Source organism: Danio aesculapii, chromosome 15, assembly GCF_903798145.1.
Source record: "Danio aesculapii chromosome 15, fDanAes4.1, whole genome shotgun sequence".
NCBI lineage: Eukaryota > Metazoa > Chordata > Actinopteri > Cypriniformes > Danionidae > Danio > Danio aesculapii.
This window is the reverse complement of record NC_079449.1, coordinates 10,692,485-10,812,364: the sequence shown is the minus strand read 5'-3', so window position 1 is coordinate 10,812,364 and position 119,880 is coordinate 10,692,485. Positions and strand designations below refer to the sequence as shown.

Below are 119,880 nucleotides of genomic sequence, written 5' to 3'. Positions count from 1 at the left end.
TAAAATCCTTTTTTTTGCACTGTAACTGATGATCAACAGTAAAAATAACAAATGTAACCTCTTTCCAACAGGGAAAACCAGCAACAATCAAGAATGCAAGTCAGTGAGGCAAAAACAGCCACCAACATAATGAAAAGGTAGTAAATTTGCCCAAAGTTTATTGGTGAGTTTTTGAAAACTTTCAAAGCATTTTCCCAAAATTTGTGTCAAAATAAGATTTGTCAACTAAAATCATTCCATTTGCTGAAACACAGAGAAAATTGTGGCCAAATTAGGACTCAAAATCACCCCCAACAGCACACAAGGGTTAATTGGCATTTTTGTTTTATTCACACTCAAATTTGCATTATGCATCTACATCTCTGCTTTGACAACTTCTGATGTTAAATATTTTAACAAACTTCTTTGGAGTTTTAAAGAGGCGATGTCTATGTTCTGCTAGTGCTTTTTTCTGTCATTGTATGGATTTCTTTTTATGCTATTTATTATACAATATATTGTTTCAAAGTATTAAAAATGTCAAAGAAGTCACTTTGATAGACTGTAGAGTTAAATATTCTACATCCAAATTTGTTGGTGCACTGGAGATAAAACCAGTAATGCAATGCAAAGCGGTAATTGAAACAAGTTTACATTGACTAAAAAAAGAAAAGTCTTTTGAGTGACATATTTTGATCCCATTGCTTTAAGATCTTTGATGAGAAGACAAAAATAATTTGGTCTGTTTGTGAGTAATCCTGAACACATATCATAAAAGTCTGTATTAAAGGGATACAAAAAAAGATATTTGGAAGAAACCGAAAACCTGGAACCACTGACTTCTATAATAGGAAAGACAAATACTATGGAAGTCAATAAATGCAGGTTTCTTTAAAATATCGTGTTTTGTGCTCGACAGAAGAACAAACTCAAACAGGTTTGTGACAGAAATGATGACAGAATTTTCAGATTTGTGTGAACGATCCCTTTAAGCGTTCCACTTGTGCCTCCTTGTGGCCAAAGGAGAAAGAGCAATTAAACAAGTCAAATCCAACACATGTCTAACTTACCTGTTATATAGAACTATATCAGGTCTCCAAACATAACTACCAGGAATTCGGATGGTGTCAAGCCCATCATAGTTCTCTTTATTCCAGGTGAGATACTTGTCGATCCACACCTGCCGTATCCACAAATACGCCGTCAGAATCTGGTTACGCTCATCCTGAAACAATGTTGCATCTTAGTAGGGGGAAATATTATTGATTATGCAAAACGTATGTAATAAAACTTGCTTGTAATTAAATAATGTGGTAAAAAGTCTAATACATAAGCAAAAAAAATGGTTCAAATGAGGAAGCTCTTGGTCATCTTAATTCAGGGTTTCTGCAAGGTCTTAAAAAGTAAAATAAATAAATAAATAAATAACTTTTAGGCCCAAAACGTATTAAATTCCACGCAATTGTTTTTTGTTGTGACAACATGAAGGAATTGAGTTAGCTTATTAGTTTTTATAAATTTAAGTAGATTGAACATAAAAAAATTAGGTTGTGCCAGTGAAATCTGAAGAATTGTGTTCTAGCTCATTTTAAATTAGTTTAAACAAACAACAAACATCATTTTTTTAACGTGGGTCCTGAATAATTTTAAACAGGTTTTATTTTTAATGTCCAGAACTCATTTAAAACCCCCACAGTGTTTGATTTATTTACTGTATTTATTTATTTATTTACTTCCATTAATTATGAGATTTTTGTAGGTTTTTCCAGGTATAATTCACTCTATTATTACTTGAAATGAAACCAACATTGTGATGCAAGTCTTATTTTTTATTTATAAAGGTGTTAAAAACCCCTTAAAAGTCTTACAGTATATTTGACCTAGTGATTTTCTGTTCAGAATCTCCACTTTGCAAATGATTTAATGACCTAGACTCTCTTACCAATTGCCGCCTAAAATGTAAATAAAGGTATTGTAAAATTTGTAGGGTAAACACACCATTTTGACCAATCAAATGCATCATTCTTCTTTTGTTTTCTTACTAAATGAATAATGGCAAATTAAAATAAAATAAATGTTGTTTGTATTGGTCTGTGCTTGTTATACTACACTGTAAAAACAATTCCTGCTGCCTACAATGGGGTATATCCCGAAGCATGCTAATAGGACTTTTAATTTGCCGGTAACCTGGGTTAATCGTTTCCAGTGAATTGTATGCCAATGCAAAATCGGCGCGTTTAAGGTCTGTTTTCTTTCTCTCCACTGGCTAAGTGATATCCGATATATAGTGGGTCTCAGATTGTACAAGCACTGCATTAAATAAAATTTTCCCCTGTCATGTCTTTATAATATGAGCATTTATTTTTCCCCAGTATATTCAATGGAGCTTCTGCGCTAGCCTGCTGATTCTGACGGGCGTGTGCGAACAAACAGCTTTTTATCTCGTTTTACGCTTGAGCAACTAAATGAATGCCAAAGTCTGTTTAACTGATTGTATTTGAATTACATCACAACATCGATGCTGTAAAAGGAACCGTTGAAAATGGGAAACAACTCACAATAACAGGTCACTGGAAGTTTATCAGTATGGGAAACACACTACCCTATTTTTATTAGTTGAGTTAAATATTCTTTTACAGTCAACTGAACGTACATCAGTCAATCTGACTAAAATTATGAAGTTCAACTTTGTATAACTAAAAGTATTTTAGTTGAATTGCGATTAACTGATTAGTATTTGAAAAATAGCATAAAAAGTTCAGATGCAAAAATCTTGATTCTGCCATCTGGAATTTTCTTTTACACAAGAATTTTTCTCAGCCTCTAATGTATATTGTAATTATAAATCCGTTAAATTTACGGTAAAAAAACGGCAACTGTGGCAGCCAGTATTTTACTGTTAAAAATATGTTATGAAAGTAATTGCTCATTTTTACAGTAAACTACAGTATTGCATTAATTAAGAGATGTAATATGTCTGTATTTTGAATTACCAGCACCTACACATCTCTTTTTACACAGATGGACACGTTAGCACAGCCATATGCAGGTGGTGATGAAAAAGTTAAATAATGCTCATCACAAACAACTTTTCCCACAAGCAGAAAAGTATATCAGTGTATAGAAGGTGCTCAGTGTCATTCACACAGCTACTAAACACCAGTATGGTAACACGCATAAAATAAAGTCATAAAATAAACATTGTTTATCACCATTAGACCAACATCACTACTTGCTATACACTTTTATACACATATACACTTATTTAACAACACACTTTACATGCCAATTTGCACATAACAGCTGCACATATAACGTTGTATATAGTAATATACCTGTACATACACTTGTCAATCTGTATATTTGCACTCACTACTTACTTCAATTTTTTTTTAAATATATTTATTATCTGTTTTTTGTCCTGTCTCTGTAATCCTGTTGCACTGTAGAAGCTCTGTCACGAAAACAAATTCCTTGTATGTGTGAACATACCTGGCAATAAAGCTCTTTCTGATTCTGATTCTGATTCTAGATGTAAAATAAATCTCTAATGTACATAACTGATGAGGAAACAACTAAAATGATCCATAGTACTGTCATCAAAAAGCACAAAAAAAGATGTGCCATGCAGGTAATTCTGGGAAAGTCAATTTACGGTTATTCACCGTATATATATATATATATATATATATATATATATATATATATATATATATATATTAAGGAAATATACCGTGAACCAGGTTACGGATTTTTACCATAGCATTTTTACATTTTTTTTTACCGTTGAAATCACAGCCATTAAGTAATTTTTATGTTATAAGTGATGAAAATGACCTATGCTTTGCCATAAAAGTGAAATTACTGAATCAAGACACGGAGCCTGTGAAAAATGGTCATTTTAGAAGAAAATTTTAGATGGCACTTCATTTGTTTTCATGACTTTTTGTCCTACATTTTTCTTATAGTGTAGTGAATGTCAGCATGTAGACTCTAGTGTGGTCAATTGTGTATACGGGTGAGATATTACTGTACCATATCAATGATTTGGGAAAGGGTGATCTGAAGCGTGACGTTCAGGATGTCTTCTGTATCCTCCACTGGCCTCAGAGCACTCGTGTAGTTGCTAAATAAATCATTGAGCAGTTTTTGAGCGTATATTCCATTGGCTCCCCAGCAAACTAGAAAGAAAGGGTTATTATTGTATGAGGATATAGTACAAAATTATATGATCATTTTTGCCACTCCATGATGTGACAATCTTTTTGGGTGCTAAAAGCAGTAATATAATGAATAATATGATAATTATATTATAAAAAATATGTAATAATATTGCAATTTATGGGTGGCGCAGTGGGTAGCATGTTCGCGCCTCGGCTGAATCATTTGGCATTTCTGTGTGTAGTTTGCATGTTCTCCCCGTGTTCGCGTGGGTTTCCCCCACAGTCCAAAAACATGTGGGACAGGTGAATTGGCTATGCTAAAAAAATTACCATGTTGTATGAGTGTGTGTTAATGAGTGTGTGTGAATGTTTTCCAGTGGTGGGTTGCAGCTGGAAGGGCATCCGCTGCATAAAACATATGCTGGATAAGTTGGCGGTTCGTTCCGCTGTGGCAACCCCAGATTAATAAAGGGACTACGCTGAAAAGAAAATGAAGGAATTGCAATTGATTGCTATTTTAATTTCTAAGCATATTAAAATGTTTAGGTTTAATCACATTTTCAGTTGTTTTGGATGTTTTTCTTTCTCTCAGACTAAAAAAAAATCTTTATGGAAAGTCAAAAAGGCATAATTCTTCAAATTAACAGCTGCATGAAAAACTGTGTTTGCATTGTTCAGTTCAATTATTAGTTATCTGTATAGCAAATATTGCAATAATTACTGTTCCAAAGGAGCTATACCTACAGTAAGCTTCACGTTATTACATTACAATCAAAATCAGAACATTAAGGTGTGCGAAGAGTGGACATTACGAAATGTACTTTTCATAAATGTGATATTAATTATATATATTTTAAATTTTATATCTTCTTCATTTGTCTTTCAGATGACATCTAACAATGAAGTGATGACAAAGCAACTATTTCAAGGTACTAAAATACATTTTGTTCAGTTTAATCACATATTTCTACTGATTTGGATGTTTTTCTGTTTGTCCATACATATTCACTTTGTGCTGGATTTTATCTATCTATCGATCGATCGACAGACAGACAGACAGACAGACAGACAGACAGACAGACAGACAGACAGAAAGACAGACAGACAGACAGACAGACAGACAGACAGACAGACAGACAGACAGACAGACAGACAGATAGATAGATAGATAGATAGATAGATAGATAGATAGATAGATAGATAGATAGATAGATAGATAGATAGATAGATAGATATGAATTTTATTTATGTTCCTAATAGGCCTACAGTCAAACATTTAATATTAGAGCCATGGCTGTGGCGAGTAGCCAATACTGTGTCAAAAATTCTATAATGTGTCCATTTCTCTTATCAGAAAACAATAAACACAATTATCTAATACCAAGCATTGTATTAGATTTTAGCAAATATAAACAAAACATGGCGAAAACACCTCCACCTTCCACAGCGAAACGGCCACCTGCGGCATCGAGTCCTCCACCTTCAGAATTGGCCACTACTGAGAAAGAAGCTCGGCTGCCCCCTACTGGTAATAAGTTTCCTGAGTCAGAGAATTTCCCTGAGTACTGCAGCTAACCGCGGATAGTGATGGCATTCTGTTCCCTGAGACGTGCATTTCTAAAGGCCCCGTCTATGTGAAGACATATTATGTTATATTAATAAACATAAAAATAAAGCTAACGTCCAAACACTGTATATAATAACATAAAAAAATTATCAATTATTAATAATGTTTTTTATCTCTGTGGAAAATTATCAAAATCTTTACTATCTTACATCTTAAGACACAGATGACGTCTAACAAAGTAATAAAGTGAGGGCAAAGGAATCTATTTCACGGTAAAAATATAGATTTGTCAATTTAATCACACAGTTGATTTGGATCTTTTCTATTCATCAAACTGAAAAAAAAACTGGAAAGCAAAAAAGGACAAATTCTCAAAATTTACTGGTACATGAAACTGCTATCTTACAGAAGTCATAGATGATGTCTAACAAGGTAATAAAGTGAGGACAAAAGCAATCTATTTCACGGTATAAATATAGATTTGTCAGTTTAATCACACATTTCAGTTGATTTGGATCTTTTCTATTCATCAAACTAAAAATAAAACCCTATGGAAAGCAAAATAGGACAAATTCTCAAAATTTACTGGTACATGAAACTGCTATCTTACAGAAGTCATAGATGATGTCTAACAAGGTAATAAAGTGAGGACAAAAGCAATCTATTTCACGGTATAAATATAGATTTGTCAGTTTAATCACACATTTCAGTTGATTTGGATCTTTTCTATTCATCAAACTAAAAATAAAACCCTATGGAAAGCAGAAAAGGACAAATTCTCAAAATTTACAGGTGCATGAAACGGGTATCTTAAAGAAGACGCATGACGTCTAACAAAGTGATAAAATAAGGAAAAAGCTGTCTATTTGAAGGTATTTACATACATTTTTCACTTTAATTCTCACATTTCGGTTGATTTGGATGTTTTCCATTCATCAAACTGAAAATAAAATAACTATGGAAAGCAAAGAAAGACAAATTCTGAAAATTTACTGGTACATGAAACTGCTATCTTACAGAATACAAACATAAATTTTTCACTTTAATCACACATTTAAGTTGATTTTGATGTTTTCTATTCATCAAACTGAATAAAATAACTATGGAAAGCAAAAAAAAAGACAACATTTCTCAACATTTACAGGTGCATGAAACAGGTATCTTACAGATGACGTCTACCAAAGTAATAAAATGATGACAAAGCAATCTATTCCAATGTAACACACATTTTGTTCTGTTTATTTCAGTTGTTTGGCGTGCTTTTATACTACTGGACAGTAATAAATGAGAGCTGCCTGTCAGAAACACATGTCCACATGACAGATGGCTCCATCATGATGAGCGGAGAGGAGAGATTTCCTGCTAGATTAACCGTCGCCAGCTATACAACAGCACAGACTGACTAAATCTGACATTAAGCATCTGCGTCATATACTGACTTTGACTGTTATTGGCCAGAAAACAGGAGAGAGGTAATAAAACACACTGTTGTTCTTTACTCTTATGCACCATTAACATAAACTACAGTATGATGTCTGACTGTATGGGGGTTGATTTGAGCTCATGTAATGCAGTGTTAAATACCTGCGTTAGTGGAAAATTACTGTGTTAAAAGAGTTATCGAAGAAGCTTTGAGTGATATAGACACAGGTCTGGGTTTTGCTAGACGTTTGCAACTGCTTTGTCGTTTAGATAAAGCTTTAAAAGAGATTTACTGAAAGGATTATCGTGTTAAACTGACAATGTGATGTCAATCAGGGTTATTATTTACTAAAACCACAATTATCAGTTTTTTGCTCATCAAAATACAGCTTTATATAAAATGTACAAATGTTAATGTAATATATAATAAGGCTCTGTATATAAACTACAAATGTTACTTAAAAATAATTGTAATAGAAACGTCCAATGTTTCAAATGCAGTAAACAAATACAAACTGAAATATATTTCATGTTAAAATTGAATTAATATATTCTTATACATTTATATTTGATATTCATAGATAAATATAAATATATAGACATAACATTAATGCATTACTCATTGATTATATTTGTTATTACATACAATAGATGGACATACTGTAAGTTTAATTTATTAGCTGTATTCATTACAGTTTTTCTCAGTGGCTTTGGTGCATTTCTCACAACACTATTTACATTTGCACAACAGTTCATGCATTTCTCAAAACAAGTCATTTGTGCACATCATAGTAGCAGTTTCTCATTCCTTCCAACAAATTGCAAATGCTTTTGGACATGCATCAATTGCTTTCATACAACTCTCTGCTGTTTTATAACATTATCATTCGCTTATGTCATGTCAGTCAAAATTAACTTGCTGAATGGTCATTCCATATGAAACTAACAGTGTTCATTTCATTACTTGAGTCGTTACATACAAACATGTTGAACTAGTTGTCAAAATCTGTCAAGCACATTTTATAAACATTTTTAAATCTTTTTTCCTGAAAATGTCTTCTAAATTGAACAATTTCATGAATGATTTACAGACCTGTGTATGTTGTAATATGTGTATGGTCCAGTTCCAATATGTACTGCAATATTGTTTGCAGTTGTGCTCAGCTCTACTCAAGAGAAGTTTATGTTTGTTGTAAAAAAGAGTGTATTTATTCTTTTGCACAATGCTGCGAATAAATTAGAACTGCAAAGAGCAAATGCAGTAAAACTGTGAACCATACATATTCTGTGTCTTGTACTCGGATACCTCACTAAATGCTGTGATGTCTAACTTTACTGTAGTTTTCAAATGGCTGTGCAAACAGTATATAGTGCTGTCTCGAGCATTTGCTGTAAGTGTCACCGAAATCTGACCTTTTTGCATTAAAAAAATAAACTGTCATAATGAAAACATGACAAAGCCATTTGACTATCTTGTTCATAAACAATGGTGTCAGGACTTTTCATCTTGATGACACTGACACTTTCATTGACACGAATACTTGCTTTAGAGGAATGAGCTATTTATTTTGAGCAAATGGCATGCTTTTGCAGGTTAAGTTTGCAGTTTGTACTAATTGTTTTGAGAAATGCATTAACTGTTGTGCAAATGTAAATAGTGGTGTGAGAAATGCACCAAAGCCACTGAGAAAAACTGTAAGTGTCTTTCATACTTTTCATATATGTTTCATATATATAGCACAAAAATGAATATACATAACATTAATGTATACATGAATATATAAATTTTATATGCATAATTTATATACATAAATATTAATATTATATATATAGTATATAAAATACTATCAAAAATATCACGATTCAGAGTAATGTGTATATACAATAAAAAATAGCTAATTCATACATTACACATTAAACATTCCTAAAATTGTAACACTTTTTATATTTATTTATACATGCATATAAAAAAATGGGAACAGTTAAGGCATACAAATGATGTTAATTTATGAATAACTCATCATATTTATGTTATTATATAGAGGATGGACATATGTTTCATTTAGTATGTATTATTATACACATAACAATATCTTTATTAGGTATGGCTATTATATCGATTATTATACATATAACAATATCTTTATTAGGTATGGCTATTATATGGATAATTCAAAATCTTTCGAAATTTTTTTACAGTGTATAACAATGTCTTCATTAGGTGTATTATGTTGTTTAAAATTAACATATATAAATCAAAGCCAGCACAAATATGCAAAACAAAAATATACATATGAATATACAGTATATACATTTATATACATAATTCAAAATATTAGTATATATAATAGTATATAAAAATACTAACATAATTTACAGTATTCAGAGTACTACAGTTTAGAGTACTACAAAAAGAGTATACTACAATTTATAGTATTCAATAATTCAGAGAAATCAAACAATGCATTTGTTAAGCTCTTTTACAGCACTTGAAACATTTCTTTTAAGACCTTTTACTGGCTACAAACTGCAAAGAAATATCAAATAAATGTGATCTATAACCAACAGTACTATAACAAATGTACTGTATATGTAAGAAGGAAGAATGCATTACCTGGTATAATCATATGGCAGATGACAAAAAAGGTTAAATATTGCAAATATTTGTTGGTCATCTCGCGGTTGAGTTCACTGAAGATCAAATATCAGACATTAAATGAGAGGTGAAAGAATCATTCGAGCGTTTGGACGTGTTTTCAGATCAGAGGACAGATGCTGACAGACAGTGAAACACAGAGACACGAATGCGCTTAATCCTCCTGATACTGCACATGTGTAATCCATCCATGCACACAAAATACACAATACATCTACTTATTACTGACGTAAAACATGGGTAATATTAATAAAAATGTATATTAAATTCAATATGACGCTAAATGTACATATGCAAAACACAAAGTGAATAAACAACATTAATCTGATTCATTATACATCATTTTAATTTCATTTTTTTTTTTTGGAGGGTTTATGCACTGTAAAATGCCAAGTTCCACACAATACCTCCTAACATAATTTTAAGTGGATTGAACCTAAAACAATTAAGTTGCCCCAAAAATCTCTTTATTGTGTTATTAATATCTATGTATTGTGTTGTTTCATCTCATTTTAAATATGTAGTTTGAAAAAGCATATATATATATATATATATATATATATATATATATAGTGTAGTGTGTGAGTGTATTAGTGGATGGACAATCAATTTATGATTTATCTACTGATTTATTCATTAATGAATATAACGTGAAGAGTAGATAAAACATTACCTAAATCATAAATGAAAATGTAAATCATGAATTAAATTAAAATGAATAAGCTACATTTTTAATATTTATTCATATATGAATAAATATAACAAACTCTGACATGTTTTTATGAAATGCAACCCAAATATTTTTACTTTATTTTATTTTGTTTGCCAGATCATTTTTTTTTTTATTTTATTAAATTGTATTTTTCCCAGATAACTTAATTTTTAATTTAATTTGACATATTGTTATATTATTTTACCATATAAACATGACATGATTCTGTTTTTAAATGTATATATTTATTTTATTTTATCCAGATAACAATGAGTTTGACTTTTGCAATCCCAAAATTTTAATTTAATTTCATTTTATTTGTCAGATTCTCTGATTATTTCCCAGTGATGGGTTGTAGCTGGAAGGGCATCCGCTGCATAAAACATGTGCTGGATGAGTTAGCGGTTCATTCCGTTGTGGCGACCCCAGATTAATTAAGGGACTAAGCCGAAAAGAAAATGAATGAATGCATGAGATTCTCTGATTAAGTTTCCCAGATAACTCAGATTCAGTTTTTAATTTAATCTAATTGAAGCTAATTTAATTTAACATTTTTATTTTACTTTTTCCTATAAAACAATGACTGATTCTGTTTTTAAATGTAATATTTGTTTTATTTATCCAGATAACAATGAGTTTGACTTTTTTCCGATATGCAATCCAAATATTTTAATTTAATTTATTAAATTCTCTGATCATTTTTCCCAGATAACTGATTCAGTTTTTAATTTAATTTAAATTAGTGTAATGTTTTTATTGTATTTCTCCCATATAACAACAAAACTAGCATATCATAAACGTAGAAATGTGGTGTTTTCAAACTTTGACCACAGGGAGGCGCTATTTTTACATTTTAATGTAATGTTTTTATTGTATTTCTCCCATATAACAACAAAACTAGCATATCATAAACGTAGAAATGTTGTGTTTTCAAACTTTGACCACAGGGAGGCGCTATTTTTACATTTTAAACTAGAAAACATACAATTAGTACAGAATAAGGCCGTTATTCATTTAGAACATAGGTCTCAAACTGGACTCCTGGAGGGCCGCAGCTCTGCACAGTTTTGGTCCAACTCTAATCAAACACAGCTGATCAAACTAATCAAGGTGTTCAAGAATACTATAGACACTATTAAGCAGGTATGAGTTGGAGGTGGTTGGAGCTAAACTAGGCAGAGCTGCGGCCCTCCAGGAATTGAGTTTGATACCACTGATTTACAGCACATATATTCACAATTAACTACAGTATATTCATGTATTTTGCATGTTCAAAAAAATTGTATTTGTAGATAAAAGCAAAACAACAACTTTTTAACATAATAAAAGCACAAGAGCTAAAGAAAAACAGACAGGCTGCTGTTTTACACTGAATTCACTGTCAAATTCACTGGCCTGTGGTCAGGATTTAGGTCAATGAACAGTAGTGTTTGTTTGAGAGTAAAACTGTAAAGTCTGGTTCATTTTACTGTCAAATCACTCTCAGGGAAATACTACACTGGTAAGTCTGAGATGTAGGATCAGATACATATGTTTTCTAGTGTTTGACTTCTGTTTTCTCTGATATGCAGCCCAAATATTTTAATTAAGTTTAACATCATTTTATTTTAATTTTTTTACTAGCTAGCTCTGATTCAGTTTTAAATTTGGTCACACTTTATTTTGATGATCTGTTTGTTGAATTTCTCATTAGATAATGAAAGTTTCTTATAGTCAGTAAATGTTTGTTTAGCAGCAGTATCAACAGATATTAAGCAGACAGTCTACTAATACTCAAATAGACCATTAAAATAAAGTGTTACCTTTATTTTAGTTTAATTAAATTTGCTAGATACCCTGATTGTTTATTTTTTTCCCAAATAACAATGACTTTGATTCTGTTTTTAAAATTTTATATATAATTTTAGTTTTATTTTATTTTACCCAGATAATATTGAGTTTTTTAAATGCAACCCCTATATTTTATATTAATTTAGTTTAATTTAATTTAATCTGCCAGATACTATGATGATGTTTAAAAAAAATTCCAGATAATTCAGAATTTAATTTAGTTTATTTTTTTCCCATATAACAATGACTTTGATTCTGTTTTTTAAATTGAATATTTTATTTCAGATTATTTTGTTTTATTTTATTTTACCCAAATAACATTGAGTCTGACTCTGTTTCTTTTTCTGATATGCAATATTTCATTTTAATTTAGTTTGTTAATTTAATTTTCCAGATAACTCAGATTCAGAATTTAATTAAAAAAAAATATTTTTCCCCCATATAACAATAACTTTGATTCTATTTTAAAATTTTATATTTAATTTTATTTAGTTTTATTTTTAATTTAATTAATTTATTTTAATTTACCAGATACTCTGATTAAGTTATTTTATTTTACCCTGGTAACAATGAGTCGGTCTCAGCTTTTTTACGCTCTCTTTCTTCAGACATTCAGAGCAAAATCAAGACAGCAGACAGGACAGAAATAGCGGTGGATTTGGATGAGGGAAGTGAACTTTTCTCATTTCTTCTCTTACTAACAAAAGACTTGAACATCAGCACAAAAGAAGGTAAATGGAAAGAATGAAAAGCGCTTCATAAGCAGCCACAAACTCATCTCCCAAATGAGCCTAAAATGAGTGGGAAAAAAATGAACCCGAAACTAATAAGTTTCATGTTTTGAAATTGTGGTAAGTGTGTAGAGCACAGATTTGCATAAACGCTTCCTCGTTTTAACATGAGCAGAAAAGTACATCAGCATTTTATTGAAAACGTTAATATTGTGGAAGTGCATGCAAAAGAGGTCTGAAGTGGCACAACGTTTCTTTCTTGTATTCAACGGTAAAATGCTGTAACATACAGTAAATACATATGAAAGTAAACATTACATTGAAATCATGTTTTGCTTGCATATGTATTTCCATAGAGTCATCTTCATGGTTTCTCATTCATTGATTGTTTATAATGAATTAAACTTTACATGATCATAGTTTAAATCTGTGACTTACATTTTTGGCTTATATTTAGCTTTAAATACAATCACTCTTATTATGAATACACTTAGTTTAAAGAAGTATGGAGGATTCAAAGATCAGTAAGTAATTTGAGGTTGAAAGGGGAACTATTATGCAAAAATCACTTTCACAAGGGGTATAAACACAGTTGTGTAGCAAGATTCTGTGAATATAACAAGCTCCTAATTGTAAAAATGTATTTCACCAGCATGGCCACACCTTGAGCTAGACTTTAGGGATGTAGGAATGGATGGTAAGAGAACAGTGGATGAAGGGGAAGGGGAGTAAGGATAAACAGTGAACAGGTAGGTTGATCAGGCGTCCTATACGATGATGCCTAGAGACTTAGAGCGGCAGTACCGTCTCTGTAATATTTTGGTAGAGTGATTGGACCCCCACGATTCAACCTAGAAGTGAAGAGAGGGTTATAGGATTGTTAATGGGATGTGTTCGAAAGAAGGGCTGGTCTTCCTTAAATACGTTTTAGGGTGTAGGTGATTGGTTGGCTTATAATTAACTTTACATAAAAACACTCTTATTATGAATACACTTGATTTAAAGAAGTATGGAAAATTCAAAGATCAGCAAGTAATTTGAGGTTTAAAGGGGAACTATTATGCAAAAATTACTTTTATAAGGGGTATAAACACAGTTGTGTAGCAAGAAGCTCCTAATTGTAAAAATGTTTTTCACCAGCATGGCCACACCTTGAGCTAGACTTTAGGGGCGTAGGGATGGATGGTAAGAGAACAGTGGATAAAGGGGAAGGGGAGTAAGAGGATAAACAGTGAACAGGTAGGTTGATCAGGCGTCCTATATGATGATGCCTAGAGACTTAGAGTGGCGATACCGTCTCTGTAATATTTTGCTAGAGTGATTGGACCCCACGATTCAACCTAGGAGTGAAGAGAGGGTTATAGGATTGTTAATGGGATGTGTTCGAAAAAAGGGCTGGTCTTCCTTAAATACGTTTTAGGGTGTAGGTGATTGGTTGGCTTATAATTAACTTTACATAAAAACACTCTTATTATGAATACACTTGATTTAAAGAAGTATGGAAGATTCAAAGATCAGCATTTGAGGTTTAAAGGGGAACTATTATGCAAAAATTACTTTTATAAGGGGTATAAACACAGTTGTGTAGCAAGATTCTGTGAATATAACAAGCTCCTAATTGTAGTAATGTATTTCAACAGCATGAACCAAGCCACACTTTGAGCTAGACTTCATTGTAGGGATGAAGCGGATGGTGAGAGAACAGTGGAAAGAAGGGGAATGGAATTAGGTTGATCAGGGGTCCTGATTCAACCTAGGAGTGAAGAGAGGGTTATAGAATTGTTAATGCGAGGAAATAGAGGGAAGGAGGGTGGGATCAAAAGAACGAGAAGAACACTGTAAGAGGGCTGGTCTGCCTTAAATAAGTTTCAGGTAGTAGGTGATTGGTTATGAAGACAAAGTGAGGCGTGGTTCCGCCGCCGAACCTTTGTTAACAAGTTAACTCCATTATTTGTATTTTTTATAATGACTCTTGATTAAAAACAGTCTGCAGAAACACCTTGATTGACATTTTTTGTACATGTCATTGAAAGGGGAAAGCCCCGCCCATTTGTGGCAATCTCTTCCTAATTAGCATAGGATGTTAGTCTTGTTTTTGAATCTGCCACTATGCTGACACACAGGCATTTGTAGCTCCGCCTTCTTTTGAAAAGAGCACAATCTCATTTGAATTTAAAGGGACAAACGATTTTAATCAAAGCCTAAAAGAGTCAGTTTCAAAGTGTTATAAAGCATTACTTGTGGGGTATTTTGAGTTGAACCTACATCTTGTAAAAAGAGGCATAATAGGTCCCCTTTAAAGCATGTTAGATGGTCAACATGACCTATTTTATTTACTATAGCATTGAATCATATGGCATACTGTAGACTGTTCAAAATCTTTAAAATGACATTATTTTAAAATGTATAATACAACAAGCATATAGCATGGGTCTAAACTGTATTTGGCCTTTGAACTCTATCTTAAAATGTAATTTAATTACATAACAAATGATAGAAATACAAAGAGTGTGTGTGTCTGTATGCGTGTTGGGCAAAGCTGAATCAATATTAATCGCTTTTGAATTAAAAGTTTGTTTTTAAATAATGTTTGTGTGCATATTACATATATTCATTATTTATTTCTATGCAACATGCATAAACATTAAATATACAAAATGTTTACACAGATATTTACATTTATTATAATTTACATATATTTAATCAACATATCCATTATGTGTGTATTTATATATACAGTACATAATAAATATACACAGTACACACATTTATTATGTAAATACAAACCTTTATTTATTAGTATTGCACTAATATATTCAGTATATAATATAGTTATATGTACATATAAATCATTAAAAATCTGTTCAATCTTTTATAAGACACATTCGATTTTTCAGTAAGTTAGACACATATTGTGTCCAATTACTCTACTATTTCTCTCATTATTTTGTGTAGTAGTTCTGCTGCTATTAAATTACACATTATATTTCAACATACAGTATCGTTCTCCAAAGAAATGTACAAATAAAATAAACAATCCCAGTGCTGTTTTTCTCTTTTAAAGGAGTACCCCTCTGTGATATTAGAGGTCCCACCAAAATTTTAAGGTCACATTTTTGCTGTTGACCTTTGCTTCAATAAAGTCCTAAATTGCTGCATATTAATATAATTAGTAAGGTAGTAGCTTAATTATATTTAGTTATTGGCTCGGATAAGTGATGTAGAATATGACATGCAACAAGTTATTAGTCAGAATTGTTTCTTGTATTCTCAAGTGTTACCACGTTATATTTTACCAGTACCATTCTGCATGTGATATTTCATTTACAGTACACATAAATACGCCATGTCAAAATATACATACAGTTGAAGTCAGAATTATTAGCCATCCAGTATATTTTGTCCTCAATTTTTGTTTAACAGAAAGATTTTTTTCAACATATTTCTAAACATTATAGCTAATTTCTAATAACTGATTTCTTTTATCTTTCTATTCTTTTTTACGTTATTTAAGCATCTATAACTTTTTTTTTGTTTTGAGCATTATTATCTATAGATTGGATCATATAGATTGTTGGATCATGTCGCCTTTGCTTTTGCCTTTGCTCAAGTAATTTTATGTAAAGAATTATAATGCTGTGTATATGTTTTTATTATAGTTCCATTTTGTCAATTTTGTCAAGCCTCCTGCGGACAGGTGTTGAGAATTAGCAAGTTTGCTAAAACACTTAAACAAATGCATTTGGTTGTCCAGTGTAATTGTGATGTCCATGTCAAATAAATAAATAGATGATGGATAGTAAAGCCCTAAAGTGTCTTCTTTCCAAAAATACATGAACTGTGAATGTAGCCTAAATTTTTCAGCAACCGTTACTGTTTGAGTTTGGGAAGGTCATTTTTGGAGAAAGTGCCTCTGATGGTGAGGGAGAGAAGGACACTGATAAATTCTCAGAAAACTTTTTTGCAGAAATCTCAATTTGCATGCTATCTTCATCAGATTTGAAATATAAACTCATGAGACACTTGGCTTTCAAGGTATATTTTTTCAAGGTTTTTACATTAATGTTTTCTGTGTTTGAATTAGGCATGGGACGATAACCGGTTTCAAGGTTTACCATGGTTTGTAAAAGTCAAGTTTTTTAAAACCGCTAAAATTTTCTGTTTTACCATTCCTAAGGTATATGTAAAGTTTTTTTAATGTGTTTTTCATAAAGAAATCAGTGTTTTTGAAACTGATGAAAATAGCAGAGGTCAATTATTTATTTAAATTATTTAGCCTGACATGTTTACTGTTCAAAAATATTATAAATGTTTCCTAATATAATATATATTGTGTTCAATGGGGGGAAAACAGACATTTGAAAAGTACCTATTTTAGAGTAGTAATCACTATACCATGATTTCACTATGAAACATACTATGAAACTGTGTTATTTTTACCCAAGGTTTTCATACCGTCAGACACTTAAACAAGCTTGTAAATACCTGCAGAAAAGTATTAGGTGTAAAAGTGCCAGGATTATCCTATTTGTATGAAATCCAGATGTTTAAGAAGCCAGTCAGATTACATCTAATATATCCCATTCAATTTTTGATTAATTTCAAATCCTTTCCTCAGGATCTCGGTGTAGGGTCCCTTTGGCATGGACTAACAGATTTCAATTTTCATTTATTCCTTATGTGATTCATTTGCTGAATTTTAATGGTAAGAGGTAGTTGCTGTTATTTAGTACTATTATTAATTTTATTTAATGTATGTCTTAAGTGTGCGGTATGATATACAGTACAGTGCTCAGCATATATAAGTACACCCCTCACAAATCTATCTTTTAAATTCATATTTTTAATAGGAAGCTATACAATATTATATTTGTGCACATTAGATTAGTCGGTACTGAAGCCAAATCTGGAGCTTATCTAACAAAATAACTTACGATAACGGTCCAAAAACTAGTGCACTCAAATTTATATGTTACAGAAAAATATTAAATACAAATTAAAAAAAGAGGAAAAATCAAGAGAAGCAAAAAAAATGAAAAAATTTGTTGAAATTTTGTAGGTTGTAATTTATTTTCCAATATTTAGCTTGAATTTAATTGTATTATCTTTCAATTTCTCAATATGTTTGGTGACTAAAACTTTATTTAAATAAATATATATTATTAATAAACCTGTTTTGTTTAAATACACCAAAATACATTGCCTATATTCACTAAGAAATGGATAAAAACATTAATTTTCAAAATGGGGTGTACTCGGTTATGCTGAGCACTGTATGTGTTGTAAGTCCATTACGCTGCAGAACAAATCGCCCCAAAAGGCAATAGTATAGTATGTTGATGCAGCCTTTATGATGCAAGCTGAGATTGCATCGCCCAGAGATGCAGTGTCAGACAAATTGCACTCGGTGGAGCTAGTGATGTCACTGTGATGGGTAGGGTTAGGGGTGGGGTTAGGTGAGTGCATTAAAAAGCATTGGAAGCAGCTTGCATCTGCACCGAGTCTGCAGCTAGACCCCTCTCCAAAAAGAGCTCAATAAACTTTACAGTAACTATATGAAAAAAAAATGAACACAGTACAATTTTTCTTTCTCATTATTCATAATGAATAACCTTTCATATTTTGTATCATGAAACTTTCTAGATAGACCATAAAGCTGTCTTCTTTCCAATGATACCTAATTTTTGATAGTAGCTCACTAGGGTCAAGACCTGTTACTAAAGTTAGGTAGGTGTAAATTAGGCAAATCTTTATATTATGATGGTTTGTTCTGTAGGCAATCAAAAAAAAATATTGCTTAAGTGGGCTATTAATAATATTGACCTTAACTGCTTTCATCCTAGCTGAAATAAAACAAATAAGACTTTCTCCAGAAGAAAAAATATTATAGGAATTACTGTGAAAAATTCCTTACTCTGTTAAACATCATTTAGGAAATATTTGAAAAGGGCTAATCATTTTGACTGTACTTCCTGTCAGTTTTACAGCAGCACGCATGATTTCTTGGAGGACGGTTGTTTGGGATGAAGGAAAATCCGAGCCGCTTCTGTGAAGACCTCTTTCACCCCGTCCTGGCTGAGCGCTGAACACTCCATGTATTTCCGGGCCTGTATTTGTCTGGCCAGCGTCGTCCCCTGCTGCTGGGACACCACCGACAGACTCTTCTCCTTCAGCTTCTTCAGCTCCTCCGGATCGTCCCTCAGGTCCTTCTTAGTGCCCACTAGAAGGATGGGCACATTCGGGCAGTGTTCGAACACCTCGGGATGCCACTTCAGCTTGACATTCTCAAAAGATGAAGGACTGGTGACGCTGAAACAGATGATGAAGATGTTGGTCTGCGGATAGGACAGAGTACGCAAACGGTCATACTCCTCCTGTCCTGCTGTGTCCCACAGGTTCAGGCTGACAGTTTTTGAGTCCACTAACACTTGTGCGCTGTAGTTGTCGAACACAGTGGGAACGTATTCTTTGGGAAAGGCGTTTGTGGTGAAGGAAATCAGCAGGCAGGTTTTTCCCACAGCTCCGTCTCCCACCACCACACACTTGATGTTCTGCATTGTCCTTCTGCCTTCAGCTTCAGATCACTGAAAGGTACAGATACGCAAAGTGATCAAAAAGTGAGAACGTAATCTTATTAAGGGTGCTTCACTGTAAAAAATGGGTTTCTTACTTAGAGTTTTGTCTTGTTTTCAGTCCAAATATATAAAAATTCTTCAATCAAGAAGCATTTTTAGACAAGCTGAAAAATTGTCTTGTTTTCAGAAATAATGACTCAAAATTAAGTGTGTTTTTCATTTAACAAGCAAAATTATCTGCTAATGGGGTAAGAAATAATCTTTTTTTTTTCTTTTGACATTATACTGTACATACATACTGTACAGTTGAATTCAGAATTATTAGCCCCCCTTTTAATTTTTTTTTTCAAATATTTCCCAAATGATCTTTAACAGGAAATATTCACAGTATGTCTGATAATATTTTTTCTTCTGGAAAAAGTCTTATTTGTTTTATTTTGGCTAGAATAAAAGCAGTTTTCAATTTTTTAAACACCATTTTAAGGTCAAAATTATTAGCCCTTTTAAGCTATATATTTTTTCGAAAGTCTAACCCTAACTTGCCTAGTTAACCTAATTAACCTAGTTAAGCCTTTAAATGTAATTTTAAGCTGTATAGAAGTGTCTTGAAAATATCTAGTCAAATATTATTTACTGTCATCATGGCAAAAATAAAATAAATCAGTTATTAGAAATGAGTTATTAAAACTCTTAGAAATGTGTTGAAAAAAATCTTCCCTCCGTTAAACAGAACTTGGGGAAAAAAATAAACAGGGGGGCTAATAATTCTGACTTCAACTGTATAACATAAATATTACATATAGATTATATATTTTTTTATTTTTAGCTGTTTAATGTGTTGCTACCATGTTTTAGCATGTCATAGCTGATAGTATATTGCTAAGATGTTTTATCATGATTTAACTAATTGCTAACATGTTTCAGCATGTTTTTAAACATATCGAGCAAGTTTAGCATTTTGCTAGCATGATTAGTTTACTGTTGGCATGTTGGTCATGTGATTTAAGACATTAAAATAATCTGTTTTTTCCTCTGGACATAAGATTATTTCTCTTACCCCATTGGCAGATTATTTTGCTTGGTTAAAGGAAAACTGACTTCATTTTGGCATATTATTGGCAGATTATTTTGCTTGGTTAAAGGAAAACTGACTTCATTTTGGCATATTATTTCTGAAAACAAGACAATATGTTTTGCTTGTCTAGAAAATTCTTCTTCATTTAAAATGTTTAGACATATGGACTAGAAACAAGACAAAAGGTAAGAAAAGCATTTTTTGCAGTGTTATTACAGCTGATTCACCCCCCCCCCCCCCTTATTACAGCATTATAACAGATTTTAAAGTACACATGCAATCAAAACTAACTATATGTTTTTGTTAGCTCACATTGCTAGTTTTGTGGTGAACAATTCATATGTGCATGTCATCAAGAAAAGAAAAAAGTTTGCCCTTATCTTTTATTGAAATCTGAAAATGCTCTTCCTGTTTGTTTTCAGGTAAATTATCAGATTACATCTGTCTGAGGTATTGGGCGTGGCTAACATACTTAACCACATCCCTGCAACGGCTCAACAAACAGAAATGGTGAGCAGGAGGTGTCTGTTAGGTTGAAATAACTCTCCCTAAACCCTTTTCCCCATCTATCTACTTTACTACAGCCAATCAGCTTGCAGTAGAAAAAAACAAGCCACGCCCACTGTTTTCTCATTTAATATTCCATTTATCTAGGAAATGCGTTACAATAAGAGAAAAAAAAAACGGTCACAGCTTCCGGTTCATGCTGACTTCAAGCTGAATCTGGGGTCTCTGGTGATTGATGTAATGCAAGTCAATGGTCAACAGTTTTTAAGAATTAAAGTCCTTTAATTAAAATTTACCATGTTTATTTTGCTAGCTCACATTGTTATTTATAAGGTAACCAATTATTCCATGCAAGTTAATCCACTAAAAACTAATAGTTTGTTTTGGTAATCTTCAGTCAAAAAATGACCATCTATTGATGTCAACCGGAGGACTTCCATAGCAACTGCATGTTAATATCATCTATACCATTAGTTTGCAATGAGGGAATGATGTGCAAAAGAAAGCCACATCCCCTACTAAATATTCCTAAATATTCCATTTCAATAGGGCATATGAACTTATAATTTTGAATAAGCCAGCTCGGGAGCCTTTCATCCCATTTTATGCCTAAACAACTAATTGAATGCTTAACTGACTACATTTTGATTCTATTACAATCTAAATGCTGCTAATGGAGGCTTGTGAAATTGAAAGTAGCCACATCAACCTTTCACCTAAAGTTTATCGGTGGCTGAAACACACTTATATAGCCCTCTGACACAGAATATTGAGTAGGGGGTGTGGCTTTCTTTTTGCGCATCATTATAGAAAAAAAAGGTAAGTGTGGTGTGTGGTTAAGAATATTAAGGTTAAAGTTGTCAAACTGAACCACAGGGGATTGATTTGACTTTTTGAATGCATTTACTTTACCATAGTAAAGTGTATTATAATGAACATATTATGGTATTTGCAACTCTTTACTAATAAATACTAGTAGGCCTGTCACAATAATCAATATATCGACTTATTGCACAGCACAAGGACATGACCTCAATCATTTTTTGGTATTTACACCATAGTATTTACCATAAATGACTTTAGTATATTTTCATGTGGGTGCCGGATGACTGAAAATAGTTCAATTTCTTACTTTTTTCTAGTTCTTTTTACCTTGGACATTTTTGTTAACATTTATTATTATTATTATTATTATTATTTATTTATTTATTTATTTATTTGTTTAGGATATATGTTTTCACATTCTGATTCCAATACCTAATTATTAAATTGTTAAAATGACTATAATTAAATGAAATATTCTTAAGAATAAAATATCATGTGTTCACTGGAAGAGTGTACATACATTATGATGCTATGATAGTGTGAAAATGGTCTTAAAATGGCAGTAATATTGTTTATCGAAATCAATTTTGTTGCTATACATAAAAAAAATAGATATTGTGTATTGAACCCAAGACCGGTTACTCACTGAAGCTAAGCAGGGCTGAGTCTGGGTACTGTGAGGTCTTAGTGAGGCCAGCAGGGGGCGCTCAACTTGTGATCTGCCCTTGAGTCCTAATGCCCCAGAAAAGTGAAGGGGACACTCTGCTGTCAGTGAGCGCTGTCTTTCGGATGAGACGTTAAACCGAGGCCCTGACTCTCTGTGGTCATTAAAAATCCCATGGCATTTCTTGTAAAGTGTGGGGTATAACCCCGGTGTTCTGGCTGAATTCCCTGCATCGGCCCATCATGGCCTCCCAATCATCCCACACTGAATTGGCTCTTTTACAGTCTTTCAACTCCACCAATAGCTGGTGTATGGTGAGTGCACTGGCACCATTGTCCTGTGGTTGCCGTCGCATCATCCAAGTGGATGCTGCACACTGGTGGTGGTGTGGAGAGACCCCCCTCATGATTATGAAGCCTTTTGGGTGTATGGCCACACAAGATAAATGAGCTATATAAATACACATTACATTATTGCCAGGAGAACTGTACTTTCCTGACTGCAGTCACTTTATGACAAGTGTAAATTTTTGGCTTAGAACCTTCCCAGCAGACACACAGATGTTAATATTAGGTTAGATTGAGTATTAGGTTAGATTAAGGTTGTGACTTCAGGTGACCAAAATTCAGGGTCTAGTCAGTGTCTAAGGACAATGTTATGACGTTATGACGTCAAATGACATTGATGTTTGGTTGATTGTGTTGAAAAGTGACCAAAATCCAACGTTGAGCCAACATGTTAATCCAACATCATATTGACGTCAAATACTGACGCTTATTTGTCAAGTATGGTAACTGTCTGATAGACGTCATAGCTGTAACATCATTAGACGTTGATATTTCGTTGATTTTAGGTTGTACGTTGGACATTGACATCTGCCTAACATCATCCAAACAAATTGCAGCGTCCCCACAAAGTTGGGCTACAACCTTAATCTGATATCATGTTGATGTCCTGTGCCATCTTTTTATACACTAAACGCTCTTTCCCACCAAGAACAAAAACAATCATTGCTATAATTATTTTACGCATTTTATAAACAATAAATGCATTAAGTACACCCTGCTTTGAAGTTTTTCAGCATTCAAAGTGTCAGACACATGCTAACATTATAATAAAGTCAGGATTACAATGCACTGATCTGAATTGTAATATACTGTACTGTAGTTAGATTCTTGGTTTGAATGGGCCGTAAAACAAATGTCTCTAAATGTCTAAAAATAATTCAGTAATAAATACAACATAACAATTTTGAAATCACTTTTAAGTATGTACAGATTTATAGCAGAAACTAAATGCTAGCTGATTTTTGTGTTCTATGATAGAAACTAAAGTCATATTGGTTTATACAGGCTTAGAACCTTCCAGACACACAACATCATAAGATATTAGATTAGATTTAGGTCGTGATTTCAGGTGACCAATTCGATGTCTAGCCAGCGTCTAAGGACAACGTTATTTTGACATCCAATAACATCATCAAAAGATTTTAGGTTGCATTGGAAGGTGACCATAATCCAACATCGAGCCAACATCTTAAACCAACCTCATATTGACGGCAAGTACTGACATTTATTCATCAGGTATGGCAACAAAATCCAACATTGATAGATGTCATAGTGGTAACATCTACAAAACATCAAGCGGTAGCATCAATACATGCCAATATTTGGTTGATTTAAGGTTGGATGTTGACGTCGGCCTAACGTTGGATTCTGATGTCAACCTGATTTTCATTTCAAAACCAATTGCGACGTCCCCACAATGTTGGGATACAACATCAATCTGATGTCATGTTGGCGCCCTGTGCCTGCTGGGTTAGTTCCAGTAAACCCAGTAGTTCCCACCAATCATTACTATAAATATTTTATCCATTTTATGAACAATAAATGCATCAAGGCCCAATCACAATTCTATTTTTGTTTTTTAAACAAATAACGCACAGCACTACTACGGTTACAGAAAAGTTCGCGCTGTTATAATTCACTAACCTTTTAATACGTTTTGGTGCGATTATCACCCGCTATTAAAAAAATAGAATGTTTTAAATGAGAAGCTGTAATGTAGCTGTGGCGGGATGAATCTTGGCGTGGCGCCCCACCATGGAAGAATGAATGTAGCGGAAACCATGATATGTCATTGCGATCTCATGCTTCATATGAGATCAGACGATCGCGACTGCTGTTATTGCAGTTGCTTTATTTTTTGGTACTTATCTTCAGGAAATCACTGAAGGCATATATTATGTTATCATAACGATCTAATGTGGCAATAAGATCGTAACTATACTGCGCATTTACACAGTGGCCATATTCATCTATGTACAGTAAACCCATTCACAGCCAATAGACTTTTCTGACAGGGTATTCGAGTGTCAACAAGAGTTATGATTATAGATTATAAATTGCGAAATTTTGTGGTTTTTTATTTTAGCATTTTTTTAAAGCATGGTGGTAAAACATGAACGCGGTTATACATATATTAAAACTTGTTTGTTGTAAAAATTCATAATAATGAAAAAATACAAATTTGTGGATCTCCTTACTTCTGGGTGCAACTGTTGTGCAGCTGTTGTGGCTGGTTTATTCTGGGAAATTTTCATACCCCTTGGTTTCAAGTGTGGTCCTGAAAAATCTTTGTTCGAAGGGTTATCTACCCCTTCCCCTTAGCCCTACACCTTCAAGCTAAAGAGAATTGGGACACCCCTACCCCTTCACGGGAACGGGCAAAACGAGGGGTAGGGGAAGGGCCAGGGGCGTCGCTAGACCCAATTTACTGGGACACGAGCCCCAGTAAAAATCTCCAGTGCCCCAGTAAATGAAAGCAGTGTGTTTAATAAAAAAAGCAAACTGATGCATCTCAACGTGTGCGCAGAGAAATTGCGCCTCTCCGTATGTGCGCCTCTCTCACGCGCTGCTCTTCTGCCGGTACGAGTCCCGGTAGTTAACATGCGCGCCAAAAAAGCAGGCTACTTACTTGTCACGTGCCGCTCATGTGTTGTAAAACCGGCGTAACAGCCTTTTTCATTTAGCTAGTCGACAAAACTAAAGTTTAAACAATATGACAGTGATCTTACTAAGCATGCCTCCTGATTTTTTGTATGAAGCAAAAAGGAGGGATGAGGAGTCAGAGAGGTAAAGACTTAATAAACCTAATTCTCTGCCATGTATCAAGTCTAAGTCTTTTTTGGATTTTATTGAATTGTCTATAGAATTTCATTCAAATGAAATTAATATTTATGCAAAAGATTTCTTAAATGATCTTAGCATATCACTCCAGTTTTGTCTAAACATTGCTTTCCAGTTACATTTAAGATTATTTAGAATAATATTCGTATAAAAACAATAATAATAATAATAAAAAATAATAATAATAATATGTTATTTAATTTTTTTATTTTTTGGTGCCCCAGTAGAGCTTTATGTCTAGCAACGCCCCTGGGAATGGCTAAGGGGTAGAATTGGTATTGGGCCTAAATACACCCTGCTTTGGAGAGTTTCAGCATTCAAAGTGTCAGACACATGCTAACATTATAATAAAGTCATGCATTGATTTGAATTGTAATATACTGTAGTTATAATTCTTGGTTTGAATGGGCCGTAAAACAAATGTCTCACTGAAAGCTTCTTTGGTAAGAAAGACAATAAAATAACTAAGGAATCACTATGAAATATGAAATAACACTTTTGAAATCTCTTTTTTTAGAGCAGAAATTAAATGCTAGCTGATGTTTCTGTCTGTTCTATGATAGAAACTAAAGTCATATTGGTTCATAATAATGCAAAACATCTATGAAACAGCCATTTCAGTACTGAAAATACAAAACTAACAAACCAAGCTTGAAGACCATTTGGGTTTTTGTAAGCTGTTTGTCACGTGTGTTTTCAGCTAAAAACATCCACCATCACAGCCACAAAACATTACAGCGTAGTCGATGACTTTTATTTATATCTTTCTGAGAAGAACATCTGCAGATAGCTGATAGGGAAGTCATTCATTTCATGAGCATGTCTATATAAGTTTAATGCAATGGTAGAATAATAAAATAATCGAATGAAATCCATCATAACATGATGCACATTGAAAAAACACTGAATATAGTTATGGAACTGAGTAAATAACAGGTTTATGAGTTCAAAATATCTTTGCTCACAATAAAGTCAAAAACTTCTGCGTTTAGTGCATGTGGTAGGTCTGGAGTAGCCTTTACACACAGTTGCCTTCGTCCTACCCTGACGCAGACCTCTTTGCACTTCAAAAATATAACTACTATGCATGTCATGACAACAAAGAGCACAAGATCTATGTTTGGTCAACTTGGGCCCTGTCCAGATTCTAAACCTTAGTGTGAAGGAGTAGGGGTGACCCAGTTCTCTTATGCTTGGAGATGAAGGGGTAAGGGGAAGGGCCATACAGTCCTTCAAATAAAGATTTTTTAGAACCACACTACAAACGATGGGGTATGAGAAACTTTCTTGAATATAAAGAAACAGCTAAAGCAACAATATGGCTACAAAAGCCAGCAAGGAGACCCACACATGTAAAAAAAAGGGCATTAATAAGTATTTTTACTACAAACAAGCATCTGATTAATTAGATTTCTAATGGCATTAATGTGTTACAGTCATGATCTTCACAGTAACATAAATGAAAAAAAAAACATTTCACTAACTATAGTCCTATATCAATGCAGTGAAATATTCCACAACATATTGATAATGTCACCCAGTGACTTGACAGAATAGGCCAGTCTGGACTTTAGGAATTTTGATTTTCGGGCAATAGCTGCCCACACTGTAAAAAGTGATTAGTTACTTAAAGCAAGTAAACCAATTGCCTTAAAAGTAAGTGCCTTAAAGTTGACTTTACAAAAAAAAAAAAAAATTGTAAAGTAATTGTCACTTTTTTTTAAAATAAAAGTAAACTAATCACTTTTTTCCAATCCACCATTATTATATTTGTTTTTTTCCCCAGCTTTTCTGTATCTAGCAAAATGACATGCTCTTCCAGACTCCAGTGTGTCTTCTAAATTCAATGCAGGCTATAAATGTAGATTTTATAGACCTAATGAAGCTCCAAATATATAATATTGTGATAATTACAGTAATTATTTGAAAACTGAAGTGCTAAAATAGTCTGACACTGTAAAAAGGTATTCGTTTATTTAAAGAAAGTAAGTACAATTAGGATAATTATAAACAAATGTAATCAACTTAATAGTTTAAAAGGTGTACAAAAAAGGTGTACTTCATTTTTGTAAAGTCAACTTGTTGCTTTTAAGGCAATCAGTTAACCCGCTTTTAGTAACAAATCACTTTTTAAAGTGCAGTGTTGGGTATTTTAGCACATCTATTTTAAAATAATTACTGTAATTATCGCAATATTACATATTTGGTGCATCATTAAGTCTATAAAATCTACATTTATAATCTGTATTGAATTTAGAAGACACACTGGAGTTAGTACAATTAGCATAATTATAAAAATTCAGTCAACTTGACAGTTTCAAGTTATAATGGGTTTACTTACATTATTATTGTAAATTCAACTTGTTGCTTTTAAGGCAACTCGCTTTAAGTAACTAATTACTTTTTACAGTGCACTGCTTTGGATGTACACTGTAAAACCCAAAAGTCAACTTTTAAATAAAATGAGTGTAGTTAACTCAATTTACTGAAAGTTCATTCTAGTCATTTGAAAAGAGTTTTGACCTCTTTGTTGAAAGTAATGAGTTAATTAAATACCTCATTACTTCAACTTAAATGGAATAAGTTCACAGCACTCATATAGATTAGTTTTTTTTGTAGCAATCAGTTTCCTCAAACGGTTTGAGTTGCCTTAACTTATTTGGTTTTACAGTACTCAGTTGGTTTGAGTTCTCTTAAATCACTGGGTTTCACTGTGAATTAAGTTCACAGTATTCATTAGGATTAGTTTTTGAACTTAATCAGAATCAGAATCAGTTTTATTGCCAAGTGTGCTTCACACACACAAGGAATTTGTTTTGGCTACAGAAGCTTCCAGTGTACATAAAGTGACAAATGACAACACAAAATAAATCTGAAAAATAAAATAATAATAATAAAAAATGATAAACATTAAACAGATGCGGTTAGTGAAGAAACCTGGATGTTGAGTTGTATGTACAGATTGTTATAAATATACAGGTTATAAGGTGCTGTGTACAAGTGCGAATGTAGAAAGTATTGCATTGTATATTGATATAAGGTGCTGTGTACAAGTGCGTATGAGAAAGTATTGCACATATTTATTGCACAATAGGGGAATATTTAACTGTTCATAAGGTAGACAGCCTAAGGAAAGAAACTTTTCCTGTGTCTGGCTGTTTTTGTGCTCGGTGCTCTGAAGCGCCGACCAGACGGTAACAGTTGGAACAGGTAGTGTGCTGGGTGTGAGGCGTCCAGAGTGATTTTGCGAGCCCTTTTACTCACTCTGGAAGAGTACAGTTCTTGAAGTGTAGAAAGGGTTGTGCAAGTGATTTGTTCAGCAGTCCGGACTATTCGCTGTAGTCTTCGGAGGTCGGGTTTGGCAGCTGAGCCGAACCAGACGGTGATTGAAGTGCAGAGGATGGATTGGATGACAGCTGAGTAGAACTGTACGAGTAGCTCCTGTGGCAGGTTGAACTTCCTCAGCTGACGAAGGAAGTACAGTCTCTGCTGGGCTTTCTTCACAATAGAGTCTATATGAATGTCCCACTTCAGATCCTGAGAGATGGTGGTGCCCAGGAACCTGAATGACTCTATTGCAGCCACTGTGCTGTTCATGATGGTGAGTGGGGGGAGTGCAGGGGGGTTTCTCCTGAAGTCCACTATCATCTCCACTGTTTTGAGCGTGTTCAGCTCCAGGTTGTTGTATCTGCACCATAACGCCAGCCGCTCCACCTCTTGTCTGTATGCAGACTCGTCACCGTTCTGGATGAGGCCGATAACAGTAGTGTCGTCTGCAAACTTAATGAGTTTGATGGAGGGGTCTTTTGCAGTGCAGTCGTTGGTGTACAGGGAGAAGAGCAGTGGAGAAAGAACACATCCCTGGGGGGCACCAGTGCTGATGGTGCGGCTGTCGGATGTGATTTTGCCCATTCTGACTAGCTGCTGTCTATCTGTCAGAAAGCTGGTGATCCATTGACAGACAGAGCTAGGAACAGAGAGCTGGGCCTGTTTGTACTCAAGCAGTGATGGGACGATGGTGTTAAAGGCAGAACTGAAGTCCACAAACAGAATCCTTGCGTAGTTCCCTGGTTTGTCCAGATGTTGTAGGGTATAATGCAGTCCCATGTTGACTGCATCATCCACAGACCGGTTTGCTCTATAGGCGAACTGCAGGGGGTCCAGCAGGGGTCCAGTGATGTCCTTCAGATATGCTAGCACCAGTCTTTCGAATGACTTCATGGCCACAGATGTTAAGGCCACAGGTCTGTAGTCATTGAGTCCTGTGATCTTTGGCTTCTTCGGGATTGGGATGATGGTGGAGCGCTTAAAGCAGGATGGAACTTTGCGCTGTTCCAGTGATCTATTGAAGATATGTGAGAAAATGGGAGCCAGCTGGTCAGCGCAGGTTCTCAGACAGGCTGGTGAGACACCATCTGGCCCTGGTGCTTTCCTTCTCTTCTGTTTACTGAAGATCTGACGCACATTATCCTCACTGATCTGAAGAGCAGGGGGGAGAGGAAGATGGCTGGAGGTGTTGATGGCTGTGTAGGGCGATGGTCCGGGCTGTGTTGATGTGGTATTGATGGCTGTGTAGGGAGATGGTCCGGGCTGTGTTGATGTGGTGTTGATGGCTGTGTAGGGAGATGGTCCTGGCTATGTTGATGTGGTATTGATGGCCGTGTAGGGAGATGGTCCGGGCTGTGTTAAATGGTTTTGTTGCAGTCCGTTTCCTCAAGTAGTTTGAGTTACCTTAAGTTTTTGGGTTTTACAGTGTACAGTATGTGTGCATTATCACTTCTCTCTTATGTGTGTGTGCATTCGGATGGGTCAAAGGCAGAGTGTAACCTTATGTCATGGGTTTGCCAAGTACTATTTGATCCTAGATTATCTATTCCCTACCCCTAAACCCAAGCATAACTGTAAATTGTTCCAAAAATTAGAGAGGAATAATAGATGGATAACACTCATAGAAGTGCATAAACCTAACCATAAGCCTAAACTTAACATAAACAGTAAACAAATCTCTTAATTCTGATTAACCGACTGGAATGTTGTTCCAGGATCAACATAGATGTTAATACAGGAACTTGTCCTACTTGGGGAAATCAGGTTAAGAGAGGGTAACCATAGAGGTATCCATACTTGACAATTCTCACTTCACAAAAAGAGATATGCTTTTTACAGCACGTCTGTCTGGTATTGTATGTGTAAATGTGTAAATACATTACAGTTCTGTGCTTGTTGTAACATGATCCACCACTCATAATGCCAACCCAGGCTCACTCTGAAAATGTAGTCCTGCGAACGTTTCTGGAGACCGCGAATTATGTAGCCAGGGGTCCGTATGGCTGCATTTAATTTTATTTTAACGTACGCTGCGGGGCGGTGTGACGCCGTTCCTTTTTGCGCTTACCGGCTGACCGCTTACCCCGTGTGGAGGGCTTTCCTGCTGCAACCAGTTTGTCCAGTTAGCTCGTCCTGTACATCGGCAGACTTGAGACGCAGAGAGGAGTTGACCATGACGACAATGATGGGGTTCGAGTACAGGGAAGAGCGGGTCCAGAAATCAGGTAAGACAAAAACTATTCAAAAAATAAAATGAACGAGTGAATAACAGGGTGAGAATGTGGTAAAATCCGAAAACGTGGTAAAAATCAGATGAGGGCTTTTCTTTTTGTGGATTGCTTTTGTAAATTGTTGGTTGGGTTTAGAGAAGTGGGTGAGTGGTTCAATCGATAAAATTGGTTGGGTTTAGGGAAGGAGGAGGGTGGGTCAGTCGATTGGTCAGTCAGTCATTCAGTCAGTCAAACAGTCAGTCAACAGCGGCCTCTGGTGGGTTTACGTGAGAACAGCTGGCGCGAATGGCACTCACAAGAGAAATTTGAGATATGAAAATTGACACAGCGGCGTCTTGTGGATTCACGAAAACAAAAATTGCAAAAATACGTACTCCTAGGACGTATTTCGTGATCTCCAGAAACATATAAACGACTACATTTTCAGAATGAGCCTGGGTTGCTTTCATCCCTACTCCTTCAAGGCTTAGGGGTAGGGGTATAAAATAGAATTGGGATTGGGCCCAAGTCCAGAGTCCCATGGAGGAGCTCCAAACGAATACTTTAGTTTTGTGTTTATTTTATAATTAAAGTTGTTACCATTCCTCAGTTCCCATCTCTTTTGTTCTTGAACGAGTGTGAGTTTGAGCTACTTCCACAATAGCATTGAATGCATTTTCGGGAGTAAATTCCAAACGTTGGAAAAGAAACTCGACATAGTGGAACACAGAAACTTCATTGCCTACTAGTGTTTTGCAAGTGTAATTGCCAGAGCAGCACAGACAGAATGCAGAAGTATAAATGAAGAGTTCAGAAGCAAAAACCTCTAAGTGCCGTCTGAAATTTCCATCGAAAATGAACATTTTTCTCAGCCTGCTTTGTTTAAGTTAAGATTTTTCTCTTTAAAAAGCAGAAAAAGTACTTATTCATTGCCATAAAAGTGATATTACTGAACATACACACAGGAGCCTGATAAAAATACTCATTTTAGAGGAAAAATTCTGACATTATTTAGAGGTTTTTGCATCTAAACTCTTCAAATGTTGGCTACGTGCAAGGTGTGCTCCATAGAGTATGGCGATTACTTATTAATCATTAGTATTAATCAGCTTTAGGACAGTTCCTTTTTTCAAAGAAACTACAAAAAAATGTCAGTTATGGGGTCCCCGAGCACATATAAACCATTGACATACAGTATCATTTGTTTCATATTGCACAAATGGAAAATGCTTGAAAGAAAATTGTAAACTCCAGTAAAATAGACTGTAATGCAAAATCACTTATGTGCCAGAATACATGTTTCATAATGACCAAATGTCAAACTTTCAAAGAATTTTATCAGGCATTTAAACAGTTTTCGAATAAAATCTGAAACATTTTATCCTTTAAGCCACTCTTCTCTTCTCTAACTAACTTCTATAACTGCAAAATAAGTGGAAACAGTAATGCCACACATGTGTTCAGTCTGTAGTCATGCATATTTGCACTTATTCATTCATTCATTCATTGGAATGAACCGACAACTTATCCAGCATATGTTTTACGCAGCGGATGCCCTTCCAGCTGCAACCCAGTACTGGGAAACACCCATACACTCTCATCACATTCACATACAGTACAGCCAATTTAGTTAATTCAATTCACCTATTGTGCATCTCGTTGGACTATGAGAAAAACCAGGAAGAAATCCATGTGAACTCGGGGAGAACATGCAAACTCCACACAGAAATGCCAACTGACCCAGGCAGGACTCGAACCTGCAACCTTCTTGCTGTGAAGCGAATATTTGCGCTTGAGCATAGTTTTTCTTTACAAAGCGACATCGCCAACTACTGACCTGGCATGCATATTATAGCATGGATCCATCCCTTTTTCGCACTCATGCTTATTAGTCTTAGATTTGTTGGTTCAGTTTATGAGGCAGTTTGTCAGAAACATGGATTGTTCACAACATATATACTAAATAAAATATTTGGTTGACTAACAGCCAATAATAAATCAAATAAACGGTAACACTTTAGTTTAGACCACAATCCATGCTATTAACTACTGGCTTATTACCTGCTTATTATTAAGTGTTCATTAGTAGTTATAAAGTATGATCCTATTCTGCATCGCTAATCCTACCCAAAACCTAAACCCAAATTCTACCTTACTAACTATTAATAAACAGCTAATTAGTTATTTATTAAGCTAGTAGTGTTAGTTAATGGTTTGTTAACACAGTGAAACTAAAGTGTTACCAAATGGATCAGATTTGCAGCAGTCATTTGTTTACTGTATGTGTATCCCAGCATTATTTCAGCTCACGCTTTTCAAAACCTCTGATCTTGTTTTAGTTTCCATGTAATATCTAAATAAATTATTATTAGTATTCTTGTCAAATATGCTACAGACTGAAGCTTTTGCCTACTGTAGTTTATACAGCAAATTAAAGTAACAAGTAATGTGAATTTAATTCAATGTATCTTTACTGTCAATTGCACTCAACACATACACCATATAGCTTCTGACTTATAAAAGTAACACAGAGATCTATTTGAATACAGCACGATAAAAAGCGATGTTATATCTGTCTACTAATGACATCCCTGCATTCTTATCCGTTGTCAAAGTAAAGATGCACATTAAATGTCTAAGACTAATACTTATAGTGAGTTAAAGACGGATAATCAAGAGTTTAACTCACCGTGCATCATCCAAAAGAGCGTCTAAGATCTTGTCAAAAGTAGTCAGAATAAAACTGTCCCTAAATACAATGACACCGGGGGTTGTAGGAGGAAGTGAGCATAGTTTAGTGCACTTAGAGGAAGTCAGTGGAGAAGTTCGAGGATTATGCAGGCCATGCATTAACGAGGTGTGTGGTAAAAATGAGGAGGACACTTGTATGTGCGGGTTTATTTGGTTCTGTTTACAATTAATGCTCCATTTAGTAGAACCAAACGTGTATATGCGTGTGTGTGTGTGTGTGTGTAAATAGGTGTAATACATACGCATGCATAATGACGTAAAACTGAAAGTAAAATGTCAACACCCATTAGAAGGACGTTTTGTAATGTCATTTTGAGGCCACTGGGAGGCAGTGTATTCTTGCACAGACACAAACACAAGCTGCAGCCCTTGAGTGGGAAATAAAAGAAGTGTCAGGAAAATCTGTGCACTTTTTTCTTTTGCGCATGTCAAGGGACTGCATGTCCTTATACGCACTGCTGAAAAACGTATCCAGGTTGTATAATTATTGACTATTTATTGCTGTCAAATTAGCCAGAGAGATAATTATCAAGCAGTGTTTTTTGCTTTGGCGACTCTGTCCTAAAGAGATTTTTTGTAGGCTTTTTTTGCACTGAATTTTGTGGGAAACCTTTGATTTATGCATTAATCCTTGTAAAAAATATTCACTGGCTAACTAAAAAGCAGAAGGTTAGATAAGTTCATTTTTAAAAATGAAATAGCAATTTTTATAACAGTAATATATAGGATATATATAACAGTAAGAGCAGTCACATATAGAGGATGAAACCTGCAAAAACAATATATAAATAAATACGCAAATAGCCTATATGAATAAATGAGTAAATAAATCCATAAATCCTGCATAAATAAAACAATAAATAAATAAATATGCAAATAAACAAATAAATGTATATAAAAGTCCACAAATTCCTGCATAAATAAATGTATAAATAATTAATGGTGCAGGCAGATAAATAATTCCATAAATAACACGAATGTTGGGGCAATAAGAAAATGCTAAACTGAAAGTTTATTTTTTTCCCCCTTTCAAACATTAATTCATTTCTTGAACGTAGTTCCGTGTTTACTTTTCCTCAACATGCTAATGAAAATGAATGAATAAACGTTTAAAAGGGGGGAAATCAACATTTTCTTATTCCTTCAACATTCGTGTAATTTATTTAATTATTTATCTGTCTGCACTATTCATTATTTAACAGAATTATTAATTCCTTATTAATTATTATATATTAATTATTTATTTATGCAGGAATTTGTGGATTTTTTATACATTTATTTATTTATTTATTTATTTATTTGCATATTTATTTATTGTTTTATTTATGCAGGAATTTATGTATTTATTTACTCAATTATGTATATTTTGCGTATTTATTTATTTATTTATTTATTGTTTTTGCAGGTTTCTTCTTCCATAGTCACAATGTTTTTAAAAAGACTTAAAACACTAAAACTTTAGCTCAATTGAAAACAAAATCGAATGTATTTAAACTACAAAATAAAAAAATAAAAACATCTGAACTAAAGTATTATGCAAGCAATAATATATATATAAGTTATAATATGACACTACAAGCATTTTTTAGAAAATGTACTGGAAAAAATCTTACACGTTATATATGTCTTTTTTTCCTCTGTATAATTTTGAATTGAATTGTAAAATGTATTTATATTCTAAATATTATAACTTCTAAATATATATATACAGTTGAAGTCATAATTATGAGACCCCTTTTGATTAGTTAAGCCTTTAAATGTCACTATTAAGCTGTATAGAAGTGTCTTGAAAAATATCTAGTCAAATATTATGTTCTGTCATCATGGCAAATATAAAATGAATCAGTTATTAGAGATGAGTTTTTAAAACTATTATGTTTAGAAATGTGTTGAAAAAAATCTCTCCGTTAAACAGAATTTGGGGGAAAAATAAACAAGGGTGCTAATAATTCAGGGGGCCAATAATTCTGACTTCAACTGTATAATAATAATAATAATAATAATAATAATAATAATAATAATAATAATAATAATAATAATAAGTAATAATAATAATATAGTAAAGTTATTCTTTAGGCCTATTATTAATTTAATAAACTAATATTACAATAGGTTTATGGTGACGTTCACATTTAAACTCGAAACACAGATTTAATTCACCAAATAGGAATACAATAGAAGTCATTGTAAACTCGACATTTAGAAAAAAAACAAAACAACAAGCGTTTGTCAGTAGCAGAGTGAGATTAGCAGCGAGCGTGTGACTGCGCATGCGCCGCGCCGCAGCCTGTATGTATGTATGTGTGTGTGTGGAGTGTGTCAGCCCGGCGTGAATCTAGGAGGAAGCGCAGCTCATTCGGCCTCTTCTGCTTCAGTCCTTCACAGAGGACAGAGAATCACCGTCCACCTGTCCTATTCTCACACCGACGGGACAGGACACCGGACACAACCGAGTGCTCGAGCGTTTTTGGAGTGTTTCAATACAAAGCCTCCATGGAGTCTGATGGGAGGAGAGAGCATTTGAAGACGAACCTCAAATATTGAGACGGGCTACGCGAGGATTTGAGGTAACACTGCTCGCTTTAAACCCTGTGATAATAAAATGTGCTTTATTTTTCGTCGCTTATCTTTTCAGCGAATGATTTTGACGTTTAGAAAGGGGGGAAAGGTGGGAGCCAGTGGCCTCGTGCCGCTACAAAGCCAGCTGCGCATTCAACCGCATGAATATAAAGATAATACATTATCGTTGAATATGAATCAGCTGTTTATTACAGGTTTTGTTTAGCAAATGTGGACTTACTACCTCAGAGCTGCTCTTGAACTGTTTAAAGCCATACCTGGATATAAAACAAATGGGTTAATGTGTTAATCTATTAAGATTCTTGTTAGTGACAAGTTTTGACAACCTGCATACGGTTAATATAAAGCTAATAATTCAGTATTTCAGCTAGACGATGTTATCAATGAAGGGGTAGTATACATAGTTGTTGCCAATTCGTTACAAGTGTTAACTACTAACCTACTTGACAGGTGAGTAGGGGAGTAACGTAACTTGATAACGTTCATCACACGTCATCTGTGAAAAACGTTACCTTAAATGACTGAATATTTGTTTACTATGTGACTATGTTGTGCATTTATTTATTTATTCGTTCATATATTTAATGTGTTTTACCACAATATATGTTCTAGAAGGTCAAATTGAGCTCAAATGAAATAACTACTGCTTTTGTTATTAGTTAACTTTCTGCCAATTATACTTTCTAGGTTTTAAGGAGATCTGAATGTTTTGTAAGAGAACAACTAAGCAAGTTAAAATATTACATAACTTTAAATTACTTAATATAATTAGTTATTCTTTTTAACACGTTTACATTGAGATCGAGTTGGTTTTATATTTGCACATTCATTCAGTGACAGCTTGACATGCTCCCTATATTGTCTATCATGATAATTTGAATATCCGGTCTGAAATCTTATGCAAGTATGACTCAAACAACATTAGCACTATTTATTTGACTGTAAATTTTGTACTTTTAAAGTTATTGACTGCTAATATGATTCAGTATTTAGATTTCCCAAAGATCCAGGTGGATGCTACACGCTGGTGGTGGTGTGGAGAGACCCCCCTCTCATGAGTGTATGGCCATACACAATAAATGCGCTATATAAGTACACATTACATTACAAAGAATACTTATCTAATACTTCTGTAATTATATTATTAAGGAGAAAGTCCAGGTATCTGTGAATATAAAACCAACTTTTTTTGATGATGCTCTATTTTACTGAGAATTATTTGGAATTATTACAAATGATTTTACCTGTCGTAAGTAATCTTAAATAGATTTAAGCTTGCTAATAAATGCATTTAGAGACTGAACATGAAATGGTATTATAACTTTTTTAAATGGTACATTTTTTTCTGAAATGTGAATGCAATAATTGTAACAACAATAATATTTGTAAGGTTTTGAGTTGGACTGAACATAACATATTTTTTCCCACGTTAAATAGTGAAAATAATTCATTTTAGGTGCATTACAGGACATGAATTTTGCAAAATAGTGCAAAAGTTGTAAAGTTTAACCTACTCTATCTAAAGGTATTTAAGTGACTATCATCATTATTTTAATAGTGTTTAAACTGTGTCATTTATAGTGTTTTTAGTGTTGTTTAAATTGTGAATTTACACTCTTGTAAATTCAAATAATATTTTATATATATTCAATTTACATACATAAAAAAGCAACTCGCAGGGCTTCACAAGCGTAAACAAATATTAAAAACAACATCAACATATGGTAATCAAACCTTTTGAATCATATGAGCAAATAGAAAAATATGTAGAGAAAAAAAATATTTGCTTCGGTTTTATATTTGCACATTCATTCAGTGACAACTTGACATGCTCTCTATATTGTCTACCATGAAACTTTGAATATTCGCTCTGAAATCTTACGCAAGTATGGCTTAAACAACATTAGCGCTATTTATTTGACTGTAAATGTTGTATTTTATAGTTATTGACTGCTAATATGATTTAGTATTTATAATTCCCAAAGAATACTTATTAATATAATTATAGAAGTATTATATAAGGAGAAAGTCCAAATGTCTGTGAATATAAAACCAACTTTACCTCAATCAATTTTACTGAATATCATTCACTTCTGAATTCATACAAATGATTTTACCTGTCAAAAGTAATCTTAAATGGATTTAAGCTCGCTAATAAATGTATTTAGAGACCGAACATGAAACATTATTGTAATTTTTTTAAAAGGTACCATTTTTTTCTGAAATGTGAATGCAATAATTGTAATAATAATATTTGTAAGGTTTTGAGGTGGTCTGAACATAAATATATTTTTTGCCACATTAAATAGTAAACAATTCATTTTAGGTGCATTACAGGACATACATTTTATCTAAGCGCAAAAGTTTTACCCACTAACTAAACTAATTATTGTGACTATCACCATTATTTTAAAAGTGTTGTTTAAACTGTGTCATTTATAGTTTTGTTAGTGTTGTTTAAATATAAAATAAAATGGGTATCAGTAAAAAAAAAAAAGGTTTTAACCTTTATTTCTTCTAAATTCTTAACCAGTCAGAAATATTGAAGGTTTGTTTACATACTTTGTTTATTATTATTATTATTTTTTCTTTATTATTTTTATTATATATATATATATATATATATATATATATATATATATATATATATATATATATATATATATATATATATATATATATATATATATTAATATTAATTTTACATGCATAAAAATGGAACTCAAAGTGCTTCACAAGCGTAAACAAATATTAAAAACAACATCAACATAAGGTAATCAAATATTTAAATGATATGCGCAAATAAAAAATAGAGAGAAGAAAACAATATGTAGAGAAAGAAATGTTTGCTTAGAATCCAAATTCTCTTAAGGTTTGCATGAAGGAACAATACTAAACATCAAAAATACTTCACTATAAGATTTTTTTATCTTAAGCAAAAACAGAGGACTCTACTGAGCATGTGCAAGATTAGGTCTCATAACTAGTGATTGAAGACTTCAAATGTACTCTACTTGCCAGCGTTCGCTCTCACAGTATATCATTACAGCATTAGGTCAACACTTGACTTGACGTGTAGGTTATGAGTGTTGATTTGTTGAGTTGCATAAGTGACGAGCTCTTTCTCTTTTTCTTTTGTTTTTCTCTCCCCAAGCCAGCTGTTCCACTATGGAGTTCAGCGGATTGGTGACTTTCTGGATTGCATGTATATGCTTCTTGTTGCAATGTCGAGCGGACAAACTCAATCAAGTAAACGCAGACCCCTTACCAGCGGACAACGGTGTCTCGGGTGAGTGCGTCCTGAAATTGTTTACTTTTGGAGGGAAAATAGCTGTGTCATTGTCGATGTCATAGAGCTGACGATGATTTCTACCATCAAGATGTGCTTCAAAATACACCTCAGTGCTGTAGTCTTATTTAGAAATTGTATGGGGGTCTAAATGTGGCCCGGCTGAGAATAGTAAGGGAATGCATTCTCTATTAAGCGCTGTCCTCTCTTGGGTTGCACTGTGGCAGTGTGTCAAATAAAGGTGCCTAGAGCATCATAGCATATACCATTGCTTCCGTAGTGTGCTTTAGACTCTTAATAGTGCCTATTGTCTTTTAAAGAGTATCAGGAATTTTGGGGATCTGTTGCTTCTTGTCTGTATGCATGCTCTACATAAGAAACCAGTGTTGGGCAAGAGCTAACAAAAAACCTCATAGCTTTCTTGTGCAAAGTTTACGTCAAGTAAAGTGTCATTAAAAGCGCATTAAAAGCAGTGTCATTTGCATTACACTGAACTTCAACAGTGACATTTATATCAAACTGAACCGTAACAGTTTCAATTGCACTAGCATTCTACAACACTCGCCTGCCTGGATTGCTGGAATGTTCAACAATTCTAAATATTGTGGCTTTTACTCTCTTTCCATCATCTCTGTTTGAGACTGGAAAAAGTGGTGTTGAAAATAAATATGACGTTAATTAAATGAATAAAATTGGCGATATTTTGTTTTAAATATATAATATGTAAATATAAAAAAGAACATGTATAGTAAGCTATTATATATGAGCAATTCCAGCGTTATGGATGTGACATTTGCAGTAAAAACTTAAAACATAAATTCACATAGAAAGTATATGTTAACATTATATTGAAACATCTGTTTATATTTTCCACAACAACCAACCACAGAGTTAAGGGGCCAGAAAAATATCAGTCTGTAAATGTGTTTTGTGCTTTAAATGAGGGGGAAAAAAACATGCGTTATTTATATGACCAAAAAGTTTACAGTATACAACATGCATTGTAGAAATTCTGTGAATTAAACTGCACAACCCAAAACAAATGATGATAATTGAAAGAATAAGAGTTGGCTCACTATAGAACAAACATGATTGATTTTATTTAATTGAATATTTTTGCATTTATGAGGGAAAAAAATTTCTTATGGATGTGACATATCTCAAATCAAATTAAATTGTTTAAAAGCATTGAGAGAAACATTTTTGATTATTTCTAAAGTACTGTAAAATACTTGCTTATACAAACTTATTTTGTTGAAAACTTATTTTTCAATATATTTTTCAATATATAATGAGGAATTAAATTTAGCAGAAAATATTTTATGTATTTGATTTATAAAATTTATGTTGTCGATTTTATAGAGCTATATGTAATATATAAGCACAGTTTATTTAATTATAATTGCATTAAAAAATATCATAAAAAATAATTAAGAATTTAAAATAGTTGCATGTTAACTCTGGAAGTGCATAATAGTTTAATGTCTATGTTTTTGTGATGCATTTGTGTTTTCTTCTATAATTAGCATTTTTTCTTAGGTTTATTTGTTGCATATCAAAAATGTTTCAGAAAACAGTGAGACAATTTTCTCAATGCTTTTGCTTTTTAAATAGCCAGTATTATTAGCCTACATGCGAACCTGTGTTTGTCTATCATCAATCATGTTCTGCCTCGTTTGCTTTTGTGTAATCCAACATGAAATAGTCTTCCTTTTAAAATGGATATCTGTGGCCTTCTGGTGCTCTTGCTTTTTCTTGTTGTATTAGTAAATCACACCGTCTGATTTGATTGCAGCATAATGACTCAAGAGTCCTTTGGGAAAACAGTCCACAGTGTGTTTTAGAGCTTTTGTTGAACTGGAATACTGCCCGCTCATTAAGTGATACTACATCATCAGGCTGCTAGTTGAATAAGCTGTTTCGGATGTGTCCACCTTTTTCACACTCAATGTTCCACCTGACCTGTGTGTGAAGAGATGTTTTTATCTTTGCAAAGCAATGCAAGTCTGTTATGCTAGTATTATTAAGGGTAGGGTAATAAAACATAATCAGAAACAAAATTCTCACTATCATTTTGGATGCAAATTAAATATTGCAGCAACCAAAATGTTTTAAAGATTCATGATCATGACAGAGACCGTCTGTGGCCGCTGAATTAACTAAATTGAGTTTGTTTGTATTCAAATTTTTATTTATAGCTCAAGGTTATTTTTTTGCTCTGCTGTTTAATGTTTATGTACATTATGTTTAATGTTCATTAAATAGCCGATAGGAACTTCAGTTCAAATGGTGCAAAAACTGTTTTTGTTTGCATTTTTTTTACAAAGTAATTGACTTAATGTCAAAACAGACTGTTAATTTAATTTTACTTTTAGACTATTAATCTAATATTTAATAGACTATTTCACATTTACGCATATCAAATTTTTTTGCACAAATAATTTTTTTGTGTTTATGTGTGGTGTGAGACTGTTAACTGCAGTCAGAAGAGAGAGCAATGTCATATTTGAAGTTCCGGCCCTATAGACACTGCATTATACACACCTTGCATCAATGGTAATACGTTTTTTTGCAATTTGTATGTAAATGTACATTAAAAAAAAATAAACACTTTCAAGGAATTAAGATGCTGATGGCCATTAAATGTGTCATCGCAATCTTGCATGGTCACACCTTATGATAGTTATTGTTTTTACTAACATTAACTAACAATAATCAATACTTGCGAAGCATTTGGCGACATGGTGGCTCAATGGTTAGCACTTTCACCTCACAGCAAGAAGGTCGATGGTTCGAGTCCCGTCTGAGCCAGTTGGCATTTCTGTGTGGAGTTTGCATGTTCTTTCTGTGTTCACGTGGGTTTCCTCAGGGTGCTCCGGTTTCCCCCACAGTCCAAAGACGTGTCTATAGGTGAATTGAATAAACTAAATTGGCCGTAATGTGTATGTGCGTGTATGGTTGTAGACATGGGACAATAACTATTTTCAAGGGATACCACGGTTTGGAAAAGTCAAGGTTTTAAAACCACCCAAATTTTCTGTAATACCGTTCGTAAGGTATGTGTAAGATTTTTTTTTTATTTACTTTTTGTTTTTTCTAACAACAGTATCTCCAGCAGAAAAAATGTCCAAAGATGCCATTTTAAAGTGTAAAGAAATCTGTGTTTTTGAAACCAATGAAGACAGGGGAAGTCTATGATTAAAATGAATTATTTAGCCTATTTAGCCTGACATGTAAAATATTTTGGAGCAGTAAACATCTTTCAAAAAGTAAAATATATAGTGTTCAAAGGGGAAAAGTTTAGTGCACACCGTGTATACCGTGATACTGTGAAACTATCAATATATTGTTTTGCTATCAATATATGTTATCAATATAATGTACCCTATGTTAGTGATACACTTTTTTAAAAATAAATTGCATCTGCATAACATCTACTTTATGCATCACACTGGAAACCAAAGGGCAGTTGAGTGCGTTGCATTATGGGGTGGAGTTACTCGCACTCAGTTTGAACTCTTCTATACTGTACAATAGATAATCTGAGTGTACTATGCATGCTGAGAATTTGCATTCTCTGCACATACTACATAGTAGAGGTAGTTAGAGCTTCATGTTTGCATGCACTTTCAGCTTCAAATGCAAATCTGTTTAAGGAACAATGTGAAAGTTACATTTTATTATTTCACGTTTGAAACCAGTTAATGTAAGTATTTCATAAAGGAAGTTTGCAAATTATGTTATCATGAATGCAGTGTGCAAGTAGCTTGTGGTGCTTCCTAATGGCTTCAAATATATATTTCAGGGTTATTATGGCATACTATAACTAGAACGTCCTATGATTTTGTGAATTTGTCGGTTGTGTTAAATTGTAAACATGCTGAATTTGATAGCATTAAAATACCAGGTCAAGGCTTTTGCTTTTAGGAAGATGTTTATGTGACTGATATATGGACAGAGATGAGTGTTAAACTGAAATTGGTCATAGATAATGGTTTTTTTTTTTCTAGCTTTCCCAGCACTTAGATTAGCCAACACATGGGAAATGTGGCAACTTTGGCCTTTATCAAATTCAGTCACAAGCTTCCTGTTTTTTTTTTTTTTGTTTTTTAGGGTCAAGACCTGTAGGGGCACATGCAGGGCCTTTTGGTTTATCCAAGTTTATTATTATTATTATTATTATTATTATTATTATTATTATTATTATTATTATTATTATTTTGTTTAAAGTCTTTGTGGTTGCCTAAAAACTCTTGAAACTTTGCACACAGATCAGGTTCATTAGGGCCACACAGACTTTCACATAGAAGGTTTGTGGGCGCTCTATAACATGTTTTACAGAATTATTTTGAGGTGTTCTGTTTCATACCGCATTGTAGGTTTTGACATTTGCATGCATGGTGGGTTTTGATCAAACTTAAGCTTCATGTTTGGTGAATGAGGCTGAACACAATGTACCAAGGTCATTGTGCCACTAACTGGCAGCATTAAATAAAATAAAGGGAAATTTTCCAAAGGCTTTCAAATGCTTCTTATAACCTGAATCAATTTAGACTTAATCAGAATAATACTATTACATGGCTTACATAGAATTGTCAGAGAATTTCTTATATAAATAATTTTCTCTGCCATGATCGCTCATCAGACTTTCAATTGTTTTTAAGTTTACTCTTTTTCTTTAATTTAACATTTAGCCATTAAACATATCCATAGCGTCTTAGATTAACTAAATAATATTAGGCAGCAAAAATCTGTCAACATTGATGGCAATGTTTCATGAGCAGCAAATCAAAATTAAAATGATTTATTTAAACCGCAAAACATGCTCATTAAATAAATGAGCATGGAGAATTTTCATTCAGCTTTTGACCAGTTGTGTATTTGCTAAAAGGCAGCTCATGCAGCTCATCCCATTTTTTTTGTTTGTTATTTTTTTCTTGACCAAATCATTCTTCTGATTAGTGCTGTGCATTGTTGGGAAAATATGCAATATTATAATTAAGTGTTGCAAGTAAAGATGTTTTGTACAATTTAACTAACATTAAAATGCTACTTAATCAGCCATTTAAAAAAACACAATAGTTGAGTGTAATATGAACTGTATTTTACTGTAGGACAGTTTTAAAGTTGCATTGTGAAAATCACCGTATGTTTTATATTCTATTCAAGTTATACATGCAATTCTGTAAATACATGTAGAGCAAGATAAATGGTGCTGTAAATGTAAATACAGTATTTTTTCCCTAATTGTTTTACAGTAAGTTACTGGCGAACCGCTGCCAATAAGTTACTGTAGATTCTACAGAACATGTGTAGTGATTTTTATTTTGTAAAACAATGAGGGAATTGATATTTTTCTCATCTTCTGAGCTATTCAAATAAAAATGAAAAATATGACATGGTGCAAATATTTAGACATTATAACAACACGAATGACTAGGCCCACACGGAATCTGTGCGCACAGATTTCCACAGATTTTTAGCCTATCATTGAGTCTGTTTATTTACTTCTGTAAATGTGTGTAAATTTATATTTATTCAGTTTTTAGGTTAATTTCACTAATATTATTGTGATATAATAATAGTGATATTAAAATGTTCATTTTATTTATTTACAGTAGTCTTTTAGCAGATATATTAAATGAGAGACTCATTGCTTTATCAAATAAGTGGATCTAATTGGATTTGCATTGTAAACATTAAATAAAAGTTAAAAATGTATTTTATTTCATATACAGTATATAAAGTTTTTAGTTATGATACTCTTAAATTAATTACGCTTAGATCTGCAGATTATTTTTACAAAATTCTTCGCAGAAATGGCAAACAATGTCTGCAGATTTTGTCTGGCCTTACCAATGACTAATTAAATCTAAAACAAATATGTGTCATGGTGCAAAGAGCAAACATTTAGATATTTTAAAACTGAAAACATTTGCAAAAATCAAGTTTTTTTTTTCTTTCTTTTAATTTTCTGTTGTCTCCTGGCATTAGTTTATTTTCAGCTCTAGATTCACCTAACAGCACCTACTGAGGAGGGGTTGATAAACATAGTAAAGGCCCCATCTGATTGGTCAGATTTAGATAAACAACCTGTATGCAGCACACAAATGCTGGGCACATAAAATTAATTAAAATAATATATTCTCTATTGCATATACCAGTATCAAAATATTGAAAAGTTTTTGCTATATTGTTCAACCCTACTGATATTCACAAACTCTGACAAGCTTCAGTGAAGAGGATCTGTACCCGCCACGCCACCACAGGCCCTGATCTTTGGAACTTCTTGATCATGTCGGCTCTGAAAGAAGCAGAGCTTAGCATCTCCTGAGGCTCATGGTTATGCTCCACAGAGTAAGCAACTCTGATGCCACTGATTTTGTGTCTAGCCCTGTTGGAGAAGACAATAAATGCACTCTGAGCTACAGTTAGTCCACAACTTCCCCCAAGAGCCAAGCGGCCCCTCGGCACCTCTTTGTTACATAACAGCAAACTGACAAAAAATAATTGACAAGTTTGCTTCCCCTTTCATTACTTTGTAAAGATTCATACACTTAAGAAAATATCTAATGTTAACTTGCGTTTATGCATTACTTGACATTTTCTCTTGACCATCTGTACTGCAGTAATTGTAAGGGGACTGAAGCATTACATAACAATATTCGCCGATCCCTGATTAGATAGAGCGAGTCATGTTTCTTACAAAGGCACTGTGTGTATGCCTTTGACCACTGCTTTTGATCTTGGGTCGCTTCTGGTTATATAAAACACTTTATGTAGGACATCTGTTGGTAACCTAAAGCCAAAATGATACTTGCACAAGTATCTGCATGCATTGTGTATTCTTAACATGCATTCTTGCGTTTCTTTGCCTCTGCTCTTGGGTGATAGAGTTTCCTTGCTGTTATTCTGGTAGCTCGTTATAAAGTTCAGCTTTCATGGGCTTTGCATTCTTGCATTTACTTCTAGGGTAGAATAGGTTTCATAACTGAATGTTTTACTTATTTAGCAATATTACTTGCAGCATTAGAGTATACCACTTGTGCTTGAGGATCAGTTATATGAACATAGAGAGCATATTAAATGCTTTTGTGGAAGTAAAATGTCAAAATTGATCATTCAGTATCTGATAATGGATCTTTGTCTCTCTCACTCACACACAAGACATTTTATTCTGGAAATTATGGGTAAAATGTATGATAAGAATAATGATAGGCTTCTGAAACTAGCTTTATCCGAACAGAAGACATTTTAAAGAAATAAAAATGGAAATAATGCTTTACAAAATGACCTTTGTTGTATTATATGTATTTGTTATTTACATTCTTATTATTATATGTAAATATATGAATTATTTAAAAAAACAAAATTATTTATTTTTTTATTTTATTTTTATTTTATTTTTATTTTATTTTTATTCATTTATTTTTTATTATTTTTATTTATTTATTTTGCTTTATCAGTTCTTACAGTAATAACAGGAAAGCACTGACTGACACAATGTTATAAAATAAGAGACTTTCCATTTGGAAATTGACGGGAGACATTGTTATACAGGGGACTAGCATGTTACCAGGAGATAGTCTTAAGTCTAAACTTGATTTTAAGGAAATGAGCAATGTGTAAATATTTCTTAATTTCTTTTGGTTTGCTCAATTTGTTTAAAATACAGCCTTGTATGTAAGCTGAGTAAAATCTCCTCAAAGGCTGCAGTTCATTTTAGGCTCAGTGGCCCATTTTCAGAAACTAGATATGATCGTCTTCATATCCATTTACCAACACTCCAAACTTGGTGCCCGCTGATCTGCCAAACCTTCAGGGTGACTTTGACAGACATTTATCACTGTTCTTGGAGAGCTTTAAGATAAATGTCATCTTCGGTTGCTAAATGGCATGACTTGTGTTATGAAAAATACACACGCATGTGTTTATTTATGCAGCTTATGGGTCTCTTGGACTGATACTTTTGCATTTAACATACTGATATGTTGTACTTTATATGATATTAAAATGGGAAAATACAATATATGTTAATGGAATAGTTCACCCAAAACTGAAAATACTACTGTAAAACCCAACAGTCAACTTTATTAAATTAAAAGAGTGTTAATTCTACTCATTTGAAAAGAGTTTTGAGCTCGGTGTTGAAGGTGATGAGTTAATTTAATACCTCATTACTTAAGTTCACAGTACTCATATAGATTAGATTAGTCACCCTCAAGTGATGCATTGGAAAATAATAAATTGTATGAAATTTTTATTTATTTAGAGTTTTAAGACATTTTAAGACTAGATTTGAGCAAGTGATTTTTACCAGATGTCGTTAGATATACCAGATTAAACCATGCTTTTTTGCTTAAAGATTCCCCTTACTGTAAAACACATTTTACTGGACTGTACTGTTTTTAATGATCCCAGAAGGCTTTTTTATGTAATAAACTTTTTTAAGCACATTTTTAACACAATGACACCAGGAAAAGTTTAGAATTTTGTCATGATTTAACACTAAAATCATATTTAATTTATGTATTCATTTGTTTGTTGTTTTTAATTGTATATTTATCAATGAAATGTTCTTGCCATGAAAATAACCTGCCATGTTGCTGACACGGCATTAAATAAAAAATACATTACGTTACTCACCCTCAAGTGGTTCCAAACCTGTGACAACATTTCTTCTGTTATACACAAAAGAAGATGTTTTGAAGAATGTTGAAACCATTGACTTCCTTAATATTTATTTTTCATACTTTGGGAGTCAATGGTTAAAGGTTTTTAGCTTTCTTCAGACTATCTTCTGGTATGTTCAACAGAAGAAACTCATAAACGTTTGGAACCACTCGAGGGTGAGTAAATGAGAAGTAAATTTTCATTTATTTGGGGGAACTATCCCATTAATGCTTTTTTATTCATCAGGAATAAATTGTAGATATTTGAAATCAGATTTGAGCCAGTCCTAATTGGTGGTGAACCAATGTATCAACAAGACTAGTATATCAGTTCATATCTGGCTTTAAAGATAGCTATTATTACAAAAAGATAGACGCCGGTGTTTGTTTGTTTTTGCATAACTCATAAACGTTTGGAACCACTCAAGGGTGAGGAAATAAGTACATTTTTATTTACTGGGGGAAACTATCCCATTATTGCTTTGCTATTCACCAGGAAAAATATTGTAGATGTTTGAAATCAGATTTAAGCCAGTCCTAATTGGTGGTCAACCAATGTATCAACAAGACTACCATAGCAGTTCATATTTGGCTTTAAAAAATGGCAATTATTACAAAAATATAGATGTTTTGTTTTTGCATAACTAATACAAATTTGGAACAACTCGAGGGTGAGGAAAGGATAAGTACATATTCATTTTGGTAGAACTATCCCATTATTGCTTTGCTATTCACCAGCAAAAAAAATATCATGGATATTTGAAATCAGAATTGACTCACAATTGGTGGTCAACCAATGTATCCATCAACAAGACTAACCTAAAGCTCATATTTGGCTTCAAACACTGGCTATTATTACACAAAGACAGACGTCAGTGTTTGTTTGTTTTAGCACTTCATGGGTCTCTTGGACTCTTGCCTTTGTGTTCTAACACTCTGATAAACACAAACACCACCGGATATATCACATCCTACATCACTCTCTCAAGCACCACGCGCTCTGATCTGATAAAGTTCCCACTTGTGAATGCTCAAACAAGCTATACTTCAGGTTTCTCCACTTCAACACAAACCAGAGCTTTCCCGGCCCTCAGAACCCAGAGTGTGGTAAAACAACAGCTGTACAGATTTGCAGCCTAAAAATAGTTGCTTGCTAGTTTTAGTTAATACCACAGCGGGGTCTATTTTTGGACCCCCGTTCATAGTTTGAACTGGAAACCTCCATGGACTTAGTGAGGTTTTGAGAAGACCGTTTTAAGAAGCACCTCTGAATTTTGAACTCGCATTATTTTGAACACAGACAGGCTTCATTAGGACGCTGTGTTCTCATTCAAGAGTTCTTTGTGGTCCCGGACAGTTAAATTAACTATCACTAAGGCAACAGGCCGTATTGGGTCTTTATCCCGCCTTTATTTCTGAAGCAGCGGCACTCTTTCATTTGCTTGCTTTGTTTGAAGTGATCTTCAAGCTGATCGCACTAGTTCTCAGTTTAACTCCTGTAAAGCCTCTAGTAATGTAGTTGGTGGATTGGTAAAAGATCTGGGTTGGTAAATAAGTGTTTATCAACCCAGATCATTAACTAATCCGCCAACTACATTACTAGAGGTTGAAGACTAAACACAGAAGGACATTTCACTTGGCTTAAAGAGGATGATATGTGATTTAGGCAAGTTGTATCTTCTAAGAACTTAAACATGTATTGGCTTTTGCAAATCTACTTTAACTTCTTTAATTTGTATTAATATATATTTTCTGTGATGTGGCTTCATTGTATTCACAAGGAATTTATCAGAAAAGTTGGTGTTTGATTCCAAAACACTGAATACTTAGACAAAACAAATACTTGCAATACTGCAACATTTCAATAAGGCCAGTAAATATCAGCTCATATCTGGCCTAAAAAGGGGTATTGTGAGTTATAGTTTGATTAGTGAGTATCAGAAGCTTTTATTTTGACACTGCAAGCTTTTTTTGTCAAGTAATATTTATTTGGTCGTTGAATAGACTTTGTGTAACCACAAATTCCAGGATAAATTTTATAATATGCATAAACTTACGAAAACAAAAGAAAAGAAAAAATGCCCCAACCCCAGCCTGTAAGTGTACAATACAGTGATAATCAAAACATTTTAACCACCATACATTGCTTTGGGGAAAAGAATCCCCCATGAACTGACAGAGGAAAAGGCCCCAAATCTTGTGAAATTGTCCAAAGTTGCATTTTAAAAGAAATCAATTTGTTCCAAGTGCAGAGTAGATATCAGTTCTTCAAGCCATAGTTTGGCAGTTGGACGATTAACATTTTTTCCAGAACAATAAAAACAGCTTTTTGGCTGTTATCAAACAATATGTAGGGAATTTCTGTTGTGCTCTGCTCCGTGCATTAGGGTTGGGTCGATGGCCAATAGACATTACGATGCTGAGCCGGCATCACGACACTCTGCCCCGTCCCCGCCGCAGCAACAACCAGCTCACGAAAAACACACTTGGGCCCCGTTTACACGTCTTAACATGGCATTTTAAAACAAAAAAAGATCCACCTCCACACTGGCATTTACCTAGCATTTCTAAAAAGGTCTTCGTCCACACTTACCGCTAAACGCACATCACGTGACCACACACACACACACACACATAGGCATGCGTTGCAGCATATTCACACGTCTGAGCTTCAGGCAGTCAGCGGGCGCTTTGAGCACAAAACCCCATAGAGCAGTGCACATCGGACAGTTTATCAAGGGTGTACCGCTAGATCGAGTCTCACTATAGTTGTTCAATGTTATATTTAATTAACCTTATCTCTATCTAACGACTAATCTATCAGGTAACGTGTCACAACGTTAGTACACTGCTTCAATCTTTCACACTTGTACTTAGTACTTTTAGTTAAAACCACGGATACTGTTGGCTGTTTGTTGTGCACCTTTTTTACCAACCAAGTTTGTCAACGCCTGTATAACGACACGGATCACTCTGCCTATTCATGCCAGAGTCCCGTGGAAAAAAGTGATTGGCAGGTGATAATTTGTGTGTAACTTAACGTATCTTTGTTTTACCCATAACCAAATTATAAATAAATAAAGACCATGTGGGTCATGTAGTTAAAATGGTAGGCTACAAATAATTAATGTTATGAATTAATTATTCATAAATAATTATTTCACTGCCGCCTACGACGACGGTGCCATCGTCCATTGCGATGTTTCACATTAGACATTGTACAATGTCAAATTGGTCGACATCGCCCAACCCTACAATGAATATGTATAATCAGAAAGTCCCCACTGCAAGCGTGAGCTTTTCAGATGTAGTTTTTGGTCTAATATAATGTTAATGTCTGACATACTGTAGGTCTGTCTTAGAATTGTCAAAAGTATCAGGTGCAGTACCAATCAGAAACAAATCCAAAAAAGAAAAACATAAATTTCCTTCACAGCAGTATTGAGTTGTAAAACGATGACAGTCACGGCCAATTGCAGTCAACTGTGTTTAAGAACATGCTCAACAGCACTCAAATGTTAGAAGAAAATAGATGTTTTGAAAATTTCAGATAGTTTTAACAACCTTAGTCTGACCTCTGTTTTAAAGCACATACATTTTTTTTATGATTATGCCAGGCATCCACACTACGCCAACATTTTTAACCCTTGACAACAAAGCTTCTTTTTTTTTAATGCTAAAAATCCTGTTTTAATTTAGCGTTTGTATTGTATTGTATTTTAATGTAGGTGTTTCACTTCAAACTTCAAACACAAACTGCATTGATAATGCAGGTTCAGCTATCTTCAGTCGCTCTCTGACTGGTCTTCTGGGCTATTGTATGTCCAAAATCCTCTCATATGATCATTAAACAACTGGTAGACAGCAAGTATGAATGCTGGCAGAATATGCACATGTGAGCGGGAATTGTCTTCTGTCATTTGTGTTAGGCTGCGTAGTGTGGACGGAGATTTTTCTGAAATGCAGCAAAAAAGGGCAGTCTAAATTAGTGCATTTCCTTTTAAAATGCTCCTCGTGTTAATTGTGCCAAAGATAAAGCGTTGGTATTGGCCATTAACTTAAACACTGTAAATGGTGACTAAGTAACTAATTGTTGAAATGATACAATATCCTTTAAAGCCCTATTTACATAACAGGAAAGGGAAAGTGGATTCAAAGGAATCGTAAAATGTTTGCTTAAGATTTAATGTTGAATTGATTAGCAAGATGCATATTAAAATAAGACATTTGTTATGTATTTCACTGACTGTGTCTTTGTGTGTTTCACAGAGCTTTGCCGCATCGATGAGCCTTTATGCCAGGATGAGAATGCCATCCTCAGTTTCGAGGCCATTCGCAGCATTCACAAGCAAATGGACGACGATGACAATGGCAATGTGGATGTTTTGGAGACTGACGGGGTCAGTGAATTACTTTAAACTCTGACATTTGGTTAATTTAGGCTTTTGATTGACCTTTGTTCTCTTCTAACCTTACTCCGGGAAGTTGATTATTCAGTTCATTTGTGTTTCTCATGGCGTCAACAATAAAGTCAGCATGATCGTGAATGAATAACCTGTAGCAGGCTAATAGATACCCTGATGCTTGTCATTGCTTGTGATTTTGGAAAAAGTCAACAAGAGATAAATCATTAAATTACAGCAACTTTTACAAATCAAGACCTTAATTAAGTATAAACAAACATGCATAGACAGTGAAAACAAATGTACAACAGGGCTCGAAATGAACTTTTACTTGGTAGCACCGGTGCTCCCAACTTAAAATATTAAGGAGCACCCGAAAAAATTTAGGAGCACCCACCAAAAATGAATGAGCACCACTGCAAATTGTACATTAAGGGATTTATTGTATTTGAAAACAACATCAATCAGGTCTAACCAAAAACCAAAAACAACTATCTGACTAATGCTGTTATGACGTACTGATATTTGTGCTATAATTCCAAAATAAATGTCTAATAATCATAAAATATTAATGATGACGATGATAAAAAGAAAAATAATATACATCTCAAGAAAGAATGGACCAAAGAAAGTAGAAAAAGTCTCACTTCTACCACTCTTTAAAGGTTTTGATTTTGGTTTGTGTCATTTTAAATGCTCAGTCTCGTTATGCGCTGATTTCCATTTTTCTGTGTTTGTGGAAAAAAGCAGGCGAGGCAGCCGGCCCAATATATGAGCGGGGCAGTGGGGGATTCTCCCGATTATCTCCGGCGCAATACTGTTCTTTGTTATGAGCCGCAGTTTCAGTGTAAGCTTAGTAAAGGTGAGCTGCTTTGGCGATGATGTGTACAGTGTTAAATTTTCCATTCAGCTTTACATTTGCGCTGAACATGCAGTGGATGCAATGCACCGAGATTCGGGCACCTTCTCGATTGATCTCAGCTGGCGGATCAACATTCACCACATGATCGCTGTCATCGGCGCCATTATTTGTAACTTTAGGTAGGGTTTCGAAACCTGTGTACTTTTCACTCTTCAGCCGTGTTAATTTCTCGTGGTCACAAAAGCTCCCTGTCATCTGACAGCAGAAAGCCTGGAGTAATTGACAGCTAATATGAACCAATATAGTGGCAGGGAAGACTGATTTGGCACATTTTTAGAAAAAATAGAAACAGGTCGCACTACAACCATTAGTCGCACCAATGCTCCCAAATATATTATGAGGTCACATAGATTAAATTTCGGGCACATATGCGACCAAAATGGTCACAATATCGAGCCCTGTACGAGAACAAGACTTTACTTTACAGACTAAGAAAAAATAAGAATGACATTATCATTTAGATTAGTATTTAATTTACAGTGATATTTCATCTAAATGATAATAATAATAATAGTTGTATTTTACATTTTAAAAGCCTGTTATTAGTGGTTTATAAATTTAAATGCAATGACCATTTTAGTCAAAACGCATACATATAAGTGGAAAACCAATAATAATTTAGAACTTTTGTAGTATATGCATATCAAATAATTGATTTTTATATAACAATGACAGTATTATTTGACGAACATTATTTAATGTTTACAGCTTTGTTTACTATTAGTTTCTAGGTTAACCACAACCTCTCCGATTGGTCTATTATGAGTAAATCTATTACTTAAACATAAACTTAGCAAGTTTTTCCAATTTTTTCCTTTTTATTTTTAAATCACAATGTCCTGTCATGGAACTGATTTCACGTATGTCTAATATGGATGGGGATTTTAGTTGTAGTATTATTAACACTTCAAGATTATAGTGCTCAAGTCAGCTGCATCCTTTTTTTTTTGCCTCCTGCAAAGATGGCTGTAAATAATAAGATTTGTTCTGTCTAATGCTCTTTCCAGTAGTCTGAGCTTGTTAAAGCAATAGTACATGGTGTATTTTATCAGCCGTTGTGACACAGTGCAGCAATGTGTGTCAAGCTTGGTCTGATCTTTCTTTTTGTGGTTGCAAGATGCAGCAAGCAATTCTACAGAAAACCAGACGCTATTTTGAGTTAGGTGGCCTGCAGGGGCCAAAACCGCAAGTTTAGGTATATGTTTCACAAAGAGTAGGATCACTTTGACTTGATGCTAATAAATTCACTGTTAATAGGGAATTAAAGATGGAGGGATTACAAGTGATTGCAAAACCGTGTCATTGCGCATTTAGATAGTCATCAGGTTTTCACTCTTAGAGAATTTTGCTCTGCTGGTTCTGAGTTAACGCAGCTGCAAATAAGAATTTGACTTCAGACTTGTCTTTTGGAAACATGCGTATGTGCTTGTTTTCTCATTAGTTGTCAGTAGTTACATCATAATGTCATTGAGATCCAATCCTAGAAGGTTTTTAGAAGGGGATAAAGCAATGGTTTCACAGCTATTCATGAATAATGATGAGTCAAGAAAAAGTTATGATGCTAATGCTCGAAAAATCCTGCCTGATCTCATGAGGAGACTTAACTATATTACATTTGGCCTGTTTATGGGACAATTTGTATAAACTCGTACATACAACTCAAGTTCAGTTGTATGAAAATGTAAGATTTTTAAAAGAACCCCACCCCTACACCCAACCGTCATTGAGGGATAAGAACTAAACTAAATTGTACGATTGAGATCGTATGATTTCATACGAATTAGCCACTTATTCAAAATGTTACGAATTGCCAGTGTTGCCAGTTATATGCTTCCAGGCATTGGTTAATTGGCTTTTCTCAGTACTAGGTTGTGGCTGAATGGGTATCCGCTGCATAAAACATATGTCAGAATAGCTGGCGGTTCATTCCGCTTTGGCAACTCCTGATAAATCAGGGACTAAGGCAAAGGAAAATGAATGAATGAATGAATGAATGAATGAATGTTTAATTGGCTGCTGTGCAATTTCATTTTGCATCATAACGTTGCTAATTTGTAACTGATGAATGGGCACAAACGCAGTCAAGTTCACTTATTTTACCTAAAGTTAAACCATCATACTTGTCTGTTTACATCCTGCCTTTAGTATTTTAATAAATGTTTAATACCTGCTATTATACAATAATCAATTCATGAAATTCCAAGACTTCCAAATTGTCAAAGCTATGTTGAAAAACCTGTTGTAGGCAATTTATTGCACGCTTGTTATTGTTGTTTGGTTAATATTTATTTTAGTAAGTAACAGCTGAATAAATATGCTTTTCATTGATATATGGTTTGGTTGGAGAGGATGATATTTGGTCGAGAGACAGCTATTTGGGAGTATGGAATCTCTGTGTTTAAAAAAACTGATATACTAAGAAAATTACCTTTCCAAAGTTGTCCAAATTAAGTTCTTAGCAATGCATATATTACTAAACAAATATTGTTTGGATATATTTACAGTAGGAAATTTACTAAATATCTTTATGGGATGTAATCTTAAAATGTTAACCCATACAGTATATTTTTGGATATTAATAATGTACACGTGTTTTTGTGGTCCAAGGTCACAAATAACTTGTAAAATAACAAATAAAATTAACTTGCATTATTATTTGCAATGTTTTTAGTAATATTTCATAAGTGATCTAATATAATAAATGTGTTGGTTTTATTTCCATGATGTCAAAATTAAAATGTATCAATTGTAATTCTACTAGCTTTTGAAAAATGTTTATTTGTAAAAACCTCAATAATCAATTAATTTCATTGTGTAACAGTATATAATTTTGGCCTATAATTAAAGTTACAGAGCTTTGATCATAAAACTTAACAACTATTTATAATTTTGTAGACCTTTTACTGGGAGAGTGAAAACTGGCATTTATATGCATTTAAAATTTACATTAGAAGTCAATCTTAATCTTGCTAATTAAGTTAATCTTGCTTTTTATGATAAATAAAATAATTAAATCTGAATTACAAAACCAAAAGTGCATATTTAGCAAAGTCTGGGCCACTAAATACATGTTAAAGTACAAAACGAATATGAAAAATGAGTATAGATAAAATGTTCAAACTTTATTTATGTAATATTTTATTTATTTATTTATTTATTTATTTAATATTTTGTCTAAAAGTTAAATTAAACGCAGTATTAGATGTCTGGCTATAATTTTATATATATATATCTGGTCATAATTTATACCATTAAATTAGAAATGTTCCTGTAATTTTAAAACCATAAAGTGCTCTTAAAATAATTTAGCGAGTTACAAATTAAAAGTCTTGACAAAGTTGTGACAAAAGACGCTTTTAAACACATGTTAATATTAGCTGAAAACGATGAAGCATGTTGGCTGCAGTGCCAACTTGTAATCAGATCATTAACAAAGTAAGTTAATTACATATGCAAACAGGGCCTGGGTTAGCTTAGTATCCACCAATGTTCCAACTCAAAACTGCAAAGAAATACACATCCCAGCAGGCCATTTTTGTTGATTCTTTCGGCAATATGTTCCTGAGGAATAATTCACACATTTGCCTTTTGTACCTTGTCTTTCTTATGAACTGTATCCAAAACTGGATTTAGATACGGTGGCTGCTTGCCTGAGGAAAGCCACGTTCAGCATGTTAGTCGGTCGGGTGTCGTTTTGGAAGCACCCGCAGCAGCGCAGGGTCTGTCCCTTCCTGGCACCTTTTCAATGGAGCGATATGTTGTGTAGGCGAGCTGTCCTGCCGCATCCAGTCTTCTCAAAACTAATCTGATGATAGAATCACAAACGCAGATTTCCAAGAATCGCCATATTTGATTGAGAGGCCAACATTTCAAAATGCAGATTTGATGGCAGAATTTACCCAATGGATACAGTCACACTATGCTGGTTATATCTGTTTTTTTCTCACACATCTTGCCCATTGCTTGTCTGTGAGTGGGCATGAAGAAAAACATCTTGGCCTGGGTCTGAAAACTGACTCATTTTCTTCTTTTCTGAAAATGTTCTTCTATTTGAGAGTTGTACATTTTTAAGTAATGCCGTTGTGACATCTTGTTTGTAAAAAAGCCAAGCATTTCTTCATGTCTTGTTGTTTCTGTCACAATAACAGATGCATTAGGGTTTCTAGAATCAAGTGTGATTGGATGTCCATCTAAATGTTTACATGTTTCTGACAAATCTCTCTCAGTGGTTGCAGTTTAACCACAGTTTGAAGCTCTTTACCGTCTTGAATATCCTGTGAACTGCACTATAACCTTCTGTTGTGTTATGTTGTGTAATCGTTGTTGCCATCTGCTGCGTCTGAGCAAACAGAGCCTGCTAAATGTTCAAAGCTCTTAATAGAGACCAAGTATCTTAAAATGTAGCGTTGTTAACATGTACGATTTCAATGACTCCGGTAATGTTCTGTTGTGTAAACAGTTCATTGTCATTGAGCTGTGTTATGGTCATTTGCACATGATGTGCAAACAAACTGTCGTTTTCGATCCTGTGAGTTTTCAGGGCTATGGACAGGGCTGTTCAGTCTAGAAACCAGGCGACCGACAAAATATATTATCCTTTGTGCAGGTTATGATTATATCCAATAGCAGTCGTGTTTTTTTTTATTTTTTATTTTACTTTATTGGCGGTTCATTCTGCTGTGACAATTCCTGATAAATAAGGCACTGAGCTAAAGGAAAATGTATTATTTTTAGGATTGTATTTGTTTTATATACTTTTCAGTTGTTTATTTATGTGTGTTTGTTTATTCATTTATTTAATTTTTTTTTTTTTTTCTGGAAATCATATAAACAACAGCTCACTAAAGACCTCTAAAGTCTTCCTTTATTAAATATCAAAATATTTTATCTCATTTATGAATATTCTTTCTTTTTTTTTTTAAATAATATATATATGTGTATATATATATATATATATATTTTTTTTTTTTTACTACTTGGAACCCAACCAGGTTATGATTTGCCTGATGTCTTTTTAAGGATCTAATTGCTTTGCTTATTCAATAACATTTTTTTTTATTATTAAACATTTTACTTTATTTTTTAAATATAATTTTTTATGATAGTATTTGTTTTATATTCATTTTAAATTCATTTATTTATCTATTTTATTTGTTTGTTTTAAATTAGTTAATTTATTTTTCTAGAAATCATATAACCAACATATCACTAAAGACCTCTAAAGTCTTCCTTCATTTAAATTTCAAAGTATTTTATCTTAATTATTAATATTCTCTTTTTTTATAATTCTTCTAATATATATATATATATATATATATTAGAATGAAAACTAAGTTAAATCAACTTAACAATCCTACTGTAGGTTACAATGGGTTTTCTCACTTTTTAAGTCAACGGGTTTACTCACTTATCTTAAGTAAATTCAGTTCATAATTATTTTACAGTGCATGTTAGAAAGTCTTGAGCACATATAAAAGAATAAATAAATGTATGCGTTATCGACTAGCAGAGAGTGTAGCGATCACGTTCACAGTCTTCACTTTCTCCTGTATGCACTGGTATCCTTGAGCTGCTAATTGGAAATGATTTCTTTTTGTTCCCTGTCATCCTGCAGTTCTTAAGAGAGGACCTGAACTATCATGACCCCAAAGGCAAGCACAACACTTTCCATGGAGATGATCAGTTCATCAGTGTGGAAGACCTGTGGAACGCCTGGAAGAGTTCAGAAGGTGAGCAAATAAGTCATTCGCTTGAAAGGTCTGTAGGTCATGCTCTCTCACATGTCTTGTTTAATGTGTTGTACCTTTTTTATGACTTTTCTACATCAGAGTCGTTTGTTTTGTGTCTAGACTTCAAAGTTGACCTTAAAATATACAGGCAGATCAAATCAGGCAGAACAATAGGTTAATTCATGTATGTGTTGTAAAAAATGTGTCCATTTACATATGAATTTCTTTAGTATTGACATTTTACAGTAACAGTGTAAAAAAATGATTATACAGTGGCCCCTCGCCATAATGCGGTTCACCTTTCGCAGTTTCGCAGATTTTTTTAGTGCAATTTGACATGCTTATTTTTTTTACAGTGCATTGTGTTCGGTGTCCTAACTGGCTGTAGACCATTGTCAATCAATCTCTTCTGTGCCATGTCTTCTTTACAGTACAGAATGTGTTCAGCTTGCCAAATTTGCAGAAATCTTTGATTGCTAGCAGTGTGACTGAAATGCTGTACTGCATGTTTGTAAGTTTTCTCCCTGACAAACCCCACAATGTTGACGAAACATTCTGCACCGTCAAAGGCACCTGCTGTAGCACCCAAAAGGCAGAGGAAGATGCTAACCATTGTACAAAAATTTGGACTTTTGGACATGCTAACGGAAGGTAGAAGTTACGTGAGTGTTCAAGCAAGAGAAAAAAGTGTGAAAATGTTAATGCCTATCTTAGAAAATAGTGTAGTGAGGGGTTTTACAGCCTGTAATAATAGTAAAAAATGAGACTACTTTGCGGATTTCAGCTACTGCGGGCTATTGTTAGAATGCAACTCCCACGATTAACGATTGACCACTATAAATATTTGTTTACAATGAAATTATAAAACTGTAACCTTTCTTGTTTTTTGGGATGGTACACACACACAAATGTGGGGTTTTAGCCCAATATTGCATCAAATATGGAGAAAGCCAGCCATTGGGTTAAACAATGTCATTTAATGGTAATTAAAATATTATCATTAAACATAGATAAAAATAAGGGTGTCACGGTGGCGCAGTGGGTAGCATGAACGCCGCACAGTAAGAAGGTGGCTGGTTTGAGTCCCGGCTGGGTCAGTTGGCATTTTTGTGTGGAGTTAGCATGTTCTCCCCGTGTTCGCAGTCCAAAGACATGCGCTGTAGGTGAATTGAATAAACTAAATTGGCAGTAGTGTATGTGTGTGAAAGTGTGTATGGATGTTTCCTGCTGTGTAAAATATATGCTGGAAAAGTTGGCGTTCATTTCGCTGTGGTGACCCCTGATTAATAAAGTGACTAAGCCGAAAAGAGAATGAATAAATGAATAGATAAAAATAAATAACCCAATGTTTGGTTCGTCCATATTTGAAATGAATAGATAAAAATAAATAACCCAATGTTTGGTTCGTCCATATTTGACCCATCATTGGGATAAAACAACCACCGCCACTTAGGATTTTTGAAATGTTATAAATTATTTGCAGTAATGTTATTGTTATTATCATATGTCATACTAATATAAAGATACAGACTGAAGAGATTCAGTCAGCCATTTACAGCTGTACTGTAAAAAGGAAGTATTTTTAATAAAACTACATAATTATATACAATATATCATTATAGGTAACTAAACCATACAATAAAACCAATTTGCTTCTTAAATAATGATAATAAAAAACAAATCTTAAACATTTCAGTTGCTTTTATTTGATCAAAAATGCAAATTGTAAAATATTGGATCTTCTCATTTAAAACATTTAAAAAAATGTCATTTATTCCTGCGATTCAAAGCCAAATTTTCAGCATCATACTCCAGTTGTCACATGATACTGTTAGATGTGATATAATACTACTACATATGGTTGTTTTTGTAGGGCATGTATTATGTTAACAAATAAAGTCAATGAGCCTCTTAACAGCAAGAGTGTGAACACTTAAGGAGTAGCTTTTACAGATTTCATCACCTCCTTCAAATCCAGATAAACTCCTGATCTGCTCCACAACACTAAAGTCTTTTGCATTTACAGCAGTCAATGAAGCCTTGCCAAAGCTCATTTCAAAATATACAGTGCATTGTTCATGGTTGATTGAGTGTAAAATTGTGTCATAGCTTTGTTAATACTGTAAGTTATCTAATATGAATATTAGTATAAAGGTTGTGCATCACAATAAACTGACCGCCAAGTTCCAAAGGGAAGAAAGCGCTTCCCATATCTGTTGTTGTTAAAGTCAATGGCTGAAACTATTGTGAGAACTCATCGTCAAAAAACATGCAAGATAAAACAAAATTCGGCACTACTCATTCTAAAACTAATTTCGAGACTGCTTTAAATGTACGGCGTTTATGTTGTGTTGAAAGAACAATATTGTTTTTTTTTTCTACAAACCTCCAAAATTAAATGTAAAATTAAAATATTGTCATTTAGAGGCTTTTTTCATAACAATATTGAGAGCATTCCTATAAGAGCTTTGCTTTTTGCGTCTAAAAACAAATGAATGAGAAGTCACATACCATGTCCCAATTCGCAAGCTTTACATCTTAAATGGTATTCTATAATAGAATTTGTATGTCCCAAATCATAGTATGTTGAAATGAGTCTTCCAAAGTTACCCAGATAGTCTACTATTTCTAGTAAAGAAATTCAATGTGCAGATCAATGCATACTTATAACTGCAACCATTGCCCTCAAACTCGGTGGACATGCGAAATCAACAGTTAAGTGGAGAGGCTTTGGTAAAGATGTTCAAATGATTCTTAATTAATATCTAACCTTGAATCTATTTGTTTCACACTCTCTTTGTTACATTTAATCTAAAACAACAATGTTAACTTTTATAAAGACGTGTTGGGTCGTTAACTTCTGAATGCACAATTATGCAAACACCTGTGGAGATTTCTCTGCAAGAAAGACTTGTGAATGGCAGATTAACCTTCTGCTGCTACAGTACGTCAATATGGTAGCAAATGATATGTGAAAGACATGTGGATGATGTGACGATGATTTACAGGGCACATGATTAAGCAACATAACGGTCTGTTAATGAGGAAGTTTTATGTCCCAAAGCTTGCATAATCTTTTGTTACACACTCTTTTTTTTTCTTCACTCTTTCAAGTACATATGTTTAGAACTTAGTGTAAGTAGGCAAATTGGGATGCGGCGAAACTTGAAAATGAACATTTACAGTGCCTTGTGATATTGGAAAAAACTGCCATTACAATATTTCGTTTTTCTGCAATGTATATATTGCAATGTGGATGACTGTAATTTCACAAGATGATTTAAAGCGCTGCTATTTTACCCCTTTTACAAGATAATTCTTAGATAAGTCTCTCTCTCTCTCTCTCCTTAATTTCTCTCTTTGGTCTGTTTTATCCTGCATTGCAGCTCTTCCTTAAAGCACAGCTGAAGAGCCAAGGCCATGAAAGCTGATCTGTCCTAGCAGAGCAACACACACACACACACACACACACAACAGAGATTTGTGCCAGGGTCAGAGGAGAGAGATGTATACCTATACAGTGTTTGCTTTGGGACCTGGCAGTGTTTGCGTTTTTCAAAGTGGTGTGACAGCTCATATCTCAGTTATTTATTTCAGTACATCTCTACTCCAGTAAAATGAATGTGTGTTTATAGTGGACTGTTAATATGCCAGCTGTCACTCTGCCCTGTATGTTTTATCTTTGGTGATTTTTACCTATTTCAATCACTTGCTGTGACCTTCTCAGTGATGGCTGATTAATTGCAAAGAGCCTGTGATCCTTCTTGAGGATTTTTAAGGTCGTATTAAAAACGGGACATGATATTTTCTTATAATTTGCTTCAAGATATTCATAAAATGACAAAAAATGTGACGTGTTTTGAGATTTAATTTTTTCTAAAATGAAAATGGTTTTAGTTGAAACAGAATGATTTGTTGTCAGACCTTTATAAAATAAGCCAATTTTAATGTTTGACTCAAACCTAGTAAATCCAGAGAAGCTGAGAATTTTATCCAGCACTTTTATCATAGAGATGGATTGATGGATGATTGGATGGATGGATAAAGAGATAGATAGATAGAGGGATGGATGGATTGAGGGATAGATGGAAGGAGGGATGGATAGATAGAGGGATGGATGGATATGAGTGGATGGATGGATAGAGGGGTGGATGATGTATAAATATATTGATATATAGATGGATAGTGAGAGATGTATGAATGGATGGATCGAAGTCTAGATAGATGGATGGATGGATAGTGGGATAGATATATGGATGGATGGATGGATATATGGATGAATAGATGGGTAGATGGATGCATGGATGATGTTTTGGATGGATAGAGGGATGGATGGATGGATGGATGGATGAATGGATAGAGAGATAGAGAGATAGATAGATGGATGGATGGATAGGGGGATAGAGGGATGGATGGAAGGATAGATGGATTGATAGGTGGATATCAATCCATATATATATGATGGATAGTGCGATAGATAGATGGATAGTGTGATGGATGGATGGATAGTGCGATGGATGGATGGATGGATAGATTAAGGGATCTATTCTTTCTCACATATTTAAAAAGAAAAATAAACACTTCTGTAGAGAAAGTTTCACCACATTTTATAAAAATATTCCTTAATGAAATATGTTTTAGAGGGAGAGAGAGAGTTTTATTTCTGCTTGATCAACATACAGTACACACCCAGTAAGCAAAAATTGAAAACACTCTTCTATAATAAACACCAGACATTAAATCCTACCTCACTCTTATTGCACAATCATTTAAACATCCATTGCAAAGGCCAGAAAGTGTGCAGTCTTTCAGTCTGCTTCAAATTATCAGTCAACAATCAAGACTGCGTGAATTAAGCATGAAAGAGAATCTCCTTCAAAATCGTATATATTGGCACACTTAGTCACTTCTGTATTCCCAGCAGTCCCCTGATGTAACCATTTGTTTTTCAAAAAGCTGTCACGATTCTTACTAAATAAAAAACTCCATTAGGATAGTCATTTTAAGTCAAACCACCCACTTTTGGTCACTCGTGTTTAGCAGCTTGTTTTGATAGATGAATTGTGATGTGTGGTAATGTTATGGTAATGGAAGCCTTTGTTTCTCTGTTTTCTCAGTGTACAACTGGACGGTGGATGAAGTTGTGAAGTGGCTTATCGACTACGTTGAGTTACCACAATACGTGGAAGCCATCAGGAAGTTGAATTTCAGCGGTACCGCCATGCCTCGGTGAGTAAGAGGACAAAATAATATGAAGAGAGATCCTTTAACCCTTTATAGTGCACTCATTTATAAACTCAATGGAAAAAAAATGTGGACTTATTACAAGACTGAATATTTATTACGTAAATATAAATAAATTAAATAAACAAATAAATAAGTACAAAATAAATAAATAAGTACAAGTACATAATAAGTACAACTGTAATCGATGTCAGTGGTTAATTATGATGGTTGATGGTTTATATGGTTTTTCTAATAAGGGGCTGCTTTGTGCAGTCATTATAATACTGTATAATAATAATTCTAATAATTATAATAATGCGAAATGTGGTCGTTTTATCTACTTTGGTTCTTTGGTTGCTTTTATTTTTGTGATGCAAAACAAAATTTTCAGCATCATTACTCCAGTTTTGATTTGATGTGTAAAATCTTCCGATGCATAATATTTATAGTGTAAGCTCTGATATTTTGTTTTCTGGATTTCTTTGTTGACACGACAGTTTAAACAGTAGCATTTAGTTAAGAGAGAAATATTTTGTGCACTGTACATGTCTATAAAATAAAGGTAGTCTATGGTTCTTCATTATTTTAAATAGTAGTGTGTATATATAAAATGTAAAGATTCAGTAGGGTATCTGCCTAAATGCTAAACAATTAATATCTTAGTGTCTTAGTATCTTTGAAACACAATCTCTCCACTGCCGTGCAAAGCCACGCCTCCTGAAATCACAAACGTGCACATTAAAGAGGACAGAGACCCATCATGTCATTCACCAGTTAGGAAACTTTATAGTACTTTATAATACTACAATTCTGAACAAAAAACTGTATTATATGTAGCACGTTTTCAGTTGTGTAGCAAGACTATTACACAATGTGAAATATTTCATGCATGCAAGGATCCCTGGTCTCCCTCTCACACACTTTGTCCTAAAGCATGCTTGGTGGTTGGCCAGCGGCATGCAGGAGTTACACTTATTACTAAGCCATACTTGCATGGTATTTCAGAGATAATATTCAGAGTAGCATGGTAAACAATATAGGGAGTGCGTCACAGGTTGACATTGTACAAAAATGAACCAATGTGATTACAAAACTTCAGCTCAGTAAAGCAGACTAGGCGGAATAGCGCTATTTACTGATGTTTTGTTATCAAATTTAATAAGATCTACATTATCAATGCTGTAAAAGGTCCCTTATGAAACTGAAAAGGGTCACATCAACCTATCGCCGGAAGATTTCAGTGGCTGAACAACACTACTGTGCATTTAACCCATTCATAACAACAAAATCTACCTAAGCTTTGCATGATTAAATAGTTTTAAAACAGAACATGGTCTGTCTAAAAGAAATCCTTCAGCCATGGTGTCATTCTTCCTTTTAAGTAACTCCAATATTGATTCAGGATTTAAAAAAGTTTTGATTGAGCGTTCATTTTTACTGCTCTTATTCTCTCTCTCGTGCACGTGCAAATGATGGATCTGCATAAACGGGCTGCGCAGATATACAAATCTATATTTGTTGACAGACAATTTGGGCTACTTATCAGAATTATGGGAAATGTTGGCCTGACAATATTTAATTGGATGAAAGTTTATCTTATACCTTACCCAGAATATAAAAGTACATATAAATAAATTTAGATCATTTACTTTAATCAGTACTATTGGACTGTGACAAGACTTTCAACCAGCACACAAAAAATGTTTCTGAAGACAATCACCTACTGCTTAATTTTTTTGTGTGTGAAAACTGTAATATCTTTTTTGATGAATGAAAAGGTCAAAAGAATAGCATTTAATGAGAGAAATATTTTGTAACATTGTAAATGTGTATAAAATAAATATTTATAAAATAAATATGTAAATGTGTATTTAAAATTTAAGAAAAGTGAAATCCATGTTAAGATCCTATTTGCTGATGCTAGCGGTGTTGAAATTAGACATCATCTTTTAAAGAAAAGAGCAGTAGATGTTGCATTCACTTGAAACTGTGTTCTTCGAGCTTCTGACCTGACCGTTAAATATTTTTAACAGGAAACGCTCAACACTTAGCACTTGTCCTATCTTGAGCATTGGTTTCACTTTCGACAAGGCAAGACATTTGACCGCATGTTATTCATGGATTAAAAATGTTTATTGTGGTCAAATGTTTTTTTTCAAGCTCTTAAACTCTTCCTTTTGACTCAGTTGATGAATGTCTGGCTTCCACTTTCGTCTTCTGCAGTACTTTATTATATGTTAATACACTTCATTGAACTTGCATTATGCACGCAGACATTAGACGTGAGACTCTTTAGGCACTTCATGATCCAAATCCGATTCTGGCTGTCACGATCTAATTCGTTTACCATTGTATTTTTATTTCTTCTGATGTCCATTTTCATCTTTATAACTTCTACATTTTAATCACAATTACAGTTTCTATGCTTTTGTTTAATAATTGGAATCTCTGTATGATAGTTATTAAACAATTATTACGGATGAACAAGCTATGATTGTAAAAAATGGCAATTACAAAGAGCAATTATGATGAACAGGCATATTCCATAAATGAATATCCATTTTCAGAGCATGGTGACCTGAGGTTTTACTTTTGTTTTTAAGAGGAATGCAGCCACACAAATGATCAGAAGCACCTTGCATGTAATTATCCATTTGTCCAAATGAAGCGCATTCTGCAGCATGCATACTGTATGTGCACCTATCGGCACTTTTTCTATTTAGAGTTCATGCCTGCACATGCCCAAATTATTGCAACCTAATTTGAATATAGAATAGAGATTGAGCAATATTAAATAAAAAAAATCTGACATCACAATATTTGTTTTTTCTGCGAAAACTATGAATATTCTTGCAATTATGAATATAATTTCACTGGATGATTTGAACTGTATTTGGAAAGATTTTAATAATTTAGTTTGACTGGAGTGATCAAGTATCTTTCTGTGGAGTGCAGCTGTATAAAATATAATAAAATACAAGCAAATATAAATACGACAGGGCAGGAATAAAAGTAAAACAAACAGTGCTTTTATATTTTTCTGGGGAGTCTAACAGTATTCAAATACAGAAATTTAACATAAACTAACGTAACGTAAACATGTTAACAATTTAACGTAAAATAAGATGGTCTTCATTGTGTAAATTATTTAATACAATAAAATAAAAAAAAAAATAAAGTATTAATCTGTGGGTTACGTGCGTTCCAAACCATGCGTTGTAATCCGTACACACCCCTATCCTTTATTATTATTTTATTGTTAATATTTTATTTAATATTATTATTTTTTTATTTATATATATATATATATTTTTTATAGTTCCGGGAATCGGGGCTGATTAATTGGAAAACTGATGCATTGCTCAATCCCTAATACACAATTGATATGGAACTTTTGAGAATCAATCTAAAATTGTCCCAGTCCTAATAGACATCCTCTTTTTGAAAGGAGGATACTGTAAATATTTATATAATGTCCAACCTATAAACAACTTTTTAACTTTTCTAATTTTGATTGAAATGTAGTAATAATGTAAAGCTGCTTTGGAACAATAATGTCTGTAAAAAGCACATTACTAATAAACTTGAATTAAATTATATTCTCCTATTACATGTTGTTTCACTATATTATATGTTTTTCACTTCTCTAGACTGGCCATGAAGAATGTCACTCTGACTCAAACTGTCCTGAAGATTCTGGACCGGAGTCACGTTCAGAAACTTCAACTCAAAGCTTTGGATACGGTGCTGTTTGGAGCCCCGATGAGTGAGTGACATTTCCTTATAATAAATCTAAAGTCATTTTTCCAAAACCCTAAACCAACCTACTGTAAACCTGTCATGTTAGGGTGTTTACATCTATTCTAGATGTGTCTTTTAATGCGGTCTACAGCCTGTGTTTGCTTTGGTGTTTTTAAAGGTAATCTATATACACCCTTAAACATGTTGAAATGTGAGATGGCTGCTCATGTCAGATGAATGAGAGCCAAATAAAACATGCAAATAAGTTTAGAAGAGCCGCCTTATCTGTACTAGGGTGGAGCAAAAGCAGGATTGGAGCTGTTAGTTTTGGTCTCACATTTTTACGGAAAACATCTATTATCCAAAAATGATACGGCCATGGAGTTTTAAGTCTTTATTAAAGGCTTTGTATGCATTAGGGCTGCATGATATTGCAAAAAGCTTACATTGCAATACTTTTATTCACTGCAATGTACGCTTACCGGCCACTTTAATAGGTACACCTTTCGAGTACCGGGTTGGACCCCTTTTTGCCTTCAGAATTGCCTTAATCCTTCGTGGCATAGATTCAACTAGATACTGGAAATATTCTTTAGAGATTTTGGTCCATATTGGCATGTTAGCATAACGCAGTTGCTGCAGATTTGTTGGCTGCACATCCATGATACAAATCTCCCGTTCCACCACATCCCAAAGGTGCTCTATTGGATTGAGTTCTTGTGACTGTGGAGGCCATTTGAGTACACTGAACGCATTGCCATGTTCAAGATACGAGTCTTGATTCACAGATGATTCACGCTTTATGACATGGTGCTTCCTGCTGGAAGTAACTGTCAGAAGATGGGTACACTATGGTCATAGAGGAACGACAAATAGGCCCAAAGTGTGCCATGAAAATATCCCCCACACCATTACGCCACCACCACCAGCCAGAACCGTTGATACAAGGCAGGATGGATGCATGCTTTTATGTTGTTGACTTCAAATTCTGTACCTACCATCTCATATGTTGCTGCAGAAATCAAGGCTCATCAGACCAGGCAACGTTTTTCCAATCTTCTATTGTCCAATTTTGGTGAGCCAGAGAAATCGAGTGGAGGAACTATGATGTCAATTTGTATGCAAAAACCAGGAAGCGAGTTAGCATTTTAGCAGTTCCGGTTCCCTCGTCCCAAAGTCAATGGGTTTTTTTAATGGGATTTCAGTAAAATCGCTTAAATAAAGTTCGTGGCTAACACAAACTCAATACACTTTCACGTATTGTTCTACGACATAAAACTCATCAGTTACATCACACTCTTGATTTTTTTAATTCGGTTGCTAAATGGCACAACAGGGGGTGTCGGAGACATTATACTTCATCGAGCTGAACTGGTCTGAAGCGCAGCTCTCCTGTGTTGGGCATTTGCATTTGTCTGTTATTTTGGTATTTTCATGAATAGTATTTTATAGTTTGTTGTGTTTTTCTAATTGGGAATTCATATTGTGTGGAGATAATACCTTCACTTGTAAAGGCTGTCGAGACAGAGTAATTTGTTGATCATGTACCAGTGCAGCCTGTCTCTTTCCTGCCCTCAGTAATGCAAACATGTGAATAAATGGGTAAAAATACATACATATTAACTGCCATTTAACATGATAAAGTGATTTTTTTTTTCATCAAATTTTTATTTATTTATTTATTTTTCTTTGTCTGAACACATTTAACTCCATCATAACTGCAATATCATCATAAAGTAATAAAAAAAAACACTGTATCATTTTAATTGAGTAAATAATTATATAATCTACAATTAATCTTTAAGCTACCAACATTTTATTTATTGTGCCCAATTGGCTTAAAATTACTTCGAATTCTTATAGTCAGGTCTTGAAAACACATGCAAAGGCAGCTTAGTATGCAGGAAAGTCATATAGTTGTGTTTTTTTTTATTTCATGAGTAAAGACTGCTGCTGCTCTGCCAATCAAAAATTTAGGATCTGTTTTATTTAAGTTTTTGAGGAAGTCTTGAATGCTCACCAAGGATGAATTTAATAAATTCAAAGTACAGCACACTTGTGAAATAAAAATAAAAATTTTCGAACAGCTGTTTTCTATTTAAATGTAATTTATTACTGTGTTTGCAAGGTCAAATTTCCAGCTTCAGTTCTTAAGAATTATATATAAAACACAATATTACTTTTACAGCATAATTTACTCACCCTCAAGTCATACTTTCCGTATGTGACTTTTTTTTGTCAGACGAAGACACCTGGAGTAGTTTTACATTTTATTCTGTGTCTTCCATGCTGTATAATGATGTTGGATAATGACTTTTATTTTTCTTCCAAAAATGCATAAATCCATCATAAAACTAACCCATATGCAGAGTTGGGTAAGTTACTTTTAAAAAATAATCGATTACAAATTGTCAGATTATAATTTTCAAGTAGTAATCATTAATTACTTAATGTAAAAAGTAATCAAATTACTAATTACTTTATTTTAGGTAACATATAAAATATACCTATGAAAATACAAAATATACTGCAGCTCTCTCTGGAATTTAATCTTGACTGAAAAACATTACAATGGGTTGATCACAGCAGCTTGACACATTCAAAAGAGCTAAAGAGATAGTTCGCCCAAACTTCAAATTCTCTCATCATTTACTTGTTTCAAACCCGTTTGTCTTTTTTTTTTTTTTTTTTTTTTTCACACAAATTAAAGACATTAAGAAACCTGGAAAGCACTGCAGTGTTCTGTGTTTGTCTGAGGTAATTAGTCTCCTGAAATGTGTATATTTCTTACAAAGTATGAAGCTGATCGGTCGGTTCATGCACCTGGGAAATGCGAGCGCGTGCAATATGCGCTTTATACTTGCGTGCGAATTTACACAAATGACACGATATGTGAACGGCCCCATAAGTAGCTACACTTTTCTTCACATATAGAAGATACCTTTACTCTCGATCCTGCACAAAAATCCAATCTAACCTGTTTAGGCTAAGTTGGGCCACTGTGTTTTTGGACGCCGGTGTCTTCTTCGGTGACAAGTATAGTCTTAGAAAGCTTTCTGTTCAAATGCTTGAACAAGTTGCTGGTCGAGTTAAAAGTGGAAAGTTCTTTAGACTGGACATTGACTGACTTTCACAACAATGTTTTAGTTTTTACGATCAATGAAATGAAAGTAATGTCTGTATTTCCACTTGAAGAAGCAACCGATCTCAACAGCAGCTATTTCAGCTCGCGTTCTCCAGCAATTTTAAAGTGAATGCTCATTAACTGACGCTGCAGCAGAAAACGTGATTTAAAAGAAGCATTTTTTTTCTTCTAAATATTATATTTGTAACATAACACAACTACATTGACTTTAGTAACTGTAAGCAAATTACATGCATGTAAAATGTAATTCATTACATTTATCCGTTCCTCAAATGTAATTAGATTACAGTATTTTTTAAATTATAAACTCCAGTCACTGACTTCCTAAAATATATATATTTTTTCATATGTTCATACTTAAAAATTCATATTAATTGACAAAAAACTTAATAATCATTCAGGTATAGCGCATTTAAATGTACATTTTTATTTACAAAAAATAATGCTTCTTATAAAAAGGGTTTTAATAGTAAATAATAGTAATGATACCATTTTTTTTTCAAATAATTTTCAAATATTCAAATAATGCTTTTATTTCTGGCATGCAAAGCAAGATTGGCAGCATAATTAATCCAGTTTTTAGTGTAAATAAAAATTTCTTTAAAAACAGGAATACAAAGCTTAGTAAAAAAGCTCTTTTATTTTGATTATTATATATTTTTTTTTAAGAATGATACAGCTGGATCTACACCAGAAAGACCAGATGTCTTATTGCCAATTTCTGCCATATTAATAAATGCAATTTCATCCATTTTATCTCATTTCTCTTAGACCAATTAGCCGATCTCCACTTGCAGATCTTCTAAGGCTCATAGACGTCTGCTGGAGGGCTTGGCTGGGGAGGGTGTAGACAGTTACTCTGTATTCTGAGCACATGTCTTTAGCGCACTGAAACGGATGCGGCCCATATCTAAACCTCCTGAATGCTGGTGAACACGTTTGGCAGGTTTCGAGAGATTTGCGAAATGCAGAGTCTGTTTTTGATCCATTCACTTTCTTTTGTTTTCCTGAGTGCCTCTTGTGTATTTGCACAATGCGCTTTCCCAAGAGCACGTTCTTACACAATCTGTTGCATTCCTGGGAGTGTTATCTAAAGAATCTGCCTTGACCTGGAAATGAGATCAGTCTGTGCCAGCATGCGTTTCTGTCTGTTTTTCTACACATGCATGAGCAACGATTGCACGCCACAGCTTGTACAGTAAAACTACTATGTGATTTGATTTACACCACAACCCAGAATACACCGGAGCTAACATAACGGAGTGCTTCGCGTTCCTTCTGTTATGTTGTTTTAGCAGCGGAATTATGGTGTTTGACGTTTTACGATTGTGATATAGCGCAGTGCTAAACGTCTCGTTCAGAATGCTGTTCCAAATGTGGCCGAAGCATTTGTTTTTATTAGCTATGTGACATTTCTCCCTTGTTTTATTGGCATTGTTTATATATTTTTATTTTTTTTATTTATGGCTCTGTGACAGCGAATTGGCTGAAAAAAAAAAAAAAGCTGGGTCATCCTGTCAGAGATCTTTTGAGCAATGTGCAGGTGTTCTGTTTTTATGTAATGTACATCGTTTATTTTTTTTTTATAGAAAACGGTTTTATTGCACTTTTGAAATGATAGTTTGTGAGTGTAAGACTATGAGCCCTATCATACACCCAGCGCAATAAGGTGCAAGACGTGTTTCCACGATGTGTTGCTATTTTCAGACCGACGCAACCCTAATTTTCCCTTTTTCCGCCACGTTGTTTAAATAGCAAATCCATTTGCGCCACTTTGTGGACTCATGGGTGTTTCATTCTAGAAAAGAGGTGTGTTAAGGCGCATTGTTGGCGTGTTGCTATTTTGACGAACTAAAATATACTGTTCAATTGACCAGCTGAAAGCAGGTCTAAAGTCCAGCGCAGAGCACGTCAGTTGTGCGCCTCGCTTACACATTGCTTAAAACATGCAGGATGTACAGCAATATGCAAATATCTTTACAAATAAAAAGAATTTAAGGATAAAATATAATAAAAATTATTATTTTCTACATAAATATAAAAACCACTGCCTCCATATCTTCATCTTGAGAGGCTTTTTCAGTTTATTCTTGACAATTTGATTATGTATAATGTTATTATTATTAGTAGTAGTAATGTTTATTATATGTATATTTATATTTGTTTAATTAAAAACAAGCTTCGATTTGTCCACCTGTCAGGTTTTAGACCATATGGGTCATAGCATGTGAGTTTAGATATAACTATACTTTTGGATGTAACGGACCACACTTTGTTATTATTGCTCATTTATTCATTTGATGGAAATTAGAACAGAATTTAGAAATTGTTTTGAAACAAATCTTTGCACTTCACAAACTAAGTTAATTATGTAGGCTAATAGATGTCTTCTGTTTTCTTATCCACAAAAGAGAGAAAGTGAAAGTAAAGGCCGATTGGAGGCTCATTCTTTATCCTCGCACTGCAATTGGTTTGTTTAACGGTTTTTTCGCTAGTGAAGCTTTAAGTTTTTACACTTACAAAGTTTGCCATGTGAATAGGGAATGCATCATATTGCGCCGCAACTGACTCTTAAAGGGAATGGAAGATGAGACTCTGATTGGTTTATTCTCAAAACACACCCATTAACTCATTAAGAGAATAAGCTCAACCCTGTTAGACCATGCGCTGCGGTGCAGAGCGTATTTTTCCATCCTTAAAATAGAAAAAGTGGATTCGGACACGCCCTTAATGCTTTTGCGCCCTGAGCATTTGACTTTGCGCCTAAACGTTACAATAGAGCCCTACTGTATATCAACAAAGTACACAATGTAAAAATATAACCTTTTTAAATGAATCTCAAAGTATGCAGTCTAATGACTTTGCGCAATTGACAATCAATAAGGTTTTTAGCTTAAATTATTCATGACCAACTACGGATTTAATTTAGTTTATTAATTGTTTCCATCTGAATTTTCTGACAATTCAGAAATTGTAATGGAGTTGAGAAGAGATGCATTTTTATTTTATTGTTATTATTTAAATTAGAGCGATGTTCTGACAGCTTATGAAATTATTTTGCATATAAAAAAATAATTTATTCAACAAGTATTCCTAATATAATTGATGAAAGTGAAGTTATGAACCTGAAATAGAAAAATAAAATGCTACAAAACTCAACACTCACAATCTTATCAAATCTAATGGATTTCCATTAATTGTGCAGTGAAGTGCTTTGAAATGTGTATTTTGATTTAATGTTTAACGTAATCTCAATTGAAACAAGAAGAGAGGGTGGGACTTTAAAAAACAGCCAATAACTTTTTGCTTTATCAGAAAATTGCCAGTAAGAGATGAAATCCAGTGCATCAAATGAAAAGCAAATGAGAAGTGTCTTGAAGGGGCGGGGCATTTTAGATACTCGAAAGATTTGATTGGTCAAGATTTGATGAGAAAATAAAGTATGAGGTAACCTGAAAAAAAAATACTGATCCATTTAGGTGGAAGTAACCAACTGCAAGCTTTGGGTGTCTAAATCAGGTTTCTATCTTCTAAACGTGCATTTTGTCACTGTTTTGAAGCACTAACTTATCGATATCCTTAAAATACTGATACTAAAGCCCTGCGCACACTTTGAGATTTCAGCCACGATTTTGTCATCTGAGATAAATTTAGGAAATCCTAAAAGATTCCTGAAACCCTAGGCTAAAATCGGTGATTTTTCATCGTTGGATTGACATGTTCACAGACAGCCGCTTAGTGCCTGTTGCAATCAGATTTTTCCTCCGATGAAGGTCTGGCAGTGTCAGAAGATTTCAGACACTTTCCTGCAGTGTGACAACAGCTACGATGAGCGTCAATCCAAGAACCAATAGGAGCTACGAATTTGATGACAAAATTCATGCGACTAGTCAAATGACCACGGGGAAACGTCAAAACAGTTTTTTTCTTCCTGGTTTAATTATTTAGACACGCTGTGTGCAAAATTGCCGCTACAGATTGTTAGCGTTTGCTGTGAGGAAACATTTCAGAACGCAGGATAGTGAAAGTGTCGCAGGTGGATGACGTCAAACTCCAGGGAAGTTTTCTTCCATATTTGGCACTTCATTATCGTTCAGTCTGACATTATGACAGCTGAGATCTGACAGTGTGACATGGGAGCCATGTTCGTGCAGTCTGACTTGCCACAATCGCTCAGGATTATAAAAAATCACACCGTGTGAGCCGGCCTTAACATCTAAAAAAAAGTGTTTAATTTCACAGCACATTTATCTTTGACTCGTTTGCTAGCTGTTAGAGAAACATCTGCTGTCAACAATGGCTGAGATAGTCCTCTCATAGACCTCTTAACTGGGAGTCAGACTTGATACAGGACAGAGCATCTGTTTGTGGCAGATCTCTTTGTGTAGGTTGACTCTAAAGAGCTCTGGCTTAGGAAACACATGCAGATGGCGCAGTCTGAGTGTGACAGCTCAACATCTCCCTATCGATCTACAGACCACCTCGAAACAATAGCTCTGTCAGAAACACCACTCAAACATCTTCAGTTTAGGTTAAATCAGTGACAGTGATGACCGGTTTTAAAAGCCTCTGCTTCAATGTTTAAAAACATCCTTTGAATAATCTGTCTCCAGAGAGCCTGCTGTCCCATCAAAGCCTGCTGCTGTTTTAATGCTAGAGCCATGGTTCAATTGTTAGTGCACATGTTTCAGACACATTGAACTGTGGTTGGGGTTTTAGTGGTACTAAAATGTATTTAGGAATATGTGTGAGAATACATATTAGGTTATTCACAGGTCTATAATCCGTTAATAGTAAACTCATATTTTGAGTTCACACTTTAATATTATAGGTGATATATCTTTATATTAGGGCTGCACTATATTGGACATTGCGACGTGAATACAGCTTTATTTGGAAAAAATTTGAGTGAATCTCAAATAATATTTAACAAAAATCTTACAAGCATAGATAAATACAATATAGCAAAGATAAACATGAATTATAATCTTCTGGAGAGCCAGAATACTAACAGTATTCGTGTATAGATATTGCATAATCAACACTACATACTGTCTTTATCGTATACAAGTCTTTCTTAAAGTCTTTCTTAAAGTTACAAATATTATAATTTCTGGTGGCCGGATGTTTTAAACCCGGGGTGTCCAAACTCCTGCGTAGTTTTGCTCCAACTTCTTCAACACACCTGCCAGGATGTTTCTAATATATCTAGTAAAAGCTTAATTAGCTGGTTCAGGTTGATTAGGATTGGAGCTAAACTCTCTAGGACACCGGCTCTCCGGGAACAAGTTTGTACACCTCTGGTTTAACTCTGAAATATCGTAATGTTCACACAGTCACAGGCCTTAAAGAGATAGTTCACCCAAAAATGAAAATGTACTCACTATTTACTTGTTTCAAACGTTTATGAGTTTAAATATCTTCTTTTTGTGTTCAACATAAAAAGAAACTCATAAACGTTGGTAACAAGTGAAGTGGGAAATAAAATTAGTGAGTAAAGTTTAATTTTTAGGTCCACTATCTCTTTAAAAACACATGCAGATGATATACTTTTACTCCATTATAATTAAACTCTGCACTGATTGTAATCAACTATAGTCTCAACTCAACATTGCAAATGCTGTGATGTGACTATTGTAGATACGCACATTGCGATATCAACGCTGAAACACTACAGTATATTGTGCAGCCCTAATTTATATTATATAAAGTTTGTCAAAATAATTTAAGGTTTAGACAAATATCACAAAAAGCCCTAAAGAAGCATTATAGTGCTCATATTTAATGTTTTTGTTTTGTTTAAAGGGTGTTAATATCTTTAAAAGTGCATGATACACTTTTACTCCATTATAATTAAACTCTGCACTGATTGTAATCAATATAGTCCCAATTCAACTATGCATATGCTGCAATGTGACTTGTGGATTCACACATTGTGATATTGATGCTGAAACGATATACTGTATTGTGCAGCCCTAATTTATATTATATAAAGGTTTTCAAAATAAGTTAAGGTTTAGACAAATATCAAAAAGGCAGTATAATGCGCATCTTTAACGTTTTTATTTTGTTTAAAGGTGTGTAAAAATTGGTTAAAGTAGCTTTTTCAAGACCGAATGTGTTTCAGACACGTTGAACTGTGGTTCTCATTGTGAACATTTCACATGCCTTATTTAAAAATATGTGTGAACTATTAAATGTATTTAGGCATATTTCTGAGAATGTATACTAGGTTCTTCGCAGGTCTGTAACCTGTTAAACATAACCTCATATTTTGAGTTCACACTTGAAAATTATAGATGATATATCCATATTATATGCCGTTTGTCAAAATAGGTTCAGGTTTAGACTTAAATATACATGTTGAAGGCCTGAGATGTGGCAGCTAGGGAGCTACAATGTGTAACATTAATGTTTGTGTTGTTGAAGGTCACAAAAAAAAAAAAACCAAAGAGCCAATATTATGCTCATTTTTAAGACTCTTGTTTCCTTTAAAGGGTTAAAATAGGTTAAACCCAATGCAAATCGTCAAGATCTTTTAATTGAATTAGGTGCTGTGACCCCAAAATTACTACAAATATCTGCTTTATATCTGCCAAATAACTGATTTCACTTGTTATTTTAATCAAGATAAAGCATGCAATTTATCTGTGCTGTGATTGCCCAACTCCCATAAACATGTCCAGTCATGTCAATTCACATTTATTTCTATATCACTATACATTGTCAGTTGTGTTAAAGCAGCTTTACAAGGATGAACATGCAATAATCCAATCCAGATCAAAAGATTCATCATTGTTGAAACAATTTTCATACATCATGCATGTTTAGATCAGTAGAATTCCTAGTTTCCCTAATTAATACACTCTAATAGGATTTGAATGTTAAGATTGTGTTGTGTGTGCTAGTGCAAAGAGGTGCGTCTTTAATCCAGATTTATGCTGACTTGGTGTGTCTGCATCCTGAACTGTGCTGCAGTCGATTATAATATTCTAGGTATTAGTTGGCCAGAATTGTCAGCATGTAATTGACTTGAAGGGCTGTGATATGATGAGAATCATTCAGGGAATTTTAAGGAATCAAAAGGATTTAAGATGTATGCAGTTTTTAATAGGGAGCCGGTGATTGAACTGGATTAATATGATTGTACTTCTTGTTTCCATTAAGCACAAAAAAAGGAAGTTTATATGTTAGGCCTACAGGGCAGAGCATTGTGTTACAGTTTTATAGCCTCAAGGTCATAAATACATGAATGTGCCTTTCCGTATTGAGCATATATGCGCATATCCACATTACCGTCATTATTGTAAGCACAAGCTGTTAATAATGGCATTGAATTTGAGGCAAAGTCTTACAAAGGGAATGATCAAGCAAATCAAATGGTAAATCAGACTTTGTGGGACTTGAGCCATAAAAAAAAAAGTTAAAAGATTACGTTTTAGAGTTAACCAAATACACTTTCTCCACCATATGGCAATAACCCTTCACTGAAGCATCATCGGATTTCCTTGCATATGCATTTGAAGGAAATTAAAATATTATAATATTGCAAATTGTGCTGTAGGCATGCAAGAAGGTATGTGGACATGGAATGATTCCCTACAGGCAGGTTTTGACTTGTTTCCTGTTAGTGCTTCAATGAATGGAATTTATCTATGAGATTTACAACTTGTGCAGATTGTATACATGCACATAGATATTAAGAAAAGTAAAGTAGTGTATCTCATGGTTTCTTTAAATGTCTTGGAAGCTTTAATGATCATATTTAGAGGATATTAGTTTTCAGGCCAGAAAGCAGTAGCAATATTGCTTAATGCGGTTTAGTAACCTACAAATGCAGTGATGTTATTGAATCACTATGAACGCTGTTTGTTTTTAAGCGACAATGAGTTTCAGGCAGTAGAAAGAGAGCATATTGTACCTCAGTATGTTTGGATGAGCAACTATTATTTAGAATTCCCAGAACAGTCTCTCTGAATATTATAAGTAGTAGTGGTAATAGTAATAGAAAAGTAATAGTAATAGTAGTAGTATTTCAGTTACAAAACCAACTGTACCTGGCATTTATTGATTAACATTATTGATTAAATGCCATTTGAAGCAGAAATAGTACAAAACTTGTCATTTTGTAAATTGTATTCCTCAAGCATCCTTAAATCTTCCCTCACGTTTCCCATAATTTTACCTCTTTATCTGTACAATTAAAGGCAAAAAATGCTTCAGTATGTGTTACTATAGATTACAAGCTATACAGACCAACTATTCCTCCATGCGAGATGACATTGTGTTCCCAGGAGAATAAAGAGTCAAGAAGAGAGTGTTATTTTCCATCTCTCAACACAGACTTCTTTATATTTAATCAAGCATCTGTACAGAGAGTAATGAATTGAGTCAGCCAGGGTCCGGACTGCATGGTCTCCCCGGGGCTGTTGTTAGGCTAACAGTCTTGCCCAATGGCACTGTAATGGTAAGTATTGCATGACTGTGACTGGATAAGGTAGTGTAACCCTACAATAAATTTAAATCAACACTTTAACCTTTACAAGATGCACACACCGCAGCTTAGGCTATACTATTCTGTAGCAGTAAAATATTTCCAAGAGAAAAGCTTGTGATGCCATGCCACAGCTCTATGGAAAGCATCCAGGCAGCTTGCAGAGCAAACCAATGGTTTGCATTCACAAGTTTGAAATATTGTTCTACCTTTTTGTGCAGAATGCAGATTAACTTTTAGCACTACAACCTACACCTCAGCTTTGCACTCATAAACAGGTCGTCGGCTCTGGTCCAAAACCTTTTGAGCTGCCTACGTAGGCTGCATTTCAAAGCATCTTAGACACACTCCTAATGCAAAGGCTCTCTCTCTAAATAATTATTTTTGCTGCGTTTTCAAACTACTACTTTAAAATGAGCTTAAACAACACAATTTTTTCTGTTCAATACACTTAAATGTGTTATGTTAGCTTAATTTGTATTGGAAGAACAAGAATGAAATGTGTGGAACCCTGTATTTTTTACAGCGCTGTTGCAGAATCATTTATATAATACTGAACAGCATCAAATCTAGAATAGTTTGATCTGATTTTAAAGATTCTATTTGACTGTTGTTTTTGTACTGTGTGTTAGTATTGTGTACTTTCAGCTTAGCAACAAAATATCAGACTAACTGCATGTTCACATATACTAATATTGGCTTTGTTTGGTGATTGCTGATTTATTCGATGCATATTACTGCAATGTCCATCTATGCAAATAATAGTAATATAACTCTCCAAACATGGCAGCAGAAAGTGAGACTTGTCAAACTAGGCAACTTTCAATTTTAATCTTTTATGCAATTTCAGTGAGTCCTTATGAATTAAAGCCTCAGTTTCTAGTTTCTAGCTCTCTTCTGCAGACCTCGGTTGTAACCAGTATGGGCTTTTCTATCAGCTTATTTTCTGATGACCACTGGCATCAACAAGGCCTTTCTTTCACACAAAAAACTGCTGCCTACAGGATATTTTCTGTTTTTTAGACCGTTCTTGTAAAGTTTAGAGGTGGTTATGTTACGGTTAGTAGGAAACAAATGACCATGCCATGTGCAAGTCATTAAAATCATATTTTTTTTCTCCCTATTGCTTGGTTTGAACTTCATGTCTGTCTTCTTGATCCCATCTGTATGCCTAAATATGGCTGATAAGATTTTTTTACCAAGCAGTTAGGTGCACCTAATAAAGTGGCCAGTTGGTGTGTGTATGCAGTTAGGCTAATTCAAAATCTAATTGCTAGTATGTCACCAATATTTCTACTCTGCCAATATAGACCATTCCAAAATGGTCAATTCTAATATTTAATTTCATTAGGATGTTAGCTCATTATAAAGCTGCATATGTAGATGGCAAATCAGATAATTTGCTGTCTACATGTGCAGATAATTTGCACTAATTCCTTACTGTCTGTTCTACATGAAACCTTATGTAAAGAAACATCCAAGGTCATTTATGTAAATGCAAAATTAGATTTTACATCCACATTTTCTTTAATTGCCTTGTTAGAAATGTTGCAAATAATGTGTCTATTGATTTACCTTCTTGGTTTTGCTAATTGGGTATTAGTCTAGTGCATGCACTGATTTCACTCTCTCTTCCTCCCAGTGAACAGACATAACCATCTGAAGGACTTCATGCTGGTGGTGTCAATAGTCATTGGAATGGGAGGCTGCTGGTTCGCTTACATCCAAAACCGTCACTCTAAAGACCACATGAAGAAGATGATAAAAGACCTTGACAGTCTCCAGCGGGCGGAGCAGAGCCTTCATGACCTCCAGCAGAAGTGAGAACCCGTTCTGCTCTTTCTCTATTTTTAGATTACAGAACAAGTTTGAGAAACTCTTGTGGCTCTCAAAGCACTTGGCATAGATGTAAGACTTTGTCAGTCAGTTGAGTCTGAATATATGTAAATGTGCACTAGACAGAAGACTAGCCATTCCAATGCACATAATCTCATAATCATCTCAACTTTAATTTACATGCTTAAAACATTTGCAGCGCTTGCTTTGATATTCACAAGTGCTAGGTTATGAAGCAACCTGCACCTCCAGGCAAGCCTTGTACTCCCATTTATAGTGGATGAAACTACTGACATACTGTAGATGTTTTTACACAGAGGAGCTTATTAATATAGAATGGCATCACATGTGATTTGGAGTCTGAATGTAATGCCTAAGAGCTTTGATGTCAGACAGATTGGTCTGTGTTTACAGTGTTTAGTGAGCCTGTGCTTCTTCCCTTCTCAGGGAACAGGATATGGAGCCCGCAAGGGAATACGTTGCAAGTGAGAACATCTGTTTGAGAAAAAGAGAAATGGCTAGAAAACGAGAAAGAGGAAACATAATAATTTTAACATTTTCCTTTTCCTTCAGTTACTTTAGAGATGCCAAACTAAGCCAGTGTCTTGAAGTCTGTGGCCTAAACATAACCCAAGTAAAGTGAGCTAATTGATAGCTAATTTTTAAGTGTTAAAACATATTTAATCTGTATATTTAAATAAATGTGTTCAATTTTATATGTTTGTTGAGATTTAATTAAATTGTAAAATGAAAAGTGCACATTTGTGTAAAATAAAAAACACTGAATTTTATCGGTACCAAACTAAAGCTAACCTCATTTTTTTGAACGTTTAACTTTAACTCAACAATAATGAAAGTAATATATTTAATACTATTTCTTGGTTATGCATCTTATTTACACTTTCATTGCCTGAATTTACCGGTTTCATAGAATGACTCATCGCTCTTAGAATAATTAAGTGTATGTGTTGAGTACGTCAGAGTACCGTTACGCATATGCTAAAAATCTTTAGGAATGTGGGAACGCAGATAATACTCTAAATCCCTCAATACCATCCTATCTTCCGCTAGAGTCCTGTAGAAAGTCCACATGCAGACTCACAGTCTGTCACCTTTAGTGAGAAACACAGGAGTGTGTGTGTGTAGCTCTCTAACATGTGAATGAAGTGTGTGAGTGTGTGTGAAGGGGACAGGGCAATGGAAACTATGCGTGGTGTGTGTGTTGCAGTGATGGACTTCCAGCATGTTGTGTTCTGACACAAACGGCCCAGTCATCGGGTCACGTCTCTGGTGGCTGGTGGGTGAGAGGCCTACAGTCCTCCGGGCCCCCTGAGGAGGGTGATTAACCCCGGATACTTTAAATTATCTCAGCTTAAACTCAAGGATAAAAATAAAAGAAATGTCCCCCGGTCAGTTATGTCACACTTGTGGACTGTTGTATTAAGTGATGCACCGATCTTGATATTTCAAGGCTGATTCCACACTGAAGAAATTGTTTTATCTCACTTATCTTGCCACAGCCATGTCACCCTGCAGCCCAGACCGGTTACTCACTGAAGCTAAGCAGGGCAGAGCCTTGTCAGTACCTGGATGGGAGACCACATGAGAAAACTAGGTTGCTGTTGGAAGCGGTGTTAGTAAGGGACAGCAGGAGGCACTCAACCTGCAGTCTTTGTGGGTCCTAATGCCCCAGTAAAGTGAAGGGGACACTGTACTGTCAGTGAGTGCCGCCTTTTGATCAGACGTTAAACCGAGGTTCTGACTTTCTGTGGTCATTAAAAATCCCTTGGCACTTCTCGTAAAAAGTAGAGGTGTAACCCCAGTGTCCTGGCCAAATTACCTCCATCGGCCCTTACCCATCAGGGCCTCCCAATCATCCCCATCCACCAAAATGGCTCAAGCACTGTATTTCCACTTCCCCTATGGTTGGTGTGTGGTGAGCGTCCTGTGGCTGCCGTCACATCATATAAGTGTATGCTGCACACTGGTGGGGGTGTGGAGAGACCCCTCTCATGATTGTGAAGTGCTTTGGGTCTATGGCTATACACAATGAATGCTTTATATAAATACACACATTGCGTTACATCATCTTATTTGACTGTTCATCCTTGTAGTGCATATTTTCCACAATCCTACATTGGATCTAGCTAGGGCTAGGTGGTATGACAGTATTACCGACTTGAATCTGGCAATGTAAGTACAGAATAATGCTGTGTGCAATATCCCTCAGTAAGTTAAACAGCTGCTTCTGTAATGCTTCTGTAGTCTCCCCCAGGTCCTTATTCCACCCAATAACACAATTTATTCACAAGGGCCGCTGTAAATCACTTTAACTAGAAAATGAAAGTAAAATACACAAATAATATGAAGTTATGTCATAAAATGATTTTTGTTTGTCATAATACAGTTGAAGTTAAAATTATTAACCCCCCTGTGAGTTTTTTTTTTGCATTTAAATATTACTCAAATGATGTTTAACAGAGCAAGGAAATTTTCACTGTAGTTCCTATAATATTTTTTCTTCTGTAGAAAGTCTTATTGTTTTATTTCAGCTACAATAAAAGCAGTTTTTTAAACCATTTTAAGGTCAATACTATTAGCCCCCTTAAGCTTTATTTTTTTTCCATTTGTCAGCAAAACAAAGGATGGGGGGCCTAATAATTTAGGAGGGCTAATAATTCTGACTTCAAATGTATATGAAAAAAGATTGAGTTTTTGATTGTGACACTAATCAAACAGAACGTAATTCCATGTTAACGAGTTGAATAAAACACATCACACTTCCTATAGGTGGAGGTTATAAAACAGCAAAAATAACAGTGTTTCTTTGGTTAGTCCTTCAGTTTTTCAAATGCAGCCTAATCCACACATTTGATAAAGCCAATAGTTGAACAGGTACAGTATATTAAATGAAGTCTAATTATTGTACATTAAGAATTTAGACTAGCTTTAGATTGAGCCTTTTAATAGACAAATGTATATATTGATGTATATCCAGCTAATTTTAGAGCTAAATAAAAACCTCATTCTGTTATCTGCCCTGTCAATCAGTGCATCTCTAATCACTTCCATTTATTGGATGGAGGCTTGCTTTAGAAACATTTCAAGATTAAACGAAATGTCAGATTGCCCTTTAAATAAGCAGCAGTGGCCGTTTCTGTGTAGGCTTTTTCTTTTTCTTTTTCATTTGAGACATATTGTGAAAGCTTATCAAGGCCGCAGCAGTTGAGTCAGGCTTTCCAGCAGTTTCCTGTGTAGGTGTTTTGATGCGTTTCCCACTAGACAAACCTCCTCTCCAACGCTGCCAAATTACCACACATGATCCCTGTCCGTTCACTCTGAGTCAGAAATGAAGCTTAATATTAACTGCCCTTTCTGCGTACCAATTTACAATTCAGTCTGATTAGAATTGCATGTTATGAAGGAGAATTTAGCATTTGCTTAAGAACGGTGGGTGGCTGTGCTTCGCAGTTGCTTTCACCGAGAGATTGATTGGTAATGGTCATTATACTGTAAGTAGTCTAAGTAGTTTCAATCACTTTGGTAGCTTGATTGGGTTATTATTATGACCCAATCTTAAAGCATTATGTTTTATAAATATATTATACCAAAGTCCCTTTAAGGCAAGCCTCTCGGGCAGTATGCCTGGGCATTCTGTCTGAATAGGGAAACGTCAATTTCTCCAAAACTGTTTGCCAAGCTTACAATTACATTGCATATAAGGAATCACCAATAAAAATAAACAACAGCTCTCTCATAAGTTTCCTTTATAAACATTCATATCAAACAAAATCAGCATTTATTTTAGGTTGTGCACTTGAAAGTAACGAGCAAACTCATTTATGGCCGTTCTACACATTATCATCCTCTGACTAATGATCATCAGAAGTAGTTCACAACTTGGTCTTGATGGCGAATCTCCTCCAGAAATGACAGCGACTCTTTGTGTACAAGTTTGTGGACGTTTGAGTAGTTGCACGGTAGTTGATGTGTGCTTGACCAGAAACCAGAAAACTTTTGTTTTCAAGTATAGTTGGTTCATTTAAAATTATATGTTTCAAGCTTTATGTGAATATATTTCATATGTCTGTGAAGCAAATGTTCGCTGAGATTGCAGTGTTTTGGTTGACAACATAAGCCAGGGGTGCCCAAACTTTTTGGTATGAAGGGCCAAAAAACAAATCTCACTGAGAGCCGTGGGCCGATGGTGAATATACCAAACTATACTACAGTACATTAAAGTTGCCATGGGTAATTTCGCAATTTATTTAATAACATTTTAAAAGAAATAGAAAACATTTGATAACTTATGGCAATAAAAACATGAACAATCACATTGTTAACAGTGGAGTCTCTGAAGTCTCTGCAGTGTCGCGTGATATGTACATTTAAACAGAATGTGATTAATTTACACATTTAATTGAAACATTTAATTTCAACTTTTAACAATAAAACAAACAGGGGGCTGCATTAAATTTGAATTGACATTATCCTCATTATTCTCCCTCTCTTCTCAGATGGGATGGTGGGCCAAATCAAAGCTTACCATGGGCTTTGACCCGAGGGCTCTAGTTTGGGCATCTCTCTGTTGTAAAAGCACACATCTAATCTGAGCTTCTCCCTCGCAGAAACGTCAGTCTATAGTGATTGGTGATTCGCTCCTGTATTAGTAGGCAGAGCTTCATTTACCATATTAACCATTACACTTTTTCCCATTCAAAACTATACGATTGACACATTTTGTGTATTCTACAATCTTTGATAATACTGCTTCATAATAATATAATCATGCTTCATTCCTTCATAACTTAATACTAATAATAATAATTTGTCTAAATATATAAATAAGAAATAGTGTATTATATAATAGTATATTATAATAGTGTATAAGGGTGTGTGTGCGCGTGTGTGTGTGTGTTTATTTATTTATTTTATATATATATATATATATATATATATATATATATATATATATATATATATAAAGACACTTCTTGGCAGGTTAGGGTAATTAGGCAAGTTATTGTATAACGATGGTTTGTTCTGTAGACAGTCGAAAAAAAATTTGCTTAAAAGGGCTAATAATTTTGGCCTTAAAATGGTTCATAAATTAAAACCTGCTTTTATTCTGGCTGAAACATAACAAATAAGACTTTCACCAAAAGAAAAAATATTATCAGACATACTGTGAAAATTTCCTTGCTCTGTTAAACATCATTTGGGAAAAATTTAAAAAAGAAAGAAAAAATTCAAAGGGGGGCTAATAATTCTGACAACTATATATATATATATATATACATATACTAATTACTTTCTATGTTTTTTTTGGTTGTTTTGTATAACATTCTGAATTTAATTCAATACCATCTCCCGTTTAAATACTAAAAAGTGAATGTTCTTCACACGCACTCATAGCGAACTGTGCTTATCTAACTTTGCAGCTGATCTATTGTAAAAGAAAACCATTTAATTAATCATTGCACGCATAGCCTTGTCTGTTATTTGCTTTATATTTTGTGTTCATAGTCATCCCATTAGCAACACAAAGGAATGTGTTTAAACGTGTGAGCAAAACAAACAATTGTCGTTCGGGTGCTTTGCAGAAATAGCCAATCAGATGTATTGTTTGGAAAATGAATATGGACATGTTGGTTAATTAAAGATTGGAAGCTTTATATCTTTAACTACATATTTTAAAAAATGAGACCACTTGTCTTGCTGAATGTAAGTTCATGTCTTGTAAGACTGATGGACAATTACTTATTATGGAGGATGATGAATGGCAGAGGTCAGGCGTGCTGGAGATTTTCAATCTTGACTGTAAGTTGAGATCATCTTACACACTAGTCCTTCACTCAGTGACTGCTTCTCCCCCAATCCACCTGTTTCTCTTTCTGTGAGGCCTCGAAAAGCCTCCTTTGTGCCATCTTCTGGAGACCAGAAACACTGCATGAGTCAGGAAGTCATAAATCCCATTCATTCCAGGGCTCTACGCTGACATTTGAAGGCAGATGCACTGGTGCCACTACATTCTGCAGATGGTGGAATAAAAAATGATCACAGATCTTGTCTCCAGAAAGGCATATTTGAAAGTAGCTTGAGGTTTGAGTGGTATGAGAGTGAATTAGGTTCCAGATGTAAATTGATTTTCATCAAGGAAAACAGTGTGATCTGTGAATAAAAATGTTACAGATTTAATTTTTGTACATTTTATAGATCATTGTGTACAAGTGGTCTAAATTTTTGATATTTACTATGAAAATGAAAGATTATTTAGATCATATTTAATATAGAATATATTTAGATCAAACTGTACACGTGAAATTTAAAAATAATATCTTTTTACATTTGCACGAATTGATCTTCATGTATAGTACAAGTGTCACCATAGTAAAGAAAAAAGTCTAACTTTACATATAACATGTACACAGTCATTTATTACAAATAAACTAAAGCACAATTAATATAAAAAGTGATTCTAATAAATTATTTGATTTGTTATTATTGTTAACTAGCGCCAGCAAAAATTAATCATGATTAATCATGGCCAAAATATAGGTTTGATTTGACATATCAGTGTTAGTGTTTTTATATTTATATATATATATATATATATATATATATATATATATATATATATATATATATATATATATATATATATATATATATATATATATTTATTTATATATATATATATATATATATATATATATATATATATATATATTTATTATGTATATATATTTATTATGTATAGGAAATACTCGCATACAACAAAACAATTGTCACATAGATATTTAAACGTGTAAATATAATTTGTATCACTTACATGTATAATTTACATCTAAGTATAAAACCAAATTCTCAAACATATGCATGTATATGTGTATTTATATATGCATAATAAATATACACCGCACACACACTTAAATTGTCAAAACAAACTTTTGTTTAGGATCTTTGCCAGCACTAGTTAATAATCATAACAAATGAAATTATTTATTAGAATTACTGCGCAAGTCATATTTATTGTGCTTTTTTTTGTACTAAATGAGAGTTATACTTGTATGATGATTGACTGTACAAATGTAAAAAAGTATAAAGATTCATTCTTACCCAGCATTATTATTATTATTATTATTATTATTAATATTATTATTATTATTATTATTATTATTATGTCCTAGATTTTTTCCAGTGGGTTCTTTTAGTGTTACTACAGTAAACCCCATACAATAGTTGGTGATTTGTAGAATGAAAAGCCTTCCAACCTTATTGTTTTAGCTGTTATGGAAGTAGCAATCGCATGTGTTAATGTTTTAGCTGTTTTCCTGATCAGTGTTGCTGAGAATGACAGCACTGTTGTTTCATTTGGCTGTAAACCAGTTTAAGAGCTTCATATCAGAGAGCTCTGAAGTCAGTCTGGCTCTCACTGCTGTCTTTTTCTGTTCAATCGGGCTGATAAATGTGCAGTAAATAGTGCTGTTTCTTTCCTCTTTTGGTGTATTTTGACACTATTTTGATTTTTATTTCACAATCATTTGCCCTCCTCTGGATTTTCTCAGATATTTCCCAAATTCTGTTTTAACAGAGGAAAGAATACAGTTGATTTCACAGTATTTCCTACAATATTTTTTCTTCTGGAGAAAGTCTTATTTGATTTATTTTTTTTGTCAACTAGATTAAAAGCAGCTTTAAATTTTTTTTAAACCTTTAGTTAGCTCCACCAGAATTTCTAAAATATCAGCCTCTACCAAATGGTTGATATGTCTGTTTATGGTAAAAGTACAGAAGTTAATACATACACTATGAAAAATCTGAAAACATGAAGACCAATTTATTTAATAAATATTTCAAATGAAACCTTTTTAAATAGAATGTCTTCTTAATTCCTTGAAGTATGCCATAAAATATTTCAGATTCTCATTTAACATGTTTTCTTGTTGTTGTTGTTTTTTTACAATAAAACCAAAATCAAGTGTAGTAGTGCAACAGGATTATGTTTGTTTGATTTTTATTTATTTATTTTTTTGGTAAACCTACAATGCTGTGTAAACGATTATTTTATAATAACTATTTTATAATACAATGTAATCGTCATTCTTTAAATCAGTGGTTCACAAAGTGGGGGTCGGGACCCCCTGGAGGGTCACAGGACAATTGGTAATTGGTGATTTCCAAAAGTCAAATAAATTTTATTAAACTATTAGAATTACCATGTTTTATCCATAATCCACAGAAGATAAAAATAGTAATTAATAGTTACATGCATCAGATTGATTTTATGGCTTCAGGTTAAACTTTCTGACACCTTTATGGCAATCAAATACATAAAAAATAAATACAGGCCACCACTGAACATTGAGGATGATCTGTCACTGGCATTCTCCAAAATTAAACCAAGAGTAGACTTGTGCTGAGAACATTGTGCCCACCAGTTTCTTTAGCTGAGGAATTACTATAAAGAGTATATGATTGTTAGACTGTTACACTTTATTGTGTTGTCAATATGCTTGTGTTTATATAGGCCTATTGTTGTTTGTGCAACGTTTGTATATTCATAACTACCTCCAGGAAATGTGGGGGTCGCGAGTCACTGACATTGTTATTTTGGGGGTCGCGGGGTTTGGGAATACTTCTTTAAATGACTTTAACATTCATTATTTAAAACAGTAAAATATGGTCAACCATTTGGTAGAGCAGGCAGTCAACAGGTTAAACCATTTAAAGGTCAATATTATTAGCCCCCTTAATCAATATATTTTTTCAAATGTCTACAGAACAAACCAGTTATACAATGCCTAATTGCCATAACTTGCCTAATTAATTTAATTAACCTAGTTAAGCCTTTAAATTGCACTTTAAGCTAAATAGTATCTTGCTAAATAAATGTTATGTACTATCATCATGGCAAAGATAAAAGAAATCAGTTGTTAGTAATGAGTTATCAAAACTATTATGTTTAGAAATTTGTTGAAAAAATCTTTCCGTTAAGCAGAAATCGGGGAAAAAATAAACAGGGGCCAATAATTGAGGAGGGCTAATAATTCTGACTTCAGCTGTATCTCACATGCACAACTCAATGTCATTTCTAATAAGCTTAGCAAAAAAGTAGCTTCAAGGTTGCAGAATATGGCTATGAACTCAGTCTCACAGCCTGCATTCTCTCTATAGAGAGATTGATTTTTAACAACAGGCCTTTCAAAGCACTTGCTAAATGTGATGCACACTGTTGAAAAAGCTTCAACAAACGAGCTCCCTTTTAAGAATTATTCTCCCCATAATCCTACTGAGGCTGTCCAGCGTCCCCTAAAATGAAGCCCTAAGACAGATAAAGCCTCTTTCTTTAAGGGGACATTGATCTGGGGTTTTATATAGACACGACTGAGTGAATCTGGGGCCCTGCGGTTCCTCTCTCTGCTGTCTGGAAAAATCATTAATCCCGTCGTAGCTCAGTTTTGGTTGTCTGTGTTTTCGCTCCCCTTTCCTGGTGATGACATTATTTTTTTAGGCCACACCCTGCTTTTGCAGTCAGTTTTCTGTGAACGTCATTTCTAATGAAGCTGCATGGACACGCAAGCGTATAATGCCCACATGAAGGATTATGTGGCTTCTTAATCTTAAAAGCTTTTGTATTGCTAATGGATGGTTTTTAGTGGATATTTATGATGACCTGACGGGACTCTCGTTTTTTTTTTTTTTTTTTTTTTCTACACAAAAACTTTCTTTAGCATTCTACACAAATTTGTAATTTGACCACACTAGCCAGATCAATAAGTCAGCCAGTTGTTAAATATATATGTATATTTGTATACATTTTGACTTTATGTATTATTTTTCATTTTATTTACATTATCTAATTAAAAAAAAATAAAATAATTATTAGTACATATGTAGTGCTCAGCATAAATGAGTACGCCCCTTATGAAAATTAATGCTTTGTCCATTTCTCAGTGAATATAGCCAATATATTTTAATGCATTTAGACAAAACCATTTTATTAATCATTTATATTCATTAGAGTAAGAGTTTGGTCACTGATCATCTTAAGAAATAGAAAAAAATATTCATTTAAATTTAAGTTATGGCAAAAAATAAAAAACTTGATTTGTGTCAACTAAATTAGATTTTTCCTGTTTATTACAAATGTATTTCAATATTTTCCCCCAACCTTCAGTGTACTAATTTTTCAAGAGATCTTAAAGGGCAACTATGATGAAAATCATCTTTTTGAGAGCTGTTTGGACAGAACTGTGTGTAGGTATAGTGTGTCCACAGTCATACTGTAGTTATTCCCCTACTCTGCAATAAATATGTGCAATACTTTCTCATACGCACTTGTACACAGCACCTTATAACCTGTATATTTATAACAATCTGTACATACAACTCAACATCCAGGTTTCTTGACTAACCGCATCTGTTTAATGTTATCATCTTTTTTTTTTTTTTTCATATTTATTTTGTGTTGTCCCTTGTTACTTTATGTACACTGGAAGCTTCTGTAGCCAAAACAAATTCCTTGTGTGTGTGAAGCACAGTTGGCAATAAAGCTGATTCTGATTCAGATTTAAAGACAATAAGTCTCTTTTTTTTTTTTCTCTCTTCAATTTCCTGACGTTAAAATACGATCCAAATCTCTCCTAGTTTGAGGCCCACCACAACGTGACGTAGGGTTTCCCCACCCACCGATTTGATTGACAGCCCTGTATTAACATCTCACTGTAGTAACATGTATAATCACATCAACAGGATGTGCGCAAAGCAACTGGGATTAAAAGATCTGTTCAGCTCTGTGATCATCAATCATCATCAAATGTGATCAACAATGAGTTTCACAAGTTTAAAATGTTTTTAAAACGGTGCATGTTTGTAATGAATTACAGTGATTTACCGTCTTTATCACCACAGCCACATGTCAGTACAATTATAAAAGAAGACGCTTCAATCCCAGTTTGTGGACATTAAATCATGTTAATTTAGTACTTTAACATAACGGATATCCATACACCAGTGGATATTAACGTGTATCCTGTCACATTTGTTGTGCAAAGTTAAACGTGCGCGCTGTGTGTTTGTGTCATTGTGTGTGACTCATCGTTGCAACTCCACAACAAATACATCAAAATAATCATTGGTAAAGTTTTTACTGTAGTATTTCTCACAAGCGTTACACGAGATCTGTTTCCTTCATTTCTGTCACTGTGCTGTTTATCTGACGCAGCCGAGGCAGAGATTGAGGCACACTCTGACAGGCATATATAATTTTAGCACATTCTGTTTTCAGAATTGCTCATGTCATAAGATTTCTTTTAATATTAAGTTATTGCTATACTTTTATTTTTCCTTCTTGACGTGATATATGATATGATGTGCTATGTAAAGTGTTGACCCTTTAAGAACCTTCAGCCATGTCTCACTGACCCCGGAGCTAATAAGAGCACCGCTGGGTTAAAGGCTCTACTGTGATTTCACTTCTGAAAGCTTATCTGCGCTGTTTGTCCGACCGGAATTTTATCAAGCATGCCTCAATTTCCTGTCATCAGTCATGTTTTATTTTAGCATCTTAATCCCTGCATCTCATGTGGCTTGTTGCTCAGCGGTAGACATGCAGTTTAATTGGTACAAATGGACTGAGACGTCATATGATTGACTAAGTGCATAAACCTGCTCCAGTTATTCATGCTAGTAAGTTCGCACATGCTGAACATTTCACACTTGCAAATAAAAAATTTGAATAGAAATGAATTGAAATGAAGCTTTAGATAAAGGTTTATTTTTTATATACAGTTCACTATATATTTTAATAATTTTTATATTGCTGAATAAAACAAAAAAAAATACAATACAATCCATGTGTTTGTTTTTTTCTAAAATTTCCACTGTTATTATGTTGATATTAAGGTCATCAGAACATTGATACTGTTCTACTGGACAGGGTACTGGAGAGGAGGATCCGGCCGATAGTTGAACCCAGAACCCAGGAGGAATAATGCGGTTTTCGTCCAGTCCGTGGTACATTGAACCAGCTCTATACCCTCACCAGGGTGCTCGAGGGTTCATGGGAGTATGCCCAACCAGTCCACATGTGTTTTGTGGAGTTGGAGTAGGCATTCCACGGTGTCCCTTGTGGCATTCTGTGGAGGATGCTTTGGGAGTTTGGGCTTAGAGGCGCTCTGTTAAGGGCTGTCTCATCCCTGCATGAACAGAGCAGGAGTTTGGTTCACATTGCCGGCAGTAAGTCAGACTTGTTTCTGGTGCATGTTGGACTCCGGCAATTTTTATGAACAGAAATTCTATGCGCAGCCTTGGGCTGGATGGGTCTGGTTCAGGGACCATAGGATGTCATATCTGTTATTTGCATTGTGATAAAGAAGGAGCTGAGCCAAAAGACAAAGCTCTCAATTTACCAGTCAATCTACATTCCTACTCTCACCTATGGTCATGAGCTTTGGGTCATGACCGAAAGGACAAGATCTCAAATACAAGCAGTTTCCTTCACAGGGTGGCAGGGCGCACCCTTATAGATAGGGTGAGGAGCTCTGTCATCTGGGAAGAGCTCGGAGTAGAGCCGCTGCTCCTCCACATTGAGAGAAGTCAGCTGAAGTGGCTTGGGCATCTGTTTCGGATGCCTCCTGGACACCTATCTAGGGAGGTGTTCCAGGCATGTCCCACTGGGAGGAGCCCTCGGGGAAGACCCAGGACACACTGGAGGGACTATGTCTCTTGGCTGGCCTGGGAATGCCTCGTGATCCCCCCCCTGAGGAGCTAGAGGAAGTGTCTGGGGAGAGGGAAGTCTGGGGTTCTCTTCTGAGACTGCTGCCCCCATGACCCGGCCCCCGAAAAGCGGATGAAAATGAATGAATGAGAGCATTGATCTAAACAGGATACATAAACCTTCATAAATATTTGTTGTTTGGTCATAAGTTCAATAGGACTAACTTGGCAGATGCTTTCATCCAATGTGGCTTACATTATATTCAAGGTCCACATTAAATCAGCTTATGGATTCCCAAGGAATTCAATCCATGACATTAGTGATGCTAACAGCGCATGAATGAACCTTGCATGTGACTTTGGAGCTTCTCCACACCGTAACTCTCCCAGATGTAGGAAAGACAGTGAAGATGGACTCATCAGAGAACAATACATGTTATACATTCTCCACAGCTCCAGATTTTCACTGCTGGCATCATTGAAACCAACGTTTTGCATTGTCACGAATAACCAAAGTTTTAGGAATCCCATAGAAATGTCAACCTGAACCATGAAAAAATAAAGTTTTCACCAAAATAGTTTAAAAAAATAGTTTTTTGTCTAGGTTTATATTTTTCATTACTGTTAAAATCCTCAAAAATGTCTCTGTCAGTGTTTTCAAACAATTATATTTGATTTACCAAAGTCACAGAAATGCCAATTTAAAATAAAATCTATCATTTTTTGTTCTATAGAGAGCCAACTCTCATCCTTTTGTTTAGCATTATTTCTTTTAGGTTATGTGGTTTAAATCACAGAATTTTGACTAAGTATGTTGTATACTATAAACTTACACACAATTTTTTGGTCACATCTATAACGCATGTTTATTTTCCTCATTTAAAATCTAAAATATGTATCGATTAATAAAATATTTTTCTGATTCCCATAAGTCTGTTTGGGAAAATGTAAACAGATGTTTCAATAAAATGTTAACATATACTGTACTTTCTCTGTGAACTTAGGTTTTAAGTTTGCTAATGCCACATCCATATCGCTGGAATTGGTCTGTAACAGCCTGGCCATGTAAATTGATCCTGGAAATTAGCAATTATAAATATAAAAATAAAAAATATAAATGCACAATTATGACTTATTTTATGGTCAGAAAATTTGCAAGACATTGCTTGGATCATTACTTGCTTTATGTAACATCCTAAAGCGGGCTCTGTTAGTTTAGAGCCTAGTAGTATTGGTGGACGTACTGATAAAGTTATTTTTTTTTAAAACCCTGCTGGCTATTTCTTTACTAATGCATGGGGGTCAGTCAAAATAATTCTCTTAAAACCAATTTGTGCTGGTTGAGTATGACTGGGGTTTTCTGTGACTTATTTTCTGTTTATATTGTCTCCTCTCAGGCTGCAGATCGCTCAGGAAGAGCACCGGTCTGTGGAGGTGGAGAAGGTGAACCTGGAGCAGAAGCTGAGGGACGAGATCAACACTGCCAAACAGGAGGCGCAAAGACTGAAGGAGCTCCGAGAGGGAACTGAGAACGAGCTGAGCCGACAGAAATATGCAGAGGAGGAACTGGACCAGGTAAAGTCACCTAAAAATATATATAGTGCTCGACATATACAAGTACACCCCTCACAGATCTCTTAAGTGAATATGTTCTATAGGAAGCTTTACAATGTTATATTTGTGCATCTACATTAGATTAGTCAGTGCTGAAGCCAAATCTGGAGCATATCTAACAAAATAACTTATGAGAACGGTCCACAATCAGTACACCCAAATGTATATGTTAGGGAATCATATGAAATAAATTTAAAAAGGGCAGAATTCAAGAAAAACAAAAACTGCATAAAATTTTGTTGAAATTTTGTAGTTTGTAATTTTATTATCCAGTATTTCGCATGAACTTAAATGTATTTTTTTTCTATTTCTAAAGATGTTTACTGACTAAAATATTATTTTAATAAATAAATCAGATTTATTTATTGAAAATAAATCTAATTGTTTTGTTCAAATGCACCAAAATATATTACCTGTATTTACTGAGAAATGAATACAAATATTCATTTTCAAAATTGCGGTGTACTTATGTTGAGCACTGTGTATATACACTGTCAAGCCCAAGGAGTATGAATTAGGGCTGTGCAATTAACCAAAAATCCGGTTTCGATTTCGCTTTTGGCTATTAACGATTATGAAAAACCATTAATCGAGATAAATGATTATTCCATCATATACTGCCCCCTTTCCAGTTGTACACATTTGTTGCTCTGCAAAGCTCAGTTCCACGTGAAAATGACTTAAAGCATGTACTGTAATGTAACTTTTGCAGCACGGGATGCGCATCATTCATTGATATACAATCGGAATCATTCATATTTTTAAAAGCGCGAAAGAGCACATGCTTTTGTGTGTGTGCGCGCCGTGCTTAGCCTCGGACAAGCTCAGAGATGAGCAGAGCACACACATCTAACGCCATCCTAAGCGCTTTAATAGTCAAATACATGCACATTTGTGTCAGAGTGCAGTGTTAAGTGATTTTCCATATTAACCCTCATTTCTGTAATAAACAAACAAGTTGAGAATCAAAAGACATGTGAAAGAGAAACCATATCAGAGCTGCACTATTCTTAAAGTGACAGTGCGCAATAATCCTGCTGCCGCCTGTTTTTATTAGTAATCAAACAACAAAAGGAGAAAATCCCTCACTGCTCTTGACTGAAGGACTGGTGTAGCTAAAAAATTTTTCTGACAGTGAAGATGCTTAAAGCACAGTTTAAACATAACAGATTTAATAACTCATTTCGAATAACTGATTTTTTATATCTTTGCCGTGATGACAGTACATAATATTTTACTAGATATTTTTCAAGATACTAATATTCAGCTTAAAGTGACATTTAAAGGCTTAATTAGTGTAATTAGTCAAGTCCTTGTATAACAGTAGTTTCTTCTGCAGACAATCAAAATATATATTGCTTAAAGGGGGCTAATAATATTGAGCTATTAAAATAGGTTTCAAAATATTAAAAACTTCTTTAATTCTAGCTGAAATAAAACAAATAAGCCTTTCTCCAAAAGAAAAAATAATATAGGAAATACTGTATAAAATTTCCTCTGTTAAACATCATTTGGAAAATATTTATAAATAAAAAAATTCACAGGAGGGCGAATAATTTTGACTTCACCTGTATATCGTTTTGAATAATCGTGATTATGATTTTTTTTTTCAGCCATACTATGAATAATTTTGGGCTTCACTGTATATAAAGATCATTATGTGTGGATATTAGGGTTGGGTTGATAGACGATGCCATCGTCGATGGCCGATAGACATCCCGCTGCTGAGTCGGCACCCCGTCGCAGCAGCATCCAGCTCGCGAAATTACACATTTAGGCCCCATTCTCACTAATACGTCTTAGTTTTAAAATGCCTTTTTAGACCAAATATGATCCACGTCCACACTGGCGTTTTACCTAGCATTTCTGAACAGATCTCCGTCCAAACACACATAACATGACCACACATACACAGAGAGACTCTGTCATGCACTTCAGGATATGTGCACATCTGAGCTCCAGCAGTCAGCAGGTTCTTTGAGCATAAAACCCCAGAGAGCAGTGCACATCGGACAGTTTATCAAGGATGTACCACTTATAGTTGTTAAATGTGATATTTAATTAACCTTGTCTCTATCTAATGACTCTTCTGTCTTTTGAATCTATCAGGTAACGTGTCACAGCGTCAGTACACTGCTTCAATCTTTCGCTTTCACACTTGTACTTAGTACTTTTAGCGAAAACCATAGATACTGTTGGTTGGTTGCTGTTTGTTGTGCACCTTTTTTGCCAACCAAGTTTGTTGACGACATTATAGTGGCACAGATCACTCTGCCTATACGTGCCAGAGTCATGCGGAAAAAGGGATTGACAGGTGGTAATTTATGTGGGTAAAACAAAGACCATGCGGGTCAGGTAGTTGAAACGGTAGGCTGCAAATAGTTCATTATGAATTATTAATTATTCATAAATAATTAATTCGCTGCCTACGATGTCGATCCCATCATCCATCGCGATGTTTCACATTAGATATCGAACAATGCCAAACTGGTCGACATCGCCTAACCCTAGTGGATATATTGTAAAAAAATGCTTGGTTCCACACAATCGACTTGTGTAGGGACAACATGAAAAAAGTAACTTATTAGGTAACTTATTATTAACTTACAAGTTAACGTATTAGTTTTTACAAATTTTAGTGGATTGATCATTAAGTTGTCCCAGAAAACCTCAAGAATTGTGTTGTTTAAGCTCATTTTAAAATGATAGCAAGATGATCTTAGACTTTATCAGTACAGGAAATCATGAGGATGACATCTTTGAGTATCTCCGAGGATCAGTGTCCAGAGCTCCTGCATGTCTTGGACTACTATATCAGAGTAATTACTACAGGGATGTTGCTGAAGGAATAGCTCACCAAAAAATGAAAATGTTGTGTTCATTTAATCACCCTCAGGTCATGGAAGTGGGTTACTTTTTTATATTCAGTTGAGCATTAGGTAACACTTTATTTTGATCGTCCATTTGAGTATTAGTAGGCTGTCTGCTTAATATCTGCTGATACTGCTCCTTCAACAGACATTTAACTGACTATACGAAACTTTGCAAGTACATGTCAACTTATACTAACCTCAACCTAACAAACAGTCTACTTGTAATCTAATGAGAATTAATTGCAATGTCACTTAAATTCAACAAACGGGCCATCAAAATAAAGTGTGACCGAACACTTAAAAAATATCAAGCTGAAACTGGTGATTTACATTTAAGTGAAGTTGAGTGATGTTTTGTCCAAAAAATAAATCTTAAATAATTACTATATTAAACATGTAGTGCCCAGAAAAATTAAGTATGCAAATGAGTAATATTTGGATCCATTTGCCTGTGAATATAGACAATCACTTTGGTGCGCTTAAAATGTGTAAAATACTGTGTTTTAATAAACAGTTATAGCTATAAAATTAGAGTTTGATCACCTAACATCTTTGGAAATCGAAAGGAAATACATTTTAATTCAAACAGGTTATTGCAAAAAAATTATTATTATTATTAATGTATTAATTATTGACTACAATTTCAACAAAATGTTATACATTTCTCTTGATTTGACCCGTTTATTAAACTATTATTTAATATATTTTCCCTAATATATTAATTTTGGTGTACTAAAATATATATATCTGTATATTTACAAAATTATTACCTTTAATCTACAGCCTTGGAGAACCGTTCATAATGGGTGAATCTGGTGCACCAGTTGCCTAATGACTTGACTAATGCGCAAGTTGCTTGATAATGTTGCATCATGATGTGCAAGGGGGGTATTGTTGTAAAATTATGTTCAGTTTCACTTAATAAGACCCCAGTGTATTGTCAGAAGCCGTGATTATAATTAAGTTTTGATATAATGGCTCTTTTGACCCTCAAACGGCCCATTGACGTTCATTTTTTCAGCTGAAATAAAAAAACAAAAGAACATACAAAAGAAAAAAGGGTCACTTACTGCACATTGTGGGTGAACTTCATATTTAGCGCTTGAGATCTGTAAGAAAAGCAGTGATTGAACCTGATCTTATTATTGTAATAGGCTCCAATATGTCATTGACAGGTGAAGCAGTAACATCTGTCATAGTATTTGGTTTCAGTTTGCTTAGATAATGTGTATGAAATCCACAAGTGGCATATAAATAATCTAAATAGAATTGGATGATTTATTTATTTCTACTCTGCACAGGCAGCCTATGTTGGCCTATTAAAACCCTGGTGCTGATTGGGTATTCTGGGTCAGAGAGTGGTGCAAATCTCTGTAGGTTTGAAGCTCATTAGTGCCGTTCCAAAAGAAAAGGGGTCTTTTATCTCTCCGACCCCTCAGCCCACTCCCAAAAGCCCTTAGTGGATGAGATCTGTTTATTTGCCTCTGTAATGGGGGAGTTTGTTAATTGTGTTTATCTTAGTTAGGTTAGGTTGGGGTGCGAAGCCGATTTGTGGCTTATTAATTTGCATCTTGTTGCAACAAAAGGGTTTTAGGTGATGTAATTTATGTTGTTTATTCTCATTAGCTTGCCAAATGAGTCATTCATGAGTCATGTAAATAAGCTAATTGTCATAATCGCATATGCAAATTGTGGGATAAATAGAAGAGGCTGAAAGGTTAAAATACTATCTTGCAATTTCGGGCTCATAACATCAGGTTTGTTTTCTGGCATTTACTGATTTTATAAAAATCAGATTTTTTTTTAATAAAAAGCGTTAATATATTAGGGCATCACGATGGCTCAGTGGTTAGCACTGTCGCCTCACAGCAAGAAGGTTGCCGGTTCGAATCCCAGCTGGCATTTCTGTGTGGAGTTTGCATGTACTCCCTGTGTTGGCTTGGGTTTCCCCCACAGTCCAAAGACATGTGCTATAGGTGAATTGAATAAGCTAAATTGGCCATAGTGTATGAGTGTGTATGGTGTTTCTCAGTACCAGCTTGCAGCTGGAAAGGCATCCGCTGTGTAAAACATATGCTGAGAAGTTGGCGGTTCATTCCGCTGTGGCGACCTCTGATAAATAAAGGGACTAAACCGAATGAAAATGAATATGTTAATGTTTACTCATTGATTCTCTGCTGTGTTGCTTCACTGAAATGTTTGTTTTCTGGCATTTATGGTTTTATGTGACATGGTTTTAATTACCAACTAAAACGAAACCATAAAAAGTGTAATCAATAAATCAGAAAAACTGGAAATAAAATGTGTAAACTGAAATAAAATGTGTAAACTGAAATAAAATGTATCAGAAATATTTTAAGCTCTCAACAGTTTATCTTGATGTACTTGTACAACTAAACTAAAATGTTAAGATTGTAGTAATGTTATATAAAATGTTACAAAGAAATACAAAAATAAACATTTAAGAACATTTAATATACTAGTTACAGTATGTGGTACTATAGTGGTACTGTACATTCAATCACTTGTTCATTCATTTTCCTTCGGCTTAGTCTCTATTCATCTGGGGTCGCTGCAGCAGAATGGTCCGCCAACTCCACCCAGCATATGTTTTACACAGCCAATGCACTTCCGGCTGCAACCCAGCCCTGGGAAACACCCATACACACTCACATTCACACTCGTATACTACAGCCAATTTAGCTTTTTCAATTCACCTATACCGCATGTCTTTGGATTGTGTGGGGAAACCAGAGCACCAGGAGGAAACCCAGACCAACACGGGGAGAACATGCAAACTCCACACAGAAATGCCAGCTGACCCAGCCAGGACTCAAACCAGCGATCTTCTTGCTTTGAGGCGACAGTGCTAACCACTGAGCCACCATGCCACTAACTGTTGTAATACAGTGAAACTAAAGTAATGGTCGCACTTTTTATTTTTACACTCCTGTTTTGCATATATAAGTTGTTGTTTTTTTTTATTCTTTTTTTATATATATTTCCCAAGTGTTGTTTAACAGATTGTTCATCTTTTCGTTTGTCTGGAATAAAAGCAGTTTTTGATATTTTTAAAGCAATTTTTAAGGTCAGTATTTTTAGCCCAATAAGAATGTTTTTTTTTTCCCCGATTGTCTATAAAACAAACAACTGTTGTCGAATAACTTGCCTAATTAACCTAACTTGCCTACTTAACCCAATTAAACTAGTTAATCCTTTAAATTGCACTTTAAGCTAGTATCTCACAAAATAACTAGTGAAATATTTCATACTAGTGTTTGGATGTTTCCCTGTGATGGGTTGCAGCTGGAAGGGCATCCGCTGCGTAAAACATATGCTGGATAATTTTGCAGTTCATTTTGCTGTGGTGACTCCAGATTGATAAAGGGAGTAAGCCGAAAGAGAAAAGGATTGATAAAGGGAGTAAGCCGAAAGAGAAAAGGAATATTTCATACTGCCATCATAGGAAAGACAAAATAAATTAATTTACAAAAATTAGTAATTAGTATTATATTTAAAAAAAAGATGTGGGAAAAAAATCTTCTGAACCTTAAACAGCACTTGGAAAATATATTTTTAAAATAATTATAATTACACAGGAGGGATAATAATTTTGCCTTAGTAAGTACTTGACATAGTATTTAATTAGTTCTAATTAATATACAGTTAAAGTCAGAATTATTAGCCCCCCTGTATATGTTTCTGTTTAACAGAAAGATTTTTTTCAACACATTTCTAAACATAATAGTTTTAATAACTGATTTCTTTTATGTTTCCCATGATGACAGTAAAATATTGATGACAAAACTTAACTTATTTTTCAAGATACTAGTATTCAGCTTAAAGTAACATTTTAAGGCTTAACTAGGTTAATTAGGCAAGTAAGTATAATTAGGCAAGTCATTGTATAACACTGGTTTGTTCTGTAGGCAATCGGAAAAAAACATAGCGCTTAAGGGGGCTAATAATTTTGACCTTAAAATGGTGTTTAAAATTTTTTAAACTGCATTTATTCTAGCCAAAATAAAACAAATAAGACTTTCTCCAGAAGAAAAATATTGTAGGAAATACTGTGAAAAATTCCTTGCTTTGTTAAATATCATTTGGGAAATGCTTGGAAAAAGAAAATCACAGGAGGGCTAATAATTTTGACTTCGACTGTATACAGGTATATACTCTCTTTCATTCTCTGCTGTGTTGTGTTCTGATGTGACATGTCTCTGGCGCCTGCTGCAGGTGCGGATGGCTCTGAAGAAGGCAGAGAAGGAGCTGGAGTCCCGCAGCAGCTGGTCTCCTCCTGAAGCTCTGCAGAAATGGCTGCAGCTCACTCACGAGGTGGAGGTGCAGTACTACAACATCAAGAAGCAGAACGCAGAGAGACAGCTGCAGGTGGCCAAAGAAGGGGTGAGCAGCGTTTTCGGAGATACATAATATATTATAAATATTATAATATAAATTTTCTTTTCAAACAAATGTGACATGATTTCATAGGCAGAAAAGATTAAAAAGAAGAGAAATACTTTATTCGGGACGTTCCATGTGGCTCACAGTTCTTCGCTGGATGATGTGGATCACAAAATACTTGCAGCCAAGTAAGTCATGTTTTCAATGACTAACTTAAAAACAAAAACATAGTTTATACATTTTTTTGTACATTAAGAGCTCAAAGTTAGACAACAATTATTCTTAGTGCTGGGCAAGGATTAATTGCACATAATCACATCAAAAATAAACCTTTGTTTTAGGGCTGAACGATATTTGTGCATCGAAATTGCAATGTGTGTATCTGCAATAGTCACATCGCAGGATGAGATTGTTTATTAAATATAAAAATATATATTATTAAATATTCTTATTTTGTAATTATTTATACAATGGTGACCATGTTATTTTACATTTGATTGTTTAATTTCTGTACCCCAGAAAACCATAAAGCACTGTTTATTTATTTATTTTTGCTTGTAATTTGTTATTTTTTATGCAGAGGCACTGTGTAGAAAAAGACTTGATCATCCTAGTCCATCTAAATGAATGAAGTCTTTTCAAATAGAGATATTTAAATCATCTGGTAAAAAGATATTAATTTCGCAGTGTATATCACAGCGAAATAAAATATCACATTGTCAGATTTTTCCAATATCATGCAGCCCTAGTTTGTTTTGGCAACATATATGTCTGTGTATTTTATATATTTTTATTATGTATATGTGAATATGTGATACAAACACATCAATTAAAACAAACTATACAAATAAATATATTAAATATATTTTTGTCACATAGATATTTAAATGTATATATAATTTGTTGTATACATATATATTCTTTCTAAATACGAATAAACATTTTCTCAATTATATGCATGCATGTGTATTCATATGTGCAAAAACAAAACAAAAAAATACACAGTGCACACATATATATATATATATTATATAAAAAATTTACTTTTATTTTGGATGCGATTAATCTTTGCACCGGACAATTTTTTAATAGATATTTTATGATTTCTAAAATAATGTAATCTTCATTCTCTTTGCCATGTACCTGTATAAAACAACCCAAAACTATGACTGACTTCTCTTTTCATTTACTGCTTGACACACACACATACTTTGTGTTTAAGTTTAATGTCAGGTAATTATGTTCGACCCCAAAAATTCCCAAACAAATTTGAATTAGTCTTGAAAGTGTACTTTAGAGCAGTGTTTCCCAACCCTGTTCCTGAAGGCACACCAACAGTACACATTTTCAACCTCTCCCTAATCAAACACACCTGAATCAACTTATCATAACATCAGAGGAGACTCCAACACCTGAAGTTAATGGGTCAGAAAAGGGAGACATCCAAAATATGTACTGTTGGTGTGCCTCCAGGAACAGGGTTGGGAAACACTGCTTTAGAGCATTTCTCTGCTCCTCAGCAAATGCTAGTCTCGGCCCTTGATTCGTTCTACTGCTGAAGGTTCAGTCAGTGCTGCGGCCATCAGTCTATTTTCTCTTAAAGGTATAATTTACCCAAAAATGAAAATTCCTCCATTTACTCACCCATGACTTGTTGCAGACCAGTTTGAGTTTTCTTTTTGTTCTGTTGAACACAAAAGAAGATATTGTGAAGAACGAAGATATTGTTTAATTACGTGTAATTACAAATTAACACCACAAACTGGGAGAAATCTGAATGTATTCTCTAATTTAGCTTTTCTAGCTTTTGTGTACCATGCTTCTGGATATGTTACTCAATAACAATGTTTAAAAACTGCTCGTTTAGTCTTGTTTGGATAACTTAAAGACAGAGTTAACCCAAAAATTAAAAGTTAATCACTATTTACTCGCCCTCAAGTGGTTCCAACCCTTTGTGCATTTCCTGTTTCTGTTATACTCAAATGAAGATATTTTGAAGAATGTTAGAAACCGATAACCGTTTGCTTCCACAGTAGGAAAAACAAATACTTTGGAAGTCAAGGGTTACAGGTTTTACAACATTTTCCAAAATATAATCTTTTGTGTTCAACAGAATGAAGAAACTCAAACAGGTTTGTGACAACTAAAGGAAGGATGATTGAATTTTCATTTTTTTGCGTGAACTATCCCTTTAAGCAGAACAGAAACTCAACTGTAAAACATATACTGCCCTGTTTTTAATGTTATCAGACGATGATTTTTATCTGGAGAGACTTTAAATGAAATATTTTTAAATGTGAATCCTTCCAAAATTGTACAATTTTCAAGTTTTAGATTTTTATATATATTATTATTATTATTATTATTATTATTATTATTATTATTATTATTATTATTATTATTATTGTTAATATTTGTGTATTATTTGCTGTTGATGACTTTTTATTGTTAAAATATTTTTATAATTACAGAAAATATTTATAAATAATATTTATAAAATGTGGTAAACTTGTTTTTTTTGCCATAACCTAGCCAGAGAAGCTGATATGGCAATAGAATCAAAGTGCTCTCTCTTTCTTTAAGCAGATTAGGAAACTCTAAATCAGGGGTGTCCAAACTTGGTCCTGGAGGGCCGGTGTTCTGTTGAGTTTAGCTCCAACTTCCTTCAACACACCTGCCAGGAAGATTCTTGTATATCTAGTAAGAGCTTGATTAGCTGGTTCAGGTGTGTTTGATTAGGGTTGGAGCTATACTCTCAAGGACACCAGCCCTCCACACACCCCTGCTCTAGATTGTTCTCTAATGTTGATCTCCTCTGTATATCCTTGACTCCAGGCAAGCTTTAGGTGAGGTAACGGCAGCCCTGAGAGAGAGACTCCATCGCTGGCAGCAGATTGAGCTCTTAACAGGCTTCACGCTGGTCCATAACCCAGGCTTGCCCTCTCTGGCGTCAGCCCTCAACCTGGACCCCAGCTTCATGGGCGGCCGCGGGACACCCCAGCACTTCATGTCCGACGACATGGATGACATGGATGAGGACATTGTGCCACCTGGAACACTTCAATGTAAGGACTTGTCGGACAGCGATAGGGATCAGTCCCGGTCAGTCAAACCCCAGCAAAGACCTCAATGCAATTTGACCAAATCCAAAAATCTGTAGTCCTTAGTTTGCTTGTTTTTTCCATTCCATCTGTGAGTAAGCTACTAAAGTGTGTTTGCACATTTCATATTTTCTCTTTCTGCTGGAATATTTTTCCCACCCCATCTACAGGTCTGTATTGCACAGAAGAGAGTACTTCAGGATCATCACCATGCATTGTTGTGATGTGTTTTTGAAATAGCAGCTATGCACTCTTTGTACATATCTTTTTTTTTTTTTTTTTTACGGTTTGTATTAAAATTGAGCTTTGGCGTAGAGCTAAAGAAATGGGCCCATGAGTTGAAATTAGAGTTGTTGTAATGCTTCATCTGAATTTGTGAAAAAAAAATGTATTGAAATAAGCTGAAAGAAACCACAAAGTAGTTGTCTTCTCAGGTACGAAGCACAAAATAAAATTGGTGTTTATTGGGTAAAATATATTCAATTTGATATTTGTATTCCTGATCTCTCTCCTTCTACAATATTTGCTTTATTTTCGGTAGGAACTCTACTCTTTGAAGATTAGTTGGCTCAGGGATTTACACTCATCCTTGAAGTGTTTTATTTTAATGAGTAAAAGCTTTACCAAAAAAGCTGTTTTGTCTGTAGCTTTGTGTTGGAAGTAAAATGATTAACAGTCGCACCCTACCCTTGCCCCTTACCCTCTCCAGATGCAGCATGGCTAATGGGCCGTCGAGCAAGCGATCTCTGGTCTTTGAATTCGGATTGCCAGTCGTTTTGGAAGAACTCTGGTGGGCTAAACTACCATGCCCTCTACCCCTAACACTCCTCTCACTTCCTCTTGTTTCCTCGAACCAAACGACTTTCATTTAAAGCAGCGTGCTGCCCGTAACCCCTAGTTACTGCAAAGGGAAACGGGTCCGAAAGAAACGCTCCCAGTCTACACCTCTCAGTCTTGTTCTTCTCCATAGCTGTGAAATGGCTTACTCTAAAATGGCTCTTATTGTTTTCGTCAGATTTGTGTATAGGATATCACTAAAAATATATCAGACATGCGTGTTTATTCTTATGAGATACTGTTTTATATTTTTCTGTAATTTTTTTTCATTTTTGCTCTTACTATAAATAATTAAGTAGCAAATGTTCTTTCTGAAGATATATTTTTGTAACATTCCATAAAAATGTATATAATGTTCAGTGCTTCCCACACATGGCCACCCAGGTATGTTAACGGCCGTTCAAGTATATTTAGTGACACTTTTTTACTATTATTACCATCCTTTTACATATCTTGTATCTGCTCAATTTAATAAACATCCACGATCGATTAAGTAGTCGAAAATCTTCTCTCGTTTACCAGTTACGTTCCGTGCCTGCGAGACCTGTCATTAATCGCATAGACAGTCTCACATGCTCTTCAGACCCACAGGGACGTGCATTTTTTGGGACTTAAAAAATTTGTCTGGCTTGGGTTTCTAAATCTCCTAAAATGTCCGGAATTCAACTTTTGCTTTCACTTTCTAAAGCTCATATGCGTTTTTGCATTACTCTTTTACAGCGCACGCACAGCCGCGATACCGAGAGAAAAAGTAAATAATAGATTCATTAATCTAAACGACTCAGAACAACTTTACTATGTACTCAGAGAGGACGAAATGACATCTAAACTGGCTGCAAAATCTATGGACACCATTTGTAATGGTTAATCAACACATTTGCCTTATTTATAAAAATCTACAAATTTTAATCTTGCAATTATGATCATTTTTAGAGATATTGTCTGTTTTTATTCACTTTTCTGTCATATATTTCTCATTTGCTGATTATTTTAATTATTTGATAATGCTAAAATATTACATGGGCTATTTTAAATGCATCTATAAAATGCTTTGGCATTCAAGATTGCTTTGAATTTGAGAGAGAGAGAGAGAGAGAAGCAGATTTTACTTGTCAGTGGGTGCACGTGGCTCCTGAATAGCATAAAAGTATTTCTTTTTTATGCAGTCTTTTTTAAGTCTTTTTTTTTCGTTAACCCATTGAAAAGAAACACTGTCATAATAAATACAATTATTATTAAAAATGAAATCATGTTTTGTTTATTGCATATAATTAACTATTTATGTGATGTGGGTAACAGGTGTGTTTCAATCCGGCTACCATCGCAAGTATATTTCAAACCTGTGGGAAGCACTGATGTTTTTTTTATCTACTAATATTCTGTACTGCTCTAAAATACATTGCATTATGGATAGAATTAGTTATGAGCTTCATTTAACTCATATTGAAGTTTTATAAACACTTAATTGTCTTTTGATCAATCTTTTGAATTGTATTTGTAGAGTTAGATATTTGTCACCCAAAGCAATTCTAGTAGAAACAGGAAATACAACATCAAGAAATGGATGAATGGGTCGCTTGGAGTCTAAGCCTGTTCACAACTTCCCTTATGCACCTTTTTCTGGGAAAAGTCATTGCGCCTGTAGACACCTGTATATTTTTCCTAATTAGCACCCACCTGAGTCTCAGTTTCTTCACCTTCTCCAGCCTGCCACCCATCACCCAGTGTTATTTCAATGTGTGCATGCTTGAAATGGCTTCACTGAGTGACCTTGTTGTTTTGTTTCCCTACAGCTCCCAGTATGATGTCACTCCGGCAGCGTCACATTGACCCGCAGATGGCTCTGGGTTCGCAGAGGTTGGTAGAGAGTTGTCTTGCACTTGGTGGGCAAGATGGGGAGGGTAGCTTATACTCATCCAGGCCTAGGACGGCGATGCGCCAGGCGCGCAGCCAATCCTTTGGGCAGTTCGAAGCTCTTGGACTGCCTCCACTTTCCTCAGCCATGTCCCATCCTGCTATCTACTCTGCCTCCTCATCCCACGTTCCCCACTCCTCTTCCGTTGCACCTCATGCATCCCACTATCACTCTTCACATTTCCAGCCCATGGACACCATCCCAGACCTCCCCTATGATGCCAGCCCAGAGCGTCCCCGCCGTTGTGGCAGCCATGGGTATTATGTTGTGCTTGCTTTGTGCTTCTCACCTAGCATGGTCGTGGGACTTGTCCGAAACACTTAACAGAACTGTGTTCTTCACACTTTACTTTTTGGTGACTTATGCAGTTTTTGTGGTGATTGGCTATACTCACTATAGTTATGACAGCTTGCAACTTAACCATGTAACTTTCTTGCACCCTTAACTTAACTTGAAACACTCTCAAACCTGCATGTCCACTGAATTTACCATGGTGGGCAGGAAAGTCTAGTTCTGCTCCCAGAGGGTCAGCATTATACCTGTTATTAATGTTCTTCAAATCCAACGTGTGTTTGGTGGTTAGCCCCCTGTGGGACTGTAATTGAAAAGCCTTGTTTTAGCTTCAAATTGAATGTTTCTGGTACTCCAGAAGACCTTGATTAGCTGGGTAATGTGTGTTTTTTTTGGGGGGGGGTTGGTGAGCAGGATTGATCACCCCTAGTTTTGGGTGTCATTGTGTTAGGTGTACAGTCCAGAAGTTTCGAGGATCACCTTGCTTCAGAGTCCAGCTCAGTCCTGCACCAACATATTTTCCCATAAGTTTCTAGTAATCTGGAAGGCCATCATTGGCTGCTCCAGATGTGTCTTTTGGGTTGAAGTTAAACTGTCAGAAGGTTGTCCCTCTAAGAGCAGAATTGGACTACTTTTATGTATAGTACTATGCATAGCTTGCACCTCTATAGCTTTAGGTAGTTTAACCTTAGCATGTTGTGCTTCAGTTTGGAAGAGTTAAGCTGTGTCCGAAATTGCATACTTCCCTACTATATAGTATGTGATAAACAGTATTGGCCCGTTTCCACTGAGAGGTACAGTACAGTATGATACGGGTCACTTTTATCAAGCTTGCGTTTCCACTGCCAAAAGGGTACCATTTTGGTGGGCGTGGTGTACTACAGAAGGTTTCAGACGACGTCGTTTATACTCAAGGAAATCGTTCAAGGAGATCGTTCACATATCTTATTAGAAGCACTTCTCACAAAACAGATGCTTTATACGCATAAATTCTTGTGTATAAATGTTCATTACCAACCTTTCTTTGAACATGATTTGATTGTAACTGCAGATCAATGATGCGAAATTGCCTACTGTAATGTCTGCGATTATATAAATAAATAAATGTAGCATATATGAACACATACAGACTCTTACAGTCTCCGATATGTTTGCAATTTCAGAAAAACTACACACATTCTACATTTAGTATTTATTTGGGTTAAAAAACATGGGTTAAAAATGTAGCCCACATTAAGTGCAAACCTCTCATAAGTGTCCTTAGTCTTCAGCAACACATGTAACCTCTTGTTAGAAAGTAATTCCGTCATTTCAGGTTCATAATAGTCCAAAAGGCGATGACAATGGTTAAACATGGCAGTTTGTTCATGTTTTAGATTGCAGAAAACATCATTTGCTGCATTTAGTTTTTTCACACTTCACTCTCGCGTTTATCCGTTTCTGAAAGGATCTGATATTAGAAGCGCTTCAATGATCACGAGCACATTATTAATATGAGCTCAAGAAGTTCGTTATTGTAAATATAGACGCATGGCGAGCTCTCTGGAGAAAGTGAAACCGCTTGTACTTTTAGACAGGCTCGTAAAAAAACAACAACAAGACACGGCAGATTTTGTTCTTCTTGCCTTTGTGGCTGTTCATCAAGACGACAACAAGGTTTGTTTGAGCTTGGGTCAACCGTGGCTTGTTATTATATGTATATATCATTACAGTGTAATGTCTTGGCTGTGTATTAAAAAATGGCGCTTCCTTTGTTTTCATTCTCCTGCTTCTACGAGTGACGCATTTCTGTAAACCAATAGCGTTCAGCTGCCCATCTTGCTCTACCTTTTTTTCGTGCTAGGTACCTTTTGCAAAGGGTGACCAAAAAGTGGTACGGTGCGGTTCGCTTTTAGGTACCCTTTGACAGTGGAAATGGCCATAAAAGCGTACCGAACCATACCACTCCGTGGAAACGGGCCATATGTGAGCCGAGTTGTGTCCGAATTCATAGTATTTGAAAATCAGTAGGCCAGAAGTACCCGCATCCAGTGGACACTTTACTATCCCATGAGGCCTTGTGAGAGATTTGACGAATGGGAGTGAAGTGATACAAATCACGTGGGTAAAATAATGATGGGTACTGCATTCAAATTCCATTCATACAACTCGCATTCATACTATATAAGACATTCTTTTCTAACAGTTGTGTCGTAAGTTTACATTTTAATGTAGCACCTACTACTGGAGAAGTGATTTCGGATGGAGCTTTATAATTGAGTTCAGTGGGTTGAATTCAAATAGCAGTTTAGTTTCCACACATTAACCTGGATTGCCTAGACATCTCACACATTCCTTGATGCTAATTTCAGTGTTTCCTTCACAGGGACTTGAATCGCTCCGATTCAGATTCATCCTTGTGTATATCTCAGACCGGCGAACAGCTACGCCTGTCCTACAGTTCCAAAGGATTCCCTGCAAAGCCCACTTCACTCCTGCATGGCCCCCAATCTCGTTCTGAAGAGGGAGCCCAGTCTCACACCCACAATGGAGGAAACCGAGTTCACGATGGGGGACCATCTCCTGATGGAGTTCCCGATAGTCCCATATTAATGAAGAAGTTGTATGGCATCGAGAAATCCGCCAGTATGAGCGAGATCCATGGCTCGCAAGCAGCAATGTCCATGTCGGAATCATCACGCTCCTTAAGCCCCAACTCCACTGAACCCGACACGCCGTCACCCACTGGACTGACTGGGGGCAAGGCTGGAAACCGCATACCCCAGATTTCAGCCAAAAAGAGTCCCCTAGAGGAGGACAGCGGCTCTACAGGTGAAGACACGGACTCTGCTGCCAGTCGCAAGAAACACACTTTCAAGATCTTCAAAAAACAGAAGAAATAAGACAACTGGACAATTGCTTAGGTTTTTTTTTTCTCCCCGTACATTTCTTTTTGTTGTATCATTGATTATAAATGTTTTGATTTACTTTTTTTTTTTCCCAGAAGTTACCTTTCGAGTCCGAACACCTTTCCAAGATCCTTATAGAAACGTTTCCTTTTTCAGAGGAACACTTTGGAACAAGCACGATTTGGGGATGTGGGTTGTAACTATACACCAGTGGGAAATGGGTTGGACCTTTTTTGGGGGAATGTAACTCGCTATTTATTCAGCAGGAGATAGTGCCAGACTTTCAAAGGAATCTGATGGACTTTGCTTTCCTTGTATAATCCTTGTATCAGTTTGCATGTCTTCGCCTTTGTTTGATTGAACTTTGAATGCTCCTAGATGTTTGCTTGATTCTCGTTCCCCTTCGCTTAAAACACCGAATAGCTTGGTTCTTCAGTTTCAATCAGCAACACTCCTTTGTCTTCGAAGTTCAAATGAATAGTCAACGGTACTCTTTGGTCAGTGTTCGTCGATGGTCTCAGAATCTGTAAAAGGGCTGATCTATAAGTGTGAAACTCCCCTCAAATAAGTTGCACTATTTCTGAATGTTAATGTATCGGTTTTGTAAAACATGATTTAGAATATGCTGGAACACGCACTAAAACGTTTACACGAAACAAGACGCTGAAAGTATCTCCAAGGCTTCAGGGATTTTTTGGGGTGTAGAGGGATTAAGTGATTAGATTATTTGATCATTGTTGATCATTCCAAATCATTTATTATAGGGGTGCTCGGTCTTGGAGGGCTGGTGTCCTGCATAGTTTAGCTCCAACTTTCTTCAACACAGCTGCCAGGAAGTTTCTAGTATACCTAGAAAGAGCTTGATTAGCTGGTTCAGGTGTGTCTTATTAGGGTTGGAACAAAAATATGCAGGACACCGATTCTCCAGGACAGCATTTGGGCACCCTTTATTTAGTGACTCCAAGGTGATTTTTAATATGCACATGAATGTTTTGGAACATTTCCTCGCCCTATCGTCTGCTGGCTTTTTATAATGACATCATTTAAGCTCCGAATAGAACTTTCTGTTTCACTTCATTCGAATGAAACCAAATAACTACAGCTTCATTAGATCTTGTTTTGTATTCAAAGTGCCAGACTAAATCAGTCCAGAACATTTAGAAACGTCCAAAAGCTTAGATTTGAGTTTTGTAAGACCAATGATTCGACGTCTGATCTTAAGCAGACTTGCTACAAAGATCTAGATTGTCCAAACCGTTGTGGAATAGTCTACATTTGCTCTTCTCACTTGTTTGAGAGAGATAGAGGGCTTGGAAATATTTGTTCGTGTTGATTTGTTCCTACAGGTGCTCTTTTCTATCATTTTAAAGCAGCTTAAACCACTCATAACTGCTGTAATAATGGAGTGACTGCTCTTGAAATGGTCCGATGTTCTAGCAGACGGATTTTACCACTGTGCATTTTCAGAGGAAGTGGAATCCACTCTCTGTTCTTCTTGGGGTTTACATGATGTTCATCAAGAAACTAAAAGCACACTTTCTGAAATGAGAGCTGTTTAGGATAAAAAGACTCGGTGAGGAACGTCACTATGCATTTTATTCGTTCATTTCCCCACAGCCTATGAAGGTCAGATGTATCAACTAACCTGGAGGCAAACCAAAGCAGCGCTGCACGAAACATCACCGGTTTCTTCTCTGTCATTTCTTTGGTGTAAGATGTACAAGACCACATCAAAATGTCTATAAACAAAAGGTATAAAACTACGCGGATGTATTTGTTTCATCTGCACCTCTTTTGCACGAAGAAGCTCTTTTGTCAGTGTGCGCGCCGTGTCAGTCCGCTCCAGTAAACTGCACATCACTGTGTTGATGCATGTTCTCAACATCAGTTCTCTCCAACATGGACGGGAGCTGTTTTGGACTCTTGTGCCCCTGCTTATTCCTGCTCACTTCTCCGTTTGAGCTATTTATGCCTATACTGTACAGACAGAAGTGGAGAAACAAAGCAAACTATGAAAATTTTGCATCTTCTGTAATGTTCAAAACTGTAGTCTTCAAATTTTATGGCACTCCTGCATGAAAGCAATAAAAATGTTTTAAAAAGAGCGAGATTTCCATTATTTCAGTTGAGGTTTTGTCTCAAAGAATTATAGTGTTTATCTATCCATTGATCCATTGATCAATCTATTGATCAGTATGTCTTTATATATTGTGCTCTATCTAGTTGCCTATAATATTATCAGTTTTGTCCATCCATCCATCCAGTTATATCTATAGTTTTGTGTTATTCTATCAGTTTTATACATTCATCTTTATATATTGTGTTCCTTCCATAATTCTGTTCTACACATCTTTGATTTTATCTGTCTGTCTATAATTCTGTCTTTATATATTGTTTTATCTATAGTTCTGTATCATTATATTAGTTTTATTCATTTTTATATTGCATTCCATCCATAGCTCTGTTCTATCCATCCATATTTTTCAATCATTTTTCTATCTGTCTATGTCTCTCTGTCTGTCTATCATTCTGTATTTTTATTTTGCGTTCTATCCATAGTTCTGTATCATTTTACCAGTTTTACCCCCTCTCTATATTGTGTGCTATCTATCTATCTATCTATCTATCTATCTATCTATCTATCTATCTATCTATCTATCTATCTATCTATCTATCTATCTATCTATCTATCTATCTATCTATCTATCTATCTATCTATCTATCTATCTATCTATCTATCTATCTATCTATCTATCTATCTATCTATCTATCTATCTATCTATCTATCTATCTATCTATCTATCAATCTATCATGTCAATAGATGTTCTGTTTTATCCATAGTCCACCCCCCACGGCCAAAAGGTCCAGAATCTGTCCTTTTAATTACAGGCCTGTGGCCAGCCTGGTGGGTTTTTTTTTCTCAAAATGTGGACCTTTTTGCAGTTATACGCCTCAGTTTCTATTTAACTATGAGATTTAAATACTGTATTTTAGTGTTTTTTTTTTTTTTTTCGCTGGATTAACTAGTCAGATGTCATCATAACCACACTTTTTGATGTACCAAAAATATATATAATAATAATAATACAATAATACTGAATTCTTAAGAATTTTTCTAGTCTCTTTGTTAAAAACAAAAGTACATTTGAAAAGTCCAGGATATCAACAATAGCCAAAATATATTCAACTTAATTTAATATGGTCCGCTTCTGGTCCTTCACACCTTTTTATTGCTCATTTTTATTTCAGAAATAAGGTGCAAGATTTAGAATAAAGTTCCCTGTAAAATGTTTTCTCTGTTTAAAAACAATACAGTAGTGATAGAAGACTTCTCTTACATCAGATTATAGTCCCACTGAAGCAACAGCCGACAAATGATTCTGTTTGGTCTTAAAGCCTTTTTCTATTGATTATTTTTATTATTTATGATGGCAGCGGTCAAAATAGGACAAATGAGCTCATGTATGGGACAAACTCTGGACCTTTGTCAGTGAGGGGTGGGTCTTCCGAAACCCCCTGGCTACAGGCCTGAAAAGTTAGAACATGTTTTATGCTTATAGTATACATGTTTTAATAGAATTTTGGCTGTAAAAGCGCACATACAGGTGTTCCAGGAGCAGATCAGATTTTCTCCTGGTCATAATTTTTGTTTATAATAATTTTGTCTAAAAATGATTATACCTGTCCAGTTTCATCTGGAATGCATCCCAGATCATCTTCTGAAGTGGTTTGATCAGTGGATCAGATATCTGATCAGAATAAAACAAATGAAGTGAGCGAACATCCTCATAAACACAGACGTGACGGGAATATATATTGAATATAACTATATTAATTATAGAATAAATATATAATATTAAATTACATAAAATAATTAAAAGGACAAATGCTGGACCTTTTGGCCGTGGGGGGTGGTTAGTAGCAAGTAACATGCTATTAGATCATGTGACCGCTAGATGGGTTCTTGGATAATAGTTCTTGGATAATAGGCTTACCACCACTAGGAGTTTGTCAGTCATTGGTCAAAGCAGTGTGTTTTAATGTCCCGCATCTAACTTTAATTATATTCATCTGTCTCCATATTCTACTGCATCCCAGAATATTACACAGCACCAAAAATGTAAAAATATATATTCAATATATTTAATATGTTTTTGTCCACAGACGACCGCAACTCACCGTGACGGAAATTCCCGAGCCTGCATATAAACATGAGCATATTGCCAACACAAAAAGTGCAACAGTCTTAACCATAGGCTATCATTTATATAGTCATTTATTCATTTGTGTAATTTAATATTAACCTCACCTCAATGAGCCTGGTGGACCAGCACAAGTGTACTGGTTTAATTTTGGAGATCATCCTCAATGTTTAGTTGTGACCTGTATTGATTTAAATGTATTTGATTACCATAAAGGAGTCAGAAAGTTTAACCTGGTGCTATAAAATCAGTCTGTGTTGTTAATCTAATGTACTATCTAATCTCATACACGATCCTTTGACAAAAATTAAATGCTGGTGGCTTTTTATTTGCATGTTGTTTTTATATGTAACTATTTACTACTATTTTTATCTTCTGTGGGTTATGGATAAAATATGGTAATTCTAATAGTTTAATACAATTTATTTGACTTTTAAAAATCACCAACTGACCCAATCATTGTACCATGACCCCCACTTTGAGAACCCCTGGTATAGATTATTACTTGCCCCATCAAAAAAAGAAATATTAGTTATTTCGTAACATATTTTAAACAATGTGCCAAAAACAAGCAAACACTAGTTGTATACATACACTTTTCTTAAACCTTTTTAAAACTATAATAAACAAAATGTCTTGTTAATGTAAATGTCCTTATCATATATGTATGAAATTTTTCTCATAATTTTTCTCACGAGTGCCATTCGTGCCTGCTGTTCTCGTGGAAATCCACCAGAGGCCGTTGTGTATGCTTTTTTTTAGATCTCAAATTTCTCTCGCGAGTGCCATTCGTTCTTGCTATTCTCGTGTAAATCCACTAGAGGCCGCTGTCCACTGACTTATTTACTGACTGACCAATGACAGATAACCCCACCCTCCCCCTTCCCTTACCCAACCAACAGTGTTTAAAAAAGCACGATTGACCCGCCCCCCCTCTTAGTGTTTTAATGCGCAATCCAGGAAAAGAAGAGCTCCCTGATTTTTACCATGTTTTCAGATTTTACCACATTTTCACCCTGTTATTTACTTGTTTATTTTATTTTTTGGCTTCTGTTTTTGTCTTACTTGCTTTCTGGAACCGTTCTTCATCAGACTCAAATCCCTTTGTGTCAAAATGCCACAGAGAAGCGAGATCAGGCATTGGTGGCGCGCGCTCTGTGTCTCTGGCTCTCTCTGCTTTCGCGCTCCACCCACCCCCCCATCTCTCTTTCTCTTTCTCTGTCAGTGACGGTGCTGCGCACTTCAGATTCCCGCATTTGTCAGAAGTTAGCCCCCAAATTGACACAGGTAATAAAAAGATTCAACTTCAGTCATGTTCATGTTGTGAAACACTATCAAAATGTTCACTGTTGATTATATTAGACTTTTGTTTTCAATAGCGATTTCAAAACTTTTAATAGAGGAAGTCTTCGGCTATGCAGACGTTATTATTAATCAGAAATTGACTTAGGAAATGCAGTCTTGAACAAACAAACAGTCGGCTATGGAGAGAGATTAGACTCAATAATAATTCACGCAAAAGACACGATGTACACATGCGTAGCCAAATTCACGTACGTAAAATATTTATTTATACTTACAAAAACAATTCACATGCACAAAATAAAAATACATTTTCATAAAATACGTTTCACAAATGCAAAACACCATTTGCAAATATTTAAGAGTGTACAAAAAGTTTTGAATGTTTAAAATTCACGAGTTTATCCTGAATGAGAATGTGCAAATCCTCTCTCAAGTACGACTCACCCTGAATACGAGTGTGTGCATTTTGACACTTTCCTGCCAGAAACAGGCAACTCGTACCTCTCAGCCAATCAGATGAGAGCTGTACTCGATGTCAACCACTTTGCGCTCCTTTTGCGCAGTCTGTTCCTCTAACCAACATGGCGGATACTCCTGTAAGTCAATACTGTTTCCTACTAGTTTGTGTATACGCTTTTTATAGTAGAATCTGAGTGTATTTTCAGTAACTCAATAGAAAAGTGCTTGTGTTAAGTCTATGCTAATTTAAGTGCATAGTAATAAATGTGCAAAGCATCTTGTATTAGCCGCCATGTTGTAATTTGAACAAACCTTGTTGTTTAAATTATGTTAGGGATGAACTAATTTGATTCTGATCATCTCCTTTAATTAAGTCAGACTGCGCAAATGGTGCGCACAGTGAAGCGCTTCGGTCATTCCCGCGTTCTCAGGGAGTTGTGATTGGTTGAACAGTAAGCTCGCATCTTATTGGCTACAGGGCACGAGTGACTCACGTGGGAGGTGTGTGCTGACAGGAAAGTGTCAAAATGCACACACTCGTATTCAGGGTGAGTCGTACTTGAGAGAGGATTTGCACATTCTCATTCAGGATAAACTCGTGAATTTTAAACATTCAAAACTTTTTGTACACTCTTAAATATTTGCAAATGGTGTTTTGCATTTGTGAAACGTATTTTATGAAAATGTATTTTTATTTTGTGCATGTGAATTGTTTTTGTAAGTATAAATAAATATTTTACGTACGTGAATTTGGCTACGCATGTGTACATCGTGTCTTTTGCGTGAATTATTATTGAGTCTAATCTCTCTCCATAGTCGGCAAGTACCGGAGAACAGATGTAACACATTGATCCAGTTTAGTTATCAGTCACGCTCATGTAAAATCATATGTAACTCGTTTAGTTTTTGACTTTATTCATTTTTGTTTTCGGTCGTGACATAAAGCAGGAGTCTTCAACACATGATGTATTACAACACGTTTTTAAAAAATAGTTTAATTAACTCATTTCTAATATCTACTGTTTTATCTTTCCCATGATGACAGTCAGTG

General features: G+C 34.6%; 3 protein-coding genes across 5 annotated transcripts in view; 1 reads left to right on the top strand and 2 right to left on the bottom strand.

The window, feature by feature from the left end:
• chrna10a (cholinergic receptor, nicotinic, alpha 10a) overlaps positions 1-9,806 on the bottom strand; it is a 14,515-nt gene extending 4,709 nt beyond the window's left edge. Inside the window, exons 1-3 of the mRNA XM_056474195.1 lie at positions 9,746-9,806; positions 4,015-4,160; positions 1,050-1,204 (exon numbers count right to left, since the gene is read on the bottom strand). Coding sequence (XP_056330170.1) covers positions 1,050-1,204; positions 4,015-4,160; positions 9,746-9,806 — 362 coding nt within the window. The remainder of the gene's footprint in view (positions 1-1,049; positions 1,205-4,014; positions 4,161-9,745) is intronic.
• An 8,385-nt stretch (positions 9,807-18,191) lies between these two features.
• On the bottom strand, positions 18,192-34,328 carry rhoga (ras homolog family member Ga). Its single transcript, XM_056474027.1, has 2 exons — positions 34,121-34,328; positions 18,192-19,644 (listed from the first exon to the last, which is right to left on the bottom strand). Exon 2 carries the CDS (start codon positions 19,615-19,617, stop codon positions 19,042-19,044), a length of 576 nt encoding a protein of 191 aa, XP_056330002.1. The 5' UTR covers positions 19,618-19,644; positions 34,121-34,328; the 3' UTR covers positions 18,192-19,041.
• Positions 34,329-36,483: 2,155 nt separating this feature from the next.
• stim1a (stromal interaction molecule 1a) lies at positions 36,484-114,966 on the top strand. Of its 3 annotated transcripts, XM_056473185.1 has the most exons (14): positions 36,484-36,749; positions 39,917-40,051; positions 52,993-53,123; positions 59,663-59,777; positions 64,895-65,006; positions 68,654-68,769; positions 82,026-82,203; positions 96,337-96,514; positions 103,663-103,830; positions 103,918-104,018; positions 106,666-106,895; positions 107,641-107,721; positions 109,562-109,940; positions 112,340-114,966. In XM_056473185.1, the coding sequence occupies exons 2-14, from the start codon at positions 39,931-39,933 to the stop codon at positions 112,854-112,856; spliced, it is 2,427 nt and encodes an 808-aa protein (XP_056329160.1). In that variant the 5' UTR covers positions 36,484-36,749; positions 39,917-39,930; the 3' UTR covers positions 112,857-114,966. The 3 variants fall into 3 exon arrangements, with proteins under 3 accessions (XP_056329160.1, XP_056329158.1, XP_056329157.1); XM_056473183.1 differs by lacking the exon at positions 107,641-107,721 and having other exon boundaries at positions 109,562-109,625; XM_056473182.1 differs by lacking the exon at positions 107,641-107,721.
• The last annotated feature ends 4,914 nt before the right edge of the window (positions 114,967-119,880 follow it).

Excerpts from the sequence above, each read along its gene's own strand:
- rhoga (XM_056474027.1), bottom strand. The coding sequence starts at position 19,617 with ATGCAGAACATCAAGTGTGTGGTGGTGGGAGACGGAGCTGTGGGAAAA.
- stim1a (XM_056473185.1), top strand. The coding sequence starts at position 39,931 with ATGGAGTTCAGCGGATTGGTGACTTTCTGGATTGCATGTATATGCTTC. Across the intron at positions 65,007-68,653 it reads AGCGGTACCGCCATGCCTCG|ACTGGCCATGAAGAATGTCA; the intron begins GTGAGTAAGAGG and ends TCACTTCTCTAG. Across the intron at positions 82,204-96,336 it reads CTTCATGACCTCCAGCAGAA|GCTGCAGATCGCTCAGGAAG; the intron begins GTGAGAACCCGT and ends GTCTCCTCTCAG.